The sequence below is a fragment of the Mustela putorius genome, unplaced genomic scaffold, assembly GCF_011764305.1.
Source record: "Mustela putorius furo isolate JIRA1106 unplaced genomic scaffold, ASM1176430v1.1 tig00003988_pilon_pilon_pilon, whole genome shotgun sequence".
Lineage (NCBI taxonomy): Eukaryota > Metazoa > Chordata > Mammalia > Carnivora > Mustelidae > Mustela > Mustela putorius.
Window position 1 is genome coordinate 9,160,921 of NW_025422127.1, and position 144,179 is coordinate 9,305,099.

The window sequence follows — 144,179 nt, forward strand, 5'->3', positions numbered from 1 at the left end:
CCCTATTGATGAAGTTCAATGGGGTGAGGTTCAGAGCCTACGGCTAAGAAAGGATTCTTTAGACATCTTTGGTGCAAAAAGGTGGTTTATTAGAGCACGGGGACAGGACCCGTGGGCAGATGGAGATGCTACTGCGCCGGGCATGTGAGGAGTGGCTGGTTATATACACAGGAGTTGGGTAGGTGAGGACAAGGGGGTGTTCAGAAGGGCTATTGGGGTAAAGAAGACTGTCAGGATATTGAAGGCCTGGTTACTATCAAGGCAAGGCCACTTTCCCTCTAATGAGGCACTAACATAAAGACAATTGGGAGTCTCCTGGTGGAATGTTACATTCCTGCTATCAAGCATCCTTGTTAGTGAGATTTAGGTTTAGAAGAAATTTAACTTTATTTACTTTTCCTTCTACCTCAGCCTCCTTCAGTTTTTGTGGAGGGGAGGGTGACATTAGGACTTGAGGAATTGAGTTATGTGCCTTTGGAAATTGGGCTATTGATAAGGTAACTTCTTTGTTGTAAATCTCAAGGACGTTTGTAAACCAAGAGAGACTCCTGCCTTGCAGGATTGTGATCTCTGCAAGTTAACTATTTGTTTTCCTTCTAGGGTAGTCAGGGGTACCTGAGGAATGTGACACGTATTACTGAGGGGAGTGGGTGGAGAGGGGTGCAAGGTGCCAGCTTTTGCTCTGTCCTCAGCCAGCCTCCTGCTCCCTCATCACTATGAGTCCCCCAACCCCATGGGGCCCTCAAGGGAGCCACGGGGTCACGGCCTGTTTCTCAGGGGGCCTCAACACACAATGAGGGAAAAGGGCTCTAGACAATGGTTACAATGTCGCTTGAATCACCACCCAACGCTGGCCAATTCTCAGAAGCTTCCTGCTAAAATCGATTTATATCTGGGTAGAAATCTCCTGAAAATTGGCCAGAAAACCCCTGGCGAACTTGCTTCCTGAAACGCATGTCTGTAGGGCTGCCCCCTCGGCCGGGCCTGGGATCCTGAGTTGTCCTGGCTCCAACCCTGCCAGAAAGCCCTTAGTGAGTCAGGTGTGTGCAAGGCCAATGCCTCCTACTACTCAGCCTCCTGGGATACCCTCCCTGGACTGGCAGATGGGGCTTGCTGTGCCCCTCAGCCCGGGCCCTACCTCTCTCTTGGTTTTTCAGTCTTCCTTTTATAGGGTCCTGTTGCTCGAGCCCTCCACTGGGGGAACCCTGAAACACACCCCATGAGTCCTCCTGCCACCCAAGTGGAAACTGTGCCTTTTGGAGCTGCCCAAACCCTCAGAGTGGGAGACGCCTGCATGCCCCCCTCCACGAGGCCATCCCCCACAATCAGTGTCACACTGGGCTGAAAACTCGGAAGCTGACGCCCAGCTACAACACCTCCCTCAATTCTCCCCTATAAAGCTTCCCTGTTTTAGGCCCTTGGGGGAGCCACGTGATCACGGCCCATTTCCCAAGGGGCTGAGACACGCACCAAATGGAAAAGGGCTCTAGACCACAGCTGACAGTGTTGCCTGAACTGCCGCCAAACACCAGCTAATGCTCACAAGCTTTCTGCCCAAATGGAAATCAATTTGGGCAGAAAGCTCATGAGAATTGGCCACAAAAGCCCTGGCGAACTCGCTTCCTTCGGCTCATGTCTGCAGGGCCTCCGCCTGGACCTAGCCCCGGGACCTGAGTGTTCACAGCCCAAATCCTGCGAGAACGCCCTCAATGAGTCATGCACACTTGAGGACAAGGCCTCTTGCTCCTCACCCTCTAGGGTTCCCACTCTAGTGCTGGTGGTTTGGCCCTGCCCCTGGGTGCTGGATCTACCCTCGGATGGGTTTTCAGTGTTCCTTTCCCAGGGGCCTGTCCCTCGAGCCATCCAACTGGGGAACATTGAGTCACACCCCATAAGTCCACCTGCTACCCAGGAGGAAACCATGCCTTTTGGAGCTGTGGAAAACCCTCAGAGCAAGAGAAACCTTCATGCCCACACTGAGGCCATCCAAAACCTTTGGCACCACACCCGGCCGACAAGTCAGAGGCTGACGAACAGCCACAAACTTTCCCTCAACTCTGCTCCAGGAAAGCTCCCCTGTGCAGGAGCCCCCGGGTGGGCAGTGTAGTTGGCATGCTTTCTGGATGGCCGTGATATGCACTGAATGAGAAATCACTCTAGCCCATGGGTGACAGTGTGTTACAAATTAGCCGCCCAATGCTGGCTAATTCTCATGAGCTTTCTACCCAAATCAATATCAATTTGGGCAGAAAGCTCATGAGAATTGGCTGGAAAACCCCTGGCAAACTCGCCTCCTGTGATGCTGTCTGCAGGGCTATCCCCTGGGCCTGTCCCAGAATTGAGAGTTGTCCTGGCTCAAACCCTGCCACAAAGCACTCAATGAACCAGCTGTAGGTGAGGCCAGTGCCTCCTGCTATTCAGCCTCTTTAGGTACCCTCCCTAGTGCTGGCAGATAGGGTCTGCCATGACCCTAGGCTTGGGCCTTAACCCTCGGTTGGGTTTCCAGTCGCCCTTTTCCAGGGCCCTATCTCTCAAATCCTCAAATTGGGCAACCTTGAAACCCGCCCTATGGGTCCGCCCGCCACCCAGGGGGAAACGGTGTCATTCAGAGATGTGGAAAACCCTCAGAGCAGAAAAAAACTGTATGTCCCCTGTGAGGCCATCCCCCACCATCAGTGCCACACCAGGCCAAAAAATTGGAGGGTGACACCCAGTCAGACCCCTCTCTCAAATCTGTCTCCAAAAAACTCCCTTGTGTGTGGGTCCTTGGTGGAGCCATGTGGGCCCGGCCTGTGTTCCCGAATGACCAGGACATGCACTGAGTGAGAAAGAGCTCTAGATCCTGGGTGCCAGGGTGGCCCTAATCGCTGCCCAATGCCAGCCAATTATCACAAGCTTTCTGCCCAAATGAATATCAATTTTGACAGAAAAGTCATGAGAACTGGCTGGAAACCACCCATGAACTCCTTTCCGGCTGAAGGGGCCATCAGGGGCACCACCTGGGCCTGACTAAGGTCCCATGTGGTCGCAGTCTGACCCTGTGAGAAAGCGCTCTAAAAGTTAGGTGCACACATGGCCAAACCCTCCCTATACTCAGCCCTGTAGAGTGCCTGTCTCAGCAGGGTCTGCCATGCTACTAGGCCCTAACCCAAATCCTAGGGTTTTCAGACTTCTGTCCCCAGGGACCTGTCCCATAAGCCCTTCAGATTAGGAATGCCAGATTCACAGCCCAGGATTCTGCCTGCCACCCAGGATGAAACCATGGCATTCAGAGCTGTGCAGAACCCACCAACCAGGAGAAACCTGCATGCCTCCTTGAGGCCACCCCCAAATTTGGCAGGACCCTTGGCCACTAACCCAGAACCTGACTCACTGCCTGACCCCTGTCCTCAACTCAGACCCCCAGGGATCTTGCCTCAGCACAAGCAGATGGTGCCTGCCGTGCCCGTATGCCCTAACACTAACTCTCAGTTGGGTTTTCAGGCTTCCATCCCAAGAGGCCTGGCCCCCAAGTCCTCCAGATTGGGTACTCCTGAGCCACACACCAGGACACCTTCAACCCAGGAGAAAACCATGCCATTTAGAGCTTTGCAAACCCCTCAGAATGGGAGAAATCTACATTCTCCCCAAGGCCACCCCCACCTTTGGCACCCTACCAGGTCAAAAACATGGAGGCTGATGCTCAGCCAGACCCCCTCCCTCAAGTCTGCCCCAAGAAAGCTCCCCTCAGGTGGGGTCCTCATGGGAGCCACATGTCCCTGGCCTGAGTTCCCGGATGGTCGCAACACACACCTAGCCAGAAAGCGCTCTAAACTGCAGGCGCGAGTGTGGCCCAAATTGCCACACAACGCTGGCCAAGTCTCACAAGTTTTCTGCTGGTATCAATTTGGGCAGAAAGCTTGTGAGAATTGGCCAGAAACCCTCTGCTAACTTCCTTCTGGCTGCACGGGCCTTGGGGGAACAGCCTCAGCCTGGCCTGAGGTCCCAAAAAATGGCTACAGCCCTGCAAGAAAGTGCTCTAAAATCCAGGCGCATGTGTGGCCAGACCCTCCCTCTACTCAGCCCCCTGGGGAGCTCGCCTCAACACTGACAGATTGGGCCTGCCATGCCCATATCCCCTGACCCTAGCTGTATGTTGGGTTTCAGGCTTTCATCCCCAGAAGACTGACCCTGAATCCCTCCATATTGGCAATCCCAGAACCACAACTCAAAACACTGTTGCCCAATGGAAATCATGAAATTTGGAGCTGTGCAATATGGAAAGCTTCCACACAGCAAAGGAAACAGTCAACAACCCCCCCCCCAAAAAAACATAATGAGAGAAGATATTTGGAAATTACATATCAGATAAAGGGCTAGTATCCCAAATCTAGGAAGGACTTACCGAATCCAACACTCACTGAACAAATAATCCAATCAAGACATATTCCAAATACATAAACAAACATTTCTCCAAAGAAGACATCCAAATGGCCAGCAGATGCATAAAAAACTGTCCAACTTCCCTTGACATTAGGAAAATACAAATCAAAACCATGAGATACCACCTTACACCAGTCAGAATGGCTAAAATGAACAAGTCAGGAAACGACAGGTATTGGTAAGGATGTGGAAAAAGGGGAACACTTTTATACTGTTGGTGGGAATGCAAGTTGGTGAAGCCACCCTGGAAAACAGTGTGGAATTTCCTCAAGAAGTTGAAAATAGAGCTACCCTACAACCCTGCAAGTGCACTATTTACCCCAAAGATACAAATGTAGTGATCTGAAGGGGCATCTGCACCCCAATGTCTATAGCAGCAGTGACCACAAGAGCCAAAGTATGCAAAGAGCCCAGATGTCTATCAACAGATGAATGGTAGGATAATGAATTGGATATGAGACAGGCATCAAAAATGAAAGCTTAACATTTGCAATGACATGGATATAATGAGAGGTTATTATGCTAAGCAAAATAAGTCAGAGAAGGATAATCACCATTATCCTTCTCTGATTGACTTATTTCATGTATGATAAGCAAAATTTAAGAAATAAGACAGAGGATCATGGGGGAAGAGAGGGAAAAAGGAAGCAAGATGAAACCAGACAGGGAGACAAAGCATAAGAGAAACTTAAACTCAGGAAACAAACTGAGGGTTTCTGAAGTCAGCGGGAGGGGTGGTGGATGAGTGGGGTGGCTGGGTGATGGGCATTGGAGAGGGTATGTGCTGTGGTGAGCAATGTGTGTTGTGTAAAACAGAAGTATCTCAAACCTGTACCCTTGAAACAAATAACACAATATATGATCATAATAAAAAAGAAGTGAAAGAAAAACATTTAGTATATAAATGTATATTAAGTAAAGATAAATTAAAAAATAATCTCACTTATGAGAAAGCAAGCAAGCAAACAAGAAACTAAGCAACCTGGAGTCACCACACTCCAATTTCAAGTTAGCTTACAGAGTTGTTGTCATCAAAACAGTATGGCACTGGCATAAAAACAGACAAACAGGTCAGTGGAACACAACAGAAAGCTCAGAAACATAATCATAGTACTTTCTGCAAAGTTTATTCATTCATATATTTAAGGTTTATTTAAACTTAGCTCTGATAGAATTATTAACTCTGAATGGGAATTAATAATATTGATGTACTGTACAATAAATGCATTTCTTTAAACATGCTGTTTTATATAAATATATATTATAAAATAAAGACGATTCAGAATCCACACTTTGAGGAAAAATTAAATTCACTTTAATAAACCTATCACAGAAAAGGAAATATAGATATCCATCATCACAACTGAGAACATCACAAAAGAAGACAGTGAGCCACAAACTGGTGTCTGATGGAAGAATACAATACTTCTTAAGTAGTTCTGCCCAAATGTTCAGCCTGTTGAAAGCTATAGATCCAGGTAGTCATTTACAAAAACACAGATGTCAGAGAAAAGTCCTAACAAAGAGTATGAAGACATCATCAATGAAGACCACACTGCATATGTTCCTACAGGAAAAATATTTTCCCAAAATATTAACTGTAAGACCAGAAAGAAGGCAAGAAGGGAAGTAGGGAAGGAAAGCAAAGCAAGGCAAGGCAGGAAAGAAAAGGAAAAGAAAAGAAAAGGAAAAAAGGAACTTCAGAAGCTTACCCACACATGTATTGTCTTAATTTATGAAACAGCAGCAGAAAATATACAAGGGGGAAAGGACTGTCTCTTCAGTGAACAGTACTAAGAGAACTGGACACTAATTGCAGAAGAATGTGACTGGATCACTTTCTTACATCACACATACAAATTCTGAATGGATGAATGACTTGAATATAAGAACTGAATCCATAAACTTCCAAGAAGAAAACATAGGTACTAAGTTTCTTAATTTTGGTTTGGTGAAGAGTCTTTTACATCAGACATCAAAAGCAAAGGCAACAAAAGCAAAAATAAATAAGTGGACATCAAACTGAAATTTCTGCATGACAAAAGAAACCATCAAACCCTTAAAAGGCAACCTCCACAATGAGAAAAGATATCTGCACATCGTATTTGTGAAGAGGCTAATATCCAAAATACACAAAACACTCCTTCAAATCCAAACAAAACTGAGTAAAAACTGAAAAGAATATTTGAAAAGATATTTCCAAAGATGGTATACAGGTGGCCAACAGACACAGAAAAAGTTGTTCAATGGCACTAACTGTTTTCAGGGAAACAGAAGTCAAAACCACCATCAACTATCACCTCACATAGTTGGAACACCCATCATACGAGAGAGAGACACCCAGTGCATTAAGGGTGTGTAGACAAGAGGACCTTGTGCACTGTTGGTGGGAATGGAAATGGATGCAGCCACTGTGACAAACACTGTGGAGGTTCTGGAAAAAAAAAAATAATACAACTACCACATGACAAAGTAACCACTCTACTGGGTATTTCTTTGGAGAACACAAAAACACTCCCTCCAAAAGAGAGATGCACTCCCATGTTCACAGCAGCATTATTCCCAAAAACCAGACATGAAAACATAGACCTTGGGGGCCTTATGCTAAATAATTCAGACACAGAAAGACAAACACCAGAGGGTCTCATGGACATTCCACATGGAAAAAAATACTGAATGCATAGATAATGAGAACAAATTGGTGGTTGCCAGCTTCGAGGTTGGTGGGGGGAAATGGGTGAAGGTAGTCAAAGGTGCCATGTTTGAGCGATAAAATCTGCAAGTCATGGAATGTTTTGTGCAGCATGGAGACAAAAGCTAACCCTGCAGGATGGGATACAGGCTCCCCTGCTACTTGAAAGTATAGTGTTCCTAGGAAAACCTTCACAGAAGAAATGGTGTAAATGGAAAAAAGAATGACCATTCATTTCTACAGAAAAATGAGTATGCCCAGACACCAAAAGTTCCATCTTTTTGGCTCTCCTTAGGCCTCATCCTAATGGATGCCCAAAATAAATGGCGAGAAAGCACAGCAGATGCTCACAGACACAATTCAAAGTGCCGGAGGTTGGATGCAGAGAACAGTGCCCAGGAAGGAGCTGGTTGGGGTGCATGCTGCCTCTGTAGTGGTTCCCCACAAAACAGAAGCTGAATGCAATTCCATTTCTTGACTTTCTTCATAAGAGGGAAATCATCTTCAGGTTTCTTCCTCCTACTGGAGCTGGGTAATAACTTAGATCTTTCCAAAAAAACAAGTGTTTTACCATGAACTTTAAGAACAGTGGGGGAGACTTGTACTTGAAAGTCTGAGGGGGTAGATTGAGTTCTCCTGGATACAAACATGAGCAGGTCCACTGTTAAAGGCAGCAAGTGGAACACAGACTACCTCCTACCCTCAGAAACCTCCTTCATCTCGCTCGGGACAACCCACAGGAGCTGGAAGTTACCTCAATTCCTCCTTTTTTGGATTCCCAATATTGAACTTATCGGCAAACCCTATGAACTCCATCCTCAATAGGTACCCAGAATAGTACTAACCCCTCCTTTCAAGGCCACCCGTCTGGTGCATACTGGAGCCCATCTTTTGCCTGAGTTCCTGGAAAATCTTCACCATTGACCTCCCCTGCCCATCCTCAATGCTGTATCATCTGTTCTCAACACTGTTGCCAGGATGGCTCAGTGAATGAGGTCATGGCCCTGCAATGGCTTTCTGCCACCCAATTGTCACTTCCCTGAGGTCATGTCCTAAGCCATCTGCTGTGGCCACAGGGCCTTGTTGCTGCTCCTGAACATACCTGGTATGCTTCTGCCCCAAGGGCTTTGCATATGCTTTCCCTTCCTTTTAGAAGGCTTTTGATATGAGATCACACACTTTCTTTTGAACTTGACTCAAGCATCACCTTCCTAGTGAAGTCCAACCTGGACCCTATATGAATAGCAAGCACCACCATCACCTCCCCTTCAGCACTCCAGCCCTGTCTCCTGCTTTCTATTTCCAGAGCAGTTATCACAGTCACCAGGTCATCTCAGTAAGGTGGAAATGGAGGCCTACTCAGATTTTTTCACCACAGACTCCCTCTGATTTCCTAGTCCAGAGCCCTGGTGGAAAAGATGACCAGAGCTCTTGCACAGCCAGGATGCCCAGGACAACGAGTCCCCTTACAGCACCCTGAAGGCCATCATGAAAATGAGCCATGAGAGGAATCCATTTGCACATAAAACCTGAAACCAGATACCTTCCTTGATTCCAGGTGAGCACACACACTTCCTCTTGTTGCCTGATGTGCTCATCTGAGAAAGCTGAGAAGAGAAGCATCCCAGGGTCCAAATCGCCCTCTGACCAAGGTCCTGGGAAACAGACATCTCTCCTCCCTGCACCAGCCACCTGTGATTGACATCTGGCATCCTCCTGTGCTGGGGCAGAATGGTGCACCTGTCCCTCTTTCCTGGGACGTCATTACAAACCAGGCATTGCTGCACAGTTTTCAGGATGGAACATGCAGCAGCAGCAGCAGCAGCAGCAGCAGCAGCAATAGGCCTCCTTGGTTCGGTCTCAGTCTGGTACATGAGGCCCCATGTGGAATGAGAGCTTCAGGGAGACCGGTGTCATGTGGCCTTGGAACCTAATGCAGGAACTGATATTTCAGTTCCAAATGAAAACTGGTTTCTCCCACACAGCACAGGAAAGTAGAGGATTTCTCAAGGGTATGGCTCTGGAAGAAGTGCTTCTGCTGGCTGAATTGACAGACACCAGGCAGAGGTCACCTGCGGTGCCTTGTCTGAGGAAGCAAGGGGCACACTGGGCAAGAATCCAGAATGCTGCCTGTGGGCTGCTTCCCACCAAGCCCCCTGCTGAGATGAGGGTTTGATATCCCAACAGGAAACAAGTTTCCTATCACATCTGCAGCAGGAGGGTTGGCTGGGGAGCAGAGCCCTGTCCCCTGGAGCAACCTGGCTTGTGCATCAAAGAGTGATGGCCCACTGCCACAGCCTCAGTCTCCCAGCTATGATCTGATCCACTGCCAAGGCTCACACCTGCTGACACAGTGACTCTTAAGACCCAGGCACTGCTTTCCACCCCAGCTCAATGCTACTCCCAGAGAATCCAGCTCCAGTCTCAGAAACATGTTCATCATTAGCTCTGGAATTCCCTGGGTTTGTCTACACTGGCCCACCCAGGCGTCCCTTCAAGATCATTCTTCCAGTCCCATAGGGTTTCAAGCCACCTTCAAGCTGCCCTTCAAAAGGCAGGAACTGGTCCAATGAGGCAGACCAGCCAGGTGACTCTGTGTGCAGGAAACTTAGACCACATCCTCCTCGAACACCAACGATTCCAAGTTCAGGCTTCAAACCCTCACTCACTGGGCATGGAAAACCACATCAGCATGAACACTGCTCTTTCAAATCTCTTGTCTCCCGTTCCTTCAAATCAGAAACAAAGCTCCAGTCACCATTCTATTTTCCCTTCAGGGAAGTAAGGAAAAGGACAGAATAAAGCACTCCATGTGCACAGCGCACTTCTAAGTAGAATTCCTTGTTCTTTCTCATCCGGGAAGCCTGACACTACCCATACTATGAGAGGGGTCACAAATTCAGTCCTCATATATATATCTGATCTTGTGTTTTTCCTTTTGGTATTTTGGTCTCGAAGTCAATGTCTTTATTGCTTTCTTAAAATAACAATAATAATGACATGGTCACATAAAGGTTTGGATCTCCTTAACCAGACAGCATGGCTCTGGTTTAGATAAGGATGAAGACGCAATCTCTTCCCAGGAAACAAAGCCCACACCCTCAGGGATCCACACGCCTCATGGGTGATTGGTTCCTTTGCTCCATGGAGTTGTCCAAGTGCAAAGGATGCAGGTGACCTCTAGGGTTCATTCTGTTTTCTTCAGAAATTCCCCAGTTAAATTCACAAGGGATTCAGAGGGTCAGGTTTCAGAACCCAGGATGTGCCACCAAGTAAGCAGCCACACACACACACACACACCCCGCCCCCCTGCACCACCAGGGAAGGCTAACTGGGGCTTGAGTTCCATTGGGAGCACAATGAGCCACTCCCAGGCTCCTAACAACCTACACTACTCCTCCATTTCTCCCCCTCATAAAGGGCACTGCACCCCATTACAACTCTGAGGCTGTGCTTTACTTTAAAAAAGTAATTCTTTAAAAAAATATTTTTTATTTATTTATTTGACAGAGAAAGACACTTCAAGGGAGGGAACACAAGCAGGGGAAGTGAGAGAGGGAGAAGAAGGAAGCCCAATGCATGGCTTGATCCCAGGACCCTGGGACCATGACCTCAGATGAAGGCAGATGTTGAATGACTGAGCCACCCAGGTGCCCCTCACACATAATTTCTAGTATCAGAAAGTGGTTCACAGGAGAGAAAACCACCACAAATGATTCGTTGACTATTTCAGAAGACTGTTTTCCCATTATTTAATGAAATCAGGAAAGAAAAACACACAGACACTCCCTTCCACTAACAGGTCTGATTTACTTCAGTGAGAGGAACAGACGTTTCAAACTCATCATTCCAACCATAGAACTTTTGAAACTTCGCATGCACTCAAAGAATGAAGCCCAAACCAATGTGTCAGCCTAGCAACATGGAGAAGTCAGAAATGGAATGACAGGGACAGGGTTCTTCAGTTTTTAGTTTTTAGTTTTTGGAGGAACCACCATACTCTTTTTCAGAGTGGCTGCAACAGCCCGCATGCCCACCAACAGTTCAGGAGCATTCCACTTTAAGTAGAACATTCCCTGCCAGCCATTTCCTAAGGAGGAAATCGAAAACCTGTGGGATAACATGACTCACCCAGCATCTGACACCAAGCCCCATGAAGCCACCAGAATGCATCTATCCAGAAGAATTCCCAAAGACTCTCCTTCTGATTTCACCACCCATGAAACTGCAGAGAAAATATGCATGTCCAACTATCTAGATGGTCCATTGAGTGAAACTAGAAAGTCAAGCTTCCCTTTTCAATCATCAAAGGCTCCTTGGAATCCTTTTGAAATTTCCCTCTGCCCTCATTAAAACTCTGGATGAAAAGACAAATCCATTAGGTTACTCATCTTGGACAAAGGAGAAGCCATCATCCAAGTCTCTATATGACTACAAACAGCCACCTAATTCTAGATGCCGGCCATTCCACCAGAGCCTAAGCCTAACAGAATAAACACTGTTAGATGAAGGAACACATTCTATGTTCAAAACACACACTGAGTCCATCTCATCTTCCCTTTTTAATCCAAGGGATTTCCTAGGTAAGATATGTTCCAAATACCTTTGTAAGCCAGAAATGAACAGAGAAAATGGGATCACCTGCCATGAGCTACCTGCAGGGAAACTCAGGAACTCTGGCACCCACTCTACATTGCTGACAACTGCTTCAGTGTGAATTTGTGGCTCCACTAAAAACAGAAAAGCCCACGACATTTGGGGTGAAAGAGAAGTTTTACCGCTCATCCTGGCATGAATGCCCTTGTCCTTTTTGGAGAAGCAAATAGACTCTTCCAAACACTCAACTCCTCTTTTCCAAAGGCACCATGTGTCGGGTTTGGTTCCCCCCGGGCTCCAGACCCCACACTGGGAGACCCCTCCTGAACCATCCCGACAGCCCATTACCACCAAACCTGGGGACACAGGACACAATGCTGAGTGGGGGCCCAGCTCCAGGGGTTGTTACCTCCACTCTTGAGCCTGGGGAAACAGAGACCATATAGCTTACTACTCCCTCCTGTAGAAAGAATCTGCAGTGCCTCACCTTTCAGGGTTTGTCACCCAGCACCTCGCCACTGCCCTCAGTGCTGACAGGCTGCACTCACTCCTCTTCTGGCATTTTTCCCATGGCAGCTCGCCACTGCCTCCAGTGGTGGCAAACAGCATTGCCATGTTTCCCAGTGACTAGTGACTAGCACCATGGGTCACCATTCTTCCAGCGATGTGAACTTGCACTACTAGGCCTTCCAGCATCTGGCAATGCAGCTCACAATGCCTCCACTGGTCTCAAGCCACACTGGCACATCTTCCACCATCCCTCAGACTGCAATTCAGCACTGCCTCCAGTGGAGAGAATTCACACTGCCTCGACTTCCCACACCTTGCACTGTGCCTGTCCACTGTATCCATTGTCAGGGAGCTCCAGCAGCACATTTTCCAGTGTCTCTCCCACTGCAGCTCATCACTGCCTCCCTTGGTGGCAAGCTGAAGTGCCCTGTCCTTCAGCATTTGTTGCAGTGGAGCTCAGCACTGCTTCCAGTGGTGGAAAGCTGAATAATGAGAGTTGCTCGATGGCATGGCAGTGAAGAATTCTGTAACTGGAAGCAGTGCTGAGCTGCATTGTGAGAGCTGCTGGGAGATGTGCCAGTCAGCTTGCAACCACTGTGGGCAGTAGTGAGCTGCATTGTGAGGCCCTGGAAGAATTCAGAAAGTCATTTCCCACCACTGGAGGCAGTGGTCAGCTACAGTGTGAGTGATGCCAGGTTTTGCAGTGCTCATTAATGCCATTAGAGGTGGTGATGATCTGCAGTGTGAGACAATTAATGGTGTGGCTTTGCAGAATGTGGCCACTAGAGGCAGTGTGGAGGTGCAGTGTGAGACCCTGGTCGAAGTGCAGTGACGGTCTCGCCACTGGAGGGGTGGTCAGTTGCAGTGTGAGGGATGCCTGACAGTTTTGCAGTGCTGCTTACAGCCACTAGTGGCAGTGCAAGGCCATGGATGGTATGACTATGCACCTTGTCTCCACTGGAGGCAATGCTGAACTGCAGTTTGAGGCACTAAGAGAAGTGCCAGTGAAGTATCCCACCACTGGAAGCAGTGGTCAGCTGCCGTTTGGGGCATGCCAGAAGACTTTGCAGTGCTCCTTACTGCCATTAGAGGTAGTGGTGAGAGAGAGTCGAACACCATAGGTAGCATGGCTATGCAGCTTTTTGCCACTGGAAGCAGTATATAGCTGCAGTGCAAGACCCTGCAAGAGTGGCCACTCAGGTTGCTACCACTTGAAGCAGTGTTGAGCTGCAGTGCAAGTTCCTGGAAGAAGTCGCCATGTCAGTTCCCGCCACTGGAGGCAGCAATGAACTGCAATTCGAGATGCTGCAAGGAGTGGCAATCTAGTTACCTAGCCCTGGAAGCAGTAGTGTGCTGCATAGTGAGACGCTGGAAGATGAAGTTGTGCTGATTCTTGCTATTGGAGGCAGAGGTCAGCTGCAGTATGAGGGATGCCAGGATGCTTTGCAGTGTTACTTATGGCCACCAGATGCAGTGTTGAGATGCAATGCGAGTCCATGGCTGGCATTGCTCTACAAATTATCTCCACTGGAGGCAGTGGTAAAGCTGCAGGGTGGGATGCTGCAAAGAGTAACAGTGCAGTTTCCTACAATTAGAGGCAGTGGTGAGCTCCAGTGGGAGACACTAGAAGAAGTGGCAGTGTCAGTTCCTGCCAGTGGAGGATCTTGCAGTGCTCCTTATGGCCACTAGAGGCAATGTTGAGATGCACTGCGGGACCATGGATGCATGGCCATGCAGTATATTGCATCTGGGGCATTGTTGAGCTACAGTGTGAGTCCCTAGAAGAGTGGCAATGTAGTTTCCTATCACTGGAAACAGTAGTGAGCCGCAATTTAAGGTGCTACAAGGCCTGGTAGTGCAGGTTTTTACCACTGGTGGCAGTGGTGAGCTGCAGGGCAAGACGCTGGAAGGAGAGGCAGTGTCCATTCCCACCACTGGAGGCAGTGGTCGGCAGCGGTGTGAGGAATGTCTGAAGGCTTTGTAGTGCTGCTTAAAGTCACTAGAGGCAGTGTTGAGATGCAGTGTGAGACCATGAATGGCATGGCTGTGCAGCTTGTTGCTACTGGAGGCAAGGCTGAGCTGCACTTCAAGGCACTGGAAGCAGTGGTGAGCTGCAGAGTGAGATGCTGGAATAAGAAACTGTCTTTCTTTCCACTGGAGGCAGTGGTCAGCTGCAGTACGAGGGATGCTGGAATGCTTTGCAATGCTGATTACCGCCACTGGAGGCAGTAGACAGCTGCAGTGCCAGCCACTGGAAGGAGTGGCAGTGTTGGTTCTTGCCACTGGAGTTATGAGATCTCAGTCCCAATCTCATGAGATCAGTTCTCATGAGATTTTTATCCAAATATCATGAGAACTCATTCCAAATATGATGAGATGAGGATTTATTCCAAATCGCAAGAGATCTCAGTCCAAATGCTGAGAGATTTCAGTCCAAATCTTATGAAATCTCCATCTAAATCAGATGAGAAGTCAAATGTATCCATAAGGTCTTATATTTAAGAACAAAATGTGCTAACTTAAATAAGATAAACACTTGAAGATAAGGAGTTAAAAAGAACGGAGCTAACAATACATATAAATGGTAGGCCTTAATATAATTTGAATAAACAATTTTAAAGGATAAAACAAAACAAAAAATCAAAGAGTGTTTGCCAGTAAAATTGGGTAAGATTGTGTTTTATAAGAGTGGGAAAATAGAAAAAGATCAAACAATATTAATAGCACACAGTGATAAAATTTTATGATCACTACAGATTCAAAACTAGTAACAGGATAATGTAGAAAATTATATGCCAAGAAATTGAAAAGTACATACAAATGGATAATTTTTTGATGAACATGTTTTAAAATATAAAATTTTATTTTGGATTCTATTCCCCACATTATGACAGAATTTATGTGTTCAGAAACATTCTCCAAATGGAGAACACATAAAAAATTTAGATAAAATAAAATTAACTCCTAAATTTATACATAAACTAGCAGTAAATTAATTGAAGTTCTGACATTATAAAGAATGAAGATTAATAAGCTTTGAAGTCACTTTCACTACTTAGAGGATTTTCACATGTCTGGTGTACTAGAGTTTGAAATTTATGGGGTGAATGTTTGAGGAAGACAGAGACAAAGCCTGGTCGTTCTCCAAAATGGTGAGCCATTCAATGTGAGATTCTTCGTAAATTCAATACCTCTCTTAAAGAAAATAGCTTTAGAAGTTAAGAAATGGAAAACTATTTTATCCTCCATAGCATAAACATAGATATTTCAGCCTAATTTTTCTCAACAGCATTCCAAACCACAAGCCTACAATTATATGTACATATCAATATAATTGACACAACATACATGGTGCCAAACAACAAACCCCAAATCTGCTCACCAGACTGGTAAAAATGAATGAAATTCCTTTGCACAATAATTTAATTTAAAAGCAAAACTGAAAGATTTTCATAGATAAAATAATAAGAAATCTGTTTTAACAGCCAATTTCTACAAAACATACCACAAAACAAACCTTTGTGATGAAAATTACAAGATGAAAATAAGAACAGAATCAGAACAGATATTACACTATTGAAACTGTAGGTAATAGGAATATCATATAGAAAAAATATCTTTAATATGTCTAAATAAATATGTTAAATCCAGACTCACAGTCTGAATAATCTTCTTATTAAAATAAAAATAACTCTATAACTGAAAAAATTGTAATATTTATGGGTGCCTGCATGGCTCAGTTGGTTGAGTGACTTTTGATTTTGGCTTGGGTCATGATTTCAGAGTCATGGGATTGAGTCCCAAGTCAGGCTTTTAGCACAGTGGGGAGTTTGCTGGAGAGTCTCTCTCCATCTCCCTCTGGCCCTTTGCCCTTCTCCCTGCTCATGCTCTCTCTCTCTCTCTCTCAAATAAATAAATAAATAAATAAATCTTTATAAAAATTGTGGCATTTAAAAGATTATATTCCTCAGGTTGTGGAAGTGCAGAGAGAGAGACCCAGGATGAGAGGAGGTGAGGTGTCTGAGATATATGCAAGTAGTAAACATGGATTTCTTCCCAATGGCTCTGTGGAACCACTACAAACACAGTAGTTACTGAAGATTCCTTGGTATGGGAAATACAAAAATATAAAATCTAGGACACAATAGATGTGGGGGGTCGAAAATGATACTCCATATAAAAAAGGAAACTAATGTGAACAATAATTAAATTTACTGCACAGAAGGAGACAGAATGGAACATGTATATCTTCAATTTAATTAAAATTAAATAGGAGGAAAACCAATTTCCATTAAGAATTCATAACCATGGGTACCTGAGTGGCTCATTTGGTTAAGGATCTAACTCTTGGTTTCTGCTCAGATTGAAATCTCAGGGTTATGAGATTGATCCTCATGTTGGGCTCCATGCTCAGAGTGCAGTCTGCTTAAGGTTCTCTCTCCCTCTGGTCCTCTTCTATCTCCCTCCCCCTCTATCTCTGTCTCTGCCTCAAATAAATAAATAAATCATTAGAAAAAGACAAGAATTCATACAGAAGAGTGATGTCACCAGGATGGTGACATAGGTCATTTCTGATTTCACTTCCTCTCAAAAGAATGACTAACAACTATTCACGAACAAAATGTCACTGAGAGAATTTTAGAACACATGAGTGAGGCTGAAACAGCCCCTGAACCACAGAGAACAAGACAGACTTGTTAGAGGGGTAAGGGAAAGGGGTACATACTGATTGTATTGCCCCTCCCCCTGGCTGGCATCTGGTATCACAGGAATTACAGGGGAATCTGGAGGGGAAGGACTTCCAACAACTTGCACTCAGGTATTGGCAGACTGAGTTCCTGCCTGCAGAGCCTAAACTGTAGTTCCAATCAGTGACTTTGCTTCCCTGCAGAACCAGTCAGTAGGGCAGTGTGACCAGGGGTGTAGGACTGCCTGATTCAGCTCCTTGAATGAGCAATTTGCTGGCCTAGAACCTAGTCTGCCCATGTCCAGGTAAGGGACTTGAGTCATAGAGCCACCTACTCTGGGGCATGGTTCCCAGTCCCAGGTAAATATGAGAGCTGAAAGCTGTTGAAATACCTGAAAACAAACCTTGAGACAAGAGATGGATGGGCAGAGTTGATCGCCCTCAGAGCAAACACTATGGTCCTTTTTGACCAGGGAAAGTGGGGCACAGTTCAGCTTAAGTTAAGACCACAAGCAAAGAACGTTACCAGCCTTTGAGTTGCTTCTCTTGCTGCACATGGGCAGAAAAATAAATCTGCAAACCAACCCATTGCTGAATATAGCCTTCACCTTGCCTGCCTAGGGAACCTAACCCAGAGTATATATGAGAAGCTGTAGAGCCCATCCATCAGCCCTAGCTACAGTGACACTTAGAGAGCAGAGCCTGTGGCTTTCTCTTTTGGCAGAGCAAAACTCATGGCCTCATCTGACCAGTGAACTCAGGACACACTCCTGCCTGATTCAGGTCCCTAAACGACAAGCCATGTAGGCCCTGTTTTATCCTGCTGACCTGTCAGACCCAGGAAGTTAAGTTATAGCCCCACCTATTGCTAAATACAGTACCCAGTCCTGATCTACAAATGCAAACAACTATGGAGGCTATCCTATAGCCCTAAATGGGCAGGCAACTAAGCCAGCAGTCCAATACAGCTATTATCAGCCAATGGCAAAATCACACCCAAACTGAGCTTGACCCAAAATAGAACTGAATAGCAGCCCCCACCTGCTCAAGGATATTACCAGAAGATATGTCCAAACTGAGGTCATCCACACTGTCTTTATAAGTTGAAAACGCTTCAAACATTGTGAGGGAAGTGTGCTTTAGGAGGGATTCATGGCCGTGGTCAGTCTGACAAAGAAGGAAGCTGTTGGGACTGACTGTGTGGTAAACTGGAATAGGTGCGTATAGGAGTCTAGTCTCAGACATCCATCCCCTTGACCATAGGAAGTTCTGTTTCAGGGAAACTCCTTCAGGCGGATTCGCATTTCTGACAGTGTCTTTACAGAGGAGGAAAGAAGATAGAACAAGGACGGACAGAGGGCAGGTTGCATACTGTGAGTGAAGGGCAGGGTGAGGCACTTAGGGCTCTAAGACACATACTGCAAGCACACCACCTGTGATGTTCCACAGTGTCTCCCTCTGCTCAAAACAGTTCAAATGCCGTGTGGAAACTGTGCTATAGGACGTTCTCATGACAGGTATGTGTCTGTGGAAGGTTGGAAGCTATGGGAACTGTATGTGTTGATATCATGAAGTGTTGCATACAGGGCTCTTGCATATATTCTTGTGAATATAGGAAGTTCTCTGTTCAGGGAAACTCGTGCAGGCAGATACTGATTGATGACAGTATCTTCTCCACTGAGGAAAGAAGATAGAACAAGGACGTTCTCTGGGCAGTTTGAATACTGTGAGTGAAGTGCAGTTTAAGGCGCTTAGGCATCCAAAACACATATTGGATGAGCACGACCTGTGGTCATCCACACTGTCTTTCTGTGTCGAAAATGCCTCAAACATTGTGAGGGAAGTGTGCTTTAGGAGGGATTCGTGGCAGGGTTGAGTCTGTCAAAGAAGGAAGCTGTTGGGACTGACTGTGTGGTAAACTGGTATAGGCGCGTATAGGGCTCTAGTCTCAGACGTCCATCCTCTTGACGTTAGGAACTTCTGTTTCAGGAAAACTCCTTCAGGCGGATTATCATTTCTGACAGTGTCTTTCCAGTGGAGGAAAGAAGATAGAACAAGGACGGACAGAGCGCAGGTTGCATACTGTGAGTGAAGGGCAGGGTGAGGCACTTAGCCCTCTAAGACACATACTGCATGTACACCACCTGTGATGTTCCACAGTGTCTCCCTCTGCTCAAAATACTTCAAATGCCATGAGGGAAGTGTGCTATAGGACGTACTCAATGACAGGGATGTGTCTGTGGAAGGTTGGAAGCTGTCGACCTTTCTGTGTTGAAATCATGAAGTGTCGCATACAGGCCCCTTGCCAGTAAACATAGGAAGTTCTGTGTTCAGTGAAATTCCTGCAGGCAAATACTAATTGATAACAGTATCTTCTCCACTTAGGAAAGAAGATAGAACAAGGATGTTCTCTGGGCAGTTTGTACACTGTGAGTGAAATGCAGTTTAAGGCACTTAGGCATCCAAAACACAGTTGGATGGTCCTTACCTGTGGTCATCCACACTCTGTTTCTTTGTCGAAAAGGCTTTAAACATTGTGAGGCAAGTATGCTTTCGGAGGGATGCGTGGAAGTATTGAGTCAGTCAAAGAAAGAAGCTGTTGGGACTAACTGTGTGGTAAACAGATATAGGCACGTATAGAAGTCTAGTCTCAGACGTCCATCCCCTCGAACATAGGAAGTTCTGTTTCAGGGAAACTCCTTCAGGCGGATTCTCATTCCTGACAGTGTCTTTCCAGTGGAGGAAAGAAGATAGAACAAAGACGGACAGAGGGCAGTTTGCATACTATGAGTGAAGGGCAGGGTGAGGCACTTAGGCGTCTAAGACACATACTGCAAGTACACCACCTGTGATGTTCCACAGTGTCTCCCTCTGCTCAAAACACTTCATATGTCGTGAGGAATGAGTGCTATAGAACGTACTCATGACAGGGTTGAGTCTGTGGAATGCTGGATTCTGTGGAACCTGTCTAGGTTGAAATCATGAAGTGACACAACAGGGCCCTAACAGGTGATTCATAGAAAGGGATCTGTTCAGGGAAACTACTTCAGGTGGATACTCATTCATAGCAGCATCTTCTCCGTTGAGGAATGAAGATAGAACAAGGACGGACGATGGACACTTTAGGTACTGTGAGGGAAGTGCAGGTTCTGGCACTTAGGCATCCAAAGCACATATTGGATGAGCACAACCTGTGGTCATCCACACTGTCTCTCTATGTCGAAAACGCTTCAAACATTGTGAGGGAAGTGTGCTTTAGGACGGATTGCGTCTGTCAAAGAAGGAAGCTGTTGGGACTAACTGTGTGGTAAACTGGAATAGGCGCGTATAGGGCTCTAGTCTCAGACGTCAATCCTCTTGACCTTAGGACTTATGTTTCAGGGAAACTCCTCCAAGCGTATTCTCATTTCTGACTGTGTCTTTCCCGTGGAGGAAAGAAGATAGAACAAGGACGGACAGAGGGCAGTTTGCATACTGTGAGTGAAGGGCAGGATGAGGCACTTAGGCCTCTAAGACACATACTGCAAGTACACGACCTGTGATGTTCCACAGTGTCTCCCTCTGCTCAAAACAATGCAAATGCCGTGACAGAACTGTGCTATAGAACGTACTCACTACAGGGTTGAGTCTGTGGAAGTTTGGAAGCTGTAGGACCTGTCTTTGTTGTAATCATGAAGTGACGCAACAGGATCCTAACAGGTGATTCATAAAAAGTGATCTGTTCAGGGAAACTACTTCAGGTGGATACTCATTCATAACAGTGTCTTCTCAATTGAGGAATGAAGATAGAACAAGGATTGACTATGGACACTTTATGTACTGTGAGTGAAGGGCAGGCTATGGCACTTAGGCATCCAAAACACATATTGGATGAGCACGACCTGTGGTCCTCCACACTGTCTGTGTTGAAAAGGCTTCAAACATTGTGAAGGAAGTGTGCTTTAGGAGGGATTCGTGATAGTGTTGCGTCCTTCAAAGAAGGAAGTTCTTAGGAATAACTGTGGTAAACTGGAATGGGCGCGTATAGAAGTCTAGTCTCAGACGTACATCCGCTTGACCATTGGAAGTTCTGTTTCAGGGAAACTCCTTCAGGCGGATTCCAATTTTTGACAGTGTCTTTCCAGTGGAGGAAAGAAGATACAACAAGGACGGACAGAGGGCAGTTTGCATACTATGAGTGAAGGGCAGGGTGAGGCACTTAGGCGTCTAAGACACATACTGCAAGTACACCACCTGTGATGTTCCACAGTGTCTCCCTCTGCTCAAAACAGTTCACATGCCGTGAGGGAACTGTGCTATAGGACGTACTCATGACAGGTATGTGTCTGTGGAAGGTTGGAAGCTGTGGGACCTGTCTGTAATGAAATCATGAAGTGTCGCATGCAGGGCCCTTGCCGATCAATATAGGAAGTTCTCTATTCAGGGAAACTCCTACAGGCAGATACTGATTGATGACAGTATCTTCTCCGCTGAGGAAAGAAGATAGAACAAGGACATTCTGAAGGGAGATTGCATATTGTGAGTGCACTGCAGGTTAAGGCGCTTAGGCATCCAAAACACATATTGGATGAGCACGACTGTGGTCATCCACACAGTCTTTCTGTGTTGAAAACGCTTCAAACATTGTGAGGGAAGTGTGCTTTAGGAGGGATTCATGGTAGTGCTGCAACCGTCAAAGAAGGAAGCTTTTGGGAATAACTGTGGTAAACTGGAATAGGCACGTATAGAAGTCTAGTCTCAGACGTACATCCCCTTGACCATAGGAAGTTCTGTTTCAGGGAAACTCCTTCAGGCGGATTCGCATTTCTGACAGTGTCTTTCCAGTGGAGGAAAGAAGATAGAACAAGGACGGACAGAGGGCAGGTTGCATACTGTGAGTAAAGGGCAGGGTGAGGCACTTAGGCCTCTAAGACACATACTGCAAGTACACCACCTGTGATGTTCCATAGTGTCTCTCTCTGCTCAAAACAGTTCAAATACCATGAGGTAACGGTGCTATAGGACGTACTCATACAGGTATGTGTCTGTGGAAGTTGGAGCTGTGGGACCTGTCTGTGTTGATATCATGAAGTGTCCATACAGGACCCTAGCCGGTGAACATAGGAAGTTCTCTGTTCAGGGAAAGGCCGGCAGGCAGATACTAAATGATGACAGTATCTTTTCCGCTGAAGAAGGAGGATGGAACAAGGAAGTTCTCTGGGCAGTTTGCATACTGTGAGTGAAGTGCAGGCTATGGCACTTAGGCATCCAAAACACATATTGGATGAGCACGACCTGGGGTCATCCACACTGTCTTTCTGTGTCGAAAATGCTTCAAGCATAGTGCGGGAAGTGTGCTTTAGGAGGGATTCGTGATAGTGTTGCGTCCTTCAAAGAAGGAAGCTGTTGGGAATAACAGTTTGGTAAACTGGAATAGGCGCGTATAACTGTCTAGTCTCAGACGTCCATCCCCTTGACCATAGGAAGTTCTGTTTCAGGGAAACTCTTTCAGGCGGATTCTCATTTCTGACAGTGTCTTTCCAGTGGAGGAAAGAAGATAGAATAAGGACTGACAGAGGGAAGGTTGCATACTGTGAGTGAAGGGCAGGGTGAGGCACTTAGGCCTCTAAGACACATACTGCAAGTACACCACCTGTGATGTTCCTCTGCTCAAAACAGTTCACATGCCATGAGGGAACTGTGCTATAGGACGTACTCATGACAGGTATGTGTCTGTGGAAGGTTGGAAGCTGTGGGACCTGTCTGTAATGAAATCATGAAGTGTCGCATGCAGGGCCCTTGCCGATCAATATAGGAAGTTCTCTATTCAGGGAAACTCCTACAGGCAGATACTGATTGATGACAGTATCTTCTCCGCTGAGGAAAGAAGATAGAACAAGGACATTCTGAAGGGAGATTGCATATTGTGAGTGCACTGCAGGTTAAGGCGCTTAGGCATCCAAAACACATATTGGATGAGCACGACTGTGGTCATCCACACAGTCTTTCTGTGTTGAAAACGCTTCAAACATTGTGAGGGAAGTGTGCTTTAGGAGGGATTCGTGGTAGTGTTGCGACCGTCAAAGAAGGATGCTATTGGGAATATCTGTGGTAAACTGGAATAGGCGCGTATAGAAGTCTAGTCTCAGACGTACATCCCCTTGACCATAGGAAGTTCTGTTTCAGGGAAACTCCTTCAGGCGGATTCTCATTTCTGGCAGTGTCCTTCCTGTGGAGGAAAAAAGATAGAACAAGGACAGAAACAGGACAGGTTGCATACTGTGAGTAAAGGGCAGGGTGAGGCACTTAGGCCTCTAAGACACATACTGCAGTACACCACCTGTGATCTTCCACAGTGTCTCCTTCTGCTCAAAACACTTCAAATGTCATGAGGAAACTGTGCTATACAATGTACTCACGACAGGGTTGAGTCTGTGGAATGTTGGATTCTGTGGAACCCCTCTTTGTTGAAATCATGAAGTGATGCAACAGAGCCCTAACAGGTGATTAATAAAAGGGATCTGCTCAGGGAAACTACTTCAGGTGGATACTCATTCATAACAGTGTCTTCTCCGTTGAGGAATGAAGATAGAACAAGGTCGAACTATGGACACTTTATGTACTGTGAGTGAAGTGCAGGTTATGGCGCTTAGGCATCCAAAACACATATTGGATGAGCACGACCTGTGGTCATCCACACTGTTTCTCCGTGTCGAAAATGCTTCAAACATGATGAGGGAACTGTGCTTTAGGATGGATTCGAGGTAGTGTTGTGTCTGTCAATGAAGGGAGCTGTTGGGAATGACTGTGTGGTAAATTGGAAAATGCGCTTATAGAAGTCTAGTCTCAGACGTACATCCCCTTGCCATAGGAAGTTCTGTTTCAGGGAAACTCCTTCAGGCAGATTCTCAATTCTGACAGTGTCTTTCCAGTGGAGGAAAGAAGATAGAACAAGGACGTACAGAGGGCAGTTTGCATACTATGAGTGAAGGGCAGGAAGGCACTTAGGCCTATACTACAAGTACACCACCTGTGATGCTCCACAGTGTCTCCCTCTTCTCAAAACACTTCAAATGTCGTGAGGAAACTGTGCTATAGAATGTACTCACAACAGGTTTGAGTCTGTGGAATGTTGGATCCTGTGGAACCCCTCTTTGTTGAAATCATGAAGGGATGCAACAGGGCCCTAACAGGTTATTCATAGAAAGGGAACTGTTGAGGGAAACTACTTCAGGTGGATATTCATTTATAACAGTGTCTTCTCCATTGAGGAATGAAGATAGAAAAAGGATGGACTATGGGCACATTAGGTACTGTGAGTGCAGTGCAGGCTATGGTGCTTAGGCATCCAAAACACATATTGGATGAGTACTACCTGTGTTCATCCACACTGTCTCTCAGTGTCAAAAATGCTTCATAGTGTGGGAATTGTGCTTTAGAAGGGATTCGTGATAGTGTTGCGTCTGTCAACGAAGGGAGCTGTTGGGAATAACTGTGTGGTAAACTAGAATAGGCACGATAACAGTCTAGTCTCAGACGTCCATCCCCTTGATCATAGGAAGTTCTGTTTCAGGTAAACTCCATCAGGTGGATTCTCTTTTCTGACAGTGTATTTCTTTTGGAGGAAAGAAGATAGAACAAGGACCGACAGAGGGCAGGGGGCACACTGTGAGTGAAGGGCAGGGTGAGGCACTTACGCCTCTAAGACACATATTGCAAGTACACTACCTGTGATGTTCCACAGTGTCTCCCTCTGCTCAAAACACTTCAATGTCGTGAGGAAACTGCTATAGAACATACTCACTACAGGATTGAGTCTGTGGAAGGTCGGAAGCTGTGGAACCCGTCTTTGTTGAAATCATGAAGGGACGCAACAGGGCCCTAACAGGTGATTCATAGAAAGCGATCTGATCAGGGAAACTACTTCAGGTGGATAATCATTCATAACAGTGTCTTCTCCATTGAGGAATGAAGATAGAACAAGAACAGACTATGGGCACTTTAGGTACTGTGAGTGCAGTTCAGGCTATGGCACTTAGGCATCCAAAACACATATTGGATGAGCACTACCTGCGGTCATCCACACTGTCTCTCTGTGTCGAAAACGCTTCAAACATAGTGCGGGAAGTGTGCTTTAGGAGGGATTCGTGATAGTGTTGCGTCTGTCAACGAAGGGAGCTGTTGGGAAAAACTGTGTGGTAAACTGGAATAGGCGCGTATAACAGTCTACTCTCAGACGTCCATCCCCTTTAAAATAGGAAGTTCTGTTTCAGGGAAACTCCTTCAGGCGGATTCTCATTTCTGACAGTATCTTTTCTGTGGAGGAAAGAAGACAAAACAAGGACGGACAGAGGGCAGGTGGCATACTGTGAGTGAAGGGCAGGGTGAGGCACTTACGCTCTAAGACACATACTGCAAGTACACCACCTATGATGTTCCACAGTGTCTCCCTCTGCTCAAAACACTTCAAATGTAGTGAGGAAACTGTGCTATAGAACGGACTCATGACAGGGTTAAGTCTGTGGAAGGTTGGAAGCTGTGGGACCTGTCTTGGTTATAATCCCGGAGTGATGCAATAGGGCCCTAACAGGTGATTCATAGAAAGGGATCTGTTCAGGGAAACTACTTCAGGTGGATACTCATTCATAACAGTGTCTTCTCCATTGAGGAATGAAGATAGAACAAGGACGGACAATGGGCACTTTAGGTACTGTGAGTGCAATGCAGGCTATGGCGCTTAGGCATCCAAAACAATATTGGATGAGCAAGACCTGTGGTCATCCACACTGTCTTTCTGTGTGGAAAACGCTTCAGACATAGTGCGGGAAGTGTGCTTTAAGAGGCATTCGTGGTATTGTCAACGTAGGAAGCTGTTGGGAATAACTGTGTGGTAAACTGGAATAGGCGCATATAACAGTCTAGTCTCAGATGTCCATCCCATTGATCATAAGAAGTTCTTTTTCAGATAAACTCCTTCAGGCGGATTGTCATTTCTGACAGTGTCTTTCCTGTGGAGGAAAGAAGATACAACAAGGACGGACAGAGGGCAGGGGGCATATTGTGAGTAAGGGCAGGGTGAGGCACTTACGCCTCTAAGACACATATTGGAAGTACACCACCTGTGATGTTCCACAGTGTTTCCCTCTGCTCAATACACTTCAAAAGTCGGGAGGAAACTGTGCTATAGACGTACTCATGACAGGGTTGAATCTGTGGAAGGTTGGAAGCTGTGGGACCTGTCTTTGTTGTAATCACGAAGTGACGAAACAGGGCCCTAACAGGTGATTCATAAAAAGGGATCTGTTCAGGGAAACTACTTCAGGTGCATACTCATTCATAACAGTGTCTTCTCCGTTGAGGAATGAAGATAGAACAAGGACGGATGATGGGCACTTTAGGTACTGTGAGTGCAGTGCAGCCTATGGCACTTAGGCATCCAAAACACATATTGGATGAGCACGACCTGTGTTCATCCGCACTGTCTTTCTGTGTGGAAAACGCTTCAAACATTGTGAGGGAAGTGTGCTTTAGGAGGTATTCGTGGTAGTGTTGCGACCGTCAAAGAAGGAAGCTCTTTGGAATAACTGTGTTGTAAACTGGAATAGGCGCATTTAGACGTCTAGTCTCAGACGTACATCCCATTGACATAGAAAGTTCTGTTTCAGGGAAACTCCTTCAGGCAGATTCTCATTTCTGACAGTGTATTTCTTTTTGAGGAAGGAATATAGAACAAGACTGGACACAGGACCGGTTGCATACTGTGAGTGAAGGAAAGGGTGAGGCACTTAGGCCTCTAAGACACATATTGCAAGTACACAACCTGATGTTCCACAGTGTCTCCCTCTGCTCAAAACACTTCAAATGTCATGAGGAAACTGTGCTATAGAATGTACTCACGACAGGCTTGAGTCTGTGGAATGTTGGATCCTGTGGAACAGCTCTTTTTTGAAATCATGAAGGGACGCAACAGTGCCCTAACAGGTGATTCATAGAAAGGGATCTGTTGATGGAAACTACTTCAGGTGAATAATCATTCATAACAGTGTCTACTCCGTTGAGGAATGAAGATAGAACAAAGACGGACTATGGGCACATTAGGTACTGTGAGTGCAGTGCAAGCTATGGCGCTTAGGCATCCAAAACACATATTGGATGAGCAGGACCTGTGGTCATCCACACTGTCTCTCTGTGTCAAAAATGCTCAAGCATAGTGCGGGAAGTTTGCTTAATGGGGGATTTGTAATAGTGTTGCGTCTGTCAAAGAAGGAAGCTGTTGTGAATAACAGTGTGGTAAACTGGAATAGGCGCGTATAACTGTCTAGTCTCAGACGTCCATCCCCTTGACCATAGGACGTTTTGTATCAGGGAAACTCCTTCAGGTGGATTCTCATTTCTGACAGTGTATTTCTTTTGGAGGAAAGAAGATAGAACAAGGACAGACACAGGACAGGTTCCATACTGTGAGTGAATGGCAGGGTGAGGCACTTAGGCCTCTAAGACACATACTACAAGTACACCACCGGTGATGTTCCACAGTGTCTCCCTCTCCACATACACTTTAAATGTCGTGAGGAAACTGTGCTATAGAACGTACTTACAACAGGGTTGAATCTGTGGAATGTTGCATCCTGTGGATCCCGTTTTTGTTGAAATCATGAAGGGACGCAACAGGGCCCTAACAGGTGATTCATAGAAAGGGATCTGTTGAGGGAAAGTACTTCAGGTGGATAATCATTCATAACAGTGTCTTCTCCGTTGAGGAATGAAGATAGAACAAGGACTGACTATGCGCAGTGCAGTGCAGGCTATGGCGCTTAGACATTCAAAACACATATTGGATGAGCACGTCCTGTGGTCAGCCACACTGTCTTTCTGTGTCGAAAACGCTTCAAGCATAGTGCGGGAAGTGTGCTTTAGGAGGGATTCGTGATAGTGTTGCCTCTGTCAACGAAGGGAGCTGTTGGGAATAACTGTGTGGTAAACTGGAATAGGCGCGTATAACTGTCTAGTATCAGACGTCCATCCCCTTGACCATAGGAAGTTCTGTTTCAGGGAAACTCCTTCAGGAGGATTCTTAATTTTGACAGTGTCTTTCCCGTGGAGGAAAGAAGATACAACAAGGACGGACAGAGGGCAGGTGGCATACTGTGAGTGAAGGGCAGGGTGAGGCACTTAGGTCTCTAAGACACATACTGCATGTACACCACCTGTGATGTTCCACAGTGTCTCTCTCTGCTCAAAACACTTCAAATGTAATGAGGAAAATGTGCTATAGAACGGACTCACGACGGGGTTAATTAAGTCTGTGGGAGTTTGGAAGCTGTGGGACCTGACTTTATTGTAATCACAAAGTGACGAAACAGGGCCCTAACAGGTGATTCATAGAAAGGGATCTGTTCAGAGAAACTACTTCAGGTGGATACTCATTCATAACAGTGTCTTCTCCGTTGAGGAATGAAGATAGAACAAGGACAGACGATGGGTACTTTAGGTACTGTGAGGGCAGTGCAGGCTATGGTGCTTAGGCATCAAAAACACATATTGGATGAATACGACCTGTGGTCATCCACACTGTCTTTCTGTGTGGAAAACGCAAACATAGTGAAGGAAGTGTGCTTTACGAGGGATTCATGGTAGTGTTGCGTCTGTCAAAGAAGGAAGCTGTTGGAAATAACTGTGTGGTAAACTGGAATAGGCGCATATAGAAGTCTAGTCTCAGACGTACATCCCATTGACCATGGGAAGTTCTGTTTCAGGGGAACTCCATCAGGCGGATTCTCATTTCTGACAGTGTCTTTCCTGTGGAGGAAAGAAGATAGAACAAGGACAGAAACAGGACAGGTTGCATACTGTGAGTGAAGGGCAGGGTGAGGCACTTACGCTCTAAGACACATATTGGAAGTACACCACCTGTGATGTTCCACAGTGTCTCCTTCTGTTCAAAACACTTCAAATGTCACGAGGAAACTGTGCTATAGAACGTACTCAAAACAGGGTTGAATCTGTGGAATGGTGGATCCTGTGGAACCCGTTTCTGTTGAAATCATGAAGGGACGCAACAGAGCCCTAACAGGTGACTCATAGAAAGGGATCTGTTGAGGGAAACTACCTCAGGTGGATAATCATTCATAACAGTGTCTTCTCCGTTGACGAATGAAGATAGAACAAGGACGGACGATGGGCACTTTAAGTACTGTGAGTGCAGTGCAGGCTATGGCACTTAGGCATTCAAAACACATATTGGATGAGCACGTCCTCTGGTCAGCCACACTGTCTTTCTGTGTTGAAAACTCTTCAAACATAGTGAGGGAAGTGTGCTTTAGGAGGGATTCGTGGTAGTGTTGCGTCTGTCAACGAAGGGAGCTGTTGGGAATAACAGTATGGTAAACTGGAAGAGGCGTGTATAACAGTCTAGACTCAGACGTCCATCCCCTTGACCATAGGAAGTTCTGTTTCAGGGAAACTCCTTCAGGCAGATTCTCATTTCTGACAGTGTCTTTCCCGTGGAGGAAAGAAGATACAACAAGGACGGACAGAGGGCAGGTTGCATACTGTGAGTGAAGGGCAGGGTGAGGCACTTAGGCCTCTAAGACACATACTGCAAGTACACCAACTGTGATATTCCACAGTGTCTCCCTCTGCTCAAAACACTTCAAATGTCGTGAGGAAACTGTGCTATAGAACGTACTCATGACAGGGTTGAGTCTGTGGAAGGTTGGAAGCTGTTGGACCTGTCTTTGTTGTAATCACGAATTGACGCAACAGGGCCCTATCAGGTGATTCATAGAAAGAGATCCGTTCATGGAAACTGCTTCAGGTGGATAATCATTCATAACAGTGTCTTCTCCGTTGAGGAATGAAGATAGAACAAGGACGGACGATGGACACTTTAGGTACTGTGAGTGCAGTGCAGGCTATGACACTTAGGCATCCAAAACACATATTGGATGAGCACCCCATGTGGTGAACAACACTGTATTTCTGTGTGGAAAACGCTTCAAACATAGTGAGGGAAGTGTGCTTTAGGAGAGATTCGTGGTAGTGTTGCGACCGTCAAAGAAGGAAGCTGTAGGGATTAACTGTGTTTTAAACTGGAATAGGCGCATATAGAAGTCTAGTCTCAGACTTACATCCCATTGACCATAGGAAGTTCTGTTTCAGGGAAACTCCTTCAGGTGGATTCTCATGTCTGACATTCTTTCCAGTGGAGGAAAGAAGATAGAACAAGGACGGACAGAGGGCAGGTTGCATACTGTGAGTGAAGGGGAGGGTGAGGCACTTAGGCCTGTAAGACACATACTGCAAGTACACCACCTATGATGTTCCACAGTGTCTCCCTCTGCTCAAAACGCTTCCAATGCCATGAAGGAAGTGTGCTATAGGACGTACTTATGACAGGGATGTGTTTGTGGAAGGTTGAAGCTGTGGGACCTGTCTGTGTTGATATCATGAAGTGTCACATACAGGGCCCTTGCCTGTGAACATAGGAAGTTCTGTGTTCAGGGAAACTCCTGCAAGCAGATACTATCACCCAGATTACTTTGGAAAAGTTGATATGAGACATTTCCAGTTAACGAGGAACCAGAGATTCTGCCCAACTGTCAACCTTGATAAACTGTGGACCTTAGTCAGTGAGCAGACACGAGTAAATGCCGCCAAAAACAGGACTGGAGCTGCCCCTATCATTGATGTGGTGCGATCGGGCCACTTCAAAGTTTTGGGAAAGGGGAAATTCCCAAAACAGCCTGTCATCTTGAAGGCCAAATTCTTCAATAGAAGAGCAGAGGAGAGGATCAAGGGTGTCGGGAGTGCCTGTGTTCTAGTAGCTTGAAGCCCCATGGGGAGAGGTTTGTATTTTTTATAATTTTTTTTTATTTTTTATAAGCATATATTTTTATCCCAGGGGTACAGGTCTGTGAATCACCAGGTTTACACACTTCACAGCACTCACCAAAGCACATACCCTCCCCAATGTCCATAATCCCACCCCCTTCTCCCAAATCCCCTCCTCCCAGCAACCCTCAGTTTGTTTTGTGAGATTAAGAGTCACTTATGGTTTGTCTCCCTCCCAATCCCATCTTGTTTCATTGACTCTTCTCCTACCCACTTAAGCCCCCATGTTGCATCACCACTTCCTCATATCAGGGAGATCATATGATAGTTGTCTTTCTCTGCTTGACTTATTTCGCTAAGCATGATACGCTCTAGTTCCATCCATGTTGTCGCAAATGGCAAGATTTCATTTCTTTTGATGGCTGCATAGTATTCCATTGTGTATATATACCACATCTTCTTGATCCATTCATCTGTTGATGGACATCTAGGTTCTTTCCATAGTTTGGCTATTGTGGACATTGCTGCTATAAACATTTGGGTGCACGTGCCCCTTTGGATCACTACGTTTGTATCTTTAGGGTAAATACCAAATAGTGCAATTGCTGGGTCATAGGGCAGTTCTATTTTCAACATTTTGAGGAACCTCCATGCTGTTTTCCAGAGTGGCTGCACCAGCTTGCATTCCCACCAACAGTGTAGGAGGGTTCCCCTTTCTCCGCATCCTCGCCAGCATCTGTCATTTCCTAACTTGTTGATTTTAGCCATTCTGACTGGTGTGAGGTGATATCTCATTGTGGTTTTGATTTGTATTTCCCTGATGCCAAGTGATATGGAGCACTTTTTCATGTGTCTGTTGGCCATCTGGATGTCTTCTTTGCAGAAATGTCTGTTCATGTCCTCTTCCCATTTCTTGATTGGATTATTTGTTCTTTGGGTCTTGAGTTTCCTAAGTTCTTTATAGATTCTGGACACTAGTCCTTTATCTGATATGTCGTTTGCAAATATCTTCTCCCATTCTGTCAGTTGTCTTTTGATTTTGTTAACTGTTTCCTTTGCTGTGCAAAAGTTTTTGATCTTGATGAAATCCCAATAGTTCATTTTTGCCATTGCTTCCCTTGCCTTTGGCATTGTTCCTAGGAAGATGTTGCTGCAGCTGAGGTCGAAGAGGTTGCTGCCTGTGTTCTCCTCAAGGAATTTGATGGATTCCTTTCGCACATTGAGGTCCTTCATCCATTTTGAGTCTATTTTTGTGTGTGGTGTAAGGAAATGGTCCAATTTCATTTTTCTGCATGTGGCTGTCCAATTTTCCCAGCACCATTTATTAAAGAGGCTGTCTTTTTTCCATTGGACATTCTTTCCTACTTTGTCGAAGATTAGTTGACTGTAGAGTTGAGGGTCTATTTCTGGGCTCTCTATTCTGTTCCATTGATCTATGTGTCTGTTTTTGTGCCAGTACCATGCTGTCTTGATGATGACAGCTTTGTAATAGAGCTTGAAGTCCGGAATTGTGATGCCATCAACGTTGGCTTTCTTTTTCAATATCCCTTTGGCTATTCATTTCTTTTCTGGTTCCATATAAATTTTAGAATTATTTGTTCCATTTCTTTGAAAAAGATGGATGGTACTTTGATAGGAATTGCATTAAATGTGTAGATTGCTTTAGGTAGCATAGACATTTTCACAATATTTATTCTTCCAATGTAGGAGCATGGAACATTTTTCCATTTCTTTGTGTCTTCCTCAATTTCTTTCATGAGTACTTTATAGTTTTCTGAGTATAGATTCTGTGTCTCTTTGGTTAGGTTTATTCCTAGGTATCTTATGGTTTTGGGTGCAATTGTAAATGGGATTGACTCCTTAATTTCTCTTTCTTCTGTCTTGCTGTTGGTGTAGAGAAATGCAACTGATTTCTGTGCATTGATTTTATATCTTGACACTTTACTGAATTCCTCTATAAGTTCTAGCAGTTTTGGAGTGGAGTCTTTTGGGTTCTCCACATATAGTATCATATCATCTGCGAAGAGTGATAATTTGACTTCTTCTTTGCCGATTTGGATGCCTTTAATTTCCTTTTGCTGTCTGATTGCTGAGGCTAGGACCTCTAGTACTAGGTTGAATAGCAGTGGTGATAATGGACATCTCTGCCGTGTTCCTGACCTTAGTGGAAAAGCTTTCAGTTTTTCCCCATTGAGAATGATATTTGCGGTGGGTTTTTCATAGATGGCTTTGATGATATTGAGGTATGTGCCCTCTATCCCTACATTTTGAAGAGTTTTGATCAGGAAGGGATGCTGTACTTTGTCAAAAGCTTTTTCAGCATCTATTGAGAGTATCATATGGTTCCTGTTCTTTCTTTTATTGATGTGTTGTATCACATTGACTGATTTGCGGATGTTGAACCAACCTTGCAGCCGTGGAATAAATCCCACTTGGTCGTGGTGAATAATCCTTTTAATGTACTGTTGAATCCTGTTGGCTAGTATTTTCATGAGTATTTTCGCATCTGTGTTCAGCAAGGATATTGGTCTATAGCTCTCTTTTTTGATGGGATCCTTGTCTGGTTTTGGGATCAAGGTGATGCTGGCCTCATAAAATGAGTTTGGAAGTTTTCCTTCCATTTCTATTTTTTTGAACAGTTTCCGGAGAATAGGAATTAGTTCTTCTTTAAATGTTTGGTAGAATTCCCCCGGGAAGCTGTCTGGCCCTGAGCTTTTGTTTGTTTGGAGATTTTTAATGACTGTTTCAATCTCCTTACTGGTTATGGGTCTGTTCAGGCTTTCTATTTCTTCCTGGTTCAGTTGTGGTAGTTTATATGTTTCTAGGAATGCATCCATTTCTTCCAGATTGTCAAATTTATTGGCGTAGAGTGGCTCATAGTATGTTCTTATAATAGTTTGTATTTCTTTGGTGTTCGTTGTGATCTCTCCTCTTTCATTCATGATTTTATTTATTTGGGTCCTTTCTCTTTTCTTTTTGATAAGTAGGGCCAGGGGTTTATCAATTTTATTAATTCTTTCAAAGAACCAGCTCCTAGTTCATTGATTTGTTCTATTGTTTTTTTGGTTTCTATTTCATTGATTTCTGCTCTGATCTTTATGATTTCTCTTCTCCTGCTGGGCTTAGGGTTTCTTTCTTGTTCTTTCTCCAGCTCCTTTAGGTGTAGGGTTAGGTTGTGTACCTGAGACCTTTCTTGTTTCTTGAGAAAGGCTTGTACCGCTATATATTTTCCTCTCAGGACTGCCTTTGTTGTGTCCCACAGATTTTGAACCGTTGTATTTTCATTATCATTTGTTTCCATGATTTTTTTCAATTCTTCTTTAATTTCCCGGTTGACCCATTCATTCTTTAGAAGGATGCTGTTTAGTCTCCATGTATTTGGGTTCTTTCCAAACTTCCTCTTGTGGTTGAGCTCTAGCTTTAGAGCATTGTGGTCTGAAAATATGCAGGGAATGATCCCAATCTTTTGATACCAGTTGAGTCCTGATTTAGGACTGAGGATGTGATCCATTCTGGAGAATGTTCCATGTGCACTAGAGAAGAATGTGTATTCTGTTGCTTTGGGATGAAATGTTCTGAATTTATCTGTGATGTCCATCTGGTTCAGTGTGTCGTTTAAGGCCTTTATTTCCTTGCTGATCTTTTGCTTGGATGATCTGTCCATTTCAGTGAGGGGAGTGTTAATGTCTCCTACTATTATTGTATTATTGTTTATGTGTTTCTTTGATTTTGTTATTAATTGGTTTATATAGTTGGCTGCTCCCACGTTGGGGGCATAGATATTTAAAATTGTTAGATCTTCTTGTTGGACAGACCCTTTGAGTATGATATAGTGTCCTTCCTCATCTCTTATTATAGTCTTTGGCTTAAAATCTAATTGATCTGATATAAGGATTGCCACTCCTGCTTTCTTCTGATGTCCATTAGCATGGTAAATTCTTTTCCACCCCCTCACATTAAATCTGGAGGTGTCTTCGGGCTTAAAATGAGTTTCTTGGAGGCAACATATAGATGGGTTTTATTTTTTTATCCATTCTGATACCCTGTGTCCTTTGACAGGGGCATTTAGCCCATTAACATTCAGGGTAACTATTGAGAGATATGAATTTAGTGCCATTGTATTGCCTGTAAGGTGACTGTTACTGTATATGGTCTCTGTTCCTTTCTGATCTACCACTTGTAGGCTCTCTCTTTGCTTAGAGGACCCCTTTCAATATTACCTGTAGAGCTGGTTTGGTGTTTGCAAATTCTTTCAGTTTTTGTTTGTCCTGGAAGCTTTTAATCTCTCCTTCTATTTTCAATGATAGCCTAGCTGGATATAGTATTCTTGGCTGAATGGTTTTCTCGTTTAGTGCTCTGAAAATATCATGCCAGCTCTTTCTGGCCTGCCAGGTCTCTGTGGATAAGTCAGCTGCCAATCTAATATTTTTTCCATTGTATGTTACAGACTTCTTTTCCCGGGCTGCTTTCAGGATTTTCTTTTTGTCACTGAGACTTGTAAATTTTACTATTAGGTGACGGGGTGTGGACCTATTCTTATTGATTTTGAGGGCCATTCTCTGAACCTCCTGAATTTTGATGCTCGTTCCCTTTGCCATATTGGGGAAATTCTCCCCAATAATTCTCTCCAGTATACCTTCTGCTCCCCTCTCTCTTTCTTCTTCTTCTGGAATCCCAATTATTCTAATGTTGTTTCATCTTATGGTGTCACTTATATCTCGAATTCTCCCCTCGTGGTCCAGTAGCGGTGTGTCCCTCTTTTGCTCAGCTTCTTTATTCTCTGTCATTTGGTCTTCTATATCACTAATTCTTTCTTCTGCCTCATTTTTCCTAGCAGTGAGAGCCTCCATTTTTGATTGCACCTCATTAATAGATTTTTTTATTTCAACTTGGTTAGATTTTAGTTCTTTTATTTCTCCGGAAAGGGCTTTTATATCTCCCGAGAGGGTTTCTCTAATATCTTCCATGCCTTTTTTGAGCCCGGCTAGAACCTTGAGAATTGTCATTCTGAACTCTAGATCTGACATATTACCAATGTCTGTATTGATTAGGTCCCTAGCTTTTGGTACTGCCTCTTGTTCTTTTTTTTGTGGTGAAATGTTCCGTCTTGTCATCTTGTCTAGATAAGAGTATATGAAGGAGCAAGTAAAATACTAAAAGGGTGGCAACAACCCCAGGAAAATATGCTTTAACCAAATTAGAAGAGATCCCAAATCGTGAGGGGGGAGAAAGGGGATAAAAAGAGGTTCAAAAAGGAAGAAAGAAAAAAAAAAGAAAAGAAAAGAATTTTAAAAAAATAAAACGAATAAAGAAAATTATAAAAAAGAAAAAATATATATATTAGATAAACTAGTTAAAAAACGTTAAGAAAGAAAAGGGTATAAGTTAAAAAAAATTTTACCAGAAGGCGAGAAAAAAAAAAAGAAATAGAAAAAAATTAAATTAACTGCAAGACTATAAAAAAATCACAGGGAAAAAGCCATGAGTTCCGTGCTTTGCTTTCTCCTCCTCTGGAATTCTGCTGCTCTCCTTGGTATTGAAACCGCACTCTTTGGTAGGTGAACTTGGTCTCTGCTGGATTTCTTGTTGATCTTCTGGGGGAGGGGCCTGGTGTAGTGATTCTCAAGTGTCTTTGCCCCAGGTGGAATTGCACCGCCCTTATCAGGGGCCCGGCTGACTAATCCGCTCAGGTTTGCTTTCAGGAGCTTTTGTTCCCTGAGCGCTTTCCGTAGAGTTCCGGAGGTCGGGAATACAAATGGCGGCCTCCTGGTCTCCAGCCCAGAGGAGCTGAGAGCCCAGGGCCCCACTCCTCAGTGCGCCCTCAGAGAACAGCACCCAGTTACTCCCGTCTGCCTGACCTCCAGCCGCGCTCCGAGCTCACTGAGCCTGTGGCTGGTTCAAGGTAACACCGAGCTGTGAGCTTACTGTCGGCTCTGTCTCTGTAGCCAGTTTTCCTGTTCCAATACCCGCAAGCTCTGCGACACTCAGACACCCCCGATCCTTCTGTGACCCTGCGGGACCTGAGGCCACGCTGACCCCACGTGGGCTTCGCCCCAGTTTAGCCTCTGGAGCGATGTCCCTCAGTGGAACATACTTTTAAAAGTCCTGATTTTGTGCGCGGTTGCTCCGCCGCTTGCCGGGAGCCGGCCCCTCCCCCCGGGGTCTATCTTCCGGTCGTTTTGGATTCACTTCTCCACCGGTCCTACCTTTGAGAAAGTGGTTGTTTTTCTGTTTCCAGAATTGCTGTTCTTCTTCTCTTTGATCTGCCGATGGATTTGCAGATGTTTGCAATCTTTAGATCCTGAGAGCATTTTTGATCATTGAATCATTCTCATCTCTTTTCTCTGCTTCTTTCTGTGTTGTTTTTGTTTATTTTTAATGCATAGTCTCTAGTTTGGCAGTGGCTAGGTTATATTCTAACAGCTTTCAAGCACCTAGGAAAGATGGCTTCTGTTGTTAGTAGTTTCAGCAAAGGCTGGTTGTTGCTTTTTGACCTGGTTTGGAAGGTAACTTCGTTCCATGACTCCATCTTACTGGAGCTATAGGAGAAGAAAATCTGTACTTATGAAAGCGTTTGAAGGCTGTTAGACTATTGCATACGTATTCAGAAAGTTCTTGGGAAGTTCTATACTGAAAAAAATCATTATTTATTGAAATTAGAATTTAATCGGATATTCTATAATTTTATTTGATAAATCTGGAAGCTTTACTCAAGAGCTTACTAACCTCTATGATAAATTAATCTTTCCAGATATGGTAATAGGCATGTCCTAAAGGCTACCCATAAGCAAAATGTTAAAGAACCAATCAACCAAAGAACACATATCAAGAATGACATGTTTCTAGGTCAGGAATTATTCAAAACTCTTTTCATGCAGTCTGGTAAAAAACCACGTGAGATAAGTAATTTTTCTTATTTTAAAGATAAGGAAATTGGGTCACAATGACGTTAAATATCCTGAAAGTGAAGCAACCAGAGGTGCTGAGAGCCAATGTTGAACCAAGTTGTGAGGCACCAGAGATATCTTACAGGTAATCTTTTCAATAGTTTCATATCTCTTGCTTTTCAGGGCAGGATCAACAAGCTACTCTGGTAAGAACGTAACTTTTCCTTTCTCTATTGATACCTTCATAGTCACCTTCCTTGGGTTACATTTGCAAAGAATATGAATTGTTTTATATACTTGAATTCCAAATGCATTGTTATTACTTGGTAAATTAAGAAACCCATTTGCTCTATTAGACTGATAACCCATTATCTATCCCATTCCCAAGTAATCCGCTGCAAGACAGAAACCTAACTTCACATCTGGAAAAGTTGTCTTACTAAACTGCACAGCATTTTCTTCCTGCTGTCACCCTGTGTCACTGCAGAAGGTCAGTCCTTAGTCATGGGGCTGATGATGTTTTCTGTTCTTACATGGCCTTTTTTTGTGGCTCTGTGTCCACACAAAGAACTCAATGCTTGCACAAGAGTGTTTCAGATGAGCCATGAGTTCTCCAGACTTGGAACCTCAAATCTCAGTATCCAAATATTCTTCTATACTTGGGGAACAAAACAGTTCTCAGGGCAGCCTTCTACCTTATGGACCAGAATTCCCTTAATCCCTTTAATTCACTTAGGAGGAAAGAGAAGAAAACATAAAATCTGGCAACCCTTTTTGGTGGTCAACCCATACAAAAATTGGGCTTTCTTCCTGACATTCTTCCAAATCTAAATATTCTATAAATGTTGCAGGTGAGAAATTTTCAAGTAAATTTCATTGTAACAACTAGATTCCAATTCTCAGCTCTCAGGGGGAATGCATTTCTACCAAGGCTGCTGTAGCTTAATGGTCAACACTATGAGAGTTAGAGGTTTGAAACCAGATTTATAAAGATATTCTTAAATTTCCAAATAGGGGTTGACTTTTTTTTTTTTTTTTGACTGCTTAAATCCTACCAAAATAAGCATAACTTCCTGACTGACTGCTAGCCTGTCTATGGAAAGTTAAGTCATTTTAACATAAATATATTATGCTTAAAAGTGGTTAAAACGTGCAAACTAAGGAGTCTTTAGGATCAGTTTAGATGCTAATTCCCTATACATGTATACAAAACCAAAGGTGCCTTTTTAAATCCATGTAAAAAAAATAATTTATCCATACTACTTAGCCAAGAAAATGGAGAAAAATTCATTTACTGCAATATGTCATGCATCTTCAATTTCCCTGCTCTCCTCTAGTCACCAATACTACTTTCCCAACACAGAGAGCAAATACATTTTTGTTAGATAGGTGTGTTCCTGGTAAGCAGAAGGCATTGTGCCTGCCACGATGGGCAAAGCTTTAAAATAAATTTGCCACCAGCCACTTGTCACTGGTCTGGCCCAAGGAGCAAGGGAGACCCACAGAGCTGGGCCTCAATGCCATTCATTCTGTTCCTTTCTTACCACTGCCGCCACCTCTGAGGTCAGATAGGACTTGTCTCAGGATAGAGCAGCTTGAATTTTTCCTCAACAAGGAAAAGTCAAGATAGGGAGCTGAGCTGATATAGAAATAAATGGAAGAAAATCTACAAGCATATGGTTTCTTGAACTGAGCCCCTAACTCCATGCATTATAATCACCAGGGTTCTTTGCTAAAAATATTTATTCTTTTTTTTAATATTTTGTTTATTTGACAGAGATTACAAGTAGGCAGAGAAGCAGGCAGAGAGGGGCAGGGGAAGCAGGCTCCCCACTGAGCAGAGAGCTTAATGCAGGGCTCTCTCCCAAGACCCTGAGATCATGACCCAAGCCGAAAGCAGAGGCTTTAACCCACTGAGACACCCAGGTGCCCCTAAAAAGATTTATTCTTCAAGACCACACTGGATCAACTATTCCAGATTCCTCTGGATGGGGCAGAGGGATCAATAATTTAGAGATTTACGGCAAGCTTCTAAAATGGAGGGAATTATGTATGTCTTTTATGGAAGTGACCTCAAGAGTCTGGAAAACTCTAGTATAAACTTGGCACATTATACGCTGGGTTCAAGTCCTGACCTGTCATGGAGAGTGTCTGTTACTTAACTTCTTGGAGTCTCCATTTGCTAAATTCAGAAAACTAGACAGGAACACAGGTGTGAAGCACTTGTGTGGCATTTACTGAGCACTCAATAAACAAAAGTATTATTATGAAAAAGCACATCAAATAAACTTGAATTTCTGTTACAAAACAAGAGATTTTCCAGAAATGTTTTATTTGAAGCTGGTCCTTTCAGACTGTGTTTCTGTCTTCTCTGCCTGTATTTAGACTTCCTTGGAAGGTTTAGGAAGCTCTGATCTGAGGAAAGAATGCCTTTTTTTCCCCTTTAAGTCATTGCTATTAACTAGTCCTTTCTTTGAGATCTTGTTGTCATTAGTGTTTGATATTATCTAGCAAACTTTCTTTGAAGACTTTCTTGGAAGAGTTGCTATTGTAAAGACCAAGGCATGACCTTAGCTGAGAAAATGACTAATGCTAACTAAAATATGCTTTAGACTAAAGTACCAGAATGCTAAATCACTGATTTTAAACCCCCCACCCAAAATGTGGAAGGGATTGTGAATACCATATTGGTATGATCAGCATATTCTTTCTCTTTGTGGAGCTATTGAGACATCACATATCTTAAAAGGTAACATTTTTTTTAAGTGAAAAATTCTATTCACAAAACTGAAGTAAGTGCCAGATAAAGTCTGTCATATAATCTGCATGCATACGCATAGAAGGTCACTAAAAAGGAGACTGACTCACAACAAAAGGACTTCTGTAAGTCAAATGTTAATGGCAATAGATTATGGTATAATCTTGCTGCAAGTTCTGGAATCTTCCCAGTCTCTTCCCTAAAACTGCCTACAGCCATCTCCATTTGGGATTTACATTTGTCATCAACACTGGCAAAGTCAAAATCCATTAGGTAAGACTTCCTTCCTGTGAACACCAAACTCAAGATCACCTCCAAAGCTGTCTTCTCTATTGGTGTTTCTCTTCCCTGTCTTGTTTTTAAAGGCTAGAGTGTACTTTTTATAACTTTAACAAAAGTTACTTTCTAGTTATGTTAATTCATTAATCTATAAAGACTGTAACCTGTTGATGAGTCTTTCTATATCTGAAAAAATGTTACGTGCATATTTGTTTATCAGCATCTGTCTGTCTGCCTTTCCATCTCTCCATCCACCCTAATTCTGTTCAAAAATAAATAGATAATGACAGTCCAGTTCCTGTTCCTAAAACTGTGAATTCTGAAATGCTAAAACAACCGGTACATTTGAAATTCTATCTGGCTGATTCCAGGACTGGTATAAGAAATGTTCAGGGTGAGTCTGTGATATTTGTATAAGAAAGGAAAGAAATAATAAAATCTTGATCATTTTATATCCAAAGGACTTTGAGACCAAAACAAAGGAACTCCCACTGAACAAGATGGGAAAACTCATGCAACAAAAATAAAATCAGATTCTCTTCATTAATATAAATGGATGGAGTATGTATTTTTAAAGTGAGTCAATAAGGATACTTAAAGAGAAGACACAGTCAAGCAACAGTAACAACAAAATAGAACACAAACAAAAACTTTATTACTTCCCACCTGGCCATTTAGAACACCACTTCCTTTCTCTGGAATTGACAATTAAAGGAGAATTTAATATCTTCCCTGCTGATCTCCTATTAACTGTATTTTAGTGTAATCAGATACTCTCAGCTAATGATGAAAAGGCTTTTTTTTTTTAGAGAAGAATTTAATAAATGAGGGAAATAATCAGAATTGGAATATTGCCATTTTTCACTTTTTAATAAATAATTGTTTTAGGCAGAGAGGTAAACAATTAAAAAAAAAATGATGGGGAACCTTATAAAGGAGGAATTAGGCTGTTACCTCCAGAACATCAATGATCAATCTTACCATTACGGAAAGTGAGACAGCCAGATATTTTATAGCTCTTAGAAGCATTTTAGGTAATAGTTCCAATTTTTAAGGAAAAATAACTCCTCCAACAATTCAAATAACGTCAAAGAAAGGAGATAAGTCAAAAAGGTAGTTCATACCATTGGACAATTTACGTGGCTTTTGCAACATGACAGCGTGCGAAACAAGAAAAAGGAGGATTTGAATAAAAAATTCTTGGTTAACGAAGACCTCAGAAACAGCAACCAATCCAATGTATGTAATTTGAACAAACTACTTTAAAATAGGTATTTTAAGACAAATGATAAACTACCACATGAAATGGTATTAGATACAAAATAATTGACACATTTTTAGATCTGATAATGGGATTTTGCTAAAGAAAAAAAAAATCACAGTTTTTATACACATCATTATATAGGCCCCCACCTTACTCTTTTAACTTTACTCTTGATAACCTTTTTCCCTTGTCCTGAAGTTGGCTTCATCCCAAGTTAATATAGCTACCCTACTTTTCTTTTGATTAGTGTTAGCATGGCATTTCTATCCTTCCTTTGAGAGAGCCACATTTCTGAACTATATAATTTTCCATTAGCCTGGAAAAAAAAACTGCCTTAAGATTTTCTTTTCTGCAAGAGAGGACTGCTTGAAAAGCATTTCCTCAGATGTTGCTTGTCTGAAAATTTCTTAATCTCTCTTTCACTGTTTTGCCACATTCTAAAATTTCCAGCCTAGTTAACACACAGTGTTACATTAATTTCAGGTGTGCAGTATAGTGACTCAGCATGTCTGCGTTACTCGGTGCTCATCACGAGAAGTCTACTCCTAACCCCCCTCACCTGTTTCACCGTCCTTCCACCCACCTGTCCCCTGTTCTCTAGCGTTAAGATTCTGTCTCTTGGTTTGTTTCCCTCTGTCATCTCTCTCTCTCTCTCTCTCTCTTTTCCCCTTTGCTCATGTGTTTTGTTTCTCACATTGCACATGTGAGTGAAATTATATGATACTTGTCATTCTCCGACTGGCTTATTTTGCTTAGCATTATACTCTCTAGATCCTTCCATGCTGTTACAAATGGGAGGATTTCATTCTTTTTATAACTAATATTTCATTGTGTATGTATATCACACCTTTTTTTTTAAGATTTTATTTATTTATTTGACAGAGACAACAGCGAGAGAAGGAACACAAGCAGGGGGAATGGGAGACGGAGAAGCAGAGAGCCTGATGCGGGGCTCTATCCCAGGACCCTGGGATCATGACCTCTGCTGAAGGCAGCCGCTTAAGGACTGAGTCACCCAGGCACCCCTATATCACACCTTCTTTATCTATTCCTTTATCAGTGGGCATTTGGGCTGCTTCCCTTGTTTGGCAGTAAGTTAGGTGTGTATATATCCTTTCAAATTTGTGTTTTCATATTCTTTAGGTAAATAGCTAGTAGTGTGCTTATTGGCTCGTAGGGTATTTTTACTTTTAACTTTTTGAGGAACCTCCATATTGTTTTTCACAGTGGCTGTACTGCTTTTCATTCCCTCCAGCAGTGTAGGAGGGTTTTTTTTTTTTTACCTGTATCCTCTCCAGCACCTGTTCCTGAGTTTTAGATCTTAGCTGTTCTGATATTATGAGTTGATACATGCCTGTGGTTTCGATTTGCATTTCCCTGATGATGGGTGAGATTGAGCATCTCCTAATGTGGCTGTTGGACATCTGTATGTCTTTGGAGAAACATCTGTTCCTGTCTTCTGTTCATTTTTTAATTAGATTATTTGTCTTTTGGTGTTGAGTGGTGTAAATTCCTTTTTGTTTTTTTTAAGATTTTAATTTAATTCCAGTTGGTTGATATACAGTGTTATCTTAGCTTCAGGTATAAAATAGCATGATTCAGCAGTTCAAAATACCATCCTGTGCTCATCATGGCAAGGGTACTCCTTAATCCCCATCGTCTATTTAACAAATTCCCAAACCCCCTTCTCCTCTGGTAATCATCAGATTGTTCATTATAATGAAGTATCAGTTTGCTTTGTCTCTCTCTTACTCTCTCTCTCTGTGTCTCTTGTTTTTTTCCCTTTGCTTATTTGTTTTGTTTCTTAAATAGCACGTATGAGTGAAATCATATATTTGTCTTTTGTGGACTGACTTCTCTTAGCATTATACTTTCTAGCTCTGTCCATTTCATTGCAAATGGCAAGATGTCATTTTTTATGGCTGAATAGTATTTCACCCCCATCTTTATCCATTCATGAATTGATAGACACTTGGGTTGCTTCCATATCTTTTTAAAATTTCTTTCAAGTTTTTTTTAAAAGATTTTATTTATTTATTTGGCAGAGAAATCACAAGTAGGCAGAGAGGCAGGCAGAGAGACAGAGAGGGAAGCAGGCTCCCCGCGGAGCAGAGAGCCCGATGCTGGGCTCAATCCCAGGACCCTGAGATCATGACCTGAGCTGAAGGCAGAGGCTTAACCCACTGAGCTACCCAGGCACCCCCTAAATTTAAACATATTTACACTATATTTTCTGTCATATATGTTTTTATGTTATTGGTCCATTTTTCAAATGGGAATTTGCTTTTCTTAGGTAGATACTTACAGAAATATAATAGGAAGGACTGGATGGGAGGGAGGAAGGAAGAGAAAGAATGAACACAGCAATTAAACATCTATGATAAAAATCTCTGCACGTATATTCTGGTTTTAGTTTGATGTGTGTGTGTATGTCTGTTCCAGGTTTTTTTTTTTTAATAGTGAAATTTATTCATCTTTTAATGCTTCTGAATTTTGAGAACTAATACCCAGGCTTTCCAACTCCAACTTAGGATAATTAATAAATGTTTTCTTGTAGTACTTGCATGATTTATTTTTAAACATTCAGATTTCTGATTCATTTGGAGTTTACCCTAGTGAACATATGATACACATTTAAGTTTTACTATTTTTTAAAATAACTATTGAATTTTTTTTATGTTTTTTAAAGATTATTTATTTTTATTTGGCAGACAGAAATCGCAAGCAGACAGACAGGCAGAGAGAGAGAGGGAAAGCAGGCTCCCTGCCGAGCAGAGAGCCCGATGCAGGGCTCGATCCCAGGACCCTGAGCTCATGACCCAACTCCAAGGCAGAGGCTTTAACCCACTGAGCCACCCAGGTGCCCCTTGAACTGCCTTTAAAACATTGATGAGGGACACCTGGGTGGCTCAGTGGGCTAATAAACTCTGCCTTCCACTCAGGTCATGATCTCAGGGTCCTGGGATCAAGCCCTGCATCTGGCTCTCTGTTCAGTGGGGAGCCTGCTTCCTCCTCTCTCTCTGCCTGCTTCTCTGCCTACTTGTGATCTCCATCTGTCAATTAAATAAATAAATAAAATCTTTAAAAAAGAAATCTGAAAGACAGTAGGTATACAGATGTTTTGTTGATGCATTTTTTTCCCAAAGCTAAAAAATAACATTTTTGAAATGGAGGGTTTTTTGTTTGTTTTTGTTTTTGTTTCTTCTAATTCTGTTTCATCCAGGCAAGACTATTTTTTAGACAGTATCTCTTCATTCTTGTACCCAGAAATCAGCTGATGATTAATGGATATATTACTTTGTTGGTCGCTAATAGAACTTAGAAAGAATGAAACACAGGTTAACTCAGATTTTTTAAATATCATTTATTTTCCTCTGCTTCTGATATCTGAAAGAAAATTGATGAATACTTTCCACCTGACAGCTATTACTTGTTTTCTCTCTTAATTCATTAAAAATAAATTCAGTGATAGAATTGTCATATCTATATTTATGCATTTGTCAGTATTTTAATTCTGAAAGGAATTTTCCCCCCACATAACACAATTGCAGAATGCTCCCCTGTGACAGCCACAGATGTGCCCATGGAATTCTAAATGTTTTTTCTGAAATATTTTTATACAGAGCAATCAAACGTTCTCTGTGAATTTTCCTCTGCACAGGGCATACTTCCGATCAGCACATACCACCTGCTCAGAGCCAAAAATTCTTTGTGATTTCTATTTATCTATTTATCAGGGGTCAGAGAACATAGTATTTACACATTGATGAATCATGCTCAATACCTTAACTATTGAAAAACCAACACTATGTGAAAGCAGTTCACATATTATTATTTATAAAGTACATACAGAGAAATTAATTTTTTGGCTTTAATGATACCATGATAGGAATATTTACAGGTATGAGCAATTAAAATATCTGAGAGTTAATTCTTTTAGGATTTCTGAGTGTCTCACACATAATTCGAAGATTAAGTTATAGAGAAATGAGTACTGTTTGAGCCCCAAACTTGTTCTCTCTCCCTTTCCTTTTTTTAAAGTTTTTATTTAATTTCCAGTTAGTTAAAAAAAAAAAAAAAAGATAAATTCTAGTTAGTTCATACACAGTGTAATATTAGCGTTAAGGGAACCATGTAGTGATTCACACTCAAACATCACTTAGTGTTCATCTCAGCGCGTGCTCTCCTGAACACTCATCACCTAGTTCACCCAACCCTTACCCTCCCCTCTGGTAACTATCAGCTTGCTTTCTATTGTTATAAGTCTGTGTTTTGGTTTACTTCCCCCTCTCTTATTCCCCCCTTTGTTTGTTTTGTTTCTTAAATTCCACATATGAATGAAATCATGGTATTTTTCTTTCTCTGACTGACATATTTTGCTTAGCACAGTACACGCTAGCTCCCTCCATGTCATTGCAAATGACAAAATCTCATTCTTTTATATCTGAGTACTGTTCCATTGTGTATATACACCACTTCTTTATCTGTGTGTCAGGCAGTGGATACTGGGCTGTTTCCATAATGTAGCTATTGCAGATAATGCTGCTATAAACATCAGGGTGCATGTATCCCTCTGAATTAGTACTTTTGTATTCTCTGCATAAATACCTAGTAGTTGCTAGATGGTAGGGCAGTTTTATTTTTAACTTCTTGAGGAAAGTCCATACTGTTTCCCTGTAGCTGCACCAGCATACATTCCTACCAGCAGTGTATGAAGGTTCCTTTTCCTCCATATTCTTATGGACACGTGTTTTCTGTGTTTTTGATTTTAACTCTTCTGACACCTAGGAGATTATCTCTCATTGTAGTTTTGATTTGCATTTCCCTGATAACGATGTTGAGCATCTTTTCAGATGTCTGTTGGTCATCTGGATGTCTTCTTTAGAGAAATGCCTGTTCATGTCTTCTACCAATGTTTTAATTGGATTATTTGTGGGTTTTTGTGTGTTGAATTTTACAAGTTCTTTATGTATTTTGAATACTAACCCTTTATCACATTTGTCACTGGTAAATATCTTTTCCCATTGCATAATTTGCTTTTGGTTTTGTTGGTTGTTTCCTTCACTGTGTAGAATCTTTTTAAAAGCAAAAATAAATTACTGGGATATCATCTCACCTTTACTCTTAAAAAAAAAAAACAAGTATTTTCCATTTATTCAGCAAATACTTCATAAGCATATGTTATTTCTCTTGGAAATACACATAATTAAATCTGTGTCATTTATGGTGTCCTTACCATGTTGTGGATTTAAGGACCATGAAGCAGTAAATTCTGGCTCAATTTTATGTTATGTGTGTAAGAAAGCCTATTAGACATCATGAAATGCTTTCAGATTTACTGAGTTCTTTCCACTTTGCTATTGGAAGTATAAGTGACACAAAGAACAATTTAAAAATAATTGCCAGGATACTCAAAAACATATAATCTTTGACTCAGTACTTCATATTAGAACTACTGATTAGAACTAATTAGAGTTCTGACTTAAAGCAGAACCTCGGGTAATACTTCACTTACAAAGAGGTTCAACATTATTTAATGTAAAACTGGGAACAAATAATATATCAAGCAATAGTATATCTGAATAGATACTATATAGCTGAATTCCTAGACCATACATTCAGTTATGTAAAGATCAGCATAGCTCATGAGACCTATTTCCACTTGAGAGTCAAAATTTTAAAATCGGAAGCAAAGCTTCAGAACGCAGAGTGTCTCAACCCTCCTTAGTTCCAGCCAAACTTTTTACTACCTCAGAACCATTACATTCCAGCTACTATCCTATTATCCATTGTCATGATTATCAGTCGTTATTTCATTATGACCCATTTCATTGTTCTATTTTACTGTCCTTGTCCTTTACTAGATTGTTATTTTTTATTATTATTTGTCTCCTTGTTTTGAAATACAAGCTGCACGACAGTCTGGCCTATTCTCTTCAGTACTCCCTATCAACATACACATAATGCTTGATTTATTGCAGGCACTCAGAAATGTTCAATACATAAATAGGCAAATTAAAAATCAGTAATAGGATATCATGAGCCATTAAAGCACTTTTTAAAAAGATTTTATTTATTTGTGATAGAGATAAACAGAAAGGGAGCACAAGCAGAGGGAGGGAGAGAGAGAGGCAGACCTCACACTCAGTGCAGAGTCCAGTGCAAGGCTCAAGCCCAAGACCTGGAGATCCTGATCTGAGCAGAGATTGAGTTGGATGCCTAACCAGCTGAGCCATCCAGGTACCCCTGTTGAAGCACTTATTTCAGAAAAATATTTTTTTAAAAACGAGTGTTCAACAAAATTGTAGTTATTGCTTCCACATACATTTATAAGCAGAGGGAAACAAAAATATGAATATGTTAAGAGTGATAATTCACAGAAGTATTAAAAATATAAATTTTGATCTCCAGTACAGATCTTTTACCTCTTTGGTTAGGTTTATTCCCAGGTATCTTATGGTTCTTGGTGCTATAGTAAATGGAATCGATTCTCTAATTTCCCTTTCTGTATTTTCATTGTTAGTGTATAAGAAAGCCACTGATTTCTGTACATTGACTTTGTATCCTGCCACGTTACTGAATTGCCATATGAGTTCCAGTAGTTTGGGGGTGGAGTCTTTTGGGTTTTCCATATAAAGAATCATGTCATCTGCAAAGAGAGAGAGTTTGACTTCTTCATTGCCAATTTGGATACCTTTTATTTCTCTTTGTTGTCTGATTGCTGTTGCTAGGACTTCTAATACTATGTTGAACAAGAGTGGTGAGAGTGGGCATCCTTGTCGTGTTCCTGATCTCAAAGAAAACAAAGAGGCAACCCATGGAATGGGAGAAGATATTTGCAAATGACAGTACAGACAAAAGGTTGATATCCAGGATCTATAAAGAACCCCTCAAACTCAACACACACAAAACAGATAATCATATCAAAAAATGGGCAGAAGGTATGAACAGACACTTCTCCAATGAAGACATACAGATGGCTATCAGACACATGAAAAAATGTTCATCATCACTAGCCATCAGGGAGACTCAAATTAAAACCACATTGAGATATCACCTTACACCAGTTAGAATGGCCAAAATAAGCAAGACAGGAAACAACATGTGTTGGAGGGGATGTGGAGAAAGGGGAACCCTCTTCTGCTGTTGGTGGGAATGCAAGTTGGTGCAGCCTCTTTGGAGAACAGTGTGGAGATTCCTCAAGAAATTAAAAATAGAACTTCCCTATGATCCTGCCATTGCACTCCTGGGTATTTACCCCAAAGATACAGATGTAGTGAATAAAAGGGCCATCTGTACCCCAATGTTTATAGCAGCAATGACCACGGTCGCCAAACTGTGGAAAGAACCAAGATGCCCTTCAACGGACGAATGGATAAGGAAGATGTGGTCCATATACACTATGGAGTATTATGCCTCCATCAGAAAGGATGAAGACCCAACTTTTGTAGCAACATGGATGGGACTGGAGGAGATTATGCTGAGTGAAATAAGTCAAGCAGAGAGAGTCAATTATCATATGGTTTCACTTATTTGTGGAGCATAACAAATAGCATGGAGGACATGGGAAGTTAGAGAGAAGAAGGGAGTTGGGGGAAATTGGAAGGGGAGGTGAACCATGAGAGACTATGGACTCTGAAAAACAATCTGAGGGGTTTGAAATGGTTGGGGGGTGGGAGGTTGGGGTACCAGGTGGTGGGTATTAGAGAGGGCACAGATTGCGTGGAACACTGGGTGTGGTATAGAAACAATGAATACTGTTATGCTGAAAATAAATAAAAAATAAATTTAAAAAATTTTTTTGATTTTATTTATTTATTTGACAGAGCAAAATCACAAGTAGGCAGACAGGCAAGCAGAGAGAGAGAGAGAGGGAAGCAGTCTTCCCGCCGAGCAGAGAGCCCGATACGGGACTTGATCCCAGGACCCTGAGATCATGACCCGAGCCAAATGTAGAGGCTTAACCCACTGAGCCACCCAGGCGCCCTAAAAATTTTTTTTTGATCTCCATACTTTTCATGCTAAATTCTTTGTAATGGGCATTATTAATTTTTTAATCAGAAAAGTAAACACAGCATCTCGAGCCAAAGATACATAGTAGGAAAATCATATGAATAGAGACATTTCTCTCTTTTTTATCTCCTTAATATATACCCCTCTGAGTAAACTACTAGAGCACTTAAAAACTTGAGAAAAAAGATGTATAAATATATAATGGAAATATATATGGAAAAATATATATTTTATATTTCTATAAATATTTATATATGTCTTAATTCTTTGGAATCACTGGGAATGAATTCATCCATGAATCAAGACATAAAATATAAATATATTTAGATTTATATATATAAAAATATAAATATGGAAAAATGTATATAATGGAAAAAAGATGTGTACAGATACTAATAAGAATATCTCTCGATAAAATGAAAGATTATTGGAGCACCTGGGTGATTCAGTGGGTTAAGCCTCTGCCTTCAGCTCAGGTCATGATCTCAGGGTCCTGAGACTGAGCCCCACATCAGGCTCTCTGCTCAGCAGGGAACCTGCTTCCCCCTCTCTGCCTGCCTCTCCGCCTACTTGTGATCTCTCTCTCTCTCTGTCAAATAAATAAATAAAATCTTTTTAAAAAATCAAAGATTATCAAACATTGGTAGTTGTTTAAAAAATGATCAAATAAAGATGTTCAAATATGTTACAATCAATCTTCAAAAGAATCTTGTACGAGCATAAACAGGTAATTTTCTTTTAATATTTATGGAGAAGAAATTAGCTCTATCATTTTCCTTTTTTTTTTAAAGTTTTTATTTATTTAATTATTTATTTGACAGAGAGAGGGAACAGCAGAGAGAGTGGGAGAGGAAGAAGCAGGTTCCCCGAGGAACAGGGAGCCCAATGCGGGGCTCAAAGCCAGGACCCTGGGATCATGATCTTAGCTGAAGGTAGAGGCTTAATGACTGAGCCATCCAGGTGCCCCAATTATATCATTTTCTAAATTAGAAAAACATTACAAGAAAAATCCAATAAAACTCTTTCAGAAAGTATCTTAAATATCAACTATCATTACATACCTCATGCCATTCTATTTCTAACATCCTTGTAAAATGAAATAATAATTGAATATAATTTTGACATGATTTGTTATAAAATACCATTAAGTTAGTGATCTGTGACTAAATCACAACTATTCTCTCTCTTAGATATCTAGTAACTTAAATAGTTGTTATTTTAAAAATCATATTGAAATGTGATCTTAAAAATGCTAAAATAATTCTTGCCTAAAGTTTTCAAAAATAGTTTTCAAAAACAATTCTTGCCTAAAACTTACCAGAAGCATTTTTGAGTGAGCTATATAGGTATCTATAGTTTTTCTAAGTGACATAATCTACAAATTCATTCAAATCAAATTATTCAACACTTGTAATATTATAGTGACCAAGCTATTATGAACTTTTGAAATGATTAATCCCAGTGTGATTTTCAGAAAAAAATAAGGGCATACTGTGTCAGCACAGAAATACAATTACACTGTTACTGTGCTCAGCTGTATCAAAGAGAATACAGAATAAGGAACAGTAACAATGACACTACTTTGCTAGCTGAATTTTGGCATATTAAATTATTTGAAATGCAAGGGCCTTTGTAGAATCTGTTGAAACTTAAATATTTAAGGAATGATATGTTTAATCATTTGAGCATTACTAAGTTGTTTTTATAGTTCTTTGATATAAATGAACAAAGGTAGAAAATATTTCATTGGAGAAGGTAAAATTATTTAATATCATAAAATTACAGTCTCTTTTAATAAAAATTAAAATCTCCAAACTGTTAACAAGAATAAGAGAGGAACTGTTTCTAAAGCTGTCACTAATTACCTTGTTTTCCTAAATAATTGAACCTCAGTTTTGTTCAAATCAGCAATATGCTTAAAGGAAATAATCGGCACGTTCTTAGAACGATGGATGCAGTCATTCCCAATGATTCTGAAGAATTAAGACATGAGTAAGGTTAGGAAATTTTTCTCATGAAACTGACAAAGTAGTCAGCAGGACATAAGCATTAATTGGTGACTATTTTCCATTGTATAAAATTCAGCTTCAGCCTGCCCTTAATTGAAGTAACTTCTTTTAGATTTAATTATATTCTGCTTTTCTCCTTAAAGTTTTAGGAGTTCATTTTTCTTTCCCCTATTGAAATAGTAACACATAACATGAAGTGTAAGGTGCACAGTCTGACGATCAGATACAGACGTACACTGCAAATGCTTACCACAGTGATCTCACTTAACTACCTCTGTCTTCTCACTTTTAATTTGGGGGAAGAGTGGTGATATTTAAGATTTATTGTCTTAACCACTTTCAAGTGCATGATACAGTATCTTTAATTATTGTCATGATGTTACACATTAGATTCCCAGAACTTCATGATATTATAGCTGCAAGTTGGTGCACTTTGACCAAATTCTCATTTCTGCCACCCACAGCCCCCAGCAACCACAGTTCTGCTCTCTGTGTCTATGAGATTGTTTTTTCTTTTTTTTTTTTTTTTTAGAGTTGGCACATAAATGACAACATAGAAACCTAGAGAGTACAATGCTAACTGAAGTGTCAGAGAAAGACAAATACCATATGATTTCACTCATATATGGAACTGAAGAAACAAAACTAACAAAGGAAAAAAGATGTAAATAACAACCAAAAAGACTCTAGGCAACTGGTGGTTGCCAGAGGGGAGGTAGGTAGGGTGATAAGGAAATTGATAAAGGGGATTAAGAGTGCACTTCTCTTGAAGAGTACTGAGAAATACATAGAATTGTTGAATTACTACACCATACACCTGAAACTAAATGGTCAGTAATACTTGATTTAAAAAACAACAACAACAACAAAGTGGGGCACCTGGGCGTTTCAGTGGGTTAAGCTCCTGTCATGGTCTCAGGGTTCTGGGATCAAGCCTGGGGTCTGGCTCTCTGCTCAGTGGAGAGCCTGCTTCCCTCTCTCCCTCTGCCTGCCTCTCTGCCTACTTGTGATCTCTCTCTCCCATCAAATAAATAAAATACTTGTCATTCTCTTACTCCCCGTAGTTTAATGCCCTCCAGCTCCATTTGTCTTGTTGCAAAGTCAGAATTTCCTCCTTTCATGGTACTAAATAATACTGCATTGTGTGGACAGGGGTGCCTGGGTGGCTCAGTCAGTTAAGCATCTGCCTTCAGGTGAGGTCATGACCCCCGAGTCCTGGTATCAAACCCTACCTGCTTCCTCTCCCTCTGCTACCCTCACCCTTCTTGTGCTCTTTCTCTCAAATAAATAAAATCTTTTAAAAATACTCCATTTTTGAGGATATATACTACCTTTTCTTTATCCATTTATCTTTCGATATACATGTAGGTAGATTCCATGTACTGGTTGGTGTACATAATGCTCTACAAATGAACATGAACATGAAGCTACAAATATCTTTTCAAGGTTCTGTTTTCATTTCCTTTATATATACTACCTAGGAGTGCATTTGCTCAATCAGATGGTGGTATTATTTTTCATGTTTTCCATGGTGGCTTACCATTTCATATTCCCATGGTGGCTTACCATTTTATATTCCTGAAACAGTGCTCCCCTTTTCCCATGGCATTGTCAACACGTGTCTCTTGTCTGTTCACTACGGCTATTTTAACAGGTGTGAAATACTACCTCAGTGTGGCTTTGATTGGCATTTCTCTGATGAAGTGATGTTGAGCAACTTTCATGTACCTGTTACCCATCTGTATGTCTTCTTTGGAAAAATGTCTATCAGGTCCTCCCCCAATTTTTTAATTAGATTGCTTGGGTTTTTGCTATTGAGTTGTGTGAATATTTTATATAGATTTTATATTAAGTCCTTATCTGATAGATGGTTTTAAAAATAATTTCTACTGTTTGTAGATTACCTTTTTGTCTTCCCAATTCTTTTGCTTTGCAGAAGCTTTGAAATTCAATATGGTTTTACTTATTTTTGCCATGGTTGCTTGTGCTTTTGCTGCCATATTAAAAAAAATCATTGCCAAAACCCATATCGAGGAACATATCCTCTGTGTTTTCTTTTAGTAGTTTTACATTTAGGATCTTACATATAAGAATTTAAGCCACTCCAAGTTAATTTGGGGGAGTGGTGTAGATAGGAGCCCAGGTTCGTTCATTCTGCAAGTTTTTGTCCAGTTTTCCCAACACCACTTATGGAAGAAACTGTGTTTCCTCTGTTGAATCTTCTTGATTTCCTTGTGGAATAGGAGTTCACCATATATGTAAGGGCTCATTTCTGGGCTCTAGATTCTGTTCTATTGCTCTGTGTGTCTGTATTTATGCCAGTACCATTCTGTTTTGATCACCACAGGCTTGTATTAAAGTCTGGAATCAGAAAGTATAATGACTACCAGCTTTGTTTTTCCTCAAGATTCCTGTGGTGATCCAGAGTCTCTTGTTGTTATATAAAATTTTAGGATTGTTTATCTCTTACTATGAAAACTGTCATTGGAATTTTCATAGGGCTTGCCTTGAGTCTGTAGCTAGCTCTGTATAGTATGGACATTTTAACAATGTTCATTTATTTATCAGTGAATTCAGTTATTTCATCAGTGTCAAAAATTTTTTAATGAAATAGATTTGATATATAATACTGTAAAATTTACGTTGTATAAAATGTCAACTTGATACATTTATATATTGCAATACAATTGTCATTGTAGCAATAATCAGCACCTCTATCATATTACATTGTATTTCTTTTTAATGATTAGAATAATTATGTTTCAATCTCTTGACAAATTCGATGGTTATAATACCATTGTTGTATTTACTATCCTGTGCATTAGATCCCTAGAGCTTATTTCCTACTCGTATATTTGTAAGTTTGGTCAGTATTTGTCCTTTCCCTCCATCCCCCAGCCCCTGGGACCCTCCATTTTACTGTTTCTGTGAGTTTGGCTTTTTTAGATTCCTCATGTGACTGATGTCATATAGTTTGTTTTTCTCTGAGTTACCTCACATAGAATAAAGTCCTCAAAGTCCAGTTATATTTTCACAAATAGCAGGATTTTCATTCCTAGGTTAAAGATATCCCTACATATTTTGATGCTCTTGTAAATGGAATTGTGTTCCTTTTTCAGATAGTTTTTTCTTAGTGTATAGAAACAAAACTAAGCTTTTTTTTTTTTCTTTTAAGATTTTATTTATTTGGGGGCACCTGGGTGGCTCAGTGGGTTAAAGCCTCTGCCTTCGGCTCAGATTATGATCCCAGGGTCCTGGGATTGAGCCCCATGTTGGGCTCTCTGCTAGGCAGGGAGCCTGCTTCCCTTCCTCTCTTTCTGCCTCTCTCTCTCTCTCTCTGCCTGCTTGTGATCTCTCTCTCTGTCAAGTAAATAAAATCTTTAAAAAAATTTTATTTGTCAGAGAGAGAGAGAAAAAAAGCACAAACAGGAGAGCTGCAGGCAGAGCAGGCCGAGGGAGAAGCAGTCTCCCCACTGAGCAGGGAGCCAGATGCAGGACTTGATCCCAGGACCCAGGGATCATGACCTGAGACGAAGGCAGACACTTCACCCAGGCGTCCCCACAATTAATCTTTTTATATTAATTTCATATCCTGCAACTTTAATTTGGTGATTAGTTCTAATAGTTTTTTTAGTAGGGTCTTCAGGGATTTTCTATGTAACATCATATTTTCTACAAACTGAAATAGTTTTACTTCTCCCTTTCCAATCTGGATGCCTTTTATTTCTTTTTTTGCCTAGTTACTCTAGTGGGACTTCCAGTGCTGTGCTGAATTGCTGCTGCAAGTGGGCACCTTGATCTCATTCCTAATCCTAGCAGGAAAGTTTTCAGTTTTATACCACTGAGGTTTTTTATATAGATTTTGCTATGTTGAGATGCATTCATTTTATACCTGGTTTTTTTTTTTAAGATTTTATTTATTTATTTGACAGAGAAAACGCACAAGTAGGCAGAGAGGCAGGAAGAGGGGGAGGGGGAGGCAGGCTCTCTGTGGAGCAGAGAGCCCATTGTGGGGCTGGATCCCAGGACCCTGGGACCATGACCTGAGCCGAAGGCAGAGGCTTAGCCCACTGAGCCACCCAGGCACCCCTATACCTAGTTTCTTGAGTGTTCCTAACATGAAAGGATGTTGAATCTTGGCCAGTGCTTTTCCTGCATCTATTGAGATAATTATAAGATTTTTCCATGTGTATTTTTATTTAAATTCAGTTAATTAACATATACTGTATTACTGGTTTCAGAGGTAGAGGTCAGTGAATTATCAGTCTTCTAGAATACCCAGTGCTCATTACATCACATGCCCTTTATTGTCCAGCGCCCAGTTACCCCATCCCCTCACCCAACTCCCCTCCAGCAACACTGAGTTTGTTTCCTATGATTAACAGTCTTTTATGGTTTGTCTCCCCCTCCAATTTTGTCTTCATTTTATTAATTTATTACATTTAATTATTTGTATTTACTGATCTACTTTTGTATCACAGGGGAAAATCCCACTTGATCATGGTGCATAGCCTTCTCAGTGTCCTCTTGGATTTGGTTTGCTATAATTTTGTTGAGATTTTTTACAAATACATTTATAAGAAAACTACAGGCTAGGAGGGCACCTGGGTGGTACATTTGGTTGAGTGAAAGACTCTTGGTTTCAGCTCAGATCAAGGTCTCAGGGACATGAGATTGAGTCCAGCATCTAGCTCTGTGCTGGGTGGAGCCTGCCTAAGATTCTCTCTCCCTCTCTCTGCCCCTCCTGCTCATGCTTGCTCTCTCTCTCTAAAATAAATAAAATAAAACTTTAAAACAAACAAAACCACAGGCCAATATCCCTATACATAGTGTCCTAATATGACTTCAGTATCAGGATAATGCTGGCCTCACAAAATAAAGTTTAGTTTAGGGAGCACCTGTGTGGCTCAGTCGGTTAAGCATCTGCATTCAGATGGCTCAGGTCATCATCCCAGAGTCCTGGGATCAAGTCCCGCATCGGTCTCCCTGCTCAGCAGGAAGCCTGCTTCTCCCTCTCCCACTCCCCTTGCTTGTATTCCCTTTCTTTTTTTTTTTAATTTATTTTTTTTAAGATTTTATTTATTTATTTGACAGAGAGAGATCACAGTAGACAGAGAGGCAGGCAGAGAGAGAGAGAGGGAAGCAGACTCCCTGCTGAGCAGGGAGCCCGATGTGGGACTCGATCCCAGAACCCGGAGATCATGACCTGAGCCGAAGGCAGCGGCTTAACCCACTGAGTCACCCAGGTGCCCTTTCTTGCTATCTCTCTGTCAAATAAATAAATAAAATCTTTTATAAAAAAGTTTAGGAGTATTCCCTCCTCTTCTGTTTTTAAGAAGAGTTTGAGAATTAGTGTTATTTTTTTAAAATGTTTGGTAGAATTCACCAGTGAAATCATCTGGTCCTGGTGTTTCCTATTAGGTATAATGTCTACTCGTTTAGTTCTGAGTCTGCCTTTTTTAGTCTAGCTAAGGATTGTCAAGTTTCTTATATTTAAAAAACTACACATTTTAGTTAAAATATTTCCATTTATTTTTAATCTCCATTTATTTTTAAAATTTTGTTCTCCATTTATTTTTAAAAATTTTTAATCCATTTATTTTTAAAAATTTTTAATCTCCATTTATTTTTAAAAATTTTTTCAGTGTTCCAAAATTCATTGTTTATGCACTACACCCAGTGCTCTATGCAATATGTTCCCTCCTTAATACCCACTACCAGGCTCACCCAACCCCCCACTCAGCTTCCCTCCAAAACCCTCAGTTTGTTTCTCAGGGTCCACAGTCTCTCATGGTTCATTTCCCCCTCCGATTTCTCCCAACTCACTTCTCTCCATCTCCCCATGTCCTCCATGTTATTCCTTATGCTCCACAAGTAAGTGAAACTATAGGATAATTGACTCTCTCTGCTTGACTTATTTCACTCAGCATAATGTCCTCCAGTCCCATTCATGTTGATATAAAAGTTGGGTATTCATCCTTTCTGATGGAGGCATAATACTCCATTGTATTTATGGACCACATCTTCTTTATCCATTCATCTATTGAAGGTCATCTTGGCTCTTTCCACGGTTTGGCAACTACAGTCATTGCTGTTACGAACATTGTAGTACAGACAGCCCTTCTTTTCACTACATCTGTATCTTTTCTCCATTTATTTTTGCTCTGATCTTTGTCGTGTTTTTTCTTCTACTAACATTGGGCTTCAGTTCTTCTTTTTCTAGTTCCTTGAGGTGTACCAGTAGAGTGCTTATTCGAGAGCTCTCTTTTAAGGTAGGCATTAACTTCCCTTTTAGAACTGTTGCTGCATCACATAAATTTTGGCATATTGTGTTTCCATTTTCATTTGTTTCAAGTTTTTTCAGTTTCTGTTTTAATTTATTTGATGCATTGTCAGTTCAGGAGTATGTTTAATTTCCACACATTTGTAAAACTTTTTCTGTTACTGATTTCTCTTTTCATAGCATTGTGGTCAGAAAAGATACCTGGTGTAATTTCAGTTCTCTTACATTTGCCACTATGTGTTTTGTGACTTAAGATAAGGCATATCCTAGAAATAGGTCTATGCATGCTTGAAAAGAATGTATATTTTGCCACTGTTGGTTGAAATCATCTGAATATGTGTTTAAGTCCATTTGGTATAGTTCAAGTCCAGTGTTTCCTTATTGATTTTCTGTCTGGGTGGTATATCCATTGTTTAAAGTGGGGTTTTCAAGTCCCTTACTATTATCATATTATGTTTTTCTATAGTGATATATTAATATTTGCCTGGTATACATGTTGCAGGATTGGATGAATATTTATTTATGGTTATTACAGTCTATTGATAAACTGACCTGTTCATTATTCAATGACTTTTTGTTACAATTTTTTACCTAATGTCTATTTTTCTTCCTTATGTAAGTACATCTCCCCCTGCTTTCTTTTGGTTTCTATTTGCATCTGCCTTCACTTTGAGCCCATTTGTGTCCTTAAAGCTGAGTCAAGTCACTTGGAGGCAGCATACAATTGATTTCTTAAAATCCATTTAGCCACTGTGTCTTTTGATTGAAGATGTCCATTTACCTTTCTTTTTTTAAGATTTTATTTATTTATTTGACAGACAGATTACAAGTAGGCAGAGAGGCAGGCAGAGAGAGGGGGGGAAGCAGGCTCCCTGCTGAGCAGAGAGCGCGATAGGGGGCTCGATCCCAGAACCCTGAGACCATGACCTGAGCCGAAGGCAGAGGCTTAACTCACTGAGCCACCCAGGCACCCCTCCATTTACCTTCTTAAAAAATACTTATTTGAAGGAGCATTTGTGTGAGCATGGGGGAAGGGCAGAGGGAGCAGGACAATACTCAAGCAGACTCCCCACTGAACAGGGAGACCAATGCTCACTTAACCAACTGAGCCTCTCTTGTGCCCCTAGTCCATTTACATTTAAGGTAACTTTTAATAGGTAAAGACTCACTAATGCTATCTTATCTTATTCTTTTTCTGGTTGGAGTCTTGCCCACTTTGGAACCATGGTATGTGTGTGGGTCCCCTAAAGCCTACAGGAAGTAATCTAGGATAATGGGCTTAAGCCTGGTGTTGGGACAGGTTGGCTCTGGTATCTGCCCTGAAATCGGACACTGACTTTACCACCCTTTTCCCAAGGAAGAACATCTCTCTCACTCTTTCTGTCTTTGATAGGCTGCCTAGACATGGGGGATGTGTAATGGGGGATAGGTGAATCTGTCTGTCCTACTGTTACCCATCCCAGATTTGACAGTACTCAAGAGATGAGGGGGTTTTTTAAAGAATTTTTTATTAACATACAATGTATTATTAGCCCCAGGGGTACAGGTCTGTGAATCACCAGGTTTACACACTTCACAGCACTCACCATAGCACATACCTTCCCCAATGTCCATAACACCACCACCCTCTCCCTACCCCCATCCACCTGGCAATGCTCAGTTTGTTTTGTGAGATTAAGAGTCTCATGGTTTGTCTCCCTCCCAATCCCATCTTGTTTCATTTATTCTTTTCCTATCCCCAAAACCCCCCACATTGCCTCTCCATTTCCTCATATCAGGGAGATCACATGATAGTTGTCTTTCTCCGATTGACTGATTTCTCTAAGCATGATACCCTCTAGTTCCATCCACGTCGTCGCAAATGGCAAGATTTCATTTCTTTTTATGGCTGCATAGTATTCCATTGTATGTGTGTATATATATATATATATACCACATCTTCTTTATCCATTCATCTGCTGATGGATATCTAGGTTCTTTTCCATAGTTTGACTACTGTGGACATTGCTGCTATAAACATTCGGGTGCAGATGCCCCTTCAGATCACTACATTTGTATCTTTAGGGTAAATACCCAGTAGTGCAATTGCTGGGTTGTAGGGTAGCTCTATTTTCAACTTTTTGAGGAACTGTCATGCTGTTTTCCGGAGTGGCTGTACCAGCTTGCATTCCTGCCAACAATGTAGAAGGGTTCCCCTTTCTCCACATCCTTGCCAGCATCTGTCATTTCCTGCCTTGTTAATTCTGGCCATTCTGACTGGTGTGAGGTGACACCTCATTGTGGTTTTGATTTGTATTTCCCTGATGCTGAGTGATGTGGAGCACTTTTTCATGTGTCTGTTGGCCATCTGAATGTCTTCTTTGCAGAAATGTCTTCATGTCTTCTGCCCATTTCTTGATTGGATTATTTTTTCTTTGGGTATTGAATTTGATAAGCTCTTTATAGATTTTGGATACTAGCCCTTTATCTGATATGTCATTTGTAAATATCTTCTCCCATTCTGTCAGTTGTCTTTTGATTTTGTTAACTGTTTCCTTTGCTGTGCAAAAGCTTTGGATCTTGATGAAGTCCCAATAGTTCATTTTTGCCCTTGCTTCCCTTGCCTTTGGCAATGTACCTAGGAAGAAGTTGCTGCAGCTAAGGTCGAAGAGGTTGTTGCATGTGTTGTCCTCAAGGATTTTGATGGATTCCTGTTTCGCATTGAGGTCTTTCATCCATTTTGAGTCTATTTTCATGTGTGGTATAAGGAAATGGTCTAGTTTTATTTTTCTGCATGTGGCTGTCCAATTTTCCCAAAATGATTTGAAGAGACTTTTTTCCATTGGCCATTCTTTCCTGATTTGTCAAAGATTAGTTGATCATAGAATTGAAGGTCTATTTCTGGGCTCTCTATTCTGTTCTACTTATCTATGTGTCTGTTTTTGTGCCAGTACCATACTATCTTGATGATTACAGCTTTGTAATAGAGGTTAAGTCTGGAATTGTGATGCCACCAACTTTGGCTTTCTTTTTCAATATTCCTTTGGCTATTTGAGGTCTTTTCTGGTTCCATATAAATTTTAGGATTATTTGTTCCATTTCTTTGAAAAAATGGATGGGATTTTGATAGGGATTGCATTAAATGTGTAGATTGCTTTAGGTAGGGTAGCATAGACATTTTCACAATATTTGTTCTTCCAATCCATGAGCATGGAACATTTTTCCATTTCTTTGTGTCTTCCTCAATTTCTTTCATAAGTACTTTATCATTTTCTGAGTATAGATTCTTTGCCTCTTTGGTTAGGTTTATTCCTAGGTATCTTATGGTTCGGGGTGCAATTGTAAATGGGATTGACTCCTTAAGTTCTCTTTCTTCTGTCCTGTTGTTGGTGTAAAGAAATGCAACTCATTTCTGTGCATTGATTTTTATATCCTGACACTTTAATGAATTCCTGTACAAGTTCTAGCAGATTTGAAGTGAGTCTTTTGTGTTTTCCACATATAGTATCAAGAGATGAGTTTTGATTGGAAAGAATTTGAGTTTTATTCAGGAGGCTGGCAACTTGGGGAGAAGGTGGACTTTTGTCCAAAAGCCAGCTCTAAGGTTTCTACCTCACCCAAGTGTTTTTAAAGGAGTTTATGGCAGTAAATCAGAGAAGGGAGTATAGTGGCCTGCAGCATTTCTTGATTATGTGGAGACTTGATGATGCCAGCTCCAAACATTATCTCAGTAGGAGGGGTTGTTGGAAGGGGCTCTGGTTCTTGTGATGTTCAGGGGTACTCTGTTCTTTCTGCAAAGGAGGGCAAGGTTTCCAGATCCACAAAGGAAGATTACTAAGATTGTTTATGTTTAGGAAAAACATTTTCCTAAAAACATGCTGGGCTAATTAGAAAGCCAAGGTGGCTTCAAACATACTTGCTGGCCTTTGGGGGTGAGATAAAATCTGATCCTTCACCCCTCAAGGGCAGTAGTCTACAGATGATCAAACAAAGTGAGTTTGTTCTGCTACAGATCAAGGGTCTTAATGCAGCAGGTAAGGAGTGTGTTGTACTAAAGCAACTCACCTCTTAAGACCAACTGGAGTGCTGTAATACTGTCTTCCTCAGTGCACCTTTTTAAATTTCTGTGTTCTACCTGTATGCTATAATCCCTGATCTGAATCTTCAGTTTTGTGTGCAGAATAGTTGTTCAGATCAATGTGTGTTGTCTAGTGGTTCATTTTAACATAAAGTGTACATGTTCCATAGTCAAATAATCAACTTTAATATCATGTTGGACCATATTAAACAGTATTCATTTGGGGCACCTGGATGGCTTAGTTGGGTTAAGCATCCAACAACACTTGATTTCAGCTCAAGTCATGATCTCAGGGTCCTGAGATTGAGCCTAATGTGGGAGGGGAAGGTTTGCTTGGGATTCTCTGTCTCCCTCTCCTCCTGCCTCTCCTCCCACTCTTGCTTTCTCTCTAAAGTCAATAAGTCATTTAAAAAATACTCATTTAAACTTCTTATGGAACTGTATGAATGAGTTATTTAGTACCTAATACTCACATTTAAGTCACTGCTCCATCCATTCATTTATTTAAGTTTATATAGGCTAATTTTTTTTAACTTTCACCATTTTGATTTGCATTTGAGAGAAATTCTGAGAACTGACTCAATTATAAAGAATTATTTTTTATTCCAAACCATCTGATGAAATATAGTACCTATAATTTGGTTACAATTTCTGAGAATTTGAACAATATGTGTTGTTCAAAATCAACTACTTAAGTAATTGCAAGTACTCAGGGTTTTTTTCATGTATTTAATCACTATAATTTTTTTTTAAAGGTTTTATTTTCCCCGGGGCGCCTGGGTGGCTCAGTGGGTTAAAGCCTCTGCCTTCAGCTCAGGTCATGATCCCGGGGTCTTGAGATCGAGCCCTGCATCGGGCTCTCTGCTCAGCGGGGAGCCTGCTTCCTCCTTTCTCTGCCTCTCTGCCTTCTTGTGATCTCTGTCTGTCAAATAAATAAATGAAATCTTTTAAAAAAAAAAAAGATTTTATTTATCCATTTGACAGGCAGAGATCACAAGCAGGCAGAGAGGCAGGCAGAGAGAGAGAGGAGGAAGCAGACTCCCCGCCAAGCTAAGAGCCCGATGCGGGGCTCGATCCCAGGACCCTGAGATCATGACCTGAGCTGAAGGCAGAGGCTTAACCCACTGAGCCACCCAGGCACCCCTAATCACTATAATTTGAATTGATAGTTTTCCTAGTTAGTAACAGTGGTAATTAAACCAAAATGTAATTCACTTTGTAGGTGTCCATGAGAGAGGTTGTATGAATGAATTGACTATACATCCATTCTTTAAAGATATTGCTATATACACAAGATGTTGTTCTTCCAGATTTCCAATGAATAAGAAATGTAACTGTATTTATAATGCAAATACAGTAATAGTCAATAAGTGAGTTTGTCTAAATCCAAAACATATTTTAATGGATTCTAAACATTTTCCATTAAAAGTAACCATGTATCATGGTAGTTCTTAAATACATCTTTAAGCCTGATTGACATTATTAAATTATGTTTTTGTTATTGCATTTTGTAAACCTATTTGGGGCATTTTAAGAGAAATTCAGTTATCCAATAGAATAGCTTCAAAACCGTGAGATTATCTTTTTTTAACTGATTGTCAGTAGTATAATAAATACTACTATGGTAGGAATGCAACTTAGACTGAAAACAGAAATACTAATTCTCCCCACACTTAAATCTTCTAATCAAAAGTCATTGAATTGGTACACGTGTTAGAAGACAAACACAGATATAGGTAGATAGCCAGAACTTGAAGGGAACTGAAAGTGTTGGTGAATAGTGATAAAATCAATGACTGAACACACAAAACCAACTCAATGAATAGTCTAAATTGTGTAACAAATGACCACATTTAAAATCCTTGTGAATGCATGGATAGTATTTGGGGGGAAAAAATATATAGAACACTTAGGGATCTATTCTGTTTTCTTGGACTGTGTGTGTGTGTTTTCTGGGTACTCTTATTTTTTAAAACAAATTATAAGACTAACTGACTAAGTTCATATTTGATTAAGTTATTCAGCTACTCTCAATTCAATATGTATTTAAAATGTAACACACATTACATTTATAGATAATTATAGATTTATAGATAATTATAGATTATAATGTATCTGCTATTACATGGTCATAAAGTTTTGTCTGTTTCATTGGTTTTTTTAAGATTTTATTTATTTAAGAGCAAGAGAATAGTGGGGTGAGGGAGGTCAGAGGGAGAAGCAGACTCCCTGCTAAGCAGGGAGCCAGATGTGGGGCTATCCTGGGACTCCAGGATCATGACCTGAGCCAAAGGCAGTCACTTAACCAGCTAAACCACAGAGGCACCCCTATTTCATTATATCTATATTATAATTTATGAAAATATAAGGCAAATATTGTGTAATATTTATCATGTAAATGAACTTGGTTCTTAATATTAAAGACTTTCAGTTGTAACTTGGCAATCATTGTATCTTTGTCTTTTATCAACTTCATTTCAGTGACAACAGCCTTTTCCACTCCTAAGTATCCCAATACTGAGTAGAAGAAGGCTTGATTTCCACACCATTATTTGCTTTGCTTTCTCAATATAAGTGACAAATACATCCCTTCAGGTGTTCTCATTTATTTTTTTTTCAATAAACTTTATTTTTAGAGAAGTTCTACACTGACAGCAGAATGGAGCTGAAGGTACAGAGATTTTCTGTATACTTGTTGTGCTCACTTTTACAAAGCCTCTGCTATTATCAGAATCCTATGACAATGTGCTCTGATAAAACTGATGAACATACGTGGACACATCATTGTATCCAAGGTCCATAGTTTATCCTAGAATTCAGTCTTACTGTTAAACCTTCTGTGTATTTGGACAAATGTATAATGACAAGTATTCACCACTATAGCATCTGACAGAGTGGTTTCACTGCCTTAAAACTGCTTCCTGCTTGACCTAGTCATCCTTCCTCCTCCCAATCCGAGTTAACTATGGATTTTTTTTTTCTGCCTTCAAAGTTTTGCCTTTTACAAAATGTCATATACTGATAACCATATAGTATATAGCATTTTTGGATTGGCCTTTCACTTAGTAATTACTGTTTCAGTTTCCTCGAGGTCTTTTCATGTCTCTCTAGCTCTTTTTTTTTTTTAGCACTGAATAATACTCCATTGTCAGGATGTACCACAGTTTACTAATAAGTTGATTTACTGAAAGACATCTAGGTGCTTCCAAGTTTGGGCACTTACAAATAAAGCCACTAAAAACATCCTCTCCAGGTTATTGTGTAGACGTAAATGTTTGATGTCTTCGGAGAAATAGGAAGCAGCATGATTGCCGGATGACATTCTGGTATTTTGTATTGTAGTAAACCAGTCAAATTTCTTCGAAAGTGCTTGCATCGTTGTGCATTTTCACCAGCAACAAATAACAGTTCCTGTTGCTTCACAACACCCCTGCACTTGCTGTCGTCAGCGCTCTAGATTTTGGCCACCCTAATAAGTGTGAAGTGGTATCTCACTGTTGTTTTAATTTGCCATGATGATATAAGATGTGGAGCATCTTTTGATGTGCTTTTTTTTTTTTTTTTTTTGTATTTTCTTTGGTCAAGCATGAGTTAAGGTCTTTGGTTCATTTTCTGTTGAGGTTTTTTTTTTTTATTCTTGAGTTTTAAGGCTTCTTATATATTAAATGTTATGACTGAATAACACTCCTGTATCAGATGTGTCTTTTGCAAGAATTTTTCTTGTTCTTTGGCATGCCTTGTCATTCTTTCATACTCTCTATCATGGAATAGGCATTTTTTAACTTTAATGAAGTCCAGTGAATCCATTATTCTTTCCTGGCTAGAGCCTTTGGTGGTGTCTTCAAAAAAGTCATCATGATACCCGAGGCCATCCAGGTTTTTTTCTTTGCTGCCTTCTAGGAGCATTACAGTTCTGTGTTTTGTGTCTTCTTCAATTTCGTTCACTACTATCTTCCAGTTTTCAGTGTTCAGTTCTTTCACCTCCTTGGTTAAATTTATTACTAGATCTTTTCTTCTTTTTGCTGCAACTCCAAATGGGATTATTTTCTTAATTTCTCTAATAGTTCATTATGAGCATATAGAAATCTAACAGATTTTTGTATATTAACTCCTTATCCTGCAACTTTATCAAACTCATATATTAGCTCTCCAAGTTTTTTTGCTGGTGCCTTTAGGGTTTTTCATATATGCTCTCTCCAAATAGAAAAGCTTTCTCATCCTTCCTTTCTGAGTTGCTAGTTATTCCAGCGAGGGTTGCCAATACTATGTTGAATGAAAGTGAAGAGAGTGGCCGTCCTATCATCTTCCTAAGTTTAGAGGAAATGCTTTCAGCTTTTGACCATTAAGCACAATATTCACTATGGGTTTGTGATACACTGCCTTTATTATGTTGAGGTACATTCTGTCTAAATTCACTTTGTTGAGAGTTTTTTTATCATAAATGGATGTTGAACTTTTGAAATGATTTTAGTGCATTTACTGACATGAACATAAGATTTTAGCCTTTCATTTTGTTAATGTGACATTTCACATTGATTTTCAGATGTTGAAACATTTTTGCATCCATGGAATAAATCCTTCTTGCTCATACTGTACATCTTCTTTAAAGTATTTTGTTGAGAATCCATGTTCATCTTTGCATCCAGGTTCATCAGGGTTATTGGCCTCTAAATTTCTTCTCTTGTACTGTCCTTTCCTTGTCCTAATTGAGCAATTTATGATTCCATGTTCTCTCTTTTTTTTTTTAGCATATTGTCAAAAGCATTTACGTTAAGTTTTTTAGTAGTTGCTTAGAGTTTGCAATATATGTCTGTGCCTAATCCACATCCACTTTTAAATAATACTGTAATATTTGACAGGTAATAAAAGATCCTTACAATTACAAGTAATCACAATCCCTCCCTATCATTCCTTGTATTATTGTTATCATTCATTTCACTTACGCATAAGCAAACCTAAGAACATGTGAGAATGTGTGTGTGTGTTTGTGTGTTCAAGCATACAATTGTTTTTGAAGAGTTTTTTTTTTTAATGCTATCCAATGAATAGATGTTTTTCATTTATGAATTATGATTTGGTATAATTAGAAAAGGCTTTCTTCTAGAAGTTTTATAATTTTAATTTTATATATCAGGTATATTATCCATCATAAGTGTATATTTCTATATGATGTGGGGTGTAAGATTTTTGGGGAGATGCAGTAGGGATATAAAATTCCTCGAACACATGTATGTTAATTTCTACAAACTGGCTAAGATTTTCATTGGCATTTTATTGAATCTTTTGATAAATTTTTTTAAAGACTTTATTTATTTATTTGAGAGAGAAAGAGCATGAGAGGAGAGAGGTCAGCAGGAGAAGCGGGCTCCCTGCTCAGCAGGAAGCATGATGTGGGACTCGATCCTGGCACTCCAGGATCATGACCTGAGCTGAAGGCTATAGCTTAACCAACTGAGCCACCCAGGCGCCCTGAATCTTTTGATAAATTTTTTGAGAATGGGTGTCTTAATAAGACTGAGTCTTCTAAATCATAAACAGTTTAACTTTCCACATTTGTTATCTTAATTTCCTTAGCAATTTTGAAGTGCTCAGTGTATATGTCTTTCACAGTTTTTGTTGGGTATACCCCAGTATATTTCTTAATTTTATACAATTTTAAAAGGTATTTTAAAATTTCATTTCCAGTGCTTTTAGGAAGAAATAAAAAGATTTTCTGTCATAATTTGTAATATGTAATATTGCTTAAGTTATTAACTTCTAACAGGGATTATATAGATTCATCAGATTTTCTACATAGATCTTCTTATCATCTGTGAAGAAAGACATTTTTATTTCTTCCTTTTCCATGCGGATGCCTTTTAATTCTTACCTTTTACTTCAATGCCTAGACCTTCTAAGTAATGTTGAATAAAAGTAATGACAGAAGACACCTTCTTTTTCCTTTTTTTTTTTTTAGGGAGAGCATGTATTTCTTTGTCATTAAGAACGTTATTAGCTTAGGGGAGGAGTCAAGATGGCGGAGAAGTAGCAGGCTGAGACTACTTCAGCTAGCCGGAGATCAGCTAGATAGCTTATCTAAAGATTGCAAACACCTGAAAATACATCGGCAGATCGAAGAGAAAAAGAACAGCAATTCTGGAAACAGAAAAACAACCACTTTCTGAAAGGTAGGACCGGCGGAGAAGTGAATCCAAAGCAACGGGAAATAGACACCGGGGGGAGGGGCCGGCTTCCGGCAAGCTGCGGAGCAACCGGGCACAAAATCAGGACTTTTAAAAGTCTGTTCCGCTGAGGGATATCGCTCCAGAGGCTACCCGAGGCAAAGCCCACATGGGGTCAGCGTGGCCTCAGGTCCCGCAGGGTCACAGAAGGATCGGGGGTGTCTGAGTGTCGCAGAGCTTGCGGGTATTGGAACGGGAAAGCCGGCTACAGAGACAGAGCCAACAGTAAGCTCGCAGCTCAGGGTGACCTTGAACCAGTCGCAGGCTCGGTGAGCTCGGAGCGCGGCCGGAGGTCAGGCAGACGGGAGTAACTGGGCGCGGTTCTCTGAGCGCGCACTGAGGAGTGCAGCCCTGGGCTCTCGGCTCCTCCGGGCCGGAGACCAGGAGGCCGCCATTTGTATTCCCGTCCTCCGAAACTCTACGGAAAGCGCTCAGGGAACAAAAGCTCCTGAAAGCAAAACCAAGCGGATTACTCACCCCGGCCCTGGGTAAGGGCGGTGCAATTCCGCCTGGTGCAAAGACACTTGAGAATCACTACAACAGGCCCCTCCCCCAGAAGATCAACAAGAAATCCAGCCAAGACCAAGTTCACCTACCAAAGAGTGCGGTTTCAATACCAAGGAGAGCAGCAGAATTCTAGAGGAGGAGAAAGCAAAGCACGGAACTCATGGCTTTTTCCCTGTGATTTTTTTTAGTCTTGTGGTTAATTTAATTTTTTTCTTTTTCATTTTTTTTTTTTCTCGCCTTCGGGTAAAATTTTTTTTTTAACTGTTACCTTTTTCTTTTTTAACGATGTTTTACTAGTTTATCTAATATATATATTTTTTCTTTTTTATATTTTTCTTAGGTGTTTTCTTTTTTTTAAATTCTTTTCTTTTTTTTTTCTTTTTTCTTTTTTCTTTCTTCCTTTTTGAACCTCTTTTTATCCCCTTTCTCCCCCCTCACGATTTGGGATCTCTTCTAATATGGTTAAAGCATATTTTCCTGGGGTTGTTGCCACCCTTTTAGTATTTTACTTGCCCCTTCATATACTCTTCTCTGGACAAAATGACAAGACAGAAAAATTCAACACAAAAAAAAGAACAAGAGGCAGTACCGAAGGCTAGGGACCTAATCAATACAGACATTGGTAATATGTCAGATCTAGAGATCAGAATGACAATTCTCAAGGTTCTAGCCGGGCTCGAAAAAGGCATGGAAGATATTAGAGAAACCCTCTCGAGAGATATAAAAGCCCTTTCTGGAGAAATAAAAGAACTAAAATCTAACCAAGTTGAAATCAAAAAAGCTATTAATGAGATGCAATCAAAAATGGAGGCTCTCACTGCTAGGATAAATGAGGCAGAAGAAAGAATTAGTGATATAGAAGACCAAATGACAGAGAATAAAGAAGCTGAGCAAAAGAGGGACAAACAGCTACTGGACCATGAGGGGAGAATTCGATTGATAAGTGACACCATAAGACGAAACAACATTAGAATAATTGGGATTCCAGAAGAAGAAGAAAGAGAGAGGGGAGCAGAAGGTATACTGGAGAGAATTATTGGGGAGAATTTCCCCAATATGGCAAAGGGAACGAGCATCAAAATTCAGGAGGTTCAGAGAAAGCCCCTCAAAATCAATAAGAATAGGCCCACACCCCGTCACCTAATAGTAAAATTTACAAGTCTCAGTGACAAAAAGAAAATCCTGAAAGCAGCCCGGGAAAAGAAGTCTGTAACATACAATGGAAAAAATATTAGATTGGCAGCTGACTTATCCACAGAGACCTGGCAGGCCAGAAAGAGCTGGCATGATATTTTCAGAGCACTAAATGAGAAAAACATGCAGCCAAGAATACTATATCCAGCTAGGCTATCATTGAAAATAGAAGGAGAGATTAAAAGCTTCCAGGACAAACAACAACTGAAAGAATTTGCAAACACCAAACCAGCTCTACAGGAAATATTGAAAGGGGTCCTCTAAGCAAAGAGAGAGCCTACAAGTGGTAGATCAGAAAGGAACAGAGACCATATACAGTAACAGTCACCTTACAGGCAAAACAATGGCACTAAATTCATATCTCTCAATAGTTACCCTGAATGTTAATGGGCTAAATGCCCCTGTCAAAGGACACAGGGTATCAGAATGGATAAAAAAATAAAACCCATCTATATGTTGCCTCCAAGAAACTCATTTTAAGCCTGAAGACACCTCCAGATTTAATGTGAGGGGGTGGAAAAGAATTTACCATGCTAATGGACATCAGAAGAAAACAGGAGTGGCAATCCTTATATCAGATCAATTAGATTTTAAGCCAAAGACTATAATAAGAGATGAGGAAGGACACTATATCATACTTAAAGGGTCTGTCCAACAAGAAGATCTAACAATTTTAAATATCTATGCCCCCAACGTGGGAGCAGCCAACTATATAAACCAATTAATAACAAAATCAAAGAAACACATAAACAATAATACAATAATAGTAGGGGACTTTAACACTCCCCTCACTGAAATGGACAGATCATCCAAGCAAAAGATCAGCAAGGAAATAAAGGCCTTAAACGACACACTGAACCAGATGGACATCACAGATATCTTCAGAACATTTCATCCCAAAGCAACAGAATACACATTCTTCTCTAGTGCACATGGAACATTCTCCAGAATAGATCACATCCTCAGTCCTAAATCAGGACTCAACCGGTATCAAAAGATTGGGATCATTCCCTGCATATTTTCAGACCACAATGCTCTAAAGCTAGAACTCAACCACAAAAGGAAGTTTGAAAAGAACCCAAATACATGGAGACTAAACAGCATCCTTCTAAAGAATGAATGGGTCAACCGGGAAATTAAAGAAGAATTGAAAAAAATCATGGAAACAAATGATAATGAAAATACAACGGTTCAAAATCTGTGGGACACAACAAAGGTAGTCCTGAGAGGAAAATATATAGCGGTACAAGCCTTTCTCAAGAAACAAGAAAGGTCTCAGGTACACAACCTAACCCTACACCTAAAGGAGCTGGAGAAAGAACAAGAAAGAAACCCTAAGCCTAGCAGGAGAAGAGAAATCATAAAGATCAGAGCAGAAATCAATGAAATAGAAACCAAAAAAACAATAGAACAAATCAACGAAAACAGGAGGTGGTTCTTTGAAAGAATTAATAAAATTGATAAACCCCTGGCCCTACTTATCAGGAATTCAGTACAGGAATTCAGTAAAGTGTCAGGATATAAAATCAATGCACAGAAATCAGTTGCATTTCTCTACACCAACAGCAAGACAGAAGAAAGGGAAATTAAGGAGTCAATCCCATTTACAATTGCACCCAAAACCATAAGATACCTAGAAATAAACCTAACCAAAGAGACACAGAATCTATACTCAGAAAACAATAAAGTACTCATGAAAGAAATTGAGGAAGACACAAAGAAATGGAAAAATGTTCCATGCTCCTGGATTGGAAGAATAAATATTGTGAAAATGTCTATGCTACCTAAAGCAATCTACACATTTAATGCAATTCCTATCAAAGTACCATCCATCTTTTTCAAAGAAATGGAACAAATAATTCTAAAATTTATATGGAACCAGAAAAGACCTCGAATAGCTAAAGGGATATTGAAAAAGAAAGCCAACGTTGGTGGCATCACAATCCCGGATTCAAGCTCTATTACAAAGCTGTCATCATCAAGACAGCATGGTACTGGCACAAAAACAGACCCATAGATCAATGGAACAGAATAGAGAGCCCAGAAATAGACTCTCAACTCTATGGTCAACTAATCTTCGACAAAGCAGGAAAGAATGTCCAATGGAAAAAAGACAGCCTCTTCAATAAATGGTGCTGGGAAAATTGGACAGCCACATGCAGAAAAATGAAATTGGACCATTTCCTTGCACCACACACGAAAATAGACTCAAAATGGATGAAGGACCTCAATGTGTAAAAGGAATCCATCAAAATCCTTGAGGAGAACACAGGCAGCAACCTCTTCGACCTCAGCCACAGCAACATCTTCCTAGGAACAACGCAAAAGGCAAGGGAAGCAAGGGCAAAACTGAACTATTGGGATTTCATCAAGATCAAAAGCTTTTGCACAGCAAAGGAAACAGTTAACAAAATCAAAAGACAACTGACAGAATGGGAGAAGATATTTGCAAACGACATATCAGATAAAGGACTAGTGTCCAGAATCTATAAAGAACTTAGCAAACTCAACACCCAAAGAACAAATAATCCAATCAAGAAATGGGCAGAGGACATGAACAGACATTTCTGCAAGGAAGACATCCAGATGGCCAACAGACACATGAAAAAGTGCTCCATATCACTCGGCATCAGGGAAATACAAATCAAAACCACAATGCGATATCACCTCACACCAGTCAGAATGGCTAAAATCAACAAGTCAGGAAATGACAGATGCTGGCGAGGATGCGGAGAAAGGGGAACCCTCCTACACTGTTGGTGGGAATGCAAGCTGGTGCAACCTCTCTGGAAAACAGCATGGAGGTTCCTCAAAATGTTGAAAATAGAACTGCCCTATGACCCAGCAATTGCACTATTGGGTATTTACCCTAAAGATATAAACGTAGTGATCCAAAGGGGCACATGCACCCGGATGTTTATAGCAGCAATGTCCACAATAGCCAAACTATGGAAAGAACCTAGATGTCCATCAACAGATGAATGGATCAAGAAGATGTGGTATATATACACAATGGAATACTATGCAGCCATCAAAAGAAATGAAATCTTGCCATTTGCAACAACATGGATGGAACTAGAGCGTATCATGCTTAGCGAAATAAGTCAAGCGGAGAAAGACAACTATCATATGATCTCCCTGATATGAGGAAGTGGTGTTGCAACATGGGGGCTTAAGTGGGTACAAGAAGAATAAATGAAAGAAGATGGGATTGGGAGGAAGACAAACCATAAGTGACTCTTAATCTCACAAAACAAACTGAGGGTTGCTGGGAGGAGGGGGTTTGGGAGAAGGGGGGGTATTATGGACATTGGGGAGGGTATGTGCTTTGGTGAGTGCTGTGAAGTGTGTAAACCTGGTGATTCACAGACCTGTACCCCTGGGGATAAAAATATATGTTTATAAAAAATTAAAAATTATATTAAAAAAAAGAACGTTATTAGCTTAAAAGAATTGTTCTTAGCTATTGGTTTTTGTAGATGCTTTAGTCATGCTGAGGAAGTTCCCTTGTTTCTAGTTTTAGGAGAAAACTGAATTTTGGATTTTGTCACACATTTGTTATTTGTCAATTGAGGTAACAGGATTTTTTTTTTAGTTTATTAATATTGTGAATTTCATTCCTTGATATTAGAAAGTTAAACCAACTTTGCAAACTTGGGATAAACCCCAGGTCATCATGATGTATTATCTTTTTAACATATTGTTGAATTAGCTATGCTAATTTGCATTTAGAAATTTTGCATCTATATTTTTCAAGGATATTGTCCTGATATTTTATATTCTTATACTGTCATTCTTTAGTCTTGGTATTACTATAATGCTAATCTCATAACGTGAATTTGGAAACATTCACTCTTTTTCATTTTTCTGAAGTATTCATTGATATGGCATTCTTTCTTTTTTTTTTTTTTAAAGATTTTATTTATTTATCAGAGAGAGAGAGGGGGAGAGAGCGAGCACAGGCAGACAGAATGGCAGACAGAGGCAGAGGGAGAAGCAGGCTCCCTGTCGAGCAAGTAGCCCAATGTAGGACTCGATCCCAGGACGCCGGGATCATGACCTGAGCCGAAGGCAGCTGCTTAACCAACTTAACCAGCTGCTTAACCAGGCTTCCCGATATGGCATTATTTCTTATTTTAATGTTCAGTATAATTCCTCAGTGAAGCCATTTGTTTCCAGGGTTTAATCTGTTGGCAATTTTAAAACTACTAATTTATTTTTTTAAGTAGGAGTATGGGTTTTCAAGTTATTTCTTTCTTTTTGGAGGACTTTGATAGTTTCTATTTTTCGAAGATTTTGTCCCTTTCCGTTTATTCATTTCTTCACAAATATATTTCGATATTCTGTCTCTCATGAATTATGTCTGTGTCAGCCTACTTCTGGACAAATTGGCATAAAGTTGTTCATAATACTCTGATTTTCCTTGAACTATAGATTCAACATCTCCTCTCTTACTGTGATATTCGTTAATTTGTAACTTCTCTTTTCATCCTGAACAAATGGTCTGGTGTTTTATCAATTTTATTAATCTTCTTAAAGAACTAGGTTTTACACTGTTAAGCATTTTGCATCAAGTGCAAAAATATATTTAAGATTTTTTTTAATTAGCCAATGTATAGTTATCAAATCACCTTATTTAGCCCTGCCAGCATGTTTTGCTCTGAAACCTACTTTTTCTGTTACCAGCTTTGGTTTTGACTATTGTAACAGTATTAGTTTTCCCATTTTGTTTATATTTATGGTATGTTTCTTGTTGGAAGTAATAGGATTTTCACTTTTTATCCAATCCAGTCATTTTTTCCCTTTAGTGGTGGTGTTTAGACTATTCCCACGTAATGTCATTACTACAAAGGTTAAATGTAACATACAGTTTTCTGTGTATTTTCTACTGGAGCCATGTGTTCTTTGCTACCTTTTGCTCTTTTTCCCTTTGTTCAAATCTAGTACATATTTTTTAATGACCTACTTTATCCATTTTGTGGTCATTGACAGCAATTTTTTGTGGGTGAAATTTGAGAGTTACGTTAAGGCTAGACTAAAAATATTTAATGGCATAATCTTTTTTAAAACAGTATTTCATTGATTTACTTGAGAGTGAGACAGAGCACCGAGGGAGAGGAAGAAGCAGTCTTCAGTGAGTGGAGAGCCTGCCAAGGGACTCCATCCCAAGACCCTGAGATATGACCTGAGCAGAAGTTTGGCCCTGGGGCGCCTGGGTGGCTCGGTGAGTTAAAGCCTCTGCCTTCGGCTCAGGTCATGATCTCAGAGTTCTGGCTCAGGTCATGATCTCAGAGTTCTGGCTCAGGTCATGATCTCAGAGTTCTGGGATTAAGCCCCCTGTTGGGCTCTCTGCTCAGCAGGGAGCCTGCTTCTTCCCCTCTCTCTCTGCCTGCCTCTCTGCCTGCTTGTGATCTCTCTCTGTCAAATAAATAAATAAAATCTTAAAAAAAAAAAAAAGTTTGGCCCTAAAATAACATGATCTAACTTAAGTGAAATACAATTGATTTACAAATAGTATAAAAATAGTACAAAATATACTTCGGTAACTCCCTTCCCAAATTTTATTTTTGTTATATAATTGCCACATAACCTAAATATCCGATTATATCACTGTTGTTTTTTAAAACTCAATGTTTTAACAAATTTTAAATGGTACCAAAAATGTCCTATTAACCCATATTCTTACCCTGTCTAGTACTCTTCATTCCTTTGTGTGGATTCATATTTATATCAATTAGGGGCACCGGGGTGGCTCAGTGGGTTAAAGCCTCTGCCTTCAGCTCCGGTCATGATCCCAAGGTCCTGGGATCGAGCCCCACATGAGGCTCTCTGCTCAGCAGGGAGCCTGCTTCCTCCTCTCTCTCTCTCTGCCTGCCTCTCAGCCTACTTGTGATCTCTATCTGTCAAATAAATAAATAAAATCTTTAAAAAAAAAATTATTTTTCTTCTATCTTAAAAATAACTTTTTGGCATGCCTGGGTGGCTCAGTGGGTTGAAGTCTCTGCCTTTGGCTCAGGTCATGATTCCAGGGTCCTGGGATCGAGCCCTGCACTGGGCTCTCTGCTCAGTAGGGAGCCTGCTTCCCCCTCTCTCTCTGCCTGCCTCTCTGCCTACTTATGATCTCTGTCTGTCAAATAAATAAAATCTTAAAAAACAAAAACAAAAAAAACTTTTTTATTGAAATATAGCTAACACACAATTTCACATTAGTTTCAGGTATACAACATGTTTTGACAGTTCTGTAACCTACGCTATGTTCTCCTAAGTGCAGCTACCATCTAACACTATTCAGTACCATTAAAATACATAAGTGACTATTTTTCCTATGCTGTACCCTTCATCCCCATGACTTCTTCCTTCCATAACTGGAAGGCTGCACTTTGCACCCCCCTTCACCTACTTTGCCCATCCCCCAGCCTCACTCCTTTTGGCAAGCATCCATTTGTTCTTTGTATTTTAGGGGACTGTTTCTGCTTTTTAGTTTGTTTATTCATGTATTCCTTTGTTTTCCTTTAGATTTTATGTAAAGGTGAAATTATATGGCATTTGTCTTTGTCAATCTAACTTCCTTAATTTAACATATTACCCTGTAGGTCCATCCATGCAGTCACTAAATTCCAAGGCCTCATTCTTTTTTATGGCAGAGTAATATTCCTGGATGTGTGCTACATCTTTCTTCATCTGTTGATGCATACTTGGATTGCTTCCATATCTTGACTGTTGTAAATAATGCTGTAATAAACACAGGGATAGATTTTCTTTAAGAATTAGTGTTTTCAGGGCACCTGGGTGGCTCAGTGGGTTAAAGCCTCTGCCTTCAGCTCAGGTCATGATCTCAGGGTCCTAGGATCAAGCCCCGAATTGGGCTCTCTGCTCAGCAGGGAGCCTGCTTTCTGCCTGCCTCTCTGCCTATGTGTGATCTCTCTCTCTCTCTCTCTCTGTCAAATAAATAAATAAAATATTTTTTAAAAAAATTAGTATTTTCTTTGAATAAATACCAGTAGTAGAATTACTGAATTATAAGTTACTTCTGTTTTTAATTTTTTAAGCACTCTCCATACTGTTTCCTATAATGGCTGCATTGGGTTGCATTCCCACCAACAGTACATGTTTCCTTTTTCTCTACATTCTTGCCAACACTAGTTTTTTCTGATCTTTTTAATTCTAGATATTCTGATAGGTGTAAGGTAGTATCTCATTATGGTTTTGATTTACATTTCCCTGATGATGTGGCCACCCATCTTTTCATGTGTACATTTGCCATCTGTATGTCTTCTTTGGAAAAGTGTCTACTAGGTCTCTGTCCTTTTTAAAATTGCATTATTTATCTCTTTTTTTTTTAAAGAATTTATTTATTTATTTGACAGAGAGATCACAAGTAGACAGAGAGGCAGGCAGAGAGAGAGGGAAGCAGGCTCCCCACGGAGCAGAGAGCCCGACATGGGGCTCAATCCCAGGACCCTGAGTTCATGACCTGAGTCGAAGGAAGAGGCTTAACCCACTGAGCCACCTAGGCGCTCCTGGATTATTTCTCTTCTATCAGTGTTTTTTGGTATAAATTCTTTCTGTATTTTGGATATTAACTCCTGATCAGATTATTTGCAGATGTTATTTCCCACTCAAAGGCTTGCCTTTTCATTTGGGTGATGGTTTTTTCACTGCAAGTTTTTATTTTTGGTAGCCCCAGTAGTTGGTTTTTATTTTTGTTTCCCTTGTCTAAGGAGACATATCTAGAAAAAGATTGCTAAGATATAGGTCAAATAAATTATGATGATTTCTTCTAGGAGTTTTAAGGTTTCAGTTTTCACATGCAGGTCTTTAATCCAGTGAGAGTTCCCTTTTTAATGTGGTATGAGGAAGTGATCTGGTTTCATATTACGCATGTAACTGTCCAGGTTTTCCAACACAGTTTTTGAAGAGATTATCTTTTCCTCATTGTCTATTCTTACCTCCTTTGTCATAGACTAATTGACTGTACAACATGTTGGCTTGTTTTTCTGGTTCTCTGTTCTCTTCCATTACTCTGTGTGTCTGTCTTTGTGTCAGTACCATACTGATTTGATCACAACAGCATCCTAGCATATTTTAAAATCTGGGAATGTGATATCCCAGCTTTGTTCTTTCTCAAGATTGCTTTGACTATTGGGTTTTTTGGGGTTTTTTTTAGAGTTCCGTACAAAATTTTTTACTATTCTACTTCTGTGAAAAATTGTGGGGTTTTTTTTAAGATTTTATGATTTATTTGAGAGAGCAAGGGAGAAAAAGAGCATGAGCATGGGGGAGAGATGGAGGGAGTAGCAGATGTCCCACTGAGCAGGCAGCCTGATACAGGACTCGATCCCAACACCCTGGGATCATGACCTGAGCCCCAGACAGACTGAGCCACCCAGCCACCCCTGTTGGTATTGTGATGGGGATTGCATGAATCTGTAGGTTTCCTGAGAATTATGGATATGTTTACAATACTGATTCATCCAGTCCATGAACCTGAAATAATTTTACACTTGTATCCTCTTTAATACTTTATTTTTTTGGTTACAGTTATAAATGGAATTGTTTTCCTAACTTCTCTTTCTGCTGCTTTGTGTTAAGAAACTCAATTTCTGTGTATTTATCTCCTGCAACTTTACTGAATTCATTACTTCTAATAATTTTTGATTTAGAGTTTTTATGTATAATACCATGTTATCTGAAAACAGTGACAGTTGCATTCTTTCTTACCAATTTGAATGCCCATTATTCCTTTGTCTAGTTGCTACAGCTAGGAATTACAGTGATATATTAAATGTAATTGCTGAAAGTGATCTGCCTTGTTCCTGATTTTAGAGAAAAATTCTGTTTTTCACCATTGAGTATGATGTTCAGTGTGGATTTTCATCTGTGGCTTTATTGTGTTGAGGTATATTGCCTGTAAACCTGTTGAGCTGATAGTTTTAATAAATGGATGTTGTACTTCATCAAATGCTTTATCTGCAGCTATTGAAGGTTTCATTTTAGAGCGAGAGAATGCAAGTGGGGGAGGGACAAAGGGAGAGTGATGCAGAGCCGGAGGTGGGGCTTGATCCCATGACCCTGAAATATGACCTGAGCTGGAATCAAGAGTTGAATGTTGAATTGCCTGAGCCCTCCAGGTGCTCCTGCATCTATTGAAATAATCAAGTAATTTTTTAAAAGATTTTATTTCTGTATCTCACAGAGGGAGAGAGAGTACAAGCAGGGAGGAGCAGCAGAGGGAGAGGAGAATCCCTGGGGCCTGGGATCCTGACCTGAGCCACCCAGGTGCCCAAATAATCAAATTACTTTCATCTTCCCTTTTGTTAATGGGGTTTATCACATGATGGACTTGTAAATTTTGAACCACACTTGCATCCCCAGAATACATCCCACTTGATTATGGTGAAAGGCCTTTTTAAAGTATTGTTGAAATTTTTTTACCAGTATGTTGAGGATTTTTTTTTAAAGATTATATTTATTTATTTGACAGAGAGAGATCACAAGTAGGCATAGAGGCAGATGGGGGGGGGAGGAAGCAGGCTCCCCGCTGAGCTGGGAGCCCGTTGGAGGCTGGATCCCAGGACCCTGAGATCATGATCTGAGCCAAAGGCATCGGCTTAACCCCCTTAGCATCCCAGGCACCCCAATAAGTTGAAGATTTTTACATTTATATTCATCATGAATATTGACATGTAGTTTCCCTTTTGTAGCATTTTTTATTTTGGTATCAGGTAATGTTGACCTCATGGAATGAATTTGAGAACTTTCCTTCCTCTTAGATTTTTTGGAATGGTTCAAAGAGAGAAAGTATTCACTGTTCTTTAAATGTTTTGTAGAATTTACCTATGACTCCATCTGGTTCTGGACCTTGTAATGATGGGAGTTTTTGATTACTGATTGAATTCTGTACTAGTAATTGTACTAGTAATTAGTATGTTCAGACATTCTACTTCTTTCTGATTTAGTTTTGGAGGATTGTTTATTTCTAGGTGTTTATCCAGTTCTTGGAGGTTGGCATATGATTTTTCACTGTGGTTTCCTAATCCTTTGTCATTCTGTGGTATTGGTTGTTACTTCTCTTTCAGCTCTCATTTTATTCATGTCCTATTGCTCTCTTGATGAGTCTGGCTAAACATTTATAAATTTGTCTTTTCAAAGAACCAATTGTTGGTTTCATAGATCTTTTCCTTTTTCCTCTGAACTTTATTATCTCCTTCTTTCTACTAGGACTTTGTTTTCCATTTCCTAGTTCCTTTATATGTAACGTTAGATTATTTATTTATTTATGTATTAATTTATTTTGGGATTTCTCTTGTTTCTTGAAGCAGGCCTATATCTCTATAAGTTTCTTTCACTGAGTCCCAGATTTTGGACTGTTGTTTTTTCATTTGTATCCATGCATTTTTTCATTTCCTCTTTGATAAGTAACATGTTTAGGCTCTACATACTTGTTTCTTTTCCCCCATTTTCTTCTTGTAATTATTTTCTAGTTCTGTGCTATTTTTCTTTTTTTTTAAAGATTTTATTTATTTATTTGACAGAGAGAGAGAGACCACAAGCAGACAGAGAGGCAGGCAAAGAGAGAGGGGGAAGCAGGCTCCCCACCGAGCAGAGAGCCTGACACGGGGCTCAATCCCAGGACCCTGAGATCATGACCTGAGCTGAAGGCAGAGGCTTTAACCCACTGAGCCACCCAGTCACCCTGTTCTGTGCTATTTTTATTGCAGAAATTAGATGATATAGGGGCACTTATATCATCTAATTGATGATATAGGCAGGAAGGCTGGAGTCAAGGTAGGCACAGGCTAGCAGTTCCTAGGGCACCATATACAGGGGTACTTTGAGAGTTTTGGCTATAGCTGAAGAATATATGAGCCAGAAGGTCACAGAGCTCTCTGTCTACATCTAGAATACCCCACAAGCTGTTTGGAGCCAAAGTGACACAGGCCTGGAGTTTTCTGTGGTGCTCAGTTGGTGGTGGTTGGCCCACTCAGTTGGTGGTGGCTGGACCTGTAGTGAGTGGTGCTCAGGAGTGTCCTGGTGAACCCCACAGTGGGGCTGCCTTGATGGGCTGGCTGGGGTGGGTATGATTTAGGGACCCAGGACTCTCTGGCTGCAGGCCAGACCTTGCTCCTGTCTATACTATAAAGGTAAATAAGGAATGTAGCAGTGGCACTTTCCAGACCTTCAGGCTCAGAGAAAGTTCTAGAAGACCCCTTGCCATTTGGGGGTCCTAGGGCTAGGTTCTTTATTTTCTAGTTGTTATTTTTTAAATTACAGCCTTTTATAGCCAGGATATTCATGGCTCATGTGGGCTAAGCCCTGGGAGGCTCACGGAGCCTGCAGGCTGTCTATGGCATATGGAAGGAAGCCTGTCCCTAGCTACTCTATCAGGATGGACAGAGAACGTAAACAGTGGTTTTCATCAGCCCCTTCAACCCAGAGAACTTTTCAGCACTTGGAAAGTAACTGGATCTTTGATATACTAGTAGCTCTTTGAAATGGCAGCTTCTGGGGCACCTGGATGGCTCAGTCAGTTAAGCATCCTACTTCGTATTTCAGCTCACCTCATGATCTCAGGGTCATGAGATGGGCCCTGCCTCTAGAGGGCTCTGCGTTCAGTGGGGAATCTGCCTAAGATTTTCTTTCTCCCTCTCGCTCCCCACTGTCTAAAAAAGAAAAAGGAAATGGCAGCTTTTTTTTCTCTGCCCCAGGAAAGACAAATCTGCTCCTAGTCCTTTAGTACTATTCTTTCCTTTTGCAATCTGCATTGTCAGGGGTGGGGGTCCCTTCGTTGCCAAGTCTCTCTCTGTCTCACTGTTTTCTGTGTGGCCTATCATTTGTTGCACGATGGTGGTTCAGCTCTGCCCTCCGCTTTTCTTCAGGAGGAACCGTTCTATATATAAAAGTGTAAATTTCAGATGTCTAGGGAGGTGAATTCAAGGTCTTCCTTCTTTGCTAGATGGGACCAGAATTCTAAAAGACTACCTTTACCTGCTTTTATAGTATAATCTGGTACATCTCTTCTCTCGGGTTGTTATGGAAACAAATTCTTTTAACTTCAGTTTTAGAAGCATTTTCTCTATTCATCAAATTTGTGCTTAACGACTTTTTATTCAGTACTTCCAAGATCTTGATCAACCGTCTTCTCTCTTGCTTTGATGTAACAAAAAAAGTCACTTTCGTCCTTACTGTTGCTTCTCTGTACATACAGTTTTCCTCAGGATGTCTTTAAAAATTTATAACCAATAAACCATTATTTTGAGCCACGTAATTAAATATTCTTTGGTATAATTCTCTTGTTTTTAGGGCTTAATGTTCCGTGAACATCCTGAATACCTGAGTTTAGTTTTTATCAAACTAGGAAATTATTTCTTCAAATATTTTCAACCCCTCTCTTCAGGGATGCTGATTGTAAGTATAATGACTGCCTGAAGCTGTATTACAAATCACATTGTTTTTTCCCCATTCTTATTATGCTTTCTATTTTAAACAGTTACTATGAAGTATCCATGTTTATGAATTTTTTCTGCAATGTTTTATAGCAATTACATCCAATGCACTTATTTTATGCTAAACATAATTTTGCCAAAAGAAGGTCAAATTGATTCTTTTCCTATCTTCCTCCTTAAAATGTTGAACCTGTCATTTAGCTTATTGAATATGTAAACTACAGCTTTAATTACTTCTGTGCTATCTTTACCACCTGTGTCACTGCTGAGTCAGGTTTGTTTCCTTCCTTTTCCTCATCCTAGAATGTTTTTCACTTTCTTTGCATGCTTGGTAATTTTGAAATTAAAGATACTGTAACTAAAAAGATACTGTAACTTTTATTTTCTGAGGTTAGGAAGCTCAAGGGATAAAAAAATTAGATAATTTTTTTTTAGCTTTATGCTAGGACATATTTAAGTTACTTGAAGACAGTTTAGTTGATCATTTGAATCTGTATTTTAAGATTTTTCTTTTTTTTAGGCAACAACAGAGTGATGTTTATTCTGAGGCTAATTATACCAACCACTAAGGGAAGATCTTTTCAAGTTCTCTGCCATTGGCTTGTGAATTCTTAGATTTTTCCACTCTGGCTTGCAGGCAGGCAATAGCACAGCCACATGTGAGCACTGGATACTGTTGTTCTAACCCTTTAGTTGGTTCTTTTCCAGCTGTCAGGTAGTTTCTTCCCCTGTGTGCGTGCCTGTTTATATGCCACCATTATACTAGGGCAACCCTGTAGACATCAGTGAGTTATCTTCTCTTTTTGTTCTGCAAACTCTATCTTTTCTTTCATTTTTCTTTTTTTAAATTTAAATTCCAGCATAGTGAACAACTGGTGTTTGTATGATTTTGGGGTGTACAATGTAGTGATTCCACACTCATGTACATCACTCAGTGCTCTTCATAGTAAGTCCCTTGTCATCCATTTCACCTGTTTTACCTATCCCCCAGCCACTTCCCCTTCGGGCATCATCTGTGTATTCTCTACAGTGAAGAATCTACTTTTTTGCTTTGCCTTTTCTTTGTTTACTGTTTTGTTTCTTGATTCCACAGATGAGTGCAATTATATGGTATTTACCTCTCTATGAATAACTTATTTCACTTAGCATTACACTATTTAGATCCATCCATGTTGTCACACATGGCAAGATTTCACTCTTTTTTATGGCTGGTTAATATTCATGTGTGTTTGTTTGCACATGCACGCATGTACACACACACACACACACACACACACACACCTTAACCTATCCGTGGACACCTTGGCAGCTTCCATAATTTGGCTATTGTAATAATGCTACAATAAACATAGTGTACATAAATCTTTTCAAAGTAATGTTCTTGTATTCTTTGGGTTTAAAGGAAGATATTCCATGCTCATGGATTGGAAAATAAATATTGTTAAAATGTGCCTCCTACCAAAACAATCTATAGATTTAATACAGTCCTTATCAATACCGGCAGCATTTCTCACTGAACTAGAACAAGCAATCCTAAAATTTGTATGGAGCCAAAAAAGAAACCTGAACAGCCAGAGCAATTTTGAAACAGAAGAACAAAGCTGTAGGAATTACAAATCTGAGCTTAAGGCTAATTTACAAAGCTGCAATAATCAAAAAAGAATGGTACTGGCACCAGAAAAGACAAAGAAACCAAGGGAATAGAATAGAAAGCCCAGAAATCACCCCACAAACTCATGCCCAATTAACTTTTGACAAAGGAGGCAAGCACATACAATGGGGAAAAAACCAATCTCTTCAATAAATGGTGCTGGGGAAAACTAGACAGCAAGAGAATGAGCCAGGACCGTTTAGACCATACACAAAAATAAACTCAAAATGGATTACGAACCTAAATGTGAGACCTGAAACCATAAAAACCTGAGAAGAGAGCACAGGCTTTAACGTCTCTGATTTCATTTGCAGCAACTTTTTTCTAGATATGTCTGCTGGGACAAGGGAAATACAAGCCAAAATAAAATACTGGAACTACACCAAAATGAAAAGCTTCTCTACCACAAAGGAAACAATCAACAAAATAAAAAGGCAACCTAGGGAATGGGAGAAAGTATTTTCAAATGACTTATCTGTTAAAGGGTCAGCATCCAAAGTCTATGAAGAACTTACACAACTCAACACCCCCCCCCAAACTAAACCATCCAGTTAAAAAATGGACATAGCTCCAAAGAGAACGTACAGATGGCCAACAGACACATGAAAATGACGCTCCACGTCAGGGAGATGCAAATCAAAGGTATGCTGAGCTTCCACCTCACACCTGTCAGCATGGCTAGAATCAAAAATACAAGAAACAAGTGTTGGTGAAAATGTGAAGACAAACCAACACTCACACACTGTTGGCGGGAATGTCAGCTGATTCAGCCACTGTGGAAACACTGTGGAAACAGTTTGAAGGTTCCCCAAAAAATTAAAAATAGAAGTGTGAGAATGTTGAGTAATTTGATTCCAAACTGTCTAGAACTCTGTAGACTTTAACCAACGTCTGCTCCACTCGGAGTCCCCTCTCCCCCTTCTGCCTCGGTTACCCTTTTGGCGTTAAGGCCTGGAAACTCTCATTACAGTAAACTGGGTGATTGCAGGGCTCACTGGTTTGTTTCTCATTTCTCAAGGATTATTTTCCCTTTTTGTAGGATTTCCAATTTCTTGAAAGCCATTTTTTAAAGTAGAAACATAAGTCTGTTCCCTGTTACTCCCATTATGAGAAGGAGAAGTCCTTTCTTTTTGTAATCCTTACACATTAACAGAATGTTCCTCACCTTTCTTTTCACTATAGTTGCTGGTGATTGTAAAATTATTTATTTATTTATTTATTTGAGAGAGAGAGAGACACAGCGAGAGAGAACACAAGCAGGGGAGTGAGAGAGGGAGAAGCAGGCTTCCTGTGGAGCAGCAAGCCTGATGTGGGGCTCGATCCCAGGACCCTGGAATCATGACCTGAGCTGAAGGCAGATGCTTAACGACTGAGCCACCCAGGCACCCCACAAAAAAGCCTACTTTTAACTAAATAGAAACTTTCTACTGTATTTCAGTACCACTTTCTTACTATTCTAAGACACATTCCTTCATTTAATTCTCCTTCAGCATGGTAAGCTTTGCTATCTCCTCCATCTGTTAGTATTTTTAACTTCATTAGCCTTTCTCCCCAGGTCTCCCTTAATTTCCCAACTTATTGTCCAGCAAACTTTCTGAAAGCCTTTTTAAAGTCATATTTTTTTTAAGATTTTATTTATTTATATATTTGACAGAGATCACAAGTAGGCCAAGAGTTAGGCAGAGAGAGAGGGGGAAGCAGGCTCCCCGCTGAGCAGAGAGCCTGTTGTGGGGCTCAGTCCCAGAACCCTGAGTCCCTGACCTCAGCAAAAGGCAGAGGCTTAACCCACTGGGCCACCCAGGTGCCCCTAAAGTCCTAATTTTTTGTTCACAGAATTACAACTGCAAATATTTTGATTACATTCTTATATTCTTACATTGGCAAATATCTAATACTTTTGGGTCCTATTTGGATGAAACATCAGTTTTTTATTCCACCCATGCTCATGGATTCAGAGAATCAATGAATTATTGAACATGCAAATCAGGTATTTTAGATCGGTTACTATGCCTCTAGCTCGAAAAATAATGAAGTCCCAGTGCAAGACAGAAATAAAACAAGCCAGGGTAAGTAGGACACAAGAACTATAATCTTGTTTATGGGGATAAGAGGGAAAAAATGAGCAATTGTCAGGATTTGGGAATATTGATAACCATGGCTTGTTTTGGAAAAAGTCCACAGTTATCCCTCCAAGACCTGACAGACTTCACTGTGGCTCAAAATCTAAGAATGTATTAGCACTTTCTTAGCTGAAATAGCTTTGCAGGGATCCACTTCGTACCCATAGACCGAGCATAAAGTTTCTGTCAGTGTTAATACACACACTCTCCTGAACCTTGCAGAATATTTCACTGACCTGAACTATTTTGACTCATTGTTACTCTCTTCCATGCATGAACAAATGCTTTTATGTAGACTCCATTTTTAAAACTTCTGTGGACAAGAAATTAAAAATGACAGCCCTGGATACCACTGATAGCAACTATTTCCAGAGTTGTCTTAGGATGCTAAGGAAAGTCTTTTGTAACTAAGTATGTTTAACTGGTCTAAGCACTATCAAAAATGAATTAGACGGCACCTGGGTGGCTCAGTCAGTTAAGCATCTGCCTCTGGCTCAGGTCATGATCTGAGGGTCCTGGAATCGAGTCCCAGTGGGCTCCTTGCTCCTCGGGGAGTCTGCTTCTCCTTCTGCCCCTCCTCCCACTCAATCTCTCTCTCTCTCTTTTTCTCTATCTCAAATAAGTGGAATCTTTGAAAACATGAGTTACTAAAATATGAAGATACATACATTCTTCAATGGGATTTTAAACCATATTATCAAATCGGTGAATATAGTTCAGAAGCTGAAATAAGTCTTTTTCCCTAGGACCATGTCCTTTACTTTTTTCTCCTCACCCTTCTCATCATTTCCTTCCAGGATGTTTTTTCTCCTTTTTCTCCAATTCCTACAAAATAGTGCTTGAATGGCTTTTAAATTTGATGATTAAAATCAGTTTGTCTAGCTGTTAGTAACTTCCTGAGCTCCAAACTCCCTTGGTAATTAATGTGACTATCATTAAATTTGGAGTTAACTTTCAGATGGTTCATTTAAATACATAAGATTTCATTAAAAATGTCTGATGAACTTTTCTGTATTATTTAAAGCAGCATTTTCATATTAAGGACAAAACACATTTAGTACTTTCACAAAGCAAACCTAGCCAGTCACTAACTGGCTATGTAAAAAAGGGGGGAAATAGATAAATATGTGTATATGTTAACTTCTCCAGAAGAGTGTAGTTTATGGACATTTCTTTCCCACCTCATGTACATTTCTTTATTCGTACAGTGTAATTTTATAAAATGCTCACCTGTTATATGCATTATTTATCTGATTCTAAAGGTAGAGTAGAAATTTAGGGGTTTGTGGAAATCTAGGGGTTTGTGAACTAGTGAGTGAAGGAAGAAAGAATCACATGTCTACTAAAAGATTTAAGAAAAGCACATAGCAGAAACTGAAGCACAGATGGGTTGATGATTACATTAATATATAAATCAAGAAAAATAACAGCCACTATTAAGTGGGAAGTACCCAAGACATTATATGATTGACAGAGTACAAATACTTGCCTAGGAATCCTACAGAGGTCTGAAACAAGATTTTAGTTTGAGTGCCAAAGAACCCCAAGGAACTCAATACGCCTAAAGAGAATTAAGAATTAAAGAAATATCATATAGCACCTCATAGGATATAGTATGTATCAGTGAAGCTGGGGATGGTAGACAAGTGAAGAATACGACTGGTGCCAAAATAGAAGACAGTGAGGTCCATGGAGTTTCTGTAGGGTAAGAATAAAACAGAAACAGGGCAGAAGAAATAGGATTTTTAGAAATTTGTCATACTCTAATACTACAGTTATACACTGTGTACTCTTCTGAGGAAAATAGTTCATACACTTGAAAATAAATAGTAGGCTATAATAAATTTGCTGTGAGAGTCAGAAGTACAACTGAGATGATCTGTAAACAGAGAAGTTGAAATCCAAATGTTTTGCATCATTTCAAGCATGGATAAAATACTTGGAAATACAGGCTCCTACAGGTTTAACACTTAAATAACAATAATCTATTCAATGAATTTTATCTTATGCAATATAATGCTGCTTGTCATTAAACAATTGATCCTTGATGTAATTTTAAAGTTAATTTATCTTTAATTTAAAAAACCAGCTAATCTTTTGGTTTCAGGGCCAAGTTGTAAAAGTGTCATAATTTGGCACTCTTTTACAATAAGAAAAGCTGGACCATATGAAAATGAACACCTTTCTTAGAACTATCATAAAACTCAGAGCAGAGGGCAGACAGTTATCCCCAGTTGTGGAGAGTCCAGAGCAGCAGCAGCTGGAAGCCAGGAAGATAGTAAGACTTACTTTATTGGAAAATCAGAAATTGCTGCCACCGGAGTGTGGACTGAAGTAAAAATCTTCTGTGGTTCACAATTCCTTCCAAAGACTGCACTAGACTTTCACAGTAGAGGTCTGAGAAAAACAACCTCATGACTCTAGGAATAAATGAAGAGACACCACTATGATACCCTCCTAAGCCCTCATCATGAAGCCCAGGCCTCAGGGAATCCCTTAGCCAGACCGTATTTCCCATGGTGGAAAGGAATTACATAACACTGTACTTTCCCAGCTTCCTATATGAAAAAGAGAAGGAAAAATTAATTCACAATGGGACAGGTCTTCAAAAAAAGAAAAAGTTTGGGGATGCTGAAAGTAAAACAGATAAGGGGACAAAAAAAAAGATAAAAGTTGTATGCCTGGAAAAGAAGGAGAAAAATGAGAAAAGCAAACCCCAGAGAGAGGGGAGAACTATAAAACAGATTTATTCCAAAGAATGTGGCTTGTTTTCCTTCTCTCACATCCAGCCATCATCCCAATAAACCTCAAGTATATTTACAGTGAATTGCAGTAGAAAGAGGTCCCAAGATGTATAGTCTTTCTGACGAACAGGGCAAAGAATAAACCCTAAATCCAGAAGAGGTAAAAAATTTCACTAAAGAAAGCTGAAATCCTAGGCAAATTAGTATAACTTCTCACATGACAACATAGATAACATCTATTGCACATACAATGCCCAAATTTGAACAAAATTACACAACCTAAAAAATCAAAACCATCATCCGTAACAAATTCAGATGTGACACAAATGTAGGAATTATCAGACAAGTGTTTTACAAAACTCTGTCACCAGAGAGATAACAACAATGCAAGAGAATCAAAAGTACAGGCAAGAAATTAAGAAGCAAATAACTGAAATGAAGAATGCCTTTGATCTGCTCACCAAATTTAACACTCCAAGGAAAGAATCAGTGAACTTCAAGAGAATCAGTGGAACTGAAATGAGAACTTGAAAAGAAAATGAAAAAGACATCAGAACATCTAAGAACGGATGAGCAGTACCAAAAACTTTCAATGTAGGCATAATTGGAAAAGTGAAAAAAGAGAATGCAGCAGAATATTCAAATAGGAATAGAAAACGTTCAAAATTATTTAGAGACAAGTCACAGATTAAGGAATTTCACAGATCAACAACCACTTGACATTAGGCAAAAGAAAATTAAAAAAAAATACTCCATGCCTTTTAGAATCAGTAAAAATTTTGAAAAAAAAAGAAAAAAAGTCCTAAGAATACCAATTTTGTCAAGGACTTGGAGAATGAGGAAGTAATTTCCATCACTGGAAGGAATGAAAATGGCGCATCCACTCTGGAAGACACATTGACAGTTTCTTAAAAAGCTAAAGAGAGGTTTATCTTTGATCTAAAAATCACATTCTTAGTATTTGTTCAACTCTTTTGAAAACTAATGTCCACATATCCATGGGAAAGTTTACAACAGCAATATTCATAATTGCCCAAAACTGGAAGAACTCAAGATGTCCTTCAATATGTGTGAGGATAAACAGTGAGATATTCCTACTATTTAGTATTAAGGGATAACAGGGCATGAGCTATTAATATGAGTGAATGTTAACTGCATATTGCTAACTGAAAGTTGTCAGCCTGAAGGGGTTACATATTGAATTATTAAATTTACATGACATTCAGAAAAAGTAAAAACTATAGGACAGAAAGCAAGAAAGTAATGACCCTGGATTCTAAGGGAGAGGAAAGTTCAATAGGTGAAACAGGATCTGGGGGAAATAAACCAATTCTGTGTGATAGAGTACTCATGAATACATTAGACCATGAACTTGTCAAAACCATTACAACTTCATAGCACAAAGAGGGAAACTTAATGTTTAAAAAAAAAAAAAAGTTTTTAAATCCATGAGGAGGTTAGGGGTTCCAAAGATGTAAAGCAAACTAGAAGAAAAGTATCTAATTGTATCAAAATGTAGGACATAACCTCACTAAAAGGGAAAAGTACAAGGTAGTCATCTAAAGACCTTTGGAAATGAATAAAGAGTTTAAGACTATAGATAAGAAAGCTGTATAAAAACACTGCATTAGTTGGTAAAGCTGTTTCTTATCGAGTACTAACAATTATGAAACCAGTATACTATAGACTAAAATTGGACTATTATGTAAATGGATGAAAGATGGTGGCACTCTGGTTCTCCCTGTTGGAATGGGAGATAAGCAAAGGGGGGAAAGGGCTGGAATGAAATATGTGCATTAGAGCTGGGGGTTGAGTTTGAACTTGTGCTTAGCTTAGAAAAGATGCCAATGGATGAATAATTACAGGATTGACATCCTCATAATGGTGGAGTAAGTGTTTTCTACTATCTTTTCCCTAGAGAACACTGATGGAGACAACCACCTACGGACAAGGAAGACTTTCTAGAAATCCAGACATCCATTGGGGAAGTTTCAGCACATGGGTAGAAGCAAAAAAATACAAGGCATGGAAACCAGTAATGGTTCATTTTACCCACATAACCCATTTCCTAAACCAGCACAGCTAAGTGTTAAGAGAAAATTTTCAGTCCATGATTTCTTCCCTGGGAAAAAGTAAGGTGTGTGAATAGTACACAGCTTCTCCATTGAGGCAAAACATTGCCTAAGAGTCTCGTTTCTCTTTTGCCCTATCCAGAATACTGAGTACTGAACTTCATGACTTGGAAGCAGTGAGGGGTTAAGAAAAGAACAGCTGGGGGCGGGGGTGGCGCAGCAGGCGGGAAAGGACAGCTAGGGTATGGTGGAGGTAGCTGTTTTAAGGAATCTCAATGAGCTACAAGAATTTTTCTTAGATTTTGTAACTAATTTACATAACTACCAATAATTAAAACCTGCATGTTGATTTATGGTAGAAAAACGTGTAAAATCATTGTCAGTATACATACTTGTTCAGCTTCACAAATGAGGTTTCCCTTTTCCTAGAGCTTTCAACATAGCTAATTCATGTGCAGTGTGATCATGATTGGTTTTGTTTTGTTCTTTTGTCTTTGATTACTGAATATTAGGCAAGCATTCTTTCTGTTTTAAGAAAGTTTTTATTTGAAGTTAAACATATGGCAAATCTTTGTAAAACTCCTCTACCATGGAGCCAAGGAACATTAGCAAAGAACACAGGATCATTAAATTCTCTGCCTTCTAAACTTAGGGAAGAGCCAGAGAATAGGCACATATATACTACAAGATGTTAACAGCTGTACCCATTATATTTTTAGCATATTATTTCAAAAAACTTTGTACAGGTATTTTCCACATGTACCGTACAGTGGAATGAAGCAACAAAAAAGAGTCTCTTGCTTGAAAATGTCAATAAGTTTGAATTTTTTGATCTCCCAAAATAATAAGGATAACACAATGAAATCAAGAAAAAAATACACCAACAAAATGCAAAGTTGAACAGAAATAATTTTAGAAGAACCAAATAAATTCTGGAGCTAAAGAACACAGTGAAAGAAATGAAAAATGTAATAAAAAGCATCAAAAGCATGCTTCTCAAGCAGAAAAAAGATTCTGTGAAGTAGCAGACAAGATCTTTGTAATTCTTCAATGGAGAACAACAAAAAAGATTGAAGAAAGCCAACATGAAGCATGGAATTCATGAAAAATAAGTTGGAATCTCAGAAGGAAAATGGAGAAATAAAACTTTGAAGATCTAATGGCTGAGGACTTCTCAAATATGGGGAGGTGTCTGGACATCCAAATTCATTAATATGTCATCCCCAAATTTCAAACTAAACTGATTGTCTCCAAAAAACATTATTGTACATTTTGTCTGAAATCAAAGACAAAGAGAACATTTAAAGCAGCAAGAGCAATAAGAGGAAATTCTCTCATAGAAGGGAATCCCCTTAAGGCTACTACTAGATTTCTTGAAACAAACTTTGCAGGTTAAGAATGGAATGATATAGTCAATGGACTGGGGCTGAGGGTAGGAGGAAGTCAGGGAGGGGACCTTGCCACCAAAATACTTTACCCTGCAAAGGTGTCCTTCAGAAGTACGGTAAAGACATTCCAAAACAAAACCTGAGGGAGATAATCACCATGTTACCTGCCTCACGAAAAAGGCTGAAAGGAATTTGCCAAGCTAAAATGAAAGAACATGAATTAGAAATATGAAAATATATGAGGGGTGCCTGGGTGGCTGAGTGGGTTAAGCCTCTGCTTTTAGCTCAGGTCATGATCTCAGGGTCCTGGGTTCGAGCCCCACATAGGGCTCTCTGCTCAGCAGGGAGCCTGCTTCCTCCTCTCTCTCTGCCTGCCTCTCTGCCTACGTGCGATCTCTCTGTCAAATAAATAAATAAAATCTTCATAAAAAAAATATGAAAATATGTGAAAGTATAAAAACACACTGGTAAAGTTAAGTATACTATCAATTCAGAATACTCTAATAATGCAGTGTGTTAATTTGTGGTGTGTCAGTTAACCCTAGTATAAGGGTTAAAGGAAAAAATAGTACAAACATCTAAACTACAGTAATTTTAATTATTATACAATAAAAATATTAAGTTGCAAAGTTGCAACTTTAAAAACATAGAGGTGGGGCGCCTGGGTGGCTCAGTGGGTTAAAGCCTCTGCCTTCGGCTCAGGTCATGATCCCAGGGTCCTGGGATCGAGCCCCACATCGGGCTCTCTGCTCAGCGGGGAGCCTGCTTCCCCCTCTCTCTCTGCCTGCCTCTCTGCCTACTTGTGATCTCTGTCTGTCAAATAAATAAATAAAATCTTAAAAATAAATAAATAAATAAATAAAAACATAGAGGAAGAGTAAATGATTTGAGTTTTTAAATGTAACTGAAGTTGCTAGCCTAACATAGGCCTTTATAACTATGATTTATGTTTACCACAGAACTAAAGCTTGGAGTAGGTTTAAAAAAAAAAAAAAAGATTAAGAGAAGTGAATCAAAGCATACCACTACAGAAAATCATAAATTCACAGAGGAGGACAAGAACTAAAGAAAGGAACAGCAGAATCACACCTTACCTGCAAGCCTTTACCTTACGTATAAAAGGATTAAATTCTCCAGTCAGAAGAGGAGAAAACTATGGGCTGCCTAAAAGAAACTCGTTTCAACTTCAGGAGACATAAAGGCTCAAAGTGAAGTTAGGGGGAAAGATATTTCATGCACATGGAAAACTAAGGAAAGCAGGAATTTCTATACTTACTTAAGGGGGAAAAAATAGACTTTAAGTCAAAACCTGTAACAAGAAAAAAAACTAATGAGATAAGTTAGAGCATATTATAGATAAATGGGTCACTCATCAAGGATATCTACCAATCCTAAATATACATGAATGCAACATCAGAGAACCTAAATATATTAAGAAAATACTAATAGATACTAAAAGAGAAATAGACAACAATAAAAACAGGACAGAGGACTTGATTACTCCACTTTCAACAATGGATAGATTATCCTAAAAAATTCATAAGGAAATTTGTCAGCACTTTGGTTTCGAATAAACGGCCCTAGCAGATACAGAGAGGACATTTCTACCAACAGCAGCAGAATACAGATTCTCAGGTGAACAGGGAACATTATTCAAGTTAATGGATACAAATTAGGTTTTCTGACCGCAATGACATGAGACTAGAAATCCACAGCTGGAGGAAAGCTGAAAAATTCACAAGTGTGTAGGAATGAAACACACTCCCGAAGATCCAGTGTGTCAAAGGAAAAAAATGAAAACACTAGTTTAAAAACTATCTTGAGACAAAAGAAAATAGAAACATAACAAACCATACTTATGGGAGGTAAAAAAGCAATTCTATGGGGGAAGTTCATAAACATCTCAAATAAACAACCTAACTACATTTCAAGGAGCTAGAAAAAGAACAAGGTAAGCCCGAAGTTAGTAAAAGGAAAATAACGAGATCAGAGCAGAAGTAGATAAGAACCAGAACAACATAGAACTGGTTTTATGAAAGATGAAATTGACACAGATTTAGGTAGACTTTTAAAAAAAGAAGGAAAAATCAAATTGAGAAATAAAAGTGGTGATATTACAGTTGATAGAAAAGATCCTAAGAGATGACCATAGGGAATTATAGGCTAACAAAAACAGAACCTATTAAGAGTCAGTCATTAAGAAACAATCTGAAAGGACTTATAAGGATGAAGAAGACTAAAGCAGTAATCACAAACCTCTCAACAAATGAAAGCCCAGGACCAGATGGTTTCCTCGGTGAATTCTTGCAACAGTTTCAGAATTATCACAACCATAAAATGGGTTTGGGAATGTTCCTACTCCTCAATTTTTTGGGACCAGCATTACCCTGATACCAAAGCCAAATAAGCTAAAAGAAACTATAGACCAATATCCCTGCTAAATAAAAATTCAAAAACATTAGCAAAATGCTATCAAATAAAATTTAACAGCATATTAAAAGGATTATACTCCACAATAGAGTAGGATTTATCCCTGGGATTAAAAAAATGATTCAGCCTATACAAACCAATAAATGGGGTAAACCATTTGACAAAAATTCAACATCCATTCACAATAAAAATGCTAGACAAATTGGGTATAGAAGGAACATATCATAATAAACACTGTAACAGACAAGTCCACAGCTAACATACTCAGTTAAAAATGGGAAATCCATTTTTAATCTTCTAAAATCATGAATGAGACACAGAGACCCATTCTCATCACTCCTATTCTAACATAGTCCTGAAAGTCCTAGCAAGAACATTCAGGCAAGAAAAAGAAATTTGAAAGGGAGAAGTAAAATTGCTTAATTATAAATGACATGATCTTGTGTGTGGGAAATTCTAAACACACCTCTGAAAATTGTTAGAATTAATGTATTTTCAATGAAGTCAAAGAATACAAAACAGAGAAATTAGCTTCATTTCTATACACTTACAACAAAATATTTGAAAAAGAAAACAGTCTCATTCACAACAGCATTTAAAGGGGAAAAAAATTACATAGTGATGTATTTCACTAAGGGGATGAAAAGGCCATACACTGAGAAAAAAACTTTGATGAAAAACACAAGGTGTCATTTGACAAAGACACAAATGAATGGAAGTATAACCTGTGTTCTGGGATGGGAACAACTAATGTTAAGATATCCAAACTCCCCAAAGCCATTTATAGATTTCATAGAATTCCAATGGCATTGTTTTTCACAGAAATATCTTTTAAAGTTCCAAAATTTGTATGGAATGATAAATGACCTTGAATAACCAAAGAAATTCTAAGAAAAAAACAGGGCTGAAGGCATTAAACTTCCTGTTTTCAAACCCTATTACAAATACAGCCATCTAAACAAACACAGAGACCAATGGAATAGAATTCTCTCAATAAATAAAAAATAGACCCTGTAGGGGCGCCTGGGTGGCTCAGTGGGTTAATTAAGCCTCTGTCTTAGGCTCGGGTCATGGTCTCAGGGTTCTGGAATCAAGCCCCACATTGGGCTCTCTGCTCGACCACCACCACCACCACCACCCCGCCTCTCTGCCTACTTGTGATCTATCTCTCTCTATCAAGTAGATAAATAAAATCTTTTAAAAAATAAAATAAAATAAGCCCTGTATATACAGTCAACTCATATTTGAAAAGGGACCCAAGAATACTCACTGGGGCAAGAATAGTCTCTTCCATAAGTGGTGTTTGAAAAATTAAATAATCTTATATAAAAGAATGAAATTGGACCCCCCACTTACACCACTTACAAAAATAAACTCAAAATGGAGTCAAGATTTAAGATCTGAAACTGTTAAAATCTTAGAAGAAAGCAAAAGAAAAACTCCTTGACCTTGATCTTGGTAATGATTTTTTTTTTTTTTTTGGGAGGTGATACCATCAGCACAAGTACCAGAAGCAAAAACAAGTGGATTATATCAATCTAAAATCTTTTACACAGGAAAAAAACAAAAACCAGTGGATGGATATTTGCAATCAGCTACTGGATAGGAGGCTAATATTGTCCAAAATATATGGAACTCCTACAAATGAATGGGGAAAAAAATCTATTTTAGAAATGAGAAGACCTGAACAGAAATTTTTCTAGAGAAGACACATAGATGGCCAACAGGTACATGAGAATTTGCCCAACATCAATCATCATCAGGAAAAGGCAAATCAAAACCACCATAAAAAATTACATAACACCTGTTACAAGGAGCAAGATGACAGAGGAGTCAACAGGAGATCAAAGAAAAGAATAGCAGCAATTCTACAAACAGAAAAGTGACCACTTTCTGGAAGGTAAGACATGCAGAGAAGGGAATTTGGGAAGATGGACCAAAGGAGGAGGGAACCTCTGTCAGCTGGCTCCTGGCAAGTGAGAGAGCAGTGGAGCACAAAATTGGAACTTTTAGAAGTCTGCTCCAGTGAGGGATGTCGCTTGAATGGCTAAGCAGGGGATGGAGCCCTCACTGGGACAGTGTGGTCTCAGGACCCTTGGGGTCACAGAAATACCAGGGCCTGAGTGCAGCAGAGCTCCCAAATATTAGAGCAGGGAGCCAAGGAATGGGCTGTCAGCTCAGCGTTGCCATAAACCATGATCTGCAGCACAGGTGGGCCACTGCTCTTCAAGCAGGGACCCCACAAGTGGCAGATCCAGGGAGACTACCTTTCTTCCCAAAGGAAGAGTGGCCCAGGAGCCTGCCACAGCAATCTGCTGGGTTTGGAGACTCCAAATGGGGTTGTGTGCCAGAGACGGGATGTTTGGTCACAGGCCATGTAAGCATGGAACGCCGCTTGGAGACCAGGGAGAGTGATTGAGTGCTTTTTTCTGAGGGTGCACTGAGGAGTGGGGCCCCAAGCTCTCAGCTTCTCTGGGTGGCAGATTGGGAGGCCGCCATCTTTTTTTTTTTAAGATTTTATTTATTTATTTGACAGAGATCACAAGTAGGCAGAGAGGCAGGCAGAGAGAGAGGAAGAAGCAGGCTCGCTGCTGAGCAGAGAGCCCGATGTGGGGCTCAATCCCAGGACCCTGAGATCATGACCTGAGCCAAATGCAGAGGCTTTAACCCACTGAGCCACCCAGGTGCCCCTGGAGGTCGCCATCTTCATTCTCAGCTGTACAGAAAGCTTTCAGGGAACAAAAGCTACTGAGCATAAACCAGAGCAGTTTACATCACCTGGCCCATGGCAAGGGCGGTGCAACTCCGCCTTGGGTAAGGACATCACTACAACAGGCCCCTTCCCCAGAAGATCAGCAAGAACATCCAGCCAAGACCATGTTTACGAGTCACTGAGAAGTGCAAATCTCCAGCGCTAAGGGAATATAGCATATAGAATTCATTGCTTTTTTCCCATGATTCTTTATTTTTGGGGGAGTTAGTGGGGGGTTTTCTTCTTTCCCTTTTCAACCAACATCTTATCAATTCCTTCATTTTTAACATTATATTCTATCCCTTCATTGTATTTAACCTTATTGTTGGTATACATATATGTTTTTCTTTCTTTAAAATGTTGGGATACAATTTCTTCTAACAGACCATAATATACCCTAAATCTAGTGTACAGCTTGTTCTAGTCTCCTGCCTAATCACATTCTTTTTTTTTTCCCCTCTTTTTTCAACAGACTTATCAACTCCTTTAAAATCTTTAATTTTCATCTTTACAGTCCTATTCCATTTTTTCACAATATGACTGTAAAGGTAAGTTTTTCTTTCCTTAAAACTTTGGGAGGCAGTTTCTTCTAACAGACCAAAATGCACCCAAAACCTAGGGTGTGGCTCTGTTCTATTCACCAGCCTGACCCTATTATTTATTTTCCTTTTTTTTCTTTTTTCTTTTTCCCTTTCTTTTGCCCCAAGTTTCAGGTCTTTTCTGATTTGTTTAGTGTGCATTTTTCTGTGGTAGTTGTTACCTTTCAGCATTTTATTCTCTCATTTGTCTATTCTCAGGGCAAATGACAAAATGGAAAAACTCACCTCAAAAAAAAAAAAGAAGCAGTACCAACTGCCAGGGACCTAATCAATACAGACATAGTAAGATGTCAGAATGAAAGTTCATGACAATAGAGGGAGTAACCTGGGTGGCTCAGTGGGGTAAGTCTCTGCCTTCAGCTCAGGTCATGATCTCAGGGTCTTGGGATCAAGCCCCACATCCCCACATCAGTCTCTCTGCTCAGCAGGGAGGCTGCTTCCCCCTCTCTCTGCCTGCCTCTTCGCCTACTTGTGATCTCTGTCAAATAAATAAATAAATAATCTTTTAAAAAGAAGAAAAGAAATTTCATGATAATAGAGTATATGATGATTATAAAGATACTAGCTGGGCTTGAAGAAAGCATAGAAGATACAAGAGAATCCCTTTCTGGAGAAATAAAAGAACTAAAATCTAAGCTAACGTCAAAAAGACTATTAATAAGGTGCAAAATAGAAATGGAAAGAAAATTTCCAAAGTCTTTTTCTGGCCTTTATGAGGCCAGCATTACCTTGATCCCCAAACCAGACAAAGACCCCGTCAAGAAGGGGAATTATAGAATATCCCTGATTAACATGGATACAAAAATTCTCACCAAAATTCTAGCCAGTAGGATCCAACAGTACATTAAAAGGATTATTCGCCACGACCAAGTGGGATTTATTGCTGGGTTGCAAGGTTAGTTCAACATCCGCAAATCAATCAAGGTGATATACATTAATAAGACAAAGAACAAGAACCATATTATCCTCTCAGCAGATGCAGAAAAAGCAGTTGACAAAATAAAGCATCCTTTCTTGATCAAAACTTTTCACAGTGTAGGGATAGACTGTACACACCACAATATCATAAAGGCTGTCTATGAAAAGCCCACAGCAAGTATCATTTTTTTTAGATTTTGTTTGTTTGTTTTATTGGACAGAGTGAGACACTGTAAGAGAGGGAGCACAAGTGGGGGAGTGGGAGAGGGAGAAGAAGGGTTCCCGTGGAGCAGGAAGCCTGATGCAGGGCTCTATCCCAGGACCCTGGGATCATGACCTGAACCAAAGGCAGATGCTTAATGACTGAGGGAACCAGGTGCCCCACCAATATCATTCTTAATGGGGAAAAACTGAGCTTTTTCCTTAAGGTCAGGAACAGAGCAGGGATGTCCACTATGACCACTTCTATTCAATACAGTATTAGAAGTCCTAACCTAAGCAATCAGATAAAAGAAAGAAATAAAAGCATCTGAATCAGCAAAGAAAAAGTCAAACTCTCACTCTTTGCAGATGATAGGATACGATTCTTTACATGGAAAACTCAAAAGACTCCACGCCAAAACTGTTAGAACTCATACAGGAATTCACAAAAGTGTCAGGATTTAAAAATCAATGCATAGAAATCAGTTGCATTTATATACACGAAAAAGACAGGAGAAAGAGAAATAAGGAGTAGATTCCATTTACAGTTCCACCCAGAGCCATAAGACATCTTGGAATAAATCTAAACAAAGAGGCAAAGAATCTATACTCAGAAAACTATAGAATACTCATGAAAGAAATTGAGGAAGTCAAAAAGAAATGGAAAAACATTCCATGCTCAGGGATTGGAAGAACAAATATTGTGAAAATGCCTATACTATCTAGAGCAATCTACATATTTAATGCAATCCCTATCAAAATACCATCAACTTTTCTCAAGGAAACAGAACCAATAATCCTAAAATTTGTATGGAACCAGAAGAGACCCCAAATAGCCAGAAGAATGTTGAAAAAGAAAAGCAAAGCTGGTGGCATCACAATTCCAGACTTCAAGCTCTATTACAAAGCTGTTATCATCAAGACAGTAAGTTACTGGCACAAAAACAGATACACAGATCAGGGGAACAGAATAGAGAGCCCAGAAACAGACCCTCAACTCTATGTTCAACTAATCTTTAACAAAGCAGGAAAGAATTTCCAATAGAAAAAAGACAGTCTCTTCAACAAATGGTGTTGGGAAAATTGGACAGCCACATGCAGAAGAGTGAAATTGGACCATTTCCTTATACCACACACAAGAATAGACTGAAAATGGATGAAAGACCTCAATTTAAGACAGGAATCCATCAAAATCCTTGAGGAGAACAAAGGCAGCAACATCTTTGACCTCAGCCACAGCAACTTCTTAGACATGTCACCAAAGGCAAGAGAAGCAAGGACAAAAATGAACTATTGGGACTTCATCAAGGTCAAAACCTTTTGCACAGCAAAGGAAACAGTCAACAGAGCCAAGAGACTACTGACAGAATGGGAGAAGATATTTTCAAATGACATATCAGATAAAAGGCTAATATCCAAGATCTACACAGAACTGCTCAAACTCAACACTCAAAGAACAAATAATCCAATCAAGAAACAGGCAGAGGACATGAACAGAGATGTCGGCAAAGACGACATCCAGATGGCCAACAGACACATGAAAAAGTGCTCAGCATCACTCAGAAACAGGGAAATACAAATCCCGACCTCAGTGGGATACCACCTCACACCAGTCAGAATGGCTAAAATTAACAAGTCAGGAAATTACAGGTGTTGGTGAGGATGCAGAGAAAGGGAAACCCTCCTATACTGTTGGTGGGAATGCAAGCTGGTGTAGCCACTCTGGAAAACAGTACAGAGGTTCCTCAAAAAGTTGAAAATAGAGCTATCCTACAACCCAGGTATTGCACTACTGAGCATTCACCCTGAAGATACAAATGTGGTGCTCCAAAGGGGCACATGTACTTAAATGTTTGTAGTAGCAATGTCCATAATAGCCAAACTATGGAAAGAGCCTAGATGTCCATCAACAGATAAATGGATAAAGAAGATGATGTATATATATATACAATGGAATATTATGCAGCCGCCACCACCACCACCCCCACTGAAATCTTGCCACTTGTAATGGCATGGATGCAACTAGAGGGTATTATGCAGAGAAAAACAATTATCATGTAATCTAACTGATACAGGGAATTTGAGAAACAAGACAGGATCATAGGGGAGGGAGGAAAAAATGAAACAAGGCAAAACCAGAAAGGGAGAGAAACCATAAAAGACTCCTAATCTCAGGAAACAAACTGAGGGTTGCTGGAGTGGAGGGGGCGGAGAGGAATAGTGTGGCTAGGTGATGGACATTGAGCTCTGTGAATTGTGTAAGACCAATGAATCATAAACTTGTGCCCCAAAAACAAATAATACATTATATGTTAGTAAAAAAAAAAGTATGGAGGTTCATCAAAAATATTAAAATACAACTACTATATAATCTAGCAATCCCACTTAGGGCTATATATGATAAGGAAATGAAATCAGTATCTTAAAAAGATGATCAATATCCCACATTCATGAAAACATTATTCACAAGAGTCAAGACATGGAAAAGACCTAAGTGTCCACTAATGGATATCCATTGATGAATAAAGAAAATATATAGATGTATACATACACATACTATATCTCTATCTTATCTGTGTATATATATATATAATGCAGTATTATTTAGCAATAGGAATTCTGCCATTTGTGACAACATGGACAGAATATGCAGACATATGCTAAGTTAAGTAAGTCAGAGAAAGACCCACAATATATGATCTATCTTAAATGTGGAATTTTAAATATCCAAAATCCTAGTAACAGAGATTGGAATTGTGGCTGCCGGGGCTGGAAGTTGGGGAAAGTGAGGACAAGCTTATCAAAGGTATAAACTTCCATTTATGAATAAATTTCTTGGATTGAATGTATAATGTGTTTGAATGTTGGTAGGAGAATAGAGCTTAAATACTGTCACCACAAAAAAGAAAAGGTAATTATGTGAGATAATAAGTGTTAATGAACCCTACTGTGGTAATCATTTTGCAATATATACATGTATCAAATCATCACACTGTACAACTTAACAGAATTTTTTTAAAAGATTTTATTTATTTATTTGCCAGAGAGAGTACAGGCAGGCAGAGTGGCAGGTAGAGGCAGAGAAAGAAGCAGGCTCCCCGAGGAGCAAGGAGCCTGATGTAGGACTCGATCCCAGGACCCCAGGATCATGACCTGAGCTGAAAGCAGCCGCTTAACCAACAAGCCAGCCAGGCATCCCCAACTTAACACAATTTTATGTGCAAATTATGTATTAATAAATTTGGAAAAAAGAATGTTGTTTCATACACTTTTTATTATACACACATATTTCTTGACTCTGTAAACTACTAGTCTCTAGAAGCAACAGTACCCCTTAATAAGCATGCACTGTGTTCTAATTTAGATTTTTAATACCATTTATAACAAAAGGAATTAGGCTCTTTAGAAAAATGACTACTCTAGGAGCACCTGGGTGGCTCAGTGGGTTAAAGCCTCTGCCTTCGGCTCAGGTCAAGATCCCAGGCTCCTGGGATCGAGCCCTGCGTCAGGCTCTCTGCTTAGCAGGGAGCCTGCTTCCTCCTCTCTTTCTCTCTGCCTGTCTCTCAGCCTACTTGTTATCTCTGTCAAATAAATGAATAAAATCTTAAAAAAAAAAAAAGACTACTATAGAGCTAATGCAGGGACTATTCAAGATGATCTCATGTCAGAAACTGCTTAAAAACAAAACCAACTGAATTATGTCAAAGGGGCATAAGAGCCAGCTGATAAAACTTTCAGTGGTCAAAAATGAAAGTTTTGTAATACAAAATATTTGATTACAGTTCAAGTTAGAAAATGAATGTCCCTTAGTCTGTACTGAAATTAAGAGAATAGATTATAAATTGGTAAAAACAGACAAATATCCTGAACAAGAGAATTCCAATTAATGCATGTAGATTCTGCTACCTCAAGCAACTGTAGCATAATTCCCAAGCCCTTAAAACTGCTCCATACATAATGACCTTTTTGGAATAGTACAGTATGGAAGGCGGGGGAATAACTTTCCTATGTCAAAACCTGAAAAACACTCCTTCAACTATGACCAAACTTAATACCCGTAATGACCTATTGTGTTGATCACACATATCCTTCCATAGGATTTGATGAGAACTGCATTTTACTATGCTCTTCCCCCCAAAAGCCTTTCATCCCAGTCTAAGCATGATTTAAAAAAAAAAAAAAAATTCCCAGTTGAGGAGAAACTGTGAAATACCTGACCAAGAATCCTGCAGACTATGTCCATAATAGCCAAACTATGGACTAGTTCAGTAGGTCCAAACTAAGGAAATCAGACTAGCTCAGTAGGTCCAAACTAAGGAAATCAACACGAGAAATGGAGTCAGTTACTGAGGATCGTGTTCATGCAGGTGTTAATTGGGTGTATCAAGTGTACTTAGCAGGGGAAACTAGTTATGGAGTACATAGAAATAATTATTTTTGCAACCTGTTTATTTGAAACTTTTTTTTTTGAAAAGTTTATTGTTATGCAATGAAAAAACTAGTACTATGAATAAAAGTCTAGAAGAATGTTATCAAAATTCTCTTTGGATTTTTCCATTCAAAAATATACTCTGTGTTGAGAACATTATTTTCTGTTATAAAGACATCTGTATCTAAGTATATATATTTATCATCCAATAAATATATGTTTATCATTCACTCTTATAGGTCTAGTGATAAAGAGTAACACATAATCACACACTGATAATCATTTTATGGAAATTGTAATGATAAAAATACGCACCGTGTACTATGGATACCTACATGAGAAGGTAACCTATGAATTTCATTTGAACTGATAAATCAGAATTAACCACATGTAGAAAAGAGAAGGAGGTTATGTATTTTATTTTTAAAGATTGTATTTCTTCATTAGAGAGAGCACAAGTAGAGGGAGAGGCAGAAGGAGAGGGAGAGACTCCCTGCTAAGCTGGGAGCACCCAGAGCCACTCAGCCTCATCCATGCCCTCAACTCAGCACCCCCCCAACCCCCAACAGTTCTCCATGGGGTCTTCAGATCAGTCCTGCCATGCCCCTAGTCCCTAACGCTAACCCTTGGGTGGGTTCTGAGAGGGCCTTCCCCCAAGGGCCTTGCTTCATATCCCCAGGGATCAGGGAAGCTGGTGCAATACCAGATGACACAGCCTATCAGCCAGACATTTGGATCTTCAGAAAGGTTTCAGAGCACCTCAGGCCATGACATATTTAGTGGACCTCTGGATACAAACCCAGAGACAGCGTTCACCTGGACCAATGCTCTCAACTCAGCCCTGGGAACACTCCCAAAAGCACCTGTAGATCAGTCCTTCCATGTCTCTAGGTCCTAACCCTAACCCTTGGTTGGGTTCTGAGGGGTCCATCCCTAGTGACCATGCTCCTTAGGGCAGGAGTTTGGGACACTTGGGCAATAGCAGAGGACTCAGCCAGCCTCCTTGAAGGAAATTTTGCCCTTTGGAGCTCTGGAAAAGATTCAGTATTGGAGAAATCTGCATGCCCATCTGAGGCCCCCCCCATGTTCAGTGGACACAAGGCTAGAGCCTTATATCCTTACATTCTCTATCAGCTCACCACCAGTAGAGATTGAAACACCCTGGGTAGTTCATGCCTGACATGCCTCTAGGCCCTAACTTTAACCCTGGGTTAAGACTTTAGGGTTCTGTCCTGAGTCCTGGCCTGCATGCCCTATGTGTTGGGGACACCTGAACAATACCAGAGAACTCCGCCTGCCACACAGAAGGAACCCATGCCAATTGGAAATCTGATACGGATTCAGAGTAGGAGAAATCTGCATGTCTACCTGAGGCCACGCCCACATTTACTGGACCACTGGACACAAATCCGGATCCTGACAGTCATCCTGACCCATGCCTTCACCTCAGCCCTACCCTGGGAAATTCGCTGATGCACCTTCACTTGGGTCCTGCCATGTCCTACCCCCTAACAGGTCCGACCCCAAGGGTCTGCCTTTAATGTCCTTGGGAGTGCAGACAGCCGAGCAATACCTGAGAACTAAGCCTGCAACACAGAAGAACACTGCCATGTGGAGCACCAGGAAGGTTTCAGGGCAAGAGAAATCTGAAGGTGAAGCTGGGCCCATCCCAGCAATCCCCCACTTTCATCAATCCCCTGAACATGAACTCCAAGCCTGACCCTCCTCTTATCCCTAAATTAACCCAACTCCTGAATCCTAAACTGTAACCTTATCTCCTAACCTCTAACACCTAACCCTCACCCTAAGCAGAAGGAGAAACCTGGAGAATGGTAGAAGACATTTCAGACATCGGGCAGGTGGACCACAGTTGAAGTGGGTCTGTGGTCTTTTTTATAAGGTGGAACCTGTAGTGATCTCCTCATTTCAGGTTATGTGGTGGTTCTGCAGAACTTTGTCCCTGTTTGGGGTCAAACACACTGAAGCATCCCATCTGAGGTGGTAAATGTGGTTAAGAAACAACAGCTAGGGGGCACCTGGGTAGCTCAGTGGGTTAAAGCCTCTGCCTTCAGCTCAGGCCATGGTCTCAGGGGCCTGGGATCAAGCCCCGCATCGGGCTCTCTGCTCAGCGGGGAACCTGCTTCCTCCTCTCTCCCTGCTTGCTTCTCTGACTACTTGTAATCTCTATCAAATAAATAAAATCTTAAAAAAAATAAAAAAAAATAAAAAAGAAAGAAAGAAACGACAGCTAGGGAACCTGGGTGTGGAGAAAAAGCACATTTGTGCTGCTGTAACAAATTGACTGCACATTGAAATTATTGCAGAAGAAATTACTCTTCCAAACATCCACTTTAGCACAGAAGCAGAGAGGACATCAGACTTTGGGATGGAGGCCAAGTCCTGCCAGATTCAGTTCACCTACCGTGGAAAGGCCTGTCGCCCTTGCAGAAGGCCACATGTTAGCAAGAGACTTGTAAGAGGATTAAATCGGGCACCCCTGTGCGTTAGGTGTAGTAGAAGCAGTAGGATTCGGATTTCCAATTCTTCACAACACTCCACCACAACCTGGTTAGAATGGTGAAAAGCATGAAGGGAAGCCTCGTAAAGTGGACTGGGGATGCCAGAAGGGGAGGCTGGAAGGGGGTGCCTGGCGCTCAGTGCCCATTACAGACCCCACGTTATAATCCCCCATGGGTGAGACTCATCCATTCCAGGCCCCGCAGGGGAAGCTGGAGGGTTCATCTCCTACCAGAAATCCACCATCCCCACAGTTTGGCCAGTGAGAATCCACCATCACCCTGAAGCCCTGCCTTTCACCAGTGGACTTTCCTTCCAAGCAACCCTCCCAACTTCTTCCTCCTTCTCCATGAAATGACGTTCCTCTCCTTTGTTTCTTGCACTTGCCTGTGATGTGCCCATAGCTTGCTCATCCGAGATTGCCATTCTCTGCTCTTCCAAAATAAGCCCATTTTGCTGGTCAAATAACTGGCAGTTTGAGTTTAAGGCAAACAAAACTAATAAATTCAAGAAACTTGCAAGGAACAAAATCAATGTACACAAATCCATTGCATTTCTATGTGCTCCAAAGGAACCATCAGAAAGAGACTACAGAGAACAATCTCATTTACTACTGCCTCCAAAAGAACAAAATACCTAGGAGTCCCCTGAACCAAGGGGGTGACAGACCTGTCCTCTGACAGCCATGGGACACTGAAGACAGACAGACGGAGACACACGGAGATGGGAAGACACTCTGTCCTCAGGGAATAACTGACACTGGGAAAATGCCTCCTTTCCCCCAAAGCCATCTACAGAATCCACGCTGTCACTCCTGAACTTCTCAACTCCAGATGAACCCTGAAGCGGCTGTGGTTACAGGAAGGGTCCTACAGGGCCGAGGCATGGGGAGCATGAGCAGCGAGGCAGGTGGCTGCTCCCTGACTGCAGACTCTCTCAGGAGCCCCAGGAACCAAATCTTCATGTGCACAAAGACACAGGACCCAGGGTGCACATCCAAGGCCAGAAAGGGGAGACCCCACAGCCCCACAACACCATGGGAGGCCACGTCACCACAAACAAAACCAAGGAAGCCCCAGTGTCTACACAGCACGCCCTTCCTCCATGGGATCCTGAGACCATGCAACACCTCGCCAGTCCCCACTGAGGCAGCTTCTCCTCACCTTCTCTTCCAGGGGCGGGTTCTGAGGGGGCTAGATTGCTATCAGTGTGGATACAGCCCCACGTCTTCCACAGTGGTTCCTGTCAGTGTGAATGTGGACCCACATACTTCCCAGCTTCCCATGGGAGCAGCCCCATGTCCTCCAGAAGTCTCCACAGCAGGTCCTGAGGAGGCCAGGCTCCTGTCCCAGCTGGAGATGCGCAGGCCAGGCTCAGGGCAGGAGTTGGGAGTCCTGCGCCCTCTGCAGGTGGTGGAAGGCAGTGCAGGACTAGGAGAGCTCACCCTTCCATGGAAGCACCTGCTCCCTCCTGGGGTCCAGCTGAAGCCATTTCATTCTAGAAATTCAAGCTGCATGGAGCCCAATATCCCCCAACTTCTCCAAACATAGCTAAGGAACAGTGAATTGGAAACAATATGGAATGACAACAGTCCCTGACCCAAATGGTAGCACCAAACATGACACTGGCCCTGATGCAGAACCACACTCTGACCTCAACTTGCTCTAAAGCCTGACCCTGACCCCAATCCAAGACCCTAATCCTAGCCCCCAACCCAAACAGTGTTCACAAGAATCAAAACGTAGAAACTGCAAATATCCACCAGTGGTGAACGCATAAACATAGTGTGGTGAAGGGACTGACTTTGGGTTCAGGTTTCAGTCAGAGTTCTAGATAAGGCTTTGGGTATAGGGACAGGGTGAGGATTTAGAGTAAGGGGCAAGGAAACAGAGTTGGATTTTAGGGTTTTTAGGTTTATGATTTAGGGTTTAAAACACAGGGCTTCTGGGATAAAGTTCAAGGTCAAATTTGGGGTTTGGGTTCATGGCTCAGACTTCTGGTTTAGGGTTTGGGTTCACAGTCAAGGCTTGGAACCAGGGCTCAGGTTCACAGTCCAGGCTTCCAGTTCAATTTCGGATTTGGGATTCAGGGTTCTAGTTGGGACCTTAAGGTCAGGTTAGGTTTCAGTGTTAAGGTTAGGATTAGGGATGACACAATTTCTTCAGTTGTCATGGACACAAAATTTCTATCTGAACTTTCTAAATCTGAAATGCATTTTGTCTGGGTGTCAAGAGCTAGTTTGTAATTTAGGATCCCAGTAACTCCCTACTGACAGCATTGTTGTCCTAGAGCCTCCCAGTCATCCAGAAGCAGCATTTATCTTGGCTCAAACATACCCTTGGCAGAGAAGGCCAAACTGGTGCCAAAGTTCGGTTGACTTTACAATGGTAGAGGTGTGAAAACAAATATCAGGGAAATGTTCATGGAAAATGAAACAGGAGACAAATAACTGGTGGACTCTGATTCTTCCACAATAACAAAGACCAAGTCTCCAATAGAATCTGATAATATTCCCTAGGAAGGCCTATGGTCCTCATTACCAGTACTGAAAGAGGGCCCCTGCCCCTGCTTTAAACTAAGAATCACAACAGGACACTTCCTACTTTGTGTCAACAATAAAATTTTATTAGTTGGCTGTTCCAGTGTACAATTTGTGGAAGCACTGACAACATTTTCCTTTCCCAAATCCTCATCAACACAGGTAAAATGCAGGCAACATTGTAATGCACTGCGCATTGGAACACCAAATGCAAGGAGGGCTCTGAGAAGCAATAAAAAGGTATCGAAACTCAGAAAATGCACCCTTGATGGGCACTCAATGAGGATCCCTATCCATAAGATCTAACATCTCATCCTATGGAATTCACCCATATAACTCATCAAAAACAACAGCCTGCTGACCACCATAACCACCTCACCATTGACCTCTAGGCTTGTAAATACACATTCCAACCACTAGAGACACACTTCTCAGCAGCAGAACGGGTCTTGCCCACTCTGGTGGACCAACTTTTAGAGTGAAGCCAAAAACTCCCAGTCCTTGGAAATCCCAGCCATTAGGACACAGTCACAGAAACCACACCCTTAACTCAATAAAGGACAGACATTTCATGAAGCGGAGGATAGAGATCAACTCCACTCCCATGAAGTAACTCTACAGTTCACTCCAGATCTGTCCCCTTCCCAGGATCACATGGGACACTGCATTCTTCCATTACTCCATCCTCAGAACAAAACCATGAACTGTCCTCATCAGTTCTGGGTGCAGGCTCACAGTGAGCCCTGCAAAAGCCAGACACCTTCTTGAGAGCACTCAGCCTCTCACGCCTCTCCTAGCAGATGACTTGACTTCCATACCAACTGGAGAATACTTGGAACAAGTCTTGCCATACTCCATGCAAAAGGCATATTCTCTGTCTGCAAAATGATGGATGATGAAATGCCATGGATTCCCCACACCTTCTTGAATGTAGATAATGTGGAGATAGAGCTTGGCCAGAGCTATCATCTCCAAACCCCACCCACCCCATCCCTCCCCCGCCACCACACACACACACCCTTCCCTTGTGCACTCCAGACCAGTTTCCATCCACTTTGTTCATTCTCAGGCATTGTCTCTGCACTGCAGTACAGCAGAACTGAGGTGCTGGGGCTGAGGTACTAGGTGCTAAGCCAGCACCTTGGACACACTTACTATTAGAAATTAATATTCGTTTTATTAACAGATGCATCCCAGAAGAAATTGCCACCATGGCCATTAGAAAAATCATTACCACAGAGATCCTAACAACCAGGGCCAATTTCCACAGCTCCACTCCCTGGCTCCAGGGATTGGCTCATCCATGAGCATGTGACCTGGTCCCAGCAAATAAGGTGGGAGGAACCTTGGGTCTCAGCCTTCAGGGTCAAGTGTGGGTGGTAGCCCCACCAGGCCAGGGGCTTTCCCATCAAGTGTGGGTGGTAGCCCCACCCAGGCCAGGGGCTTTCCCATCACAACTGCAGAAGTGGCCTAGGCCAGGCCCATGCCAGTGCCACAGAGGGCCCAGGAAGCCAGGTGCTCCATAACATTGCTGAGGGCTCAATCAGACTTGTCCTGAAGCCCACACATGCTAGATCCTCCACAAACTCAGGAGAACCCCAAATGTGCTCATGGTCTTGGCCTGAACAAAATGAGCATCAGTGTGGTATAGAACCCACATTATACCCGCCAGGCAATGGGAACTAACTCAGCCAAACATGGAAGTCAACCACAGACAAACGTGTTGTAGGAAGCTCAATGCCTACAGAGAAATGGAGAGGAATTCCTGAGGTCTTAATCATTGGCCAATCTCACTCTCATCTTTTTTTCCTTTCATGTGCAGGGGCCGGGGTCAGGCAGGATGGATCCCGGTGTCTTCCTACTCTTCCACTGGAAAAGAAGAACCCTCTACCCTTCATCCATTGTGTTGCAGATCTGCGGTGTGGGAAGCTACCACCCATCGGCCAAATGAGCCTCCCCTGTATTCTGTCAATCAAGTGTGTCTGGAACATTAGTTATGGATGGTCTATGGCTGCTTTCAAACCACAATGCAAGAGTGGAATCATTGTCAGAGACACCACGTGGACTGCAACATCTAACAGAAATATTTACAGAAGACTTCCCAGAAAACTCTGTGACGATCCCTGTTCTCAAAGATCCTAGGCTCATGTCCCTTCTTTGAGAAGAACATAGCGCCTTCTGGGTCAAATCTAATTTCTTCACCCCCACAGGCAAGGACTTCCATCCTTATAGCCAGAACTCCATCTCCATCCTCCTCTACTGACACCTTGAATGGCACGTCTACAGGTCTGCAGCCCAATGGGAATTCACTGTTGTTTCTATGGCAGTGATGCTCCAAAATGAAGGTGTGTGAACTTGTGAAGGTGAGCGTGTGTTTCCTCTTCGGTAGCCAGAGTGTGCAAGGAGGATACAATACAATAGCGTGCTTTCTGTCCCAAAGCAGTGGCCGCGCAATGTGGTGCCATCATGATCTCAGACGGAAGCCACCTTCATAGAATAAACTTCATCTGGGAGGACTTCCAAGTCCCTTGCCCTGGACAGTAGGTTCCACTGAGACTGGGGGCACACAGAGGGACAGAGACCCCCCCCCCCGCCCACCAGGGTTTTGAAGGACACTTGCTTTTCCAGGACAAACGATCCTGAAACCATTCATTGGCCTGTCATCCAGTCAGACATCTCTGAGAGAGATCTACTCCAAGCAAAAAAGACAGACAATGAATGACAGCCTTGTGTGACAAGTGCCATGACAGGAGACACTCAGGAGGACTGGGAGTGTGCACGGTTTTCCAGACCTGGGGGTAGGGGGGGCAGGAATCCTCCAGGATCACCCCTGAACGCCGGCCAAGCTGCTCTCTACTCCCATCCAGAGAGCCTGCGGCAGCGCGTACCACACGCCTAGGCCCTAACCCTAGGTTGGGTTCTCAGACTTTCGTCCCCAGAGGCCTGGCCCCCAAGCCATCCAGACTGGTGACCCCTGAGCCACAACCCAGGAGTCTGCCTGCTACCCAAGAGGAAACCGTGGCCTTTGGAGCTGCATAGAACCGTCAGAGTGGGAGCCACCTGCATGCATCCCTGAGGCCACATCCACACTCTGCAGTCCCTCAGGCCACAAACCCGAGCCCAATGCCCCTTCTGATGCCCAGTATCACTCAGCCCCCCTGGAAATCTCAACTCAGTGCCAGCAGATTGAACCTGCCATGCCCCTAGGCCCACCCTAGCATTAGGTTGGATTTTCGGACTTCCAGTCCCAGAGGTCTGGCCACTGAAGCCCTACAGATTGGGGACTGCTAAGCCATACCAAAGGACTCAGCGTGCCACCCAGGAGGAAACTGCGCCTTTGGGAGCTGCGTGAAACACTCAGAATGGGAGAAACCTGCATGCCCCCCTTAAACCAACCCCATCTTTGGCGCCCACTTGGCCATAATAACATCATCTGATGTGCCACGTAACTGCCATCCTCAACTCAGCCATGCTGTGAGCCCGATTTAGTGCCGGTAGATCCCGTCTCCCATGCCCCTAGGCTCTAACACTAAAGCTAGATTGGGTGTCAGGATTCCAAGCCCAGAGGCCTGGCCATCAAGCCCTCAAACTGGGGACCCTCATGAAACATCCCAGGACTCCAATGGCAACCCAGGAGGAAACCGTGCCTTTGGAGCTGCACAGATCCCTAAGGGCTGGAGAACCATACATGCTCACCTGAGGCCACCCCCAGGATTGGTGGACCCCCTGACCACAAACCCGGAATCTGACATGACCACTGACAACTACCCTCAACTCAGGGGCTGCGGGAGTCCACCTTAGCACCCGAAGATCGGGCCTGTGGTGCCCCTTAGCCCTAACGCTAACCTTAGGCTGGGTATTTAGGCTTCTGTTCCCAGAGGCCTGGCCCCAAAGCCCTCCAGATTGCGGACCCCTGAGCCACAACCCAGGACTCTGTCACCCAGAAGGAAATCATGCCATTTGGACCTGTGTAGAACCCTCAGAGCAGCAGAAACCTGCATGCTCCCTAGAATCCACCCCCACTTTCGGTGACCCCCTCTGGCCACAAACTGAGAGCCTGATGTGCCGCCTGACACATGCCCTCAACTTGGCCTGCCGGGGAGTCCACTTCAGCTGATAATTCAAGCCCACCATGCCCTTAGGCCCTAGCCCTAATCCTAGTTTGAATTTTCAGGCTACGGTCCACAGAGTCCTGGCCTAAAAGCCCTGCAGATTTGGGATGCCTGAGCCACACCGCAGCACTCGGCCTGCCACCCAGGAGGAAACCGTGCTATTTGGAGATGCGCAAAACCCTAAGGCCTGGAACAACTTGCATGCCCACCTGAGGCCACCCCTAGGATCTGCGCCCCTGCCCCCCCACCCCCGGGCACAAACCTGGAATCTGACTTGCCTCCTGACAACTGCCCTCAACTCAGGGACTGCGGGAGCCCACCTTAGAGCAGGCAGATCGGGCCTGTGATACCCTTGGACCTAACCGTAACCCTAGGTTGGGTTTTTGGGCTTCTGTTCCCAGAGTCCTCCAGACTGGGGACCACTGAGCCACAATCCAGAACTCAGTCTGCCACCCAGGAGGAAATCATGTCATTTGGAGATGCGCAGAACCCTCCGAGCTGGAGAAACCTGCATGACCTCCTTGGGCCATCCCCATTTTTGGCAGACCCCACTGGCCACAAACCCAAAGACTGATGTACTGCCTAACACACACCCTCAACCCTCATGGGGAACCCACCTCAGTGCAGACAGATCCAGTCTGCCATGCTGCTAGACCCTAACCCTAACCCTAGGGTGTTTTCTGGCTCCTATCCCCAGAGTCCTGGACCCACGCCCTCCATATTGGGGACCCCTGAGCCACACCACAGAACTCCACCTGCCCCCCAGAAGGAAACTGTGTAAAACCCACAGGTCAGGAGAAACCTGCATGCTCACCTGAGGCCACCCCACATTTGGCAGACCCCTGGATACAAACGCACAGCCAGGTGCATCCTGACTCCCGCCCTCAACTTAACTACCTGGGAAACTCACTTCAGCTCTTGGCAGAAGGGACCACCATGACCCTTGGCCCTAATTGTAACCCAAAGTCCTGGTCTCCAAGCCCTCCATTTGGGTACCCCAAGCCACTCCGCAGGACTCCACCTGCCCACCAGAAAGAAACCATGCCATTTGGAGCAGCGCAAAACCCTCAGAGCTGGAATAACCTGCATGCCCCCTTAGGGCCTCTACATCAGCGGTGCCCTTATTTTATGGATGATAAGTGGAATTTAGGAAATAAGACAGAGGATCATGGGGGAAGAGAGGGAAAAAGGAAGCAAGATAAAACCAGAGAGGGATACAAAGCATAAGAGACACTTAAACTCAGGAACCCACAGGGAATCTGAAGGGGGACAGGGGTGAGGGAATGGGGTGGCGGGGTGATGGGCTCAGGGAGGGTATGTGCTGTGGTGAGCACTGTGTGCTGTATAAAATGGAAGGAACACAAACATGTACCTTTGAAACAAATAACACATGATATCATAATTTAAAAAGAAGTGAAGGGGCCCCTGGGTGGCTCAGTGGGTTAAGCCTCTGCCTTTGGCTCAGGTCATGATCCCAGGGTCCTGGGATTGAGCCCCACATTGGGCTGTCTGCAAGGCAGGGAGGCTGCTTCCCTTCCTCTCTCTCCTACTTGTGATCTCTCTGTCAAATAAATAAATAAAATCTTAAAAAAAAAAAAAGGAAGTGAAAGATAAACTTTTAGAATACAAATGTAAACTACATAAAAATAAATAAATAATCTCATTGATAGAAAGCAAGCAAGTGACTAAGCCACCTGGAGTCACCACACTCCAATGTCCAGCTAGATTACAAAGCCGTTGTCATCAAACAGTGTGGTACTGGCATAAAAACAGACACACAGGACAATGGAACAGAACAGAAAGCTCGGAAACTGACAATCATAGTACTTCTGGCAAAGTTCATTCATTTGTATATTAAAGGTATATTTAAACTTAGCTCTGATAGAATGATTAACTCTGAATGGGAATTTATAATATTGATGTCCTGCTCCAACATTTGCTTTCAATAAATGCATTTTTTAAAGATTTTATTTATTATTTGTTTGACAGACAGAGATCACATGTAGGCAGAGAGGCAGGGGGGTGGGGGAAGCAGGCTCCCTGCTGAGCAGAGAGGCTAATGCGGGGCTTGATCCCAATACCCTGAGATCATGACCTGAGCTGAAGGCAGAGGCTTTAACCCACTGAGCCACCCAGGCGCCCCATTTTTTAAATATGCTGTTTTATATACATACATATTATAAAATAAGGATGATTTAAAATCCACACTTTTGGGTGCCTGGGTTGCTCAGTGGGTTAAGCCGCTGCCTTCAGCTCAGGTCATGATCTCAGGGTCATGGGATTGAGTCCCGCATCAGGCTCTCTGCTCAGCAGGGAACCTGATTCCCTCTCCCTCTCTCTCTCTCTGCCTACTTCTCTGTCGACTTGTGATCTCTGTCTGTCAAATAAACAAATAAAATCTTTTAAAAATAAATAAATAAAATCCACACTTCTAGGAAAAGTTAAATCCACTTTAATAAACCTACCACAGAAAAGGAAATATAGATATCCATTATCACAGGTGAGAACATCACAAAAGAGGACAATCAGACACAATCTGGTGTCTGACGGAAGAACAGAACACTACTTAAGTAGTCTGCCCAAATGTTCAACCTGGTGAAAGCTATAGATCCTGCTAGTCATTTTCAAAAACACAAATGCCAGAGAGAAGTCCTACCAAAGAGTATGACAACATCATCAATGAAGACCACACTGCATATATTCCGACAGGAAAAATATTTTCCCAACAAATAAACTGTAAAACCAGAAAGAAAAAAGAAAAGAAAAGAAAGGAAAAGGAGAGCCATCAGAAACTAACCCACACATGTACGGTCTTAACTTATGACACAGCAGAAAATATACAATGGGAAAAGGACTGTCTCCTCAGTGACCGGTACTGGGAAATCTGGACACTAAATGAGGGAGAATGTGATTGGATCACTTTCTTACACCGCACATACACATTATGAATGGATGAATGATTTGACCATAAGAACTGAATCTATAATCCAGGTAGTAAGTTTCTCCATATTGGTTTGGGGGAAGAGCCTCTTAACATCAGACACGGAAAGCAAAGGCAACAAAAGCAATAATAAACAAGTGGGAGAACATCAGACTGAAATATCTGCATGACAAAAGAACACATCAAATCCTTAAAGGCAAACTCCCCAAGGAGAAAAAATATCTATCTGCACATCCTATGTGTGAGAAGAGGCTAATATCCAAAATATACAAAACACTCCAAATCCAAACAAAAACTGGGGAGAATGTGTGAATACTTTCCAAAGATAGCAGGTGGCCAACAGACACAGAGAAAGTTGTTCAACGTCACTAACCGTCATCAGGGAAATGAGTCAAACCGCAATCAGCTGTCACCTACCTCACAACCGTGGGAACGGCAGTCATCCCAGAGACAGACACCAGTGTGGTCAAGGGTGTGTAGACAAGGGGACCCTGTGCACTGTTGGTGGGAATGGAAATGGGTGCAGCCACTGTGACAAAATCTATGGAGTTTCTGGAAAAAATTAGTACAACTAACACATGACTTGGTAATTTCTCTACTGAGTATTTCTTTGGAGAACACAAAAACACTCCCTCCAAAAGAGAGATGCACTCCCATCTTCACGGCAGCATTATTCACAATAACCAGACATGGAAACATTGACCTTGGGAGCATTATGCTAAGTAATTCAGACACAGCAAGACAAACACCAGAGACTCTCATGGACATTCCACATGGAAAAAAATACTGACCACATAGATAATGAGAACAGATGAGTGGTTCCAGATTCAGGGATGGTGGGGGGAAATGAGTGAAGGTAGTCAAAGGTGCCACGTTTGAGTGATAAAATCCGCAAGTCATGGAATGTTCTCTGCAGCATGGAGATGAAAGCTAACACTGGAGGATGGGGTAAAGGCTCCACCACTACTTGAAAGTACAGTGTTCCTAGGAAACCTTTCACAGCAGAATGGTGTAAATGGAAAAAGGAATGAACATTTATTTCTACAGAAAAATGAGTGACTATGCCCAGACACCAAAAGTTCCTTCTCTTTGGCTCTTCTTAGGCTTCAGGACACAACATCCTAACAGATGCCCAAAATAAATGAAGATAAAGCACAGCAGATGCTCACAGACATAATTCAAAGTGCTGGTGGCTGGACATGGAGAGCAGTGCCCAGGAAGGAGCTGGTTGGGGTGCACACTGCCTCTGTCTGTAGTGGTTCCCCATAAAACAAATGTTGAACATGATGCCCACTTCCTTACTTTTTCCATAAGAGAGAAATCCTCTTCAGGTTTCTTCCTGCTATTGGAGCTGCGTAATAACATAGATCTTTCAAAAAAGCCAAGTGTCTTACCATGAACTTTGAGAAAAGTTGGGTAGACTTGTACTTGTACTTGAAAGGGGTAGAAGTTCAGAGTTCTCCCAAATACAAACATCAGCAGATCCACTGTGAAAGGCACCTTCATCAGAAGATGGAACACAGGATACCTCCTTCCCCCAGAAACCTCCTCCTTCACCTAGCTTGGGACAACCCACAAGAGCCCAGACTTACCTCAATTACTCCTTTCCTCTATTACCAATATCAAACCCATCAGCAAATCCTGTGAGCTCCATCTTCACTAGGTACCCAGAATGACACTAACCCCTCCTTCCATGGCTGCCTGTCTGGTCCACACTGGAGCCCATTTTTTGCCTGACTTCCCGAAAAAGCTTCATCATTGACCTCCCTTGCCCATCCTCAACCCTGCCTCATCTGTTCTCAACAGAGTAGCCAGGATGGCCCAGTGAAACAGGGTCCCATGTCACCTTCCTGAAGTCATATCCTAAGATGTCTCCTGTGGCCACAGGGCTTGCTACTCCTGGACATACCTGGTATGCTCCTGCCCCAAGGACTTTGCATATGCTTTCCCTTCCATTTAGAAGACTCTTCATCTGATATTACCCATCTTTTTCTGAACTGATTCAAGAATCAACTTCCTATTGAAGACCTACCTCACTAGGTAGGCCTAGTGAGGCCTAGTGGCGGTGGCAAGGACCACTGCCAACTCCCCCCCACCTTCAGCACCCCAGCCCTGTCTCCTGCTTTCTCTTTCCATACCAGTTATCACAGTCACCAGGCCATCTCAGCAAGGGGAAAATGGATCCCTACTCAGATGGTTTCACCACGGACTCCCTCCAATTTCCTAGTCCAGAACCCTGGGGGAAAAGGTGACCAGAGCTCTTGCACAGCCAGGGTGCCCGAGACAATGAGTCACCCTGTGGCACCCTGAAGACCATCAGGAAAATGAGCCATAAGAGGAATCCACTTGCACATGAAACCTGAAACCAGACAATTTCCTCTATTCCAGGTGAGCACACACACATTCTCCCATAGCCGGATGTGCTCATCTGAGAAAGCTGAGCAGAGAAGCATCCTAGGGTCCAAATCTCCCTCTGGCCAACGTCCTGGGAAACAAGGTCCTGGGAGGAGGGAGGTCCCTTCTCCCTGCACCAGCCACCTGTGATTGACGTCCGGCATTCTCCTGTGCTGGGGCAGAATGGTGCACCTGTTCCTCTTTCCTGGGATGTCATCACAAACCAGGCCTTGATGCACACTTTTCAGGAAGGAACTTGCAGCAGCAGCAGCAGACTGAACTGCCCACATTCAGTCTCAGTCTCGCACGTCAGACCCCATGTGGAACTAGAGCTTCAAGAAGACTGGTGTGCCCTGTGGCCTTGGAACCTCATGGCAGGAGCTGAGATTTCAGTTCCAAATTAAAACTGGCCTCTTGCACATAGCACAGGAATGTGGAGGATTTCTCAGGGGTGTGGCTCCAGAAGAAGCACTTCTGCTGGTGGAATTCACAGGCACTAGGCAGAGGACACCTGCGGTGCCTCATCTGAGGAAGCAAGGGGCACACTGGGCAAGAACCCATAATGCTTCCTATGGGCTGCCTCCCACCAAGCCCCCTGCTGAGACGAGGGCTGGAGAACCAAACAGGAAGCAAGTTTCCTATCCCATCAGCAGCAGGAGGGCTGGCTGGGGAGCAGAGCCCTGTCCCTGGGGCAAGCTGGCCTGTGTTTCAAGAGGGAAGGACTACCACAGCCTCACAATGTCCCAGCCATCTGATCTGACTCCTCTGCCAGGATCACACCTGCTGACACAGTGACTCCTAAGACCAAGAGACTGCTTTCCTCCCCGGCTCAATGCTGCTCACAGAGAAGCAAACTCCAACCTCAGAAACGTGTTCATCGTTAGCTCTGGAATTCTCTGGGTTTGTCTACACTGGCCCACTGAGGTGTTCCTTCCAGATCATTCCTCCAGTGCCCTATGGTTTCGAGCCACCTTCAAGCTGTCCTTCAAAAGGCAGGAATGGGTCCATTTAGGCAGACCAGCCGAGCAACTCTGAGGGAAACTCAGACAACATCCTCCCTGAACACCAAGGCTTCCAAGTCCAGGCTTCAAACCCTCACTCACCAGGCACAGAGCACCATGTCAGCATGAACACTGCTCTTTAAAGTCTCTTGTCTCCCATTCCTTCAAGTCAGAAAGCAAGCACCAGTCACCACTCTATTTTCCCTTCAGAGAAGTAAGGAAAAGGATAGAATCAGACACTATATGGGCACAGCACACTTCTATCCAAATAGAATTCCGTGTTCTTTCTCATACAGGCATCCTGACATCACCCATACTAATGAGAGGCACCACAAGTTCAGTCCTCATATATATAGTTGACCTTGTGTTTTTCCTTTTGCTATTTGGATCTCAAATTCAGTGTTTATGTTGCTTTCTTAAAATAACAAGAATAATAATGATGTGGTCATGTAAAGGTCTGGGTCTCCATAACCAGACAACACAGCTCTGGTTCAGATAAGGATAAAAACACAACCTCTTCCCAGGAAGCAAAGGTCACACCCTTAGGGATCCTGACAGGCCTCCTGGCTGTTGAGTTCCTTTGCTCCATGGAGTTGTCCGAGTGCAAAGATGCAGGTGCCCCAGGGTTCATTCTGTTTTCTTCATCAGTTCCCCAGTTCAAGTCACAAGGGACTCACTGGGTCAGGTTTCAGGGTCCAGGATGGGCCACCAAGAGAGCAGCAATCCCCACCCCTGCCCAGGGTAGGATAGATGTTCTCTGGGAGCGCAATGAGCCCCTCCCTGAGCTACCCAACAGTCCTCTTCCATGTGTCCTCCTCACAAAGGCAACTGCACCCTGTTAGACCACCCCCCACCGTGTTTTACTTTAAAAGACATTTTCTAACATTGAACTGTGTTTCGCGGAAGAGAAAAACATGAACTCCCACAAGAATTCCTTTAGTATTTCAGATTTGTTTCCCAGTAATTAATTAAACAGGAAATAAAAATGCACAGATCGCCCCTTCCACCAGCAGGTACGAGTCACTGTGGGGACTTAGAGGAAAGCAGAAAATACCAGAGGAACAGATATTCTGATGCCCCATCATTTCATCATCAAGGTTGTGAAACTCCACACACTCAGAGAAAGAAACGTCTCCAACCCAACATCTCGGCCTGGCAATTGTGGAGCATCTGAACTGGAGGGACAGGGACAGACGAAGAGCTCGTGTGTGCTGGCTGAGGCCGGTGGCACACAAGGACATGCCCTGCCAGCTCTCCACCTGGGCCTCCCCTGTCCTCAGCCGGGACCCTGCTCACAGCCCTGACCTGTCACAACTATCACACGGGGGGCACACAGCCACCCCTGGAGCCGGCCCTGCCCACACCCTCCTGCAGAACATACTCCGCTCTCTTTCGGGACCCCTGGCAGCTCTCCCCAGACCTGGAACCCCCCTGTCTGCTGCAATACTCCAGGAATCCCCCCTCTTGTCACAATGACACTGGCTCAAGGCTTTCATAAATGTGTCGTATTTCTCTCAACTCACTTTCCTACCTGGGCAAACAGTAAGTCACGTATCAATGGAACATGAACATGTTTGGAGATCTGAGTCTTTCACTGCAGCCTTCTGAGGACTCCTTGTGCAGTAAATACCACAGCCTATGACAGGGGTTATGAAACTATTATTTAGAGAATAATACAGCCCAAATCATCTCATTGTTAGTTGCTCTTCATTAGCCCGAAAGTTTCTGTGTAAAAGCCATTCCACAGACGTTACCTTCCAGCAATTTCACAAGGAGAAACAAATTCTGTGGGATAAGCTCACTCACCCAGCGGCAAGCTGTTTCAGAAGTCACCCCAGGGGTCCTGGAGTCCGCCAAGCCCCTTGACGCCAGCAGCGTGTCTCTATCCAGGAGAATTCACAGACTCTCCTTCTGACTCCACCACCAAAGAAACTACAGCGAAAAGTACGGCACGTCAAAATATCTAGATGGTACACTGAGTCAAACTAGAAAGCCAAACTTCACTTTTAAACAGTAAAGGCCTACTTTGAATCATTTTGAATTTTCTCTCTACCTTAATCGGAATCTTGTGATGAAAACACTGATCAGCTATGAAACATCACCTTTGACAAATGACAAGACATCATCCATGTCTCTATCTGGCCGCAAAAAGCCTCCTAAATCTAGATGCTGGCCATTCGCCCAAGTGAATAAGCACTGTTAGATGAAGGACCAAATTATATGTTAAAACCACACAAAGAGCAAATCTCATCTTCCTTCTCTTAGACAAGTGATTTCCTAGGAAACAGGTGTTCAGATTACATTTTGTAAGCAGGAAATGAACAGAGAAAATGGGATTCCCTGGGATGTTCTACCTGCAGGGAAACTAAGTAACTCTCACACCAAATGCAGAATGCGGACAGATACTTCAGTTTGACTTCATGGCTCAACTAGAAAAAAGACAAAAGTCCAGGAGATTTTGGTTAAAAAGAAGTCTTACCTCCTGTTCTGACACGTAAGTGACATTGCACCCAATGTAAGTCGCGGATCTAGCCCTGCATCTGGCTCCCTGCTCAGCAGGAAGCCTGCTTCTCCCTCTCCCCCACTCCCTCCCCGCTTGTGTTCCCTCTCTGTATGCCTCCCTCTGTCAAATAATAAATAAAATCTTGAGGGAGAGGAGGGAGGAAATGCAGTGGTTGCCCACATTTCCAAGGCAATTTTAAGACCCAAAAAGTAATGCTCTAAGTGGAAGGAGCTTCACCTTCTGGTCTCACCCATGAAGTGGATAGTGCTTCTCAGACCCTCCAAAAATCCTTCTAGGATGAGCCCATTTGAGCTGGAATATATATTCACATGCTTAGCTCTGCAGGGAAGCTCCGGGATGAACCAGAACCACCGCCCTTCTGTGCTGCTGGAGTGGTGAACCAGGAACATCGATTTTTCACCTAAAAAGAAAACATATTGTTATTGTCAACACTAAAGAAACAAACCCTTTTAAACATTTTAGAGAGAAAAGAAGAGGGTTTTATTCAAACCCAAGTCAGGTCAGCAGCCTGGGAGACACAATCTTCACAAGAAAGGGAGTGCTTCGGGGGAGGAACATTTGGGGCAGGTTTCTATATTCCTTCTGTTTTGTTTTACATACAGTTACACGTCATCATGAGGAAGAACAATTCCGAAAGTTACAGACTTTTTCATATGTTTTCAGTATGTGCAAGTCAGTATGACTTTAATCTTATGCGATCAGGAGAGGGGTTTTTTTTGTTTGTTTTGTTTTTTAATCTTTATGTTTGCAATGGTATTTGGGGGGCTCTCTTTTTCTTCTCAAAGGAGATATACAACATGTGCTTGGAGCAGAGATAGGGCCCATGTTCTGAGGTTTTGTCCAGTCATTTTGAGCTTGGTAAAATGTTAAAGGATGGCTTTCCTGGGAGCCCAGGATCTGGGCCCATGGATGGTAAAAGAAATATTTCCATTATCATTCTAATTACTACTAAAAAGAGGAACTTGAGAAAAATTCACCTTTAACAATCCCACTAAGAAATCAAAATGATGGGGCACCTGGATGGTTCAGTGGGTTAAAGCCTCTGCCCTTCAGCTCAGGTCAGAATTTGAGACCCTCCCAACATCTTAGAGATGTCTGGCACCATTTCCTTGGACTACAGAATAAAACAGAGTAGCTCACTGTCACAACACTAATTGAAACATGAAGTCCCCCTAAAGCTTGGACACACAGTATTAGTTCTTACCCTGCAGATTTTGGCTAATGTAAGTCATAGTTATACCATATAAACACTACAATGGTTGGGAAGTAAGTAATCATGGGTAAGGGAACAGTTTAGTAATGTTTAAAAGCATTGTCTCAAAAAAATAAATAAATAAATAAATAAAAATAAAAGCATTGTCTCACTTTGTAGAAGAGGCTGAACTGAGTGTTTTTAAATACTATTTCAGACCTGTCTTGCAGCACACTCTGAACATACCAGAACCTGAATCAATTTTTAAAAGATAGTTCTTTCAGTAACTTTAATATCAGAAAAATATTATAATGTCTCTATTCCTAGGGATCTTTGCATATCTTACTCAGAGGCCCTTCACGCTTCACGATCATGATGGGCAGAGGCAAAAAGGCCAGCTGAATTCCTTCCAGTTGACCACACAACAAGAAAATCCTGAGACTTGAGATGTTTCCAGATCAAGAAGACCAGAGATAAGAGGAAAATAGTGCCATGTATGGACTAACAAGGGATTTGGAGTCAAGTTTGGGGATCCCACTTAGGTTTCTGACACTCAAATTTTCTGTGACTTGAATCATCTCTGAGCCCCTATCTAGCCATCTAGAAAATGTGACTAATAATATCTACATCATAGTCTGGAAGTTTAAGAGGGAGAATTCCACAAAGAGCCAGAGAGATGGTTCTCAAGAGGAGGTGCTCAGGAAGCCATGATTACTATTGCTTTTCCAGAAGAAAGAACACATGTTGAATCCAAATTTCTAAGAGGTGACTCACAAGATGATTTTCAAGTCTTAAGGAAGGTCAAGAACCTGTTATTTCACTCAGAAAGCATCTGTTGGACTGGTGAGGACAATACAATAGCACCATCATCACTAGGAGTGGGGAACTTCCCATTTCCATAAGGCCCTCTTGTCCCTCTTAGCTCAGAGCTACCAGAAAGGGCAGCTGTGCAGGGACCACAGGCCAAGGCTGCCAGGTGTGGCTGGGATAGACAAAACTCTGACTTAAGACTCAACTCCTGTCTAGCTAATCATACTGCTTTTCACAGAGTGCCATTGTCTGTGAGCTCCTCATACTGCTTTTCACAGAGTGCCATTGTCTGTGAGCTCCAATGTAGGAAAGGTAGAGAATTTCCCTTGTGATTCCCTCTCTGGCCCTTAAAATATGTAGCAAAGTTAACACTTAATTTTTAGACATGGAGGTTTTCTTTTCATTATGCCTATGGCTCAATTCTCCTGTGGCCTAAGAATATAATCTAGTTCATTTCAGGCTTTAAGATATGTAGACTTGCTTCATGGCCTAACATTTCACCTACTTGGAGAAATATCTTAGGACCACTTGAAAATAATATATTCTGTACTTAACGTGTAATGTTCCATATATGCAAATTAGGTCACATTTGTTACCAATGTTTCATCTGCTTTTTCTTTCAGATATTGAGAAAGGTATATTAAAGTCTTCAAACAATGCTACTCTAGTCAACACCGCATTGGAGAATCTACCAAGTGTTATAAGGCGAGAGAAACAAAAAGAATAAAAAATGAGGGGATACTTGTGACTATTCACAGATCATATGAGGGTGTACATAGAAAATATAAAATAGTCCAAAAATACACTATCAGAATTAAAAATGGAAAACTTGCAAATCTTAGAACCAAGAAAGAAGCCCAGGAGAAGAGATTTCTTATGGATGGAGGAAGGAACATCAGAATAATGTCAAGCCTGTCTGCAGAGACTGGGCAAGCCAGAAAGGGCCGGGCAAGTCATATTCAGGACACTAAATGAGAAGAACATGCAGCCAAGGATCCCTTCTCCATCAAGGCTGTCATTCAAAGAGAAATAATGCCTATTCTTCTGAAGCTGGTTCAAAAAATAGAAAAAGAGGGAAAATTTCCAAACTCGTTCTATGAGGCCAGCATTACCTTGATCCCCAAACCAGGCAAAGACCCCACCAAAAAGGAGAATTACAGAGAAATATCCCTGATGAACATGATTGCCAAAATACTCAACAAGATCCCAACCAACAGAATCCAACAGTATGTTAAAAAGATTATCCATCATGACCAGCTGGAACTTATTCCTGGGATGCAAGTGTGTGGATCAGCATTTACAAATCAATCCATGTGATAAAGCACATTAATCAAAGAAAAGACAAGAACCATAGGATCCTCTCAATTAATTCAGGAAAAGCATTTGACAAAATACAGCACCCTTTCTTGATTAAAACTCTTCTGAGTGTAAGGATAGAGGGGACTTTCCTCAGTTTCCTAAAAACCATCTATGAAAAGCCCACAGCGGGGACGCCTGGGTGGCTCAGTTGGTTAAGCAGCTGCCTTCAGCTCAGGTCATGATCCCAGCATCCTGGGATCGAGTCCCACATCGGGCTCCTTGCTTGGCAGGGAGCCTGCTTTTCCCTCTGCCTCTGCCTGCCACTCTGTCTGCCTGTGCTTGCTCTCGCTTCTCTCTCTATGACAAATAAATAAAATAAAAAATCTTTAAAAAAAAAAAAAAAAAGCCCACAGCGAATACCATTTTCAATGGGGAAAAGCTGAGGGCCTTTTCCTTAAGATCAGGAACACAACAGAGATGCCCATTCTCAACCATTATGGTTCAACATAGTTCTAGAAGTCCTAGCCTCAGTAATCAGACTATGGAAAGAAATAAAACGCATTCAAATTCACAGATCTTATGAGGGTGTACATAGAAAAATCAAATTCAAAGATGTCAAACTCTCTCTTCACAGATGACTTGATACTTTATGAGTAAAACCGAAAAGACTCCACTCCACTCCCAAATTACTAGAACTCATACAGCAATTCAGTCATGTGGCGGGATGCAAAATCAATGCACAGAAATCTGTTCCTTTTCTATATACTAACAGTGTAATTGTAGAAAGAGAAATTAGGGAATCACTTCCATTTATAGCAGCACCAAAAACTGTAAGATACATGGGAATAAACTGAACCAAAGAGGCAAAGGACATATACTTTAGAAACTACAGAATAGGGCGCCTGGGTGGTTCAGTGGGTTAAGCCACTGCCTTCGGCTCAGGTCATGATCTCAGGGTCCTGGTATCAAGTCCCGCATCAGGCTCTCTGCTCAGCAGGGAGCCTGCTTCCTCCTCTCTCTCTCTCTCTCTCTCTCTCTCTGCCTGCCTCTCTGCCTACTTGTGATCTCTCTCTGTCAAATAAATAAATAAAATCTTTAAAAAAAAAAAAAAGAAATAAAGAAAGAAAGAAACTACAGAATAGGGGCACCTGGGTGGCTCAGTGGGTTGGGCCACTGCCTTCTGCTCAGGTCATGATCTCAGGGTCCTGGGATCGAGTCCCGCATCAGGCTCTCTGCTCAGCGGGGAGCCTGCTTTCCTCTCTCTCTCTCTGCCTGCCTCTCTGTCTACTTGTGATCTCTCTCTGTCAAATAAATAAATAAAATCTTTAAGAAAAAAAAAAGAAACTACAGAATAGTAGTTTCTAGACTACTTTTTTCATAGTGTAAAATCAATGAAAGAAATGGAGGAAGACACAAAAAGATGGAAAACCATTCTGTGCTCATGGATCAGAAGAATAAACATGGTTTAAATGTCTATGCTGTCCAGAGCAATTTACACTTTCAACACCAGCCCTATTAAAATACATTGGCATTCTTCATCGAGCTGGAACAAACAATCCTAAAACTTGTATGGAACCAGAAAAGACCCCACACAGCCAGGGAAATGTTGTAAAAGAAAACCATAGCTGGGGGCATCACAATGCCTGACCTCAAGCTATATTCCAAAGCTGTGACAGCATGGCATTCACACAAAACAGACACAGGGAATGCCTGGGTAGCTCAGTGGGTTAAGCCTCTGCCTTAAGCTCTGGTCATGATCTCAGGGTCCTGGGACTGGGCCCTGCATCAGGGTCTCTGCTCAGAGGGGAGCCTGCTTCCCCCCTCTCTCTGCCAGTCTCTCTGCCTATTTGTGATCTCTGTCAAATAAATAAATAAAATCTTTAAAAAACAAAAAACAGACACACAGATCAATGGAACAGAATAAAGACCCCAGAAATTGACCCTCAGCTCTATGGCCTTTGCATCTTTGACAAAGCACAAATGAATATCCCATGGAAAAAATGGACAGTCTCTCCAATTAATGGTGCTGGGAAAATTGGACAGCCACATGCAGATGATTGAAACTCAACCATTCTCTTACATCACACACAAAGATAAACTCAAAATGGATGGAGACCTCAACGTGAGACAGGAATCCATCAAAATCCTAGAGGAGAACACAGGCAGTCACCTCTTCAACATCAGCCACAGCAACTTCTTCCTAGATACATCACCAAAGGCAAGGGAAACAAAAGCAAAAATGAAGTATTGGGACTCTGTCGAGATAAAACACTTGGTGTCAGGAGTGTGGTTTCCCAGGGGCCTGGCAACTTCATGGAAGGGATGGATTGCTTTTGGGGGAAGGGATGCTCACTGCTGACACTGTTCATCATCCCTCCACTGCACTCTGCAGTCCAGGCTCTGTGCCCAGCTTAGGTCAATCACCAGCACCCCACTTGCTCCTGCCATGGGAGAGATCACTCAGCATCACCGCATTGCACACAGGTGGAGAGTGAGGCCCAGAGAGGGGAGGCAAGCGGCTCCAGTCACAGGACCAGTCAGCAGAGGAGCCGGAAGGCCAGCCCTCCCGAGCCCCTGTTAGCCCAGCCAGGGACTCCGTGAACCCAGAGTGAGCCCTCCCCTGCCTGCCCAGCCACACGCTGGCCCTGAGCTAGATGATGGACTGTGCTTCTTGGCCCTGAGGGTGTTGCTGGCTGACTAGGAGGGGGAGTGCAGCGGGTGGGACAGGCTATAGCTACAGGACAGGGTGGGACAGGCTATAGCTACAGGACAGAGTGACAGGTCTGAGCTAGAAAGAGCCACACTCTGTCTCCCTCCCAGACCCTGCCTAGGAGCTGGAGTCTGGGTGCCCTATGGGCTGGCACACAACAGGATCTGTGCTGACCAGGGAGCCATGGCCTCCAGGGAGAGTCCACTCTGCCCTCTCCCAGCTTCTGCGCTGCATCACCTCTCCTCACTGTGGGGCTCCAGGGCCCAGAACCAGGCCCCATACGGCTGACTCGGCTCCAGCTTGTAATGAGTTTGCAGCCCCTGGAGAAGCTGGATTTCCTCGGGCTGGAGGGAGGACTGGCTTCAGACAAGTACTGGGCTGGGGAGATGCGGGGCCTCGTGGAGGGTGAAGGATGGGGCAGGGACTTAGTACTGGGGCCAGTGCTCATGTCTAAAAAGGACTAAAATCTCTGAATGCCCATGGGGTCCCTCATTACAGTAACAACACCCTCACATTCGGGCATCCTGCTGGGCAGCCCCTCCTCCCTGGCCTCCTTCCCACACCTCTGACTCCCACCAGGGTTACAGCCAGGGACAAGCTGGACCTCTGTCCCAGAGTCCTACCAGGAAGACAAGGAAGAAGGAGGAGAAGAGAAGGGGAGTGGAGGGGGCTGCTCTTCCTCCTGCCCTGAGTCGGCCTCCACTGCTGCCTCCACGTTCTCTGGACCAGCTCTGCACTTAGCTGGATCCTGGGAGGCAGTCTACATTCCTGGTCAGCTTGGGGGGGCGGGGTATTCAGTGACCTTGTGTCCCCAGATGTCCAACCCATCTGACTTTGCACCCTGAGGCTTGCTGCCCAGGATGGGAATGGTTCTGGGGCTAACCAGACTTTGAGGCCACAGAGCTCTTTGCAGTGGTGAGGATAACACAGGGGAGGAGTCAGGTGCGGAGCCATGGGTGTCATGCACGTCCGCATGGGACTGGGTCATGGTACAGGTGCTATGTGCAGGTGACAGTCCTGGACATTAGCAGGAGCCTGGTCTGAACCCAGCTCTGTGTCCCCTATGCACACCGGGCCCTCTCAGAATGGAGGCCTGTGTGCCTGGTGCACATGTCCTCCACCTACCCCTGAAGGAGCGGCCAAGGTAAAACATTTCCATATCCAACCCTCAGGGACAGTTGGGAACCTAGGGTCAAGAGAGGCAGGGACTCACCCAGGACAAATGAGGGGCACAGAGTCCAGGAAGCAGGCTGATCTCCAGTCCCAGGCCAGCCCCAACCCTCCCATGAGGTTCACTTTGGGGGTGAGAGACCCTCAGATCCTCAGGGATAGTGACCCACTCCATCCCATGTGGGGACACGACCTTGGACATCCCCAGAGAAGTAGAGGCATGTGTGCCTGCACACACACACACAAACACACACACACACACCACTCTGACTGCCTCGCTCATGGTCAGAAGGGGCATGTGTCCCCCAGAAGGGGCTGGGAGACAGGCAGGAGGAGGACACCCTGAGAGCGAGGTGAATGACAAGGGGTAAAGAAGAAGGAGGTCAAAGACAGCTGGGCCATGGAGCAGGGTTTTCAGGACCTCTGGCAAGAACCCTGGCAAGATCCATAGCATGGGGATGGGAGACAGGCCAGGCTGATAGTCAGGGGGTCCCCAAGTTGCCCAGGAGAGTTACCAGGGTACTGGGAGAGGACAGGGTCTGGGGTCTGGGGTCCATCACCATCCTGAGCTACTGGAAGTAGGAAGAGATACCCCCCCAAGTCCAGATGGCACAAAAGGCCTCAGCTTACTCTTATGTCAATTGGGCCATAGTGATAGGGTGTCCCTAGAGTCCTACAGGCTTGTGGATAAGTCTGTTGGCCTTGGATCTTCATCCCTGACCCACTGTGCTCCCAGTCCTGGGAAAATGTTTTGTACTCCCTTGAGGTCCTTCTGAGCAGAGGACAGCCTGGCGGTTTGGGGGCCTGATGACCTGGGTTTACAGAACGTGGCAGAGCACTGGACCTCTGGTCTAGGGACCAAGGTCAGGACCCCCCTTGTTGCAGCCCCAGGGTCCGCGAGTCAGTGCTCTGGTCTGGGTGAGGCGGCCTTAGGAAGGAACCAAGCACCAGGAAAGGAGGGGGAGACGGGGAGAAGGTAGGCTTCTGAAGTTTCTCACATCACCCCCAGAGCCCCCAGGTCCTGCTCCTGGGAGAGACGCAGAGAAGACAGAGATAGAGAATGAACACAAGAGAAAGAACCAGAAGAAGTCACAGACTTTCTTCAATCGGGTTGGAAACAACAACCCATCATTTTGCTCCATTCTATTCCTTAGAGCGCAGTCCCACAAGCCATCCACCCTGCAGGGGAGAGAATTCCACAGGGATGTGTGACCAGGATTCGGGAATGCCGGGAACCACTGTGGGGACTGCCCAGCACATGGGCACAGACGAGGCCCTGGGACTGGGCCTAAACCTAATGGGAGCCCCTGGACATCTGTGTTGCAAGAGGACAAGGTCGGAATCAGTTAGCTGCAACCTTCCCACAGGGGCTGGGAGACAGGCAGGAGGAGGATGGCTTTGCCTGGACCCCAGAGCAGTCCCAGCACCCCCTGAGCCGTGTTCTATGCCCCCACAAGCCCCCCACTCATCCTTGCATTGTCACGTGCATGTCTCGGCCTCCTGTGATAGTAGGAACGTATGTAGAGATCCTATCCCTAATGGTGTCCCTAGAAGTAGAAGCCAGAAGACCCCACTGTGCAGATGGGGAGCCTGGGGAGGCCCTGAGAGGCACAGGGCCTGTCCAGGGGCACGGTCCCAGGCATGAGCAGGAGCCTGGTCAGAACCCAGCTCTGGGTCCTCACAGTAGGGACACTGTCCACGCCCAGACCTCACAGGGGCTGTGGGGAAGCTGTGTGGGTGTCACTGTATGGATGGGGCATGGGGCAGAGGGGGAGCATTGAGCAGCTGAGAGAGGGGGCCCTCAGGGGGCTCTGGTGTGAGGAGGAAGTCAGGTAAGAGGTCCCCAAAAAGTGGTGACCTCACTTCCCTGACAACAGAGCCTAACAGAATTTGGAACCCAGGTAACCAGGCACCCACATTCCAGAGACAGCCCCCTGCCCAGCTCATTTCTTTGGAGATCCTCAAAAGAAGAACATGTTCACATGTTGCATCCCAAAGTCCGGAGGCTGCAGGCTGAGGAAAGCACACCCTGCAAACACTTCCCTTCCCTAGGGATGTCATATCAGGGCTCCCCGACATCTCTGATCATTTGGCTGGAAGTACAGAAAGGTAACAGCATGAGGCCCAGAGCCAGCCCCCAGCCCCATATGCTCTGATCCAACCTGTGCAGCCCCCAGTCCCCTCCCCATGCCTGCATGTGTGTGTGTGTCTTTGTGTTTGTAAAGAAGGCTCACATGGGGTGTGCCCACTCCATTCAAGAGCAGAGGTCAGATGCCCAGTGGGCAGGTCATGTTCACACCCCGGGTCAAGGCTGGCTGGGTGGGATGGGGTGTGGGGGATTGTGAGCTTCTCCCTGGGGTTTATCATGTGTCCTGCAGCTATGGGCCCCTAGCCCAGGTGTAGGGCTGTGCATGCACAGGTCCGTGTCTGATCTGGGAGCAGCAGGGGGACTGGGCAGGAGAACAGTGAGGGTGGCCAGGCAGGGCTGTGATGCATCCAGGACAGCTACCAGTCCCTGTCTTTGCAGAACACCAGGGATGATGAAACAGGGAGGAGGGTGATGGACACCAGCTCCATCCCCCTGAAACAGGGAGTGACCATAGGGGGCTCTCCAGGAGTAGGGACTGGGGACTGACAGGGAAGGCCTCTGACACTGCTCAGGCCACTGTCCCTGCTGGTACCACACCAGACTGTGGTCCAGCACACGGAGGCTGAGTCCAAGCGTGAGAAGTGGGGAGCTGGTTGTATGTGGGCATCTAGGGATGGGACAGTGCTAGGCTTCACAGGCAGGAGACCCCAGAGGCTGGTGTGGAGCCAGGAGCAAGGACTGGGCTCAGAGCACCCACTGGGTGGATTGCAGTTGGGGAGATGTCCTGGTGAGGGTTCTGTCCTGGCTGTAGCTACTCTGGGAGGCCCTGGGCTGAGCTCTATCTCTGCAAAGGCATGCAAACATGTTCTTTGTTCCACGATCTCCAATGAAATGAGCTGGGCAGGGGGCTGTCTCTGGAATGTGGGGGCCTGGATACCTGGGTCTAGCTCTGAAGAGCCAGAGCCGGCCCCAACTCCATCCACAGCTTCAGATGGGGGGATGGTGCCTGGTGAGACTTCAGCAGGAGACCAGGAGCCAGCAGGTGACCAGGCACCTGCCCAGGGAGAGCCTGAAGCTGTCCCGGAAGAGCTGGCACCTGCCCCTGCCCCAGCCCCTGCTCCTGCTCTAGTTCCTGCTCCTGTTCCTGCCCCTGCCCCTGCCAGAGCTGCTCCCCCTTCCCCTGCCCCAGTCTGTGCTCCGGCTCTTGCAACTGTCTGGCTCCTATCCCTGCCCCTACTCCTGCGGAGCTCCCAGAGCCACACCCAGAGCCCACAGACCTACTCCTCCTATGATTATCCCTCATTCCAACCCCCAACCCTGACGGCCTGCAGGAATGTTTTGTCCCCTACCTGTATATTCTCTCTGGTACATATTCTTTTATCTTTCCATGGTCTGCATACTGTTTATTATTTGTTTTAAGTAAAATTACTTGTTTTCACTTGAACACATCACGAGCGTTAAGTATATTCCCAACACTGTACCACTGCACCACAGAACATCACTGCAGGACATCTCCTTCCCCAAAGGAGACCCTGAACCCAAAGCCATTTCTCCTCCAGCCCAGCCTCTTGTAACCCCTAACCTGCTTTCTCTCTCTGTTCCTTTACCTATTCTGGATGTTTCTGTATGTGGAATCACACAATATGTGCCTTTGTGTCTGCCCACCTATTTTCAAAGGGGACTCGTTTTTTTCTGTGTTTATGAGACATAATTCCCTTTATTTGATATTGAGATGCCCGATGGATTACAGATGAGATGTAATCATAGAGGCCCCATTAGGCATTATGAGCACAATCTCGGGGTCAAGACCCCTGTTCCTGCTGGGACACCACAGCCTGACCCCAGACAGGACAAGGCTGGTTCCTCCTGTGGCCCTCACAGAAACCAGGGAAATGCAGAAAGCTGGCAGACACACCAGAGACGGCAAAAACATCACTCAGAACCCAAGGCCAGAGAAAAGTTCCACCTGATTCTGCTCCAAATCAGGCTTCAAGTCACGGGGTTCCACAGGGACAGAGACCAAATGCATGAGAGTCCAGGGGGGGGACAGGCACATGGGGAATATGTGTCAGAGATGTGGGAGCTCTCAGGAAAGGGCTCTTGCAAAAGAAACTTTATGAAGGCAGCGCTGGTCACCCTCAGAGCGACAGGTGTCTGATCTGGGAACCAGCACCCTGGGGAGAATGTGAAAAATCAGAGGTCCAATGCAGGTGCCCTGGAGAGAAGGGTGACAGGCACCCCCATCTGGGAGAACAGAGAGGAGCACCTATCCCAGGCCCCAGGTGCACCCATCACCTAGCAGTGCTCGGCCTCAGCCCCAGAAACTCTGGCATGATTTTTCACAGATGTATTGTCCGGAGTGTTTAGCACAGCGGTGGTGGAGAGAGCAGGGAATGGAACAGTGCTAATGCTCAAGGAGATGGATGGGATCCACGGTCCCAGTCCTCATGATAGAATGTCCTGTAGCTACTGTCCCAGGGTCATCTGGGCACAGGGTCTGGGAAGCCCCTCCTGAGACACCCCCCACCTCCTGCCCCCCTGCTCCTGGGAACATTCAGAATTGTTTGAGAAGGTGGAGAGGAGCCAGGGTGACAGCAGGGCCAAGGAGAAGGAAGGTCAGCACTGGGAGGACAGAGGGATGTGCCCTGAGCCACCATCCAGGGCCCAGGCTGTGATGCCCTCGGACCTCACCCCAAATAATGGCTCCTGATGTATGGACGGACTTCTGCTCTTTCACTCCCTGCTTTCCTACCTCATTTATTCACCATTTCATTCATTACCCCGTCTCCCCTTCCCCTCCACCCCTCCCTCCCCTCCCCCACTGCATCACCCTCCCCGCCTCCCTCCCCTCCCTCCTCCCTCCTTCCCCCCACTCCCTCCCTCTCATCCTTCCTCCTTCCTTCTCCTCTCTCCCTCCCATCCTTCCTCCCTCTCTTTCCCTCTCCCTCCCTCCCAACCTCCCGCCTCCCTCCCATCCCACCTCCCCCACTCCCACCCACGCTGCCATCTCCCTTCTCTCTCCTCCCTTCCTCCCTGCCTCCTCACATTCCCTCCCTCATACCCTCCTTCATTCAGCAGAAGATCTGGGGTCCCTGCTCCGTACTGAGCACTCGGGCTTCCTCAGTGAGCACTCCCCCAACCCACGTGGTCCTGTCTACTGTGGGAGGAGACAGGGGGCAGCCCTCAGGACTAGCAGTGGTGATGAGCACCCGAAATCTCCTGAGAACAGAGGACAGTTGCACAAAGAATGGAGACACCCATGCTTAGCACTTCCTCCAGAAAAATCTAGTCCTGAAAAGTGATGAAAAGTAAATATATCCTAGACTTCATGCAGTGTGAGTGCTAATGGCCCATACGCCCTGATTCCTAGAAGCAACAAAGAGTAAGTCATCTAGTGTCGACTGGGGGTTTGCTGACCAAATGACAGCACTTCAGCCAACATCTCCAGGGCCTCCAAGTTTTCCCAAGGGCCCCTGTGATCCTCTGACTCTTCCATCGACCTCCTTGTGAAGCTCTGTCCTTTCATCTTCCTTGTCTTCTGCCTTTTCTGCGACCCTTCTGTGGTCTTCCCTGCCTACACCAGGGCCACCCTCACCAGGATTTCCCATGAACCTTGGCTGGGTGCCCACATCCCACACTGGGCTCCATGACCCCTATGTTTTGTGCAAGGTCTATGTGCTCCCTCTGGGGTCACCTGGCTTCTCCATTGAAGCGGCCTGCATCTTCCTGCTCTGGGTCTCCTCTGATGAGTCTGTGAGGCCAGCCTGTGCCCATGTCATAGGCATGGAAGCGCGTGTCCAGAAGGTCCAGACAATCTGCTCCCAGTCTTAGCCTGGGCCAAGAGTGGTGCCTGAGCAGAGGAGGAGCTGGGCCCAGGGAGCCCCCAGGATGAGAGTGAGCACTGTGGGGGCCTGGTGCTCAGGCCTGCTGGGAGACCATGTCCCACCTGTACTGGTTCCGTCCCCAGGGCTGGAGGTGTTCAGGGTATACACCTTCCCAGGCTGCAGGCTGGGAGTGACTGGCAGGGGAGGAGCACAGCTGGTGCAGGAGAGAGCCCTCAGGTAGAGAAAAGGGGGCAGGCACTCCCCAGCAGCAGGAGAACTGGGGCAGAATGAGGGGGCATCAGGGGACAGCAGTGTCTGCAGCTGGGGTTTCCACACAGACCCCCTCCTGAGACTCAGCACAAGCTTGTCTGGATGGCCTATGTCCCCAAACACAAAGTCTGGCCCAGGACCTCCCCTCAAGCTCCTACTTCCAATCCTTTGTACTCAGCTCAAGTGCAAGAAATGGCTAATAGTTTAGGTGGTGTTGGGTGCACAGAGACATGTGATTTTCTGGCCCACATAATACTGCTGGCATTTTAAAGATCTCAGGGCTTTGATTCAAAAATGGTAGAATGCAGGGTGCCCGGGTGGCTCAGCAGACTAAACCTCTGCCTTCGACTTGGGTCTTGATCTCAGGGTTCTGAGATAGAGCCTCACACTGGGTTCTCTGCTCAGTGGGGAGTCTGCCTGCTCTCTCTGCCTACTCTTTCTGCCTACTTGTGATCTCTCTCTCTCTCTGTCAAAGAAATAAATAAAATCTTTTTTTTTTTTTAAATGGTAGAATGCCAGGGACCCCAGAAAGCTTTCTAGAGACCTGCCTCTGTGTCTTGCAGCCCTCCCATTCCCCGAGCTCTGCTCAGAAACCCTCCAGGCCACAGGTCCATGGTCTTGGGTCCTCAGATGCCCAGATGATGTGCCTTCAAAAAGCAATCTAGGTGGGGCAGCAGGACACACTGCGGATTCCAGTAATCACCCTCCCAGAAAGTGAGGTTACTGCTGGATGGGCTGTCCAAAAACAGCCAAGTCAGCATTCCAGGAAGACACCAGAGGCACAGGAGTAACTGAAGAGCATCTGAAGGTCAGGTAGAGACAGTGGGAATCTCGGGTGGTTTTGCCTAGGGGCAGCTCTGTCACCCTAAACCCTCAAGGTGATGGCTCCACTGGGGGATGGGGGTGGGACCATGCCTAGAGGACCTGTGGCTCCACTGGTGGCCAACTTGATCTGTGCACAGGTGGGAAAACCCGGCCACACCCTGAAGAATTTCTGGAAACAGTAGCCATCTCAGGAGCAGCCAACCTGGGAGGTCAACCTTCCAGCTGTCCCAGGTGGGATCGAGCCACAGACCAGCACCCTAGCCAGAAAAGGAAGGAGGAGAACTGCTTCTTCATTCCAATAGTTTCTGAGTTACCAGTTTGTTCTTACGGTTAGTATACTGTGCAAGGCCTTGAAAATGTTCTCCTCATGTTCTCTGCTGGAGAGGATCTTGAAAAATCTCTGGTTTATAGGTAAAATCACCCGGAATTGACCTTGGTTGGCACAACCATGCTGGGAAAAGTATGCAGTTTCCCCCCCAATACTAAAAATAGTAGTCCTGTATGATTCCACTACTGGGTCATTTGCAGGAAATGAAGTCAGTTTCTCGAAGTAAGATCTGCACACTCTCACCCAGTCCTCCAAAGGAGGGGCAGCCACCCTTAGCAACAGGGTACCCATGTGGGAAGTTTCCCCTCGAGGCAGATGCCTCCCTGGACAAAGGGCTGCCCCAGGGCTGGGAGGTCTCCCCAGCAGCACATTCAATGTCCTGGTTACTAGGAGACAAAATATAGCACCAGGCCAGTGAGGGTCAGGACACACTGCCCCAAATATGGCATGCTGGCAAATTAAATATAGAAACTGAAAGAATTTTCAGAGCAGCAGCAGGAAGGTCCCTCTGATCCCCAGCCGTCAGCCCTCCTTCCCTGAAGCAGGTCAGAATACTCCCATGTGGCACTTTCTCTCCCCAGATGGCAGGGAGGACATGCTTATCACCAGAATCAAGGAATTTAGGGCCACAAAGGCTAGAGGAACAAATCTGGTTAAACTAACCTTTATCGGGCACCTGGGTGGCTCAGTGGGTTAAGCCACTGCCTTTGGCTCGGGTCATGATCTCAGGGTCCAGGGATCGAGTCCTACATTGGGCTCTCTGCTCAGCAGGGAGCCTTTTTCCCTCTCTCTCTCTCTCTCTGCCTGCCTCTCTACCTACTTGTGATCTCTCTGTCAAATAAATAAATAAAATCTTTAAAAAAAAAAAAAAGAACAACTAACCTTTATCTTCCTAGTTACTTTTTTTAATATGATTTTTTTTAGATTTATTTATTTATTTGACAGAAAGATCACAAGTAGGCAGAGAGGCAGAGAGAGAGGGGGAAGCAGGCTCCCTGCTGTGCAGAGAGCCTGATGTAGGGCTCGATCCCAGGACCCTGAGATCATGACCTGAGCCGAAGGCAGAGGCTTAACCCACTGAACCACCCAAGCACCTCCCTAGTTACTTTTTTACCATTTACCAGTCCTAGCTCACACCCCTGTGTCTCTCAGTTCTTCACACATTGATTGCTTCTTTGCCTAAAACGTAGAACTCTCTGCTTCAATTCCCTCTGCTGGTCTCCATATTCTTGTGAGGCTCCCAGCAAAAAAATCAATACACTTTGCCAGTTTTTCTCCTGTTTATCTGTCTTTGTCAATTTCCAGACCCAGCCAGGGACCTTAAGAAGAGTTGAAGAAAACTTTCCTCTCTTGCAGCCCTGGACCGGAGCGGGGAGTGGGATATGTCAGAAAAATCTATCCCATCTTCGTGACCTTGGTTAAAACTGCCCTCTGCTGGGAAGCAGCACAGGCTGTGCAGGGCTGGGGGAGCCAGGGAGAGGCAGGTGGAACATGTAGGAAGCTACCTAACCCTCAGCCAGGGGACTTGGCCCCACTGACAGAAGGGAGGGGGGTGGGAAGATGGGGTAGTTGGGTGGCAGGTATTAAGGAGGGCACATGCTGTGATGAGCACTGGGTGTTACAGGCAACTAATGAACCACTGAATGCTATATTAAAATCTACTAATGTACTATATGTTGGCTAATGGATTTAAATTTTTTTTAAGATTATTTATTTATTTATTTATTTGACAGATGGAGATCACCAGTAGGCAGAGAGGCAGACAGAGAGAGAGGAGGAAGCAGGCTCCCTGCAGAGCAGAGAGCCCAACACGGGGCTCCATCCCAGGACCCTAGGATCATGCCCTGAGCAGAAAGCAGAGGCTTTAACCCACTGAGCTACCCAGGCGTCCCTAATGGATTTAAATTTTAAAAATTAAATTCAATTAAAAAATAAAACCAAGGCAGAAACCATACATAACTCAGAGGAATCCATGCTCCTGGAGGCTGAGCTGGTGGCCACAGCCCAGACCTCTGGCAGTTAGGGGTCAGGGCACTGAAGGTCTGAGAGATGGCTCAGTGCAGCCCTGCCCCTGAAGCCCCATGGCTGTGGCAACATGCAGGCACTAGGAGGGAAGACCTGACCAGAAGCCATCCATGGCCACTGCAGGATCACTCCCAGCCCCACCAGGCCGTGTCTGTCTAGAACCAGGAAGAAAACATTTTCTCTTGATTGTTTTTTTTTTTAAGATGGTTTCTCAGCATTGACACAGAATCATCCAGCAAAACTGGAGCCATTCAAAGCTGCAAATGACCCAGAAGTTATCAAAATGTAAAGACCATAAAGAGAGGACCTTGTGTTCCTCTACCTCCTGGGTGCGGGTGCTGTTGGGGACCCTGGACATGCCCGTGTGGGCAGAGCTAGGCTCCACGGTCTCCCTAGAGGAGAGAGAAGTAGGAACCTGCTCTCACAGCTCTGCTCAAGGCAGCACCCCCTGATGGAGATGGGGACAGCCCCTCATGAGTCCTAGATGTCCTGGTGATTCTTGGGCATAACCTGAATCCTAACTTCTTCATGAAGGGCAGGGAGGGCAGCCCAGCCACCACCAGTCCCACAGGTCCTCCGGGTGTAGCACGTTGGTGGGCTTGTGGTCCAGCAGGTACCTGTTCAAGTGGCTCTCATCACACCACACAACCTTGATCCCATTGGCCAGGTCGATCCCCATCACTGGGTGACAGGCCAAGATCAATGAACCTCCACCACCATCCCCTCAAAAAAGGCCCTCATGTAGTAAACATCACCCTGGTCCCTGGGGATGTGGGCCTGGAACTGTGTCTGGCACTGGTAGCTGAAGTCTTCATGGGACACCCGGTAGAAACTATGGTGCAGGGTGCCAAAGAGGGAGGACAGGATCTCCATGGCCACATGGTTGCAGAACTTCATGTTCACATCCACACATGGCAGGTCGTCCACCTCACAGAGGAAACGCTGCTCACAGATGCAGCTGACCATCGCCACGTGCTGCGTGGAAACATCCTGCCAGTGTGGGGTGCCAGGGACCTCGAGGACCACCACCCTCCAGCCTTCCCAGGGGGACATACAGGCCTGGCAGCCCGCAGGTCGGTGATGACCTAGTAGGTGAACTTGTGTCCCACCGTGACGGGCTTCTCTGCCCTCTGCAGGGACAGCTCCAGGAAGATCACCTCTCTACAGGGATGAGGGACAAGGTGGGAGGAGGGTCACTGTCAGAGGCTGGCTGCAGGACTCCAGAGCTGAGGGCCATGGACGTGTACACCTTCTATAAGGGGGCAGGCCCTGGGCTGCTTTAAGCTACACCCACTCTCCCAGTCTGTCCTGAGTAAGTCGGCTTGTGGGCCCTCCCTACCTTCTGCTCCCAGAGATGGGGGCCATCAGCACCCCATCAAAGGGCAGCCTGAGGCTTCAGAGGCAGGAAACCAACCACACAGTCAGCATTTTGGAGGCAGGAACACTCCCCCTGTGCCAAGCTCCCCGGCAAACCCTGCGGGTGCCCTTCCCTGGCTGACCCCCTGCAGGTCCTGTCCCCACCTGCCAGGAGCGGAGTACCTCTGGGCAGAGTCCTCCTTTCTATGGCCTACATACTGCCTAGAATCAGCATGGCTGGCCTCCTGCCCCACTTTGTTTTGATGGGGGCTGTCGCTGGCCCCCACAGAGCTGTCTCCATATCCATACGGTCCTCCCTCTAATGCTACTGGGCCTCTTGCTGACAAGGTCCATCAGTCAACCAGTGCTATTCCTAGGAGGGTCACCATCGGACTCCCCCAGATCAGGAATCAGGGCCAGGCTGTGGGCAGGAAAGGGGAAAGAGGACCACTGGAAGAGGAGGGGACTTGCTTAGGCCCCAGCTGTGCATTCAAGAGTGGAAGCTTCCAGGTCCAAGTCTACAACTCCTAGGCTCCAAGAAGTTGGAAGTCTTGTCTCTCTGAAGGGACTATTTGTGGGAACAGCAGCTTCCCCCACTGTTAGCAAGGGTGGTGAGCCCCTTTGAGACTGATTTTTGTTAAGGTTTTATTTATTTGACAGAGAGAGAGATGGCTAGAGAGGGAACACAAGCAGTGGGAGAGGGAGGATCATGCTCCCCACTGAGCAGGGAGCCCAACATGGCAGGGTTCAATCCCAGGACCCCAGGATCATGACCAGAGCTGAAGGCAGATGGTTAATGACTGAGCCACCCAGCACTAAAGCTACTTCCCAGTGCCTGCCCCATACCTGGAGCCTTAGTAAATGGCTCATAAAGGGAAAGTGGGCACTACATTTTAAATAAGGGACAAGGCCACACACAGCTGGCAGACACAAGTCAGCTCAGCGGGAGACAAGTCCAGGTCTAGCCAACAGGGGAACAAGCCAGCCGTGAAGCAGGGGGAGAGAAGAGTGTTCCTGGCAGAGGGCAGAGAGAATGTAAAGGCCTGGAGTCAGGCCTGAGGCACATGGGGGATGACCACACACCTGGGACCCCCCTGGGTGAGAGGGATACCGTAGGAAAGGAAAGATGGGAGGACAGGCAGCTGGGGAGCAGATCACAGAGAGGCTCAAAGGTTACGTTCTGAAAAGATCACTCTGCTGGCTACCGGAGAAGAATGGGCTCTGTACAGTGGGGGCAGGAGACCCTAAACCTAAGCCCTAAACCCCGCCCTAACCCTAATCAAACACTGTGCTCAATTTTAAGGACTGACAGCTCTACTCTGAAATCACAAAAAAGTCTATCATGCTGGCTTTCACTCCTTGCTCAGTATTGCACTGAAAGTTCTACCCAGAACAATAAGGCAAGAAATAAGGAATCCACATGTGAAAGGAAACAGTAGAACTAGGTCTATTCACAGACCAGAGATGGCAGCATCTTATACAGAGAGCTTCCTAAAGAATCAACAAAAATTATCACAGCCAGTTTTCTAATTCCACAAAGTTACAGGACAAAATATTAATACACAAAAATCTCTTATTTGTATACACTAGCAATGAATCATCCAAAAAGGAATTTAAGGGGCACCTGGGTGGCTCAGTGGGTTAAACCGCTGCCTTCGGCTCAGGTCATGATCTCAGAGTCCTGCGATCGAGCCCCACACGGGGCTCTCTGCTCGGCAGGGAGCCTGCTTCTCCCTCTCTCTCTCTGCCTGCCTCTCTGCCTGCTTGTGATCTCTCTGTCAGATGAATAGATAAATAAAATCTTTAAAAAAAAAAAAAAAGAACAAAAAGGAATTTAAGAAAACAATTCCATTTTAGGGAACATCAACATTGACAAAATACTTACAAATAGATGTAATCACAGTATATGTCTTATACACCAAAAATTACAAAACATTGCTGAAAGAAAGGGAAACCTAAGCAAATCTGAGAATACTGCATGGTGATGAAAAGACATACTAATGATAAGATGGCAACAGTACACAAAGCAATGTGGAAATTCAGTATTTTCCCAAGAAATTTCACAAAGGCCTTTGGGAAGAAATGCACAAGCTAATCGTAATAGTTATATGGAATTTTAAGGGACCACAAAATAGCCAAAACCACCTTAAAAAAGAAAATCAAAGGTGAAAGGCCATACTTCCAATGTTCAAATCTTAATACAAAGCAACAGTAAATAAAACATTATATGCATGTATGGTATGCATATGCCCTGAAACAAATAATATATGTTAATTAAGTGATTCTAAATTCACACACCAAAAAATTTAATAAATAAATAAATAAAAATAATTTTTTTTAAAAAAGCATGCATACAGATCAGTGGCATTTCTAAGAGCCCAGAAATAAACACCTTCATCTATGGTCCACTGAATTTTGACGGGGGTAGACAATATTACACTGGGGAGGCAGAATAGTCTTTTCAACAAAGGGTCCTAGAAAATCGGCTATCCGTGTACAGAAGAATAGAACTGGACCCTTACCTCACACCACATATACACATTAACTCAAAATAAGTTAAAGGCTTAAATGCAAACCCTATAAACCTATAAACCCTAGAAGAAACAAATGGGGATAAACCTTCATAACCTTGGATTTATCAATGCTTTTAGATCTGACACCAAAGCATAAGAAGACTCCAGACCAATCGTGAAGCGGGTGTGGATATGTGAAGGACCCTGCAGGGCCGAGGTGCGAGGATCATGAGCAGCGAGACAGGTGCCTGCTCCCTGACTGCAGACTCTCTCAGGAGCCCCAGGAGCCGAATCTGCGTGTGCACAAAGCCCAGAAAGGGGAGACCCCAGAGCCCTGCTCACAGCACCACAGGAGGCCATGTCACCACACACAAAACCACAGAAGCCCCAGTGTCTACACAGCACGGCCTTCCTCCATGGGGTCCTGAGACCATGCAACACCTCACTAGTCCCTGCTCAGGTGGCATCTCCTCACCTTCTCCTCACTTTCTCCTCCAGGGGCCGGTCCTGAGGGGGCTGGACTGCTGTCAATGTAGACACAGCCCCACGTCCTCCACAATGGGTCCTGTCAGTGTGGATGTGGACTCACATCCTTCCCAGCTTGTCCTATCAGGATGGGAGCAGCCCCATGTCCTCCAGAGGTCTCCACAGCGGGTCCTGAGGAGGCAAGGCTCCTGTCCCAGTTGGAGATGCACAGGCCAGGCTCAGGGAAGGAGCTGGGGTCCTGCGCCCTCTGCAGGTGGTGGAGGGCAGTGCAGGACTAGGGGAGCTCACCCTTCCATGAAAGCACCTGCTCCCTCCCGGGGTCCAGCTGAAGCCATTTCATTCTGGAAATTCAAGCTGCGTGGAGCTCAATATCCCCCAACTTTTCCAAAAAGAGCTAAGGAACAATGAATCGGAAACAATATGGAATGACAACAGTCCCGAACATGACCCTGGCCCTGACGCAGACCCACACGCCTGACCCTGACCCCAATCCAAGACCCTAACCCTAGCCCCCAACCCAAACAGTGTTCACAAGAATTAAAACGTAGAAACTGCAAATATCCACCAGTGGTGAACGCATAAACAAAGTGTGGTGAAGGGATTGAATTTGGGTTCAGGTTCAGGTTTCAGTCAGAGTTCTAGATCAGGCTTTGGGTTTAGGGACAGGATGAGGATTTAGAGTGAGGGGCAAGGAAACAGAGCTGGAGTTTGCGGCTTTAGGTTTATGATTTAAGGTTTAAGACTCAGGGCTTCTGGGATAAATTTCAAGGTCAAGTTTGGGGTTTGAATTCATGCTGGGATTTGGGTTCAGGATTCATGGCTCAGAGTTCTAGTTTAGGGTTTGGGTTCATGGTTCAGGGCTTGGATCCAGGGCTCAGGTTCAGAGTCTAGGCTTTGGTTTCAACTTCACGTTTGGGATTCAGGGTTCCAGTTGGGGCTTTAAGATCAGGTTAGGTTGCAGTTTAAAGTTAGGGGTTAAGGTTAGGTTTAGGGATGACACATTTTCTTCAGTTGTCATGGACACAAAATTTCTATCTGAACTTTCTAAATCTGAAATGCATTTTGTCTGGGTGTCAAGAGCTGGTTCGTATTTAGGATCTCAGTAACTCCCTACCGACAGCATTCTGATCCCAGGGTCTCCCAGTCACCCAAATTTGCTTTTGTCTTGGCTCAAACATACCCTTGGCAGAGAAGGCTGAGCTGGTGCCAAAGTTGGGATGACTCTACAATGGTAGAAGTGTGAAACCAGATATCGGGGAAATGTTCATGGAAAATGAAACAGGAGATAAATAACTGGTCATCTCCTGATTCTT

At 42.8% G+C, this 144,179-nt stretch overlaps 1 long non-coding RNA gene and 1 pseudogene across 1 annotated transcript; one reads left to right on the forward strand and one right to left on the reverse strand.

Annotated features, from left to right (window-relative positions):
• Positions 1–23,423: 23,423 nt before the first annotated feature.
• Positions 23,424–91,568, forward strand: LOC106007241. Its single transcript, XR_001181899.2, has 3 exons — positions 23,424–23,510; positions 37,644–37,751; positions 91,071–91,568. It is a non-coding gene; the product is annotated as an uncharacterized LOC106007241 (long non-coding RNA).
• Positions 91,569–138,991: 47,423 nt separating this feature from the next.
• On the reverse strand, positions 138,992–139,564 carry LOC101681760 (annotated as a pseudogene).
• Positions 139,565–144,179: the final 4,615 nt, after the last annotated feature.